The sequence below is a fragment of the Peromyscus eremicus genome, chromosome 1 (assembly GCF_949786415.1).
Source record: "Peromyscus eremicus chromosome 1, PerEre_H2_v1, whole genome shotgun sequence".
In the NCBI taxonomy this organism is placed as follows: domain Eukaryota; kingdom Metazoa; phylum Chordata; class Mammalia; order Rodentia; family Cricetidae; genus Peromyscus; species Peromyscus eremicus.
Genome location: NC_081416.1, coordinates 54,374,880 through 54,514,867, shown reverse-complemented (window position 1 = coordinate 54,514,867; position 139,988 = coordinate 54,374,880). Strand labels below are relative to the sequence as shown.

The following is a 139,988-nucleotide window of genomic DNA, read 5'->3' as shown; positions in this document are numbered from 1 at the left end:
TGGGAAGAGTTGTGAGTGCATCCTGTCCAAGGGCGGGTCCAGGATTCCGCTAGTTCTCTTCTCCTTGACAACCCGTTTGCAACCATCCTTTGAGATGAATGTACAAATATTAACCTGTTGGAAGTACCCACATTTCTCTTCAGTACCAGCAGTTAAGACATGGATACCACCCAGGGTTAATGCTTCTGCAGCCCTTGGCAATGCTGACAGGTTGGCCCACATTAGAGATCCTTTTGGTCTCTTAACATCATAAGACAAACCACTGGCATGTGTCGGAGTTGAAGTGCGCCACCACTGCCAGGCCCTGTTTATCTTTTTAAATAGAAAACCAGCCACCTTTCCTCTCTGCTCCATTGCTTTCCATCCACGCAGGATCAGCATCAGCAATACCGAACGTCAGCTCAACTGTTGCCTCTGGAGTTCTAAGAATGAGCCCACACCCACTGAGGTAATATGGCCATCAATAACTCAGGACCCCAGGGCAAAGACCAGTCCTTGCAGGACATTGTGGCTCTGGTCTCATCTCCAACACTTGGGAGGCTGAGGGAGGACTGCTGTGAGTCCCATACCAACCTGGGCTGTCTCAAAACAAATAACAAAACCCAAACCAACAGCCCTCTAAATCTGTACACAGGATTGCTCAGCCTCCGGTTATCCTGTCTCTATACCACTTTTAACATAGCTTGGGACAAACTCCTTGCCAGTCTGCCACAGAACATAGAAAACCTTTTAATAGTATAAAAACCAAGGGTTCTGGAAAGGAAATGGAGGTGCAGAAACCAGGTAAGAAGCCAGAAGAGGTTAGGATAGACCAGACTAGAAAGGGCCGGTAGATGGGGCGTGGTGGTGCACACCTCTAATCCCAGCACTTGGGAGGTAGCTGCTAGTGGATCTTTGAGTTCTAGGCCAGTCTAGGCTACATAGTAAGACCTTGTCTCAGAGTACGAAAACTAGTAAAAACAAAGTGTGGGTAGAGAGACCAAGTCCAGACACAAAGCTCCTGAGACACACCCATTCTGGCTTCTCAGTACAAAGGGAGAGGTCACTGAGGAGCTGGCACAGCAGAGCGCCACCGCCCCCACTGCTGGAGGAAGACGGAAGACCACCACTCCTCACCCTTTGCTTGGTCCCTACCCCACCCTGGTTCAAGACTCATCCTCCCCAAGACAACGGTTCACTGCAGTCACAGGCTGCCCTCTGCTTACAGCTAGCAGGTTGTAGTCTAAGCTCAAAATCTAAGCAACATTTTCCAGTTGTAATGAGACACCAAAGCCCAATTCATGTACAGGTTGGCTCCCATGATGAATCAGTTACATTCCTACCCTAGACTAAAAATATGTTTACAGGCATGATACAGTAACTTTAGTTATGTACCAAAAGATAAATGAAGCCCAACTCCTCAGGCAGATGAGAATTACAAGTTCACACCCAATTCTCAAGCCCGCACCAGCTTCCAAAAGAGTGAAGATATAAAAAACTCATACCTTGTTAAGGCTGTTTTCCCCAAACAAAAAAACATACCATTTGAAATACAAACTGGGAATGTTCTGGATTATTAAGTTCCTTACCTGGACATTCAACATCATTCTCCTATGTGATTCAGCATCACATCTGCAACCATTACCAGCTCCCAACAGTGAGCAGCCCCTCTGTCCCTGCTAGTTGACAGCTGCTCAGACCAGTTCTACCAGGGTGAAGGTTACCTATTCTAACTGCTTCGGTGACAGAGCTGGGGCAGTGAGTCTAGGCCTGACTGTGATATGAAGTGACAGGGGGCGAGAATGTAACAGCCATACAACAATTCTAAGGAGTTTCGATCTCAAACCTTTATTTGCTGTAAAGGAGAAAATGGTTAGTGGCTGTGCACACTTCAGAACACTTTAGTACAAACAAGTGGATGCTGTGACCCGCTGTTACAGCTCTCTCCACAATTCCCCATTCCAACATGACCAACACCCTGCTGTTCCAATGACAGTGATCATTCCTGGTCACAGCACATTTTAAACCACACACATCAACACAACATAAAACAGACAATCCCCAGGTAACAGTACTGGGGACCTGATTTTAAGGGAAAGACAACACGAAAAGCCATTGACTGCAACTTTAACACTCAGACACCCAGGGTTTCCAGAGTTAATTTTTACAGAGCATTATTTTAGTAAGATGTCCCCGGCAGCCCCGTTTGACTTTATTTCCCAAACTCATTTGACAATTACAGCTTCCCCTCTGCTCTGGGATGGTTTGAAAGCACCATTCAAGCTAAAAACACAATGTATTCATAGCAGCCTTAGCAAGGGTACAAACAAGGACCAGGTTTTCTACCAAACGTTACAGTAATGTCATAGCAAGTGCAAGGCCTTGTCCCCTGTCACAATGACTCATCTGTTAGTCAAGTAAGCAACCCCTGTTGTCTCCTGGTCAATCCCAGAAAGTCAGTATGTGTTTCATAAGGCATGACTTGCATATTAAATTCCTGTAGGTGTTGTATAAGGCATGACTCTCGTATTAAATTCCTGTAGGTGTTGTATAAGGCATGACTCGCATATTAAATTCCTGTAGGTGTTGTATAAGGCATGATTCGCATATTAAATTCCTGTAGGTGTTGTATAAGGCATGACTTGCAAATTCAATTCCTTTAGATATAACAGCATTAGAATTTTCAACCACACAGTATCTGATAGGATTTGAATTATAAACCCAGCAGTCTGTCAGCCTCAACAGCGGAGGCCAATGCTGTAAGAGCCCACATGTAGGCATTTACAAGCCCTTCCCCAGCACTCCTCTCTACCCCATTCCCATAGGCCGGCATGTGCTTGGGCATTGATTTGAGTTTGACACCATCTTTCAAGCAACTAAAAAAAAGTTCAGACACAACTTCAGTATTGCTCATTTAACAGCAAAGCAAACCAATTTTGCTTTTCCCCGTGTCTTAGGATTGACATGTTCCAAGCAACTGTTACGGCACCTCAACTATTCATTCACCGACATGAGGATTTACCATCAACTTTTACATTTTCTTTATGAGGTATTTAGTTCCCAAATTGTTATTCCCATCAATCCACATCCCTTGCCAGCACCCCCAATCCCTCATCAAACCTCTGGCCAAGACACCAATGCCAAGCTGAGCCCTGCTCTCTCTCCAGCAATCCCACCCGGTGTAAAAGTATTCTGAAGCCTGACCCAGCAAAACTCCAGGTTAAGCTGGACTCGAAGTTTTAGATGACACCTGTGATCCCAGCGGGGTGGAGAGCAGAGGCCAGCCTGGTATACACAGCCAGGCCCCAAGTCGGAATCCCTCAGTGGGGTAACACCTGCCTACCACCCAGTACCAAAACCAAAGCCACAGAACAAGATTCCCAGGGACCACTGCAGGCCCACCATTCCCTTCTAGGTACCAGATGCTATCCCAATGCCCAAATTAGATAGGCCATCTACAAATCCCCAAAATCCTTGCAGCCAGCTTGTACCCTCCCGTACTTTTAAAAAACGCAACACCCCACCCCTGTAGCAATTGGCTTCATCTAACTAATAATACTCTTCCACTTCAGTTATTTAACATTGAACAGCGTTCCCCAACACCCAAAAGTTTTATCACACATATGGATGCCTCTGACCAATGCAGAGGCAGGCAGGCTGCAGAAGCAGGGAAGGTGTCGAGGTCACTGGGCTCCTCTGCAAACACCATCTACAAGGCATCATGCTGTGTTGAGTGTTCTACACCTTAAGCAATCTTCTCGAGGCCAAGTTCACAGCACAGACCTAAGACTGGAGGCTTGATTTAGAAGATGCAGCAGCTGAATGCCTCTACCTCCAGGAAGGGCGTGCTGGCTGGCATTCATGCATCCGGAGAATGGTGCTCCCAGAACAAGACATTCATCCGGAACATTCACAGCCGACAGCCACTCCGTCAGGAAGCGTCTGCCCGTCCCCACCCCTACAAGCTGGTCTGAACCACTTAAAACGATGGCTTTCTGAACACAGGGCTTCCCGAGTAAGGCCTGGACACATGGCAGTGCAGAACTTCCTAAGCCTCTGGAATTCACTGTGTAGGCATCAACTTAGGTCGCTGTCTCCTCCAGGGTCTGCCCTCCTGCACTGCTAGGACTCACTGGCAGGGGGTCCATTTCTCCTGGTGCCATCTGCTTGCCATGATGAACACTACAGTAATAAACCACGTCCATGAGGCATTTGGGTGACTGGAACCCTGGCTGTGAGCCCACCCGGGGGTCCACATTCAAGCCCCACCCTCTGCAAATCAACACCAACCCTCCCCACCTAGTCAGGGTGTCCTCCACTTTTACCAGAATTACCAAGATACCGAGTCCAAGACTCCAACACCAACTCTCTACCTTACCCAGGCTTACCAGACGACCCAGAGGCAAGGTTTTAAGTGAACCCATAACCTCAGAGTTAGAGGGAAGAGAAGGGGAAGAGAGATCACAGAAGAGGGAACCACGGAACCTAGGGAAAGTCCAGAGGGGAGTACTGCCACCTGAAAAATAAAGCTGTGGTCAATGTGGCCCCAAGACGCGCGCCTTCAATGGTCCCCGCCAAGCAGACCTGTCAGGTGAAGACAACTCCTTGCCTCTACAACCACTCCTCGGCCACCCCTCACACCCAGGGCTGGGTGCTGTCAGGCCAAGCCCAAATTACATACCACCCGGGGCCAGAGGTGTCAGCCCCGTGAAACTTAGTCCTTTCCATAAGACCAGGCCTCATCCCCAGGCGGGTTCACAACCCCTATCTGGAAAAAAAGGGTCTGCTGGTATTGTCAAGTTCAAAGTTGATCCCCACTGCCCACCTAGCCCTGGGCCCACTGCCTGTCCTTCTTCATGACATCCAGGGCCTCAAGGGCCCGGCTCTACCTGATTCACCACCTGCTCTGCCACTCAAGCTGGAACACTGGGCCCATGTGGGCCCGTGAGACCTGTGCCCTCCTGGGGGTCAAGCGCCCCCACTCCTACAGACCGCAGGGCCAGCCTGGCCTTGAAGGCTGCTGCCCCTGGGTGGACTGTTGAAGGCGCTTTGGAAGCTGCCGTCCACACGACCACTGTCCCCAAACCTAGCCTCATGTTAGTTAACCGCCCTTCTCCCTCCCCCATGCTAGCGGCTGCCTCTGCCAGTTCTCTCCTCTGTGCCCTCAACTAGCCACTTCCTCCCCACCACTAAGACCAGACGGCAGCCCTCCTTGCCACTAACTCCTGCTGGAGGGGGAGGACACAACTTTTGCTTTTATAGCCCTGGGTCGCGTCACCCAGGCACTGCTCAACGGGACGATTCCTCCACGGGCACTTCAAAAAAAAAGTTCCTCCCCGACCTAGCCAAAGGAGCCCACGAGGGGCGTTGACGGCTTCCGTCGACGGCCACTCCCTCTGATTGCTCCATGGCCCTTCTCTGCCCCTCACTCAGCAGGGCGTCCCGGGATGGAGGGCACATCTGACTGCTTCCAGAGGGTCGGGTGGGGGGTGGCGGGGGCCATACTGACTGGCAGGGCAGAAGGAAAAGGACAGGTCACCTCGGGTCACCACGCCCCGCAGAGGCCCGAAAGAAGGGCCGGCAGAAAGAGCGCCTGGAAAATTCCACCCGGTGGCGGAGGGATCTCTGCGGAGGCGCCGGCGGCGGCGGCGGGGGCGGGGCGGGCGGGCCCGCGCGTGACTCCTCGGGCGTTGTCGCCTGCTGGGCGGTGACGTCAGCGCGGGCGCCCGCAGGGCGGGGGTGGGGAAGAGCTGGCCCCGCAGTTAGGGCAGGACGCTGCGTTTGCGTCGGTTCGTGTATGGGGGGGGGGGGGGGGGAAGGGGGTTTCGAGCTGCGGGAAAGCAAGGTTTTTGTACGAAACACACACAGAGTGAGTGTGCATGTATAAAAGTGAAGGATTGCAGGGCGGCTTGCACAGATAGAGTGATTTTTCCAAAGCATCTTCCTTGGGGTTGTGGGAGGGTGAGAAAATGATTTTTTTTTTTTAAGCTGCGTTTCTCTGCGACAGTTTATGGCCTGTGGTGGGGTCCAGGGAGTGGGGTTGAAGACCTCTAGGGTGCAGGAGGTTGTGCACTTGGGGTGGGGCCCAGCCCAGGTTCAGAAGCCGACCTTTCCCAAAGCTGAGCAGGGAGAGACGGGGTGGGGTGGGGGGGTTCGTGAGGTTTTGAAAAGGGGAATTGTCACCGCCCGTGCCAACGAGGGGCCCCGGACAGCCTGAGACATCTCGGCTCTGGTGCCGCCTGCCCCTTCCCCCCACAAAACCCCCCACAAAACTGGAAGGACAGTTGAAGGAAACCGAATTAGAAAGGCAGCTGGCAGGCTAACTGCCGGAAGTCTCCCAGGCTCGCCACCCACACTACAAACAAACCCACCCTGTGACAACAGGCTCCCTTGACAACCAGGAGGGGAGAACCAGCGGGGAGGACGTTCTGCCTCTGGCAGATGGAATCTGCAGGCGTGGCCGGGCCCAGACTGCACCCTGTTCCCGGAAAACTGGTGACTCTCATGTGACCAGCAGTACAGAGGGTGATTATGTGGCAAGCGCTGGCCTGTTCACTGGTCATGCTTAGCCTGGTTCTTACGCCACGTACATTCCTCCCCAGGACTGTCCTATCGGTCGTTTACTGGTTTATTTTCCTGTTTTTTGTTTCTTAATTCCAGACATTGTTGTTCATACTGCCCTGGAAATCACGGCAATCCTCCTGCCTCAACCTTTCCAGTGCTGGGACTACAGGCATTTACCATTCTGTCCGCCTTTGTCCCCTCTGCTTCATCCTGGCAACATTTCCAGGCGTGGGTGATGGGGGTGGTGACCGCCGTAGAGAACAGGGCGTTGCCTGTCAAAATGTTCTAGAAAGCAGGGAGGCGTCTATGAAACCGAGCCGGAGAGGCTTCCCTGCGGCTTTGCATGCCCAGGCTGTGGAGTCAGCCCTTTCTTTCTGTTTTTGAAACATTGTTCGACCACCTCCAGAGCCCATGGTGTTCTCTTTACTTCTGGTCTCAAAATGCACCTCCCACACCATTCCGCGTCCCAGGAACAGCCTTTAAGACTTCTTTTTGGAATGACTAGGCTAGGGCTAATATGTGCCACACAAAACTAGGGTTATATAAAGTCTGTTGCTTGGTCACAAATAAATAGGGTACTTGTGTGCCTCACACCTGCAGCTGCTCGGTGACTGTCCCCAGTCCCCAAGGGTGATATGGCAGGTTCAGAGGTTCCTGATCTTCAAGGACAGTTTTCCTTGAGAAGAGAATGTATTTAAGGGGAGAGGTTTGGAGGCCTTGTGGGCCAGGTCTGTGACCATCCTTTCTTGGTGGACAGACACACAGCCTGGGTTCTGCTTGCTTCCTCTTCAGAGATGACCTTCACCGTGCTGAAGGGCAGGGCAGCACCCGCCCAGCCAATTTCCTCAGATCAAAACAAGCTGTCCTGGAGACAGTTGTAAACAGGGCTTTGGGTGGGGCTGAGCGGTGCCTGCCCTGTTTCTACTGGGAGCCTTACCATGGGCCTTCCCGGCCAGCTATGGGGTTCTGGGTTGGGGGGGGGGAGAAAAAAGGGGTCCTTTTGTGACATCTGACACCAGGTGGGGGCCCACTCTCCAAGCCCTTTCTCAAGGACATGGCGGTCCCCATTGGCCTCGCCATCTTCTTTGGAAGTCAGCTCAACCCTGTTGATTCCAAACACAGGCACAACTCAGGGAAGGACCTCAGGATTTCCTACAAAAATTCTTGGACTAATGGGAAAGAAGTGGTGATGCTCCAGGCTTGCCCTAAAGGCAAGGCCACGCCAGCATTGCCGTTACCACTAGAGAATATTCTGGAAGTCTAGCTACCCGCCCCATGGATCCAATTCCTGGACTGTAGCCTCTTGGGTTCCCTTGGGCTTTTCCTGGTGCCAGAGACCACCTTAGCTGGGCTTGTTCACACTGAGCCCTGAAACGTGGATCAGGAAACTGCCCAGTCACTGTGTGCTGGCAGGAAGCCTGCCTCTCCCAATCTGCTGGCCTTGCGTCAGCCAGAGCAGAGAAAGAGCCTGGGCCTTGCCCAAGCCTGCTAGGCTCTTCCTGTGCGTGGGGGGGGGGGAGGGGCGGGAGGGGCGGGGGATAAGGGTGGGGGGAGGGGAGGGGGCTGCACAGCCCCACCTTGCTTTCCAAACCATCTCTTCCAGAAACATACTGTTTTTATGGAAACAGGTCTTACCCAGTGGCTCAGTCACTTTTACTGTAGGCCAGGGCCACAGTCACCTCTCAGTGAGACTCTCGGCCCTAGCTACAAATCTGTCCCCCGAATTTGATCAGTGGGGAGTGGGGTTTCTGGGCCCGCAGGAGGTAGGCCCCCATGTGGGTGACTTCACAGTTTAGGTTTTCTAAAGGTCACTCTGAATCCTGTGAGGCTCTTGGTAAATATTTGTGGACTGACTCAAACAAGGACTTCAGGTCAGTGGCACCCCATGATGTGGTGGCAGGCCCTGGTCCTGAGCACCCAAGGCTCAAGGACTGGGGTGGCCAGGGAGAAGGCACTTTGAGAACTCAATGTAAGCAGAAGGGACTTGAGGAGAGGTCACTGGAGGTGGAGGGCTTGGGTTCTGTTGTCCAGGTTTGCAAGGCCAAGGAGACCTGCCTGCTTCGCTCGTATTTTCCTGGCCCTCTCAGGTCTAAAGGCAGGAAGGAGGGAAGGGGTTCTCAGACAGACAGCAGGAGACTGCTCAGGTGTGGCACCCTGCCTTTCTTGGGCATGTGGGGTCTGGGGGCTCCTCATCTCAGAAGCCCTTTGCCAGCCTCTGAGGGTTGGCAACCCCTCAGCTAGGCCTCCTGCCGGGACTTGCAGAATGTAACTTGGATGTTGTCAGCCCCAGGCACTCAGAGCTCTTGGGACTGTGTTCCTGGCAGGCCCCACATACGTTCCCACATTCCGGAGCACTTAGCCTGACCTTGCCCTGGGTTCTTGAGCTCCAGGCCCCTTGGTACTCCCCTTCCTGAACCTTCTCCAAGCTCACCTTTCTGTCACCTCGTCCTCCAGATGGAATTGTGGGACCCAGCCCACAGGCTTTTTACCCTGGGTCCCCAGTAAACCCCCATGACCCCTCTGGTGCTTACCTACTGACAAGGCCTGGCTTCCCTAGGTTCCTCAGCTTGCCCTGTGTGCCCTTTCCCAGCCTCCTCCCTAGTCCACACACCGCTAATCCTGGCAGCGGGTTCCTCTGGGGCCCTCTGCTGACACCCTGTCATATCTCCCGCATCCTCTAAAAAGCCCTTCCTCCTTCTCCAGGACCAGCTGTGTGCACACAGGGCACCCTTAAAAGGACATGTCCTCAGCCCAGGACTGCTTGCCACGCTAGGGACCACACACCCTGGTACACTAGACTGTCCCTGAGCCTTCTATACCTGCTGTGGTCTGTGCCGTCCCTGAACAGTCAGAGCCGGGGCTTCTGCCAGTGCACAGTAGGCAGAGCCCTGTGACCCTCTGCTGACCCCGACGTCGTATAGGAGGCCTGTATTCAAGGCTGAGGCTGTCAGTGGTCCCTACTGACACCACCACCCAAATGCCAGCGGCAGGTGGCAGGAGACAGAGAAGTCCTAGAGAGGAGTTGGGACTTTAGTCTATTGTAAATCCTATTTATATGAAATAATTTAAATCTGGGATCAAGGGAGTTCCTCAGTAGTAGAGTGCTTACCAGGATTCACAAGGCCATAGGTTTGATCCCTGGCATTATTAGAAATGAAATAGCTGGAGGGTTCAGTAGGTGGGGCGTGGAGAGGCCTGACTTAAAGAGGGCTGACAGCTGGGAAAGCGGAAGGTGTGGGGTGGGTGGGCTGGAGACAGCCGCTCCCGTGGGAACCGGGTGAAACACAAGGGGGGCATTATGCCCACGGTCTGCCCACCTCTGGAGTTCCCCAAACAGTCCGGCTGGCTTTAAATATTTTGACAGAGTTGTTATTTACAGAAAAACAGCTTCCAAAGCAGAATCCATTTCAAGGTCCTGGATCCTGGGGTTCTTGGATACCTGGGTTCTAGAACCCAGAGGCAGGAGGGAGGTCCTGGCCATCAAGAGTCAGAGAGTGTGCCCCAGTAAGGGTTCTGTACCTGGAGGCACACCTCTGTTTCCCCGAGGCTTGCACAGGCCTAGGCCAGAAATGCTGGCTCATGCTGCCTGAGGCCCAGCAGAAAGAAAGGGAGGACTCAGCTGCCCCCTGCTGGTCACAGCTGAGCCGGCTGCTTCTCTCAGGGCACAAGAAAGGGTTCATCCATCCCTTGGCACTGGACTTGCTGCTGCAAACCGAACCTGTGAGACCCGGCTCAGCCCTGTGTCTCAGCTCTGGATGCAGCTGGGTAACCCATCCGTGTTCTCTGAAATGGGGGTGGGTTGGGACAGGGTGGAAGTATCAGGGACAAGGATGGGCAGTGAGAATCTGTCCTGAAATCTACTCTTCCTTGGGTCCAGGCTGCTCAGGTCTGCCAGGCTCCAGGTCAAAGCCAGGCCTCCTTCGTGAGCTCTCTGTTCCATTTACCTTGAAGCTGAGCTGGGGGTGGGGTGGGGAGGGCAGATGTCCTCCGGGAAGTCGTGTTGGTCACCGATCCTTTTCTGGTACCTCTTCCTATGTGTCCCATGTCGGATGCGGCTACCTCATTTGTCAACAATGTCTTGTGTTTTCCTGGTGATCTGTGTCCCACCTCTACCCACTTCCCCTAAAAGTTAACTGATACACGCTCCCACCCTCCCCCACCCCCCCCACCCCCGGACAACTTGGTTTAGACTGACTTTTCTTCAAGACGCTGGGGTCACCTCTGCTCTCCTCTTCCCAACATTTTTTTTTTTTCTTTTTGAGACAGGGTTTCACTGTGTAGCTCTGGCTGTCCTGGAATTCTGTAGACAAAGCTGGCTTTGAACTCCCAAGTGCTGGGCTTACAGGCATTTGTCACCATGCCCAGTGAACTGCACCCTCCTTGAAAAGTATTTAGAAGCCTGAAGTCAGGCATGGTAGCATATGCCTATCATCCCAGGAGGCTAACAGAACCAAGAGTTCAAGGCCAAGCCAAGTGGTGGTGCCTTTAATCCCATTAAAAAAAAAGTTCAAGGTCAGTCTGGGCAACTTATTGAGACCCTGTCTCAAAAATAAAAAAGGGCTGGGGCTGAAGAGATGGCTCAGCAGTAAAGAGCACTGGCTGCTCTTCCAGAGGCTTCTGGCTCTGATCTCAGAACCCACATGGCAGCTCACAACCATTTGTAACTAGAGTTGCAGGGATCCAGTGCCCAATTCTTGGACACTCGGTATGCACTGTAAATACGTGCAGGCAGAGCACCCATACAGGTATAATAAATCTAAAGGGTGAGTTTCCAGCTCAGTGGTAGGCACTTGCCTAGCTTAGTCACTTCCCTTTCACTGTGCCGCCATGCCTGACAGAGGCAACCAAGAGTTTATTCTGGTTGGGTTTGAGGGTGCAGTCCACTGTGGTAAACGTGGGGGCAGGAAGGAGACACTTGGTCATACTTGTGTCCAAAGTCATAAATTAGAGATGAACCAGGCTTAGCTTGCTTTCTCTCTCTCTTTTTTTTTTTTTTTTTTTTCCGAGACAGGGTTTCTCTGTGTAGCTTTGCGCCTTTCCTGGAACTCACTTGGTAGCCCAGACTGGCCTCGAACTCACAGAGATCTGCCTGGCTCTGCCTCCCAAGTGCTGGGATTAAAGGCGTGTGCCACCACCGCCCGGCTTCTTTCTGTTTTTTTTTTTTTTTTTTTTTTTTTGAGACAAGGTTTATTTGTGTAGCCTTGGCTTTCCTGGAACTCATTGTGTAGACCAGGCTGGCCTCGAACTCACAGAGATCTGCTTGCCTCTGCTTCCAGAGTGCTGGGATTAAAGATGTGTGCACCCCCCCCCCAACTGCTTTCTCCTTCTTATTGGACAACCTGTTAGGCAGCAGTGTGTGAAGCAGTGGCCAGGGTCTGAAAACTCCTGAGGGAACTGGCCACCACTGGAATAATTCCCCATGCAGGGTCCTCCCTAAGTCCTCTTGGGCTATCTCAAGGATGCCTGGAATTGGTCTGGGCTCCAGACCCTCAAGTTAAGCCACCTTTAGCATTCAGCCTCTCATTTGTGGTGTCCTAGATTCTCCATTGCTCTGTCAAGGCAGAGCTGGTATAGGACAGGGTGGGGTACAACGCTCTCAACCCTGTCGTCAAGTAGTTGCGTGAAGAGAGCTTCAAGTTCTTGTGTGGTGCCTGTGTGTATGGGAGACATATTTTGCATTTATACCATACAACAACAGGAGACCTGGATTAGGTCCTTGGGCAGACACTGAACTGGGCTGGAGTCACGCTCTGCCAAGGTTTTCAGACGACCATGGGCCAGAAACTCCACACGGCCAGATTCCTCTCACCTGGTCACTGGCCCCTTTGCAAGGCAGCCAGTCCAGCCAGCCCAGTGCAGGGAGTGTGACAGAGCCTGGGCAGAGACAGTTAGAGTGAACTGTTACTGGGTATGGTGGCATACACTTCTAACCCCAGCACAGGGAGGTAGATACTGGCTGATCAGTGTTTGAGGGTAGCTTGATCTGCATAGTGATTCCAGGCCAGCCAGGACTGCATAGTAAGACCCTGTGTAATGAAATAATCCTTTTGTACACTGTGAAGATGTGTCACTCTGCTTGGTTTAATAAAAAGCTGAATGGCCAATTGCGAGGCAGGATTTCCAGGTACACAGGATGCTGGGAAGAAGGTCAGAGTTGCAAGGAGACATGGAGGAAGCATGACATGTAGGAGATGAGGTAGCAAACCACGAGCCAAGTGGCAGCACATAAACTAATAGAAATGGGTTAAGTTATAAGAGCTAGTAAACTGGGTGAGCTGCGGTGGCACATGCCTTTAATCCCAGCACTCTGGATGCAGAGGCAGGCGGATCTCTGTGAGTTCGAGACCAGCCTGGTCTACAGAGGGAGATCCAGGACAGGCACCAAAACTACACAGAGAAACCCTGTCTTGAAAAACCAAAACCAAAACCAAACCAAACCAAACCAAACCAAAACCAAAAACCAAACCAAAACAAACAAAAACAACCACCAAAACAAACAACAAACAAACAAACAAACAAAAACCCACCAAAAACAAATAAACAAAAAAACCCAGCTACTAAGCCTGAGCTATCAGTGGAGATTTCATAATTAATATGAAGTCTCTGTGTGGTTGTTTGGGAGCTGTCTGGTAGGACAGAGACTTGCCACAACCCTGTCTCAAAACAAAGGGAAGGGGACTTTGTAGACTATCCAGGCAGTATAGAGGATGGATAAGAGACAGGGTGGGCACAGTGGTGCCCTCCAAGAAAAGAAGTCTCTGAATCCTGGAGCCTCTAGTTCTTCCAGGTTACCTGGCTCTAGTATTGTCAACCCGACAAACCTCTGAGCATGCTTGTGAACGAGGCAGTTTCTAGATTTGCCTAGGTGAGGTGGGTGGGCAGCATCATCCTATGGACTAGGGTCCCAGAGTGAATAAAAGGAGAAAGCAAGCTGAGCACTAGTGTTCATCTGCTTCCTGACTGGGTGTGATGGACCACTGCTCCAGCTTCTGCTGCTGAGTTCCCTCCATGGCCGGCTGGACCCTCAAACTGTGAGCCGAACAAGCCCTTCCTCCCCTAACTGCCTTGTCAGGTATTTTTGTCCCAGCAACAAGACAAGTAACCAATCAAATGGCCAAACGCAACTGAAGCTATCCAGGTGCTGACTACAGGGACAGCACCCTGTCCCAGCATCATCACAAGGCCCCAAATCACAGAAAGATTGGCGAATGGAAGGTCAGAGTATGTGATGTAAGGACCGTCTGTCAGCACTAAGTCTAAGAATGGAGGGGCCAACAGCAAAGGCATGCAGTGTCTCAGACACTGGAGTTAACTAACAGTGCCCTAGAGCCTCAGGAAGACGTGCTCCCTGCCCACACCTTCAGTCAGCTCATCAAGACTGTGCTTTCCAACCTGCATAATTATGAGGTAATGAAAGGCTGGACTGAGCCACTGTGGGAATGGTGATGTCACAGTGGCAACAGGAAATTGACTCTGGTGGCAGGGAACTGTTGTGGAATATTAGTTTAAGATGTTACATTCATTTACGCTGTGGAACATTTGTTTAATGCTGCAAAGACGTGTTGCATTCTTTTATGTTGCATTTGTTTAGCTGCATTCTGTGAAGCCGTGTTACTTTGCCTGCCTAAAACACCTGACTGGTCTAATAAAGAGCTGATCGGCCAATAGTGAGGCAGGAGAAAGGACAGGCGGGGCTGGCAGGCAGAGAGGATAAATAGGAGGAGGAATCTAGAGAAGAGGGAGGAGTGAGAAGAGGAGGACACCAGGGGTCAGCCACCCTGCCACCCAGCCAGCCTTGGAGTAAGAAGGAAAGAAAGATATATAAAAAACATAAAGGTGAAAAGCCAAGAGGCAAAATGTAGTTAAAGAGAAACAGGATAAGTTAGAAAAGCTGACTAGAAACAAGCCAAGCTAAGGCCAGGCATTCATAAGTAAGAAAAAAGAAGTCTCCATGTATTTATTTGGGAGCTGGGTGGTGGGCTCCCAAAGAGTGAAAATAAAAAATGAACCCAGGAAATAGTGTGTCTGGGTAGGAAGAAGGGGTACCAGGCACCCTGCCATGCTGGTCCAGGTCACTAGTGTGGCCCTGCCCCTCCTCCCCCCAGGTCCCCAGAGGTCTAAGGTGCTAAGAAAGTATTGCTAACAGCTCCCAGCACATGGAGCACACTGAAGCACCCAGAATCTTCGAGGTCATTGTTGTCAATCAACCTGCCCGAAGACCAAGAAACAGAGCCCTAAGTGTGTGTCATGGTAGTACCGTTAGTCACAGCAGCCTGGCAGAGGGTCACTCGGAGGACAGGGCATCGCTCTGTTAGGCATGACAGGCAACATGCCCCTGTTGTAAGATCACAGTGCCTCAGGGACACATGGCTAAGCTGAACCCAGTTTCTGGTGTTTGTCCCACAGAGCCAAAGCTCACATCCTGCTGCCTCCGCAGCTTGTTGTGGGAAACAGCCTGGTAACCAGAAGGACCTTGGAGGCCAAGGAAGGGCAAAGGATCCGCAGAGCTCCTCCTGGACTCACCTGAGCCCAGGTCTCCCCAAACCACCTCTTCCCAGACCGAGAAGGGTATCCGTCCAGGATCCACCAGATGAGACTTTCCTGGGGTGAAGTCCTGAGACTGTATTCTAGGCACACAGGCCACGTGTAGTTAGGACACCCTGGCTATCCCATATTACAAACCATGCCACAGTATGGTAGGCACTGATTTTATTAATAAGTCAAGTGACAGGAAAGACTGAGGACACTCAGGACATCTAGTCACAGTGCCCTGTCCTGGAGGGTTAAGGCACAAGTGATGCTTAATGGAAATACATATTCGTGTATGCACACACACACACACATCCGGGCCCCTCACATAACACACCTGGAGCCATCAACAGCAGTCAGGAAGACCACGGCTGTTGCCAAGAGAGTAGGCTGGCAGCTCTGGGAGGGCATATGACTCCAGGAGGACTGAGCACAGTGCAGGTGACATCACCCTACAGACAGACATTCCAAAAGGGAAGTCAGCCTTTTCTTTCTGCTGCCAAGACCTCTGGAGCCCACTGGGCGGGTAAGCTGCTCTCACTTAGGGAAATGCGAGGGTTTGCACTTCTGTGGTTTTCCACTGAGAAGACAAAGCTGAGCTCTGTGTCTCTGGGACCCTGTGGGGATTCCCAGGAAGTACTAAGAGCTGCACACTCACCACCGTGGGGCCCAAGGGCCTGGAGAGCATCCCTCCCTGGACCAGCTCCTCTCTAGAGCAGTCGCTGCTGCCGGGGAGCAGAGCCAGGCCCCCTTTACAATATCCTTAGTTGAGAAGGCTTGGGTTAGTGTGGCTGGCCTCAGGGAAGCCCACAGCATGGGGATCGCTTGAGTTACCAGGTCATCTCATCAAAGCAGATGAGACAAGACGAAATCGAACACCCCGAGACCCAGATGACAGGAAAAGAACGGGCCTGGCAGGTGTGGCAGAGCCATCCAAGCTCAGGGAGGTGGAAGGGCTTGCCAGGGCTTTCCTTGTGTGGAGTGTGGAGCCAGTCGCTAGGACAGAGACCAGGCACACAGGCCTCCACCTGCAGAGCGGACCTCCAGTCCCACACACCCCAGGAGAGAAGGCAGAGCCTGTCCTGGCAGTGTGGGTGGAATGTCAGAAGAAGGAATACAAGCTAAGGTCACTGCGGTCCTGGAGACCAAGGGCAAACACTGAACTTGCAGGCCCTGAGCTCTGACCAGTCCCCTGCCATTGGAACTGCCAGCAGTCCCTTCAGAGAGAAGACAGTCTATGTGGAGATGAGCAGGAGGGGCAGCTGCTGGGCCTGGAGTTCAGGAAGAGGCAGGTTGTAGAGAGGGCTGCAGGCCAGCTCCTCCCAGTCAGGTTCAGGGCAGGTTCGGACATCACTTTTCCAAAGCAGACCCTGCACAGCCCAGCCCAGGCCCACAGCCTGTGGGACTGAGGTGGCTTGGTCCTGCCTAGGGCAGTGCCTGTTCCAGTCCGGGGCATCCAGATGTCAGGCACGGCTTCCCTCAGCTCTGCTCCAGGCTGTCATCAGCGGGCTGTACCACAGTGTAGCTGCCCTGGCTGGTGGAGAGCTGTCGGCTGAAGAAGGATGTGGTGCGCTTTGGTTTCACTCGCTTGATCCCCCGGCCTGTGAGGGTGAGAGACAGGCTGAGGAGAGGGGCTGGAGGAGGCGGGGCTCGCTTCCACTGGGGCAGCTTCTTCTGGAGTCTGAACTGTGCTTTCCCCTCAGAGGTGTCCTTCTGAGCCCGTCTCCACCCCGGAGTCTCCACCCCAGACTCCATCATCAGTGGTAGGGCGGAACCACGGTCACCCTCGCCAATCCCAGACAGAGGGATGACTCCAGACTGGGAAGCCAAACAGGTGACGGAAGGCAGTGGCTGTGGTCAGGGCGCCATGACAGTGACGCCTTGGTCTGCCTGCTCACATCCCTAAACCCATCAACGCATGAGGGAAACATTCAGTTCCAACATCAGGCCTTTTACCAAATGCTCAGCGGGAACCCCTCATTCAGGCCAGACAAAGGCGTGACAAGTACGCGCGATGCAGGCCAGGGTGTCTGAGGACCATTTCACGTTCCAGGTCAGCATGAGCCACAGTGAAGACAGTGAGTAATATACTAAAACTAAACAGTAAATGTCGGGACTGGGGAGATGGCGCAGCTGCTAAGCGCTCTGGCTGCTCTTCCAGAGGACCTAAGTTCAATCCCCAGGCCTGACATGGCAGCTGACAACCATCTGTAACTCCAGTTCCAGGGCTCTGATACCCTTCTCTGGGCACCAGACACCCAAGCAGTACACAGACACACATGCAGACAAACACCTGTAGACATAAAATCATTAAAAATTAAGCCGGGCGGTGGTGTCACATGCCTTTAATCCCAGCACTCAGGAGGCAGAGCCAGGCGGATCTCTGTGAGTTCGAGGCCAGCCTGAGCTACAGTGTGAGATCCAGGACAGGCTCCAAAGCTAGGCAGAGAAACCCTGTCTCGAAAAACCAACCAACCAAACAAACAAACAAATAAATAAATAAAAAGCTGGGCGGTGGCAGTGAACACCTTTAATTCCAGTACTCAGGAGGCAGAGGCAAGCAGATCTCTACAAGTTCGAGGCCAGCCTGGTCTACAGATTAAGTTCCAGGACAGCCAAGGCTACATAGAGAAATCCTGTCTCAAAACAAACAAACAAACAAATAAAAAACAAAAAAATTTAACTAGGGGCTGGAGAGATGGCTCAGAGGTTAAGAGCACTGACTGCTCTTCCAGAGGACCTGAGTTCAATTCCCAGCACCCATGTAGTGGCTCACAACCATCTGTAATGAGATCTGGTGCCCTCTTCTGTGTACATAATAAATAAATAAATCTTTAAAAAAAAATTTAACTGAAAAAACTAAAAATTAAAAAACCTAAGAATCAGTTTTACTTTGAAGGCAGAAGTTCAGTTTAAAGTAATCTGAGTAGGGCATGGCGGCACACAACTTTAATCTCAGAGAGGCAGAGGCAAGCACTTCTCTATGAGTTCAAGGCCAGCCTGGTCTACATAGCAAGTTCCAGGGCAGCCCTGTCTCAAAAACATAAGTAAAATAAAGTCATCTTTGGTTATATATGGAGTTTGAGGCCAGCCTGGGATACATGAGACCCTGTTTCAAAAGGACAAAATACGAATGTGGTATCCTGCCTCAGATGCTGAAATAGGACAAATGTATACACTCAGAGAACCAGAAGAAAGTATGTGTGTGTGTGAGAGAGAGACAGAAAAACAAACAAAAAAACAAAAACCCAAAACAAAACCAAAAACAGGGTGTCACCGTGTAGTTCTTTGATGGACTAGACCCTGATTGTACAGACCAGCCTGCCTTTAAACTCCCAAGTGCTGAGATCAAAGGTGTGTGTCACCACACCTGGCTAATTTCTTTTTTTCTTTTTTCTTTTTGGTTTGTCAAGACAGGGTTTCTCTGTACAACCCTGGCTGTCCTGGATCTCGCTCTGTAGACCAGGCTGGCCTCCAACTCACAGAGATCCATCTGCCTCTGCCTCCTGAGTGCTGGGACTAAAGGTGTGGCTAATTTCTTTTTAATTACATGGTTTTTCTTTGTGTGTGTCAGGCTATAGGGTGAGCCTGACATGACATACATGTGGAGGTCAGGGTCCGTTCTGTTTCCCACCCTGTGGGTCCAAGGGATTGGACCCAGCTGTCAGGTCATGGCAGGCACCTAACCACTGAACCATCTCACACTGGCCCTAGTACTACACTAAAAAAAAAAAAAAAAAAAAAGACATGAAGAGGGGGCTGGAGAGATGGCTCAGAGGTTAGGGGCACTGACTGCTTTTCCAGGTCCTGAGTTCAATTCTCAGCAACTACATAGTGGCTCACAACCATCTGTAATGAGATCTGGCGCCCTCTTCTGGCCTGCAGGGACACATGCAGGTAGACAACTATATACATAATAAATAAATATTTTTTAAAAATTATTAAAAAAAAAAAAGAAAAAGCATGAAGAATTTCTTTCCTGTTTTCCATGTTCTAGAAGATGCTACAATGGACATGTCTGTCAGTGCAGCCGTAAGATAGGACAGACAGGAAATGTCCCTGAGGGCTGAGGCCCCAGCTCTTCCTTCTCCCACCCTCTGGAGTCCCCGTGGCATGTGTGCAAGTGTGTGCTGTGTTCACACTGTGTGTGCGACACCACGCATACCACCAGAGGCTTACCGTCTTCCACATAGTCAATGGTGGAGAGATGCTGAATCCGGCTACACACCACGCTACCCTGTCTCCGCAGCTTGGGGCGCTGAATGGGAGGTGGAGAGGGTCTGGGAGCTTCTTGGGGACCAGATGCACTCTCCTGGGGCAGAGTGGGCTCAGCGGCCTGGCTCAGCTCAATGCAATACTCAATGAGGCCACTCATCAGCTCAGCCTGGGGAGGGGAGAGGGGCTGGTGTGAGGCCACAGAGCAGCAACTGTTGAGGGACATCATGCAGACCCAACAGTCCTAAAGCCTTTGCTTCCTGGTGGGGGCAGGTGGCAGGGCGGGGTTGGGGTGGGGAATAGGTCGGCTTTCTAGGGACTAGAGGGCAGGGAAGATGTCTCTGATGTGACTTCAGAGGTAAGGTCTAGAAGGAGGGACGTGCTAGTCAGAAGGCATAGCTCGGGAGGCTGTGAGGACGTGCTAGTCAGAAGGCACAGCTCGGGAGGCTGTGTGGATGTGCTAGTCAGAAGGCATGCAGACTGGGAGGTGAGAAACCAAGCTGCGGCCAGACAACATAACCAGCTACACAGAAAACCCTCAAGAGCTGGCAGGAAGCTGCCAGAACTGCAGGCTGTGGGGTGTATGAGTAACAAATCCATTGCATTTCTTTCCTTCCTCCCTTTGGAGGTAGGAATCGCTAGGGAGCCCATACTGGCCTTGACCTCATCTTCATGCCTCAGCTACCAGTGCTGGATACAGACAGGCGTGTGCCACCTGGCTTCAAATGGCCTGTTAAGTATTTCAGAATTCCCACTAAGGAGTGCTCAACTGATAGAGCATATGTAAACACTGAAAAGACCAAGAAATTCTGACATCGGTCACATTCTTCTCTATTTAAAAAGGTTTATTTTTACTTCATGAGGCTTTTGCCTGTAGCACGTGTGTGCCTGGTAAACAAGGAGGCCAGAAGCATGTCGGGTCCCCTGGAACCGGAGTTAAAGGCAGCTATGAGGCACCATAAGGGTGGGTGCAAATAGACCCCAGTCCTCTCTAAGTCTTAACCCTGAGCCGATTCTCCAGCCACTGTCTCATTCTTTGTTTCGTTTTTTTTTTTTAAGATTTATTTATTTATTACATATAGTGTTCTGCCTGCATGTATGTCTGCAGGCCAGAAGAGAGCACCAGATCTCATTATAGGTGGTTGTGAGCCACCATGTGGCTGCTGGGAATTGAACTCAGGACCTCTGGAAGAGCAGTCAGTGCTCTTAACCTCTGAGCCATCTCTCCAGCCCCTTTGTTTCATTTTTTTTAAAAAGTGTAGTTGTGTGTGTGAGTGTGTGCTTGTGTGTGTGTGTGCGTGTGTGAGAGTGTGTGTACAATGTTTGGGAGTTACATCTTCTCTTCCACTTGAGGAAGAACCTCCCGTTTCTTTAGCTAAGTACCCCATGCTAGCTGGCCCATGGGTTTCTAGGAGATTCTCCTGTCTCTATGTCCCATCTCACCACAGGAGTGGTGGATTACAGATGCATGTCACAGTTGGCCTTTTATGGGGGATCCGGGGATGTAGACTCAGGTCAGTCTTGTGCCTCCTGCCTGGGTCCATAGTGCATACCACTGTGCCTGGTACCAAGCAGTACATAGTGAGAACTTGTCTTAAAAACAAAAACCAGGCCTGGAGATGAGGCTCAACTCATAGAGTGCTTTCCCACCATGCATGAAGCCCAGACTCCTTCCACAGCACCACAGAAACAGGGTCATGTCTGCAATCCTAGCACTCACAAGGCAGAGGCAGGAGGATCAGAAGTTCAAGGTCGGGCTCACCTATATAGCAAGTCTGAGGTTAGCTTGGGTTATAGGAGACTACCTATGAATGTGAGTGAGTGTGAATGTGTATGTAAGAAAGAAATTTCATTAGAATTAAAATATCTCACTGGGTGGTGGTGGCGGCAGCACTCAGGAGGCAGAGACAGGAGAATCTCTGTGAGTTCGAGGCCAGCCTGGTCTACAGAGTGAGTTCCAGGACAGCCAGGGCTACACGGAGAAACCCTGTCTCAAATCAAAACAACACAACAAAAAACAAAAAACAAAAAAAGAAAAGAAGAAAATGAAAAGCCAGCCAGGCTTAGTGCCACATTCCTTTAATCCAGCACTTGGAGGCAGAGGCAGAGCCAGGCAGACCCATTTCTTGAGTTTGAGGCCTGCCTGGTCTACAGAGGGAGTTCCAGGACAGGCAGGGCTACATAGAGCAACCTTGTCTCAATTAAAAAGAACACAAAGTGGGGTGCAGGGGTGTGGGGGTGTGGGGGTGGCTGAAGAGATGGCCCAGCAGTTAAGAGCAGGACTGGCTGCTTTTCCAAAGGACCCAGGTTCAATTCCCAGCACCCACATGGCAGTTCACAACTGTAACTCCAGTTCCAGGGCATCTGACATCCTCAATCAGATATACATGCAGGCAAACCCCTAATGTACGCTAAACAAACAAACAAACAAACCTTTTAAAAAGAAAGGGAAAATGAAAGGCGAGGTATGTACTGAAAGGAGACATCTGCTAACATCTGGCAAGGGAGCCAGTGTGTAAAGGCAGAGTGAACTCTCACCATCTGTGATGAACATCTGCTAACATCTGGCAAGGGAGCCAGTGTGAGAAGGCAGAGTGAACTCTCACCATCTGTGATGAACATCTGCTAACATCTGGCAAGGGAGCCAGTGTGAGAAGGCAGAGTGAACTCTCACCATCTGTGATGAACATCTGCTAACATCTGGCAAGGGAGCCATCCGTGATGAAGGCCACGTGACAACAAAAGAGGACAAAGCTGGGCACAGGGGCTCCTGCGTCAGTCCCAGTACACACACATACACACACACACGCACGCACGCGCGCACACACACGCACACACACACACACACACACACACACACACACACGCACGCACACACACACACATACCACAAGTGATCTGAGCTAACCTGACACTGCCCAGATCTGTGGGCAGCAATTAACCATCATGGAAAGATCACATCATTAGTCACTAACCGGGAAAGTACAAATTAAACCTGCAGTACCCCATCCCACTACTGAGCCGTTACAAGAGCAAACAAAGAAACTGACACTAGCCAGTGCTTGCCACAGTGGGGAGCAACCACAGAAATGTGAACGGGAAGCAGCAGAGCTCTGGAAAGCAGGCTGGCTGTTTAAAAAAAGAGGGTTGGGGGCTGGAGAGATAGCTCAGCAGTTGGGAGCACTGGCTGCTCTTCCAGAGGACCTGGGTTCAATTCCCAGCACCCACATGGCAGCTCACAACTGTCTGTAACTCCAGTTCCAGGGGATCCGACACCGCCACACAGACATACATACAGGCAAAACACCAATGCACATAAAAATTTAAAAAAGAAGGTCTGTATCCACAAAAACATTATGCACAAATATTCAGTGCTGCTTACTGGGCAGAGTCAAAGTGGGAACAGCTTAGATGTTCTTCAATGGGTAAGTGAGCTGTGTACCTGTGCAGCCGACCACTGAGCAATAACAAGGGGTGACCGGGACCCGGGGGTGGGGGTCACTCAATGACAGAGGACTCGCCTAATGTGTATGGCCTTGGGTTTGATCCCCAGCAGCGGAAAGCAAGAGAGGAAAAAGAAAGAAAAGAGACTGAACAGACACACCACACAACATGGATGAATCTAAAAGCATGTTGTTAGTGGAAGGCGCTACCCTCAGCGGCTGCCACATTACACAGTGAGGACTGAACACAACTTGTGCTTCTATTTGCTGCTCAGCAGCTATCTGGGCATTCAAGTTTTTGGAAGACCAGAGGGAGAAGACATGTGTTTTTAATGACAGGAGTCCTGGAATTTGTCTATGTGCTAAAAGAAGAAAGAGGGGGCAAGAACAGTCCCCAGAAAGGCTCACAGCAGGCCCAGCTCTGACGTGGCTGAGCAGGAAGAGAACACTGGATGGTGGGCGGAGAGAACGGATGTCCTTGACACAGGCCCTCAGGGCCTCTGCACCCGCCCCTCACCTGTCCTCTTAGGCCTCTGCAACAGGGATGGCACGGCTGTGCAGACAGCGTGGGCTGGCCCTCGAGGGACGGCCTGCAGCCCCCCTCCCCCCCATGTGATTCCAGAGCAGCTGCAGAGCTCACCAGGGCTGCTCAGGCCAGCTGAAGCCAGACACTCTCCCCAGGCCCCGGGCAGCACTCCCACCTCCTCCCCGGGCACCTGGGAGCTCCAGGGTTTGGGATTCACCGGAGGCCTGGTCCCAGCCTCTCTGTCCAAGTGTGGGACCACGTCACTACCTGCTTGGAGTAGATCCTCAGGAGCTTGTTGACAGGTGTGCCCTCACTGTCACCATCGAACTCCAGCCACAGGACAGGCTCCTCCTCCTCGGGGGATGTGTGGTCCCATGACAGCTCCTGAAAGCACAGACCCAGCAGCACATGCTGGGCAGCGGGGAAACAAAGGACAGGCTTAACCTTCTACTTCCCATCGGGTCCCCATCAGCCTCCCGAAGGGGACACTTCCCCAGTGCGCTTGCCTCTCCGTACTAATTTATTTTCCTGAGAGAGGGTCTCACTATGTAGCCCAGGCTAGCCTTGGGCTCAAGGGAATCTGCCTGCTGTACTGATTTATTTTCCTGAGAGAGGGTCTCACTATGTAGCCCAGGCTAGCCTCAGGCTCACGGGGATCTGCCTGCCTCTTCCTCCGTCTGCTGGGATTAAGGGATATTTATCGTGCCTGTTTGTTTGTGACACTGAGCACTGAACTCAGAGCCGTATGTAACCAAGGCAAGAATCCTACCACTGATTAGAGCCCCAAACCTCCACGCTAAGTCTGCAGCCCTTCCTGTACGAGGTCAGGAATCCATACTCTTCAGTGCGTCCCTCCAGCAGGTCAGGCCCCTGAGGTCTGGGAATCAGCCGGGTCAAGGGTTTTGCCCTGAGAAGAGCAGCTAGGATGGGCATGCCAGGGACAGGTGCAGGCATCTGCTGTACAAGGAGGGCCGAGACACCACTGTTTACACGGTGAGCCGGAGGTAAGGCAGATACCAAATCAGGGAGCTCTTGGTCAGCCCAGGGAGCTCCCAGCAGGAGTCTGTGGAAAATGGCCAGCCAGTCTCCACCACCGGCCAGGAGCAGCAGCAAGGTGCTGCCAGACACTACCCACTCAGAGTCAGGACCCCAGTTGCCACCCCTCTGCATGGCTCAGAACAGACTCAAAGAAGGTCCCAGAATGCATGAGCATGACTTCAGGGACATCAGAGGGAGGCAGAGTCCCCTACCCAGTCTACTCAATACTGTTCCGAGGATGCTTACAGTCCTAGGGGAACCAAGAAGACATGGACAAGACCCCCACTCCAAGGACAGTTTAGTCCCACCCCAAGGAGCTGGACAGAGGTGGTACCTTCTCCTTGCTGTCGATGACATGCACACCCTCCAGACTGATGGCCACGGTAACTGGTTTGCGCCCGCCCCGATGCAAAAAGCCCTGGGCCGGCTTGTCGATCTCACCATGGAAGAAGGCACACCTGGAGAGGACACCAGAGTCAGCTGCCCCTCCAGCACCCAGCACACCCGGGAGGACTATGCTGGGACTCAGACGCTTAAGCTGGTTGGGTGACTGAAGGGTAAACAGAAGTCTGTCTTGGTGGTGGGGGACAGAAACAGGAAGTAATAGGGAGGTATCAGAGGTGCTAACACCTGACTGGCTAAGTAGGACTGGACTGAGCAGGAAGGAGGACCTGGGTAACATGGCGCTGGGTGGGCACTGTGGGCGGAAGGAAGCACACACCCAGGAAAGCACACAGCCAGCTGCCTCAGGGACCCCTAGGAGCCTGGGTGCCTCAGGTGAGGGGCACGGCTGAGCCTGCTGCACCTGTCCATGGCAAAAGTCCTTTAGCAGCAGGGACCTGCTGGGGCGTTCAGGAAGGGAGGGCTGCCTAGGACAGTGGCATCTGGACCTAACGCTGAAGGGAAAAGCGAGGTGGTTTCAGGGTGCTAAGACACCTAGCTGCCGTCTCCTCCACAGCAGGCCACGATTTCACCCATTCCGAGGCTCACCCTTGCCTCTTGCACTCGCCTAAGCCACAGCCCAAGTCAAAGCAGGCGGGGATGAGAGGTGAGTGCCCCTCTTCTGGAGAATTCCACAACCCGCCTCAGCTCTTAGGCTCAGCTGAGGAGGAAACCGAAGCTGTCATAGAACCCCACTCCCATGAACTTTTCACACTCCTGGATTGCCCAGTAATGAGTATATGTGTGTGTGTGCGTGTGCGTGTACACACACGCACACACAGAGTAAAACACACACACACACACACACACACACACACACACACACACACACACACACAGAGTCACCTCATCCATTATAAAAACCAGTAAATCCTTTGTCCTTGCTATGCCCACATCTCCTGCTCCAATGTCCAGTAAAACTCCATAAAAGCTAGACACACTCGCTGTTTCTGGGTTTTTGTTTTGTTTTTTTCTTCCTTTTCAGTTTTTTGAGACAGGATTTTTCTGTGTAGCCCAGGCTGTCCTGGAACTCACTCTGTAGACCAGGCGGCCTTGAACTCACAGAGATGTGCCTGCCTTGCCTCCCGAGTGCTGGGGTTAAAGGCGTGCGCTGCCACCGCCCGGCTCGTGCTCGATGTTTCTAACCCTCTTCTCACACTGCCCTACTCTCCCACTTCCAGCATGCTGAGGCCAAGCCACAGCACAAAGATGAGCTCAGTGGGCACAATGAACAAGACCTTGAAGATGCAGGATGGGCGTGTGGCACCTGGCGTGAAGAGACAGGGACTCCTCCCGGGACGTCTCCTCCACACTGTTCTTCTCCTCAACCTGTCTCCCTGGCCATTTCTTTTTCTTTTTGTTTTTTTTTTTCAAGACAGGGTTTCTCTGTTTAGCTTTGGAGCCTGTCCTGGAACTCGCTCTGTAGACCAGGTTGGTCTCAAACTCACAGAGATCCACCTGCCTCTGCCTCCCGAGTATTGGGATTAAAGGTGGGCGCCACCACCAACTGGGTCCCTGGTCATTTCTCAGGGCTCCAGACTTGAAACAATTCACCAATATTTTTTTTTTAGCCCCAGATCAGGAACCCAAATGCCTGTATGGAATCACCACACAGGCATCTAATCGGCATCTTTCAACCGGCACACCCAAAACCAAGTTCCCACCTTAAGGAACCTGCTCCACTCAAGCCGGCATCCCAGCAAATGACAACCGGTCAACACGAGAGGCTAGTGTGGAAAACCACGTGTCTAGATTACTGTTCCCACCTCCTCGGCTCTCCCGGCTGCTATTTACAGTGGTTCTCTTCCTCTGTTGTCCCACAGAGCAGCTTCATCACTGTGTGGGGCACGCCCAGCAGGAGAGAACGATTTGTTACACACTGTGTGTGAACAAGAGCACTAGCTGCAAGGCCATCAGCCAGGCCAGTAAGGGGCTGTGGCGGGTAGGGGAGGACCGAGGAAGGAGTGAGGGCTGGGGATGGGAAGGAGAGAAGATAGTCCACTTGGGACCAGTGTCCAGCCAGCTCTTCAAGAGCAGGATGGTGCCACTGGAGCACAGGGGTGTGTGTGTGTGTGTGTGTGTGTCTCTCCTGCCACACCGTCCAGCCTCGGGGCGGTCTGCAGGGTACTGAAAGAGGGGGCAGGAGCTCCCGAGATGCACCACTTACCCGTAGAAGGGCAGCTCGTGGCACTTGAGGAGGTAGGCGCGATAGTAGGAGCCCAAGGTGGTCTCAGGCCCACTGTCACTGCCTGCTGCTTCCTTCACTTGGCGGTAGGCATTCAGCAGGCCTTGCTCGCCTGGCCCAGTCTTGGCCCCGCGGCCCCGGAAGGCAGCAAAGAGGCCATGGCCTCGTTTGCAGAGGTGGGCAGGAAGGAAGGAGTCCAACTTCTCCCTGCAGGGGAAGGAAAATGGGGAAGAAGTGGTCCTCCCAGGGGTGTTGAGGTCTTCAGGGTGTGAGTACCATGCTCACAGGGTGGGCAAGGGTTGGCAGGTGGCAGGGCTATGGACCTTTAAGGCATGACTACACCAAGGCCCTCTGCTGTGCAGCAGCATAGCGGAGTCTTTCTCTGTACCACCTCCTCCCAAATAACAACAGAGACTTCTTGTTTGTTTGTTTTTCTCGAGACAGGGTTTCTCTGTGTAGCTTTGGAGTTTGTCCTGGATCTCGCTCTGTAGACCAGGCTGGCCTCGAACTCACAGAGATCTGCCTGGCTCTGCCTCCCAAGTGCTGGGATTAAAGGCATGCACCACCACTGCCCGGACAGAGACTTCTTATAAATTATGAAAGCTCGGCCTTAGCTTAGGCTTGTCCCACTAGCTCTTATAACTTAAATTAACCTGCTTCTACTAATCTGTTTTACCATGTGGCTTTTTCCCGTTCTTTCACTTTGTAGGTCCGACTCCCTCTATGTCTCCTTGGAATCTGACTTACGCCTAGATTCACTTCCTCTCTCTCTGCCCAGAAGTCCCGGCTGTATCTCCTGCCTAGCTATTGGCCGTTCAAATATTAAACCAATCACAGTAATATTATCTTCACACAGTGAAGTATCCCACAACACATTAGGGGTGATAGGGGTCCTGAACTGCACAGAGATTCCCCACTGTCCCCACCCAGCAGTGGCCTGCTCAGCCTGGCTCCAGGCCAACCCTGCCTGCTATGCAAGGCCCACTGTTGAGTCAGGGTGGGGGTGGGGATGGATGCTCTTCCTCTCTGAGAGCAACGGGTTTCCAGAAGAAGGGAACTCTGTAACAACTTCTAAGCCATGGAGGGCATAAGAGACCCAGAGTATACATGGGAGAGCCCAGAGCAGCAGGCACAGGTGTGGTCAGATCGGACCTCCACAGGACAGGCTCTGAAGCACTGTGAGACCAGCAGGGGCACCTGCCTATCTGCGGGGTGGGGACAGCGCTGCCACCCTATTCCTGTAAAAACAGCTGCCTTTACACTAAAACACGAAAATTCTGCAAGCCTAGGCCCAGGACTTGGGAGGGGGTCCCCCAAGGACAAGCTAGGGTTACCATCTGCGGCCACGCTCTGATCCTGCTCTCTCCTGCTCAAGAGAACACCCTAGGCTGGCAGAGACAGACAGGGTGTCACCAGACCAGTCTTCAACCGAGAGGGAAGGAGGCAAACATTCTAACACCCACCGCATGCTGGGCACCGTGGAGAACCCCTTTCCCATCAAATGACGTTTGGTGACACTAAGGGCCAGAGGAGAGCAGGAAGGCTTGGGAGGTGCTCAGGTCAGGATGGGAAGCCAGAAAAGGGCAGAGGAGCAGTCTGGCTGGAGCAGGTATCTGAGCAACGTCTGTGTTCTGAAGCTAGACAACTGAGTTTTCTGAGTGAATGGGACTTTTTCCACCCCAAAATGACACAGAGGCTGTGATACTCTGTGCTGGCTAGTTTTATGTCAACTTGACACAAACTAGAATCACCTGAGAGGAGGGAGCCTGAGGGAGAAAACGCCTCTGTAAGATCCAGCTGTGGGCCAGCTGCAGGGCATTTTCTTGTAGGGCATCGACTGATAGGGAGAGCCAAGCCCCTTGCGCTGGTACTCCTGGGTTCTATAAGAAAGCAGACTGAAGCCAGGTGTGGCGCACGCCTTTAATCCCAGCACTCAGGAGGCAGAGGCAGGCGGATCTCTGTGAGCTTGAGACCAGCCTGGTGTACAGAATTCCATTCCAGGACAGCCAGGACTGTTACACAGAGAGACCCTGCCTTGAAAAACCAAGAGAAAGGAGACCGAGCAAGCCATGAGGAAGAAGCCGGTAAGCAGCTCCCCTCCATGGCCTCCGCACATGCTACCTTCAAGTTCCCACCTGGTCTGAGTTCCCGCCTTGGCTTTCCCCAGTGGGCAGTGATTTGGGATGTGTAAGCCAAGCAGACCCTTTCCTCCCTGGCTGCTTTTGGTCACGATGTTTTATCACAGCAGTAGGAACCCCAACCAAGACAGCCTCTCAAGTGTCCTGCTCAGCAAGAGAAGAATGGCTGAATACCAACCAGAGCATCATAGATTCACGGAAAATAGAGCATCCTCCTTACACAGCTAGAGCCCCAGGCTCACTCTGGTGGCCCACAGCTTGGTCCTAGGTCCACTCTACAGGCTTGCCTACAGCCCGATCTGGAGGCATTTTCTCTCTTGAGGTTCTCTCCTTGCAGATGATTATAGCTTGTGTCAAGTTGACATAAAACTAGCCAGCACTGAGTACCACACCATCCATGTCATTTTTTGGTGGAAAAAGTCCCATTGACTCAGAAAACAGGAACACAAGGCAGGGAGGCTCTCGACCATTTTCTACCTCAGGCCACCTGGGCTCCTGCTGGCAGAGAACTGACATTCTAACAGACCACATTCAGAGTTCTGGGTCTGGGGCCTCAAAGTCAGCATGTACATACAGGCCTGTCTACAACAGAACCGTAAATCCTACAGGCACAGAGAGCCCAACATGGACCCCAGCTTCAAGTTAACTTGGTAAACTTCCATGGTATCACCTTTTCCAGAGGGGAGTCCTGCTGGGGCTTTTGGAATCGAAATGCCCAGGCCATGGGGAGGGACAGCTGCTCCAAGGGAAGAGAAGGGAAAGGCCAGGAGGGAACTTGTTAGCCCGAGTCACTGGGTGCATGAGGGGACTCCAGCTGTGGCCATCACCATCTCTGTCCCACCCCTACCCAAGTCATTTTTTTAACGACAGCTCCCACATGTCACGGAAAAGCCGGTTCTCAGCTCTCAGGTGTGTGCAGGCTCACAGTGGGGCCCATGGAAGACACAGCTGCAGCCCGTCAGTGGTCTAACCACTGTACTTCCTTCCTCTGGGTAGGCCTAGCATAAGCTGTGTGCCATGAGAGTGAGCCAGGGGGCTCTAGCTGTGTAAGGAAAGTGGCACCTCTCTTCTACAATAGACAGTTGCTACAGCCACCAGGCCACAAGGGAATAACGTGTCTGAGCCAAGACAAGAGCTGAATGGCGAGGAGCAGAGGGTCTGGGACACAGCTGAGCTCAGCCCAGGACACCCTGACTATCCAGACTTGCATGAGTGAACAAAGGAACTGTGCAATGTGTTGAGCTGGGCTTCTTTATCTATTTATGTGGGGTTTTTTTGGTATAAGTACTCTGCATGTATGCCTGCATGCCAGAAGAGGGTATCAGACCGCATTATAAATGGTTGTGAGCTACCATATGGTTGCTAGGAATTGAACTCAGGACCTCTGAAAGAGCAGTCAATGCTCTTAACTACTGAGCCATCTCTCCAGCCCCAGAGCCGGGCTTCTTGTCAGGCACAAGAAAAACAGACTTGTCCATCTTGAGGTTCAGGATGCCGTGGCCACCAGCCTTAGACAGATCAGCTATAAGCCTTCAGGAGACTTTGAACCCAGGTTAGTCCTGCCAGGCTCCAAATAGTCATCAGCACAGGGTCCCTCTTTACTGACTTTTCCACTCATTGCAAGATTGGGGAAACAAGGAACCCTGATTAGAAATAGGTTGGAATAAAAGTATACTAGTCACCAGAATTTGTCATACTCTTTATTTGCAACAGGGTTTCATGTAACCCAGGCTGGCCTCAAACATACTATGTAGTTAAGAATGACCCTGAACTCCTGATCTCCCTGCTTCTACTCTCTGAATGTTTATGGTAATTACGAGCATGAGGAATCATGCCTGGATCACAGCTCTTTAGCTCAGGCTAGCTTAGAGCCCATGGTAATCCTATCTCAGCCTTCCAAATGCTAGGATTACAGGTGTGGACCAGACCTTGTCCCTGGAACTATTTCTAAACCTCTATGGAGGCAGAGACCAACATGCTCTGCTATTATGGCAGACTCAACTTCCATCTTTCTAGACAGGAACCAGAAGCAGGCAGCGGCCTGGAGAGTGTCTGGGAAGAGGATTCTATTCTTCGGGGTTGGAGTTTACACTGAACTGTTAGTGGTTACTGGGGTGTGTGTGTGTGTGTGTGTGTGTGTGTGTTACAGTCACTTCCTGGCTGTGACTCTAAAGAATAAAAGCACAATTCCTGTGCTGGAGAGATGGCTCAGAGGTTAAGAGCACTGGTTGCTCTTTCAGAGGACCTTGGTTCAATTCTCAGCACTCACATGGCAGCTCACAACTGTCTATATAACTCCAGTTCCAGGGGATCTGAAACCCTCACACAGACATACATGTAGGCAAAACACCAATGAACATAAAATAAAAATAAACCATTTAAAAAACAAAAGTATGCCAGGTGGCGGCAGCGCACGCCTTTAATCCCAGCACTCGGGAGGCAGAGCCAGGCGGATCTCTGTGAGTTTGAGGCCAGCCTGGTCTCCAAAGCGAGTTCCAGGAAAGGCACAAAGCTACACAGAGAAACCCTGTCTTGAAAAACAAACAAACAAACAAACAAACAAACAAAACAAAAGTACAACTCCCTCCAGACTAGAGCTGGAGGTGGGGCTCCATCTACATGTGCACATCCCTTGTGCTGAGGATGCCCCTTAGATGTCACTTCATGTGTGTATCCACTGCCCACAGATTGAGGAAAAGGGAGCTCAGAAAAGTGGAGAACTCACCAAGGCCACCCAGTGAGCCTGTGTGCGTCCAAGGCCTGACTTCAGGACTGCCCCACCTTGCAGGACCTAGAACCACTTGTAAGTAGAATCTTGCACAGCAACTTTCCCACTGCATGCCTATCTCAAGTCTCACGGTCCTTACCTCAGAGTGCAGGCAGCAGTCTGGCCAGGCTGGTAGGGCCCAAGCTGCACACGGCATATGAGGGCCCCCAGCACCTCACAGTCCTCCAGGTCACAAGGGTACCGAGCAGTCAGCACGTTGCCCTTGGCTTCCTCATAGAACAGCCGCAAGACCTCCTCGTCATGGATCTGCAGGCCAGTGTGGCATGAAGATAACGGCACAGAGGAACTGGGCAAGGCATGACTGTCTGAGTATCCAGGGGTTGGGGACTGGGCACCGGCGCATGCCTTACCTGGAGCTCTCGGCGCTTTGGGAAAAACACATTCCTTCGGAACTGAAGGGAAGGCTCATCTGGGGAGAGGGGCTAGAGTCAGTGCCTGGTCCCCTTGCATTACACAGCCCTGCCCTGCCCTGCCCTAAATGGCCGGCCCCAGCTCCAACCTCATTCTTCTGTCTGGAGAGCCCTCCTGAATGGGGGGTGCTGACCAGACAGTGAGCACACAGTGCATCTCTGTTCCCAGCCTCTCCCAGCCTAGCCTCCCCAAGGCTCCCTTCAGATGCCCTCTAAGTTCTTCTGTCGGGGTGGCTGACAAACTGCTGAGGAGACAGAGCCCCTGCCCCAGCAACACTGACCCATGGCCACGTCTTCATCCGAGGCATCGGTGAATCGCAGCAGCAGCTCCGGCCACTGGCGGCCCAGCTTGTAGGGCTGGTGCTTGGGTTTCAGCTGCACCTCTGCAGGGTTAAAGAGGAGATGGCCATGCAGCTGCCCGCTGACCAGGCCAATGGGGCCTAACCACCGTCATACTGTCCACCAGCAATGAGGACAGTCACAACCCACAGTAACTGAGCGGGCCCAGAGCCACGTCAAATGACTTAAGGGTATTCGCCCTGAACAACCGTGACCTCCATTCTAACTTGGAGAGCACCAGGCTCAGAGGGGTGAGTCACCTGCCTCAAGCCCCAGCAAGTGACAGATTCAGCTTGTACAGTAGGGCCCCGTGAACTAGGTGACAGCGGTCCCCTGAGACGTTGCTTGAGAGGTGAGGTGGTGTTGGGCTCACCCAGGGATGTGCTGAGATATACGGTGAGGATGCCAGCACATCCTTGCCAGACACGAATGTTCTCCCTCTGGCTGTCTCCTTCCCCACTAATGGCTGAGAGCACTTTGTCCTGCCAGCCAGATGCCAATGGTTCTTTGGACTACTCGGACCTTCCTTCTGGACCCTGATCTTGACCAGATAGCAGCCCCAGCCTCCAAGTGGCCTTCTTGCCTCTAGCCTCCTCCATCCAACCTCTGTATCCAGCTCCAGACCTTTCTTGTCCTGTTTCTGACCCAATTTTCCCACAGCCTTCATTTCTTCCACCTCCCCTGTCCTCCCACCATCCACAGGCTCACAAGATGGGGCTATGGGACGCCAAGATCACTCACTTCACCTGAAGCCCACAAGGGATGGCCACTTCCCAGGGCTACACACAGTTAATGGCCACACAGGACCAGAGCTTAACGTCCCGAGCCTCCCTTCGGTACACATCTGACTCAGGAGTCATGCTCTTTGAGTTCTCCGATGGAGGATGCCATGCATCAGATTCCCTGTCTGTCTCAGCACTGAGGAAATCCAGAGTGGGACGGTAGACCTGGGCACGGGGTGTGTTCCTCCTGCCTTCACTTCCAAGTCCCAGAGCTCCCACCATCAGAATAGGGCTATCCCAACACCACAGCCTCAGACTTCTGGGTGGGACCTTCCTCCCTGGCAGCCATCATCCAAGTAAGACTATCAGTTCCTGGAGCTAGTTCCACGCAGGCAATAATGAGGGGCATGGCAGGCTCTGCCTCACCGGCACTCACAGCTGCTTAGTGTGTGTGTGTGTGTGTGTGTGTCTGTGTGTCTGTGTGTGTGTGTGTGTGTGTGTGCGCGCGTGCGTGTGTGTCTGTGTGTCTGTGTGTGTGTACGTGCGCATGTGCGTGCGCGCGTGCGTGTGCGTGTGCGTGTGGAGGGGTTTGAAGGAACCGTTCAGCCTCCCACCCCAGCCTGGGAAGAACGTGGGTGTTGACTGTACTGCGGCCTCAGGCACTCTCATCCTGGACAGGCAAAGCATTCAGTTCTTGCCACTGGCAGGCAGGCTAGGGAATGTGAGGGAGCGGGCATGAATAACGTGGAGGAGGAGCAGGGTGCCCAGCAGCAGCACTGGGAGCCTCTCGTGACCGAAGAGGGGCCACCCACTAGGACTCGCTATCCCCAGCTTTCCACATAGCCAAGGGGCCCACAGCCCTGACCAGCAAGCAGCTCAGAGGGCAAAGGAGGAGCTGGGACAGCGGAAGAGGTGGGTGTGAGCCTGGGAACGGCAACTGGAGGAAGACAGGGGGCAGGGAGGAGCAAGGGTGGGGGCTGGAGTTCCTCCCACAGGATAGAGGCAGAAACCCAGGGGCCTCTGGAGAGGGAGGTACCAGTTCTGATCCCTAGGGCCTGACACAGCTGTCCTGCTCGAATTCTTGAGACCAAGTGGCCCTTCCTCCACAACAAGGGCACAGTCACTCTCTTTTGGTTTTGTCAACATTAGGGACTGATCCAGGGCCGTGCACAGGCTAGGCAAGCACTCTACTACTGAGCTGTGTTCCTAACCCACAAAGGGATTTTTTAAAAAACATACTTTGGGCTGGCAGTGGTGGTGCACGCCTTTAATCCCAGCACTCGGGAGGCAGAGGAAGGCGGATCTCTGTGAGTTCGAGGCCAGCCTGGACTACAGAGTGAGATCCAGGACAGGCACCAAAACTACACAGAGAAACCCTGTCTCAAAACAACAACAACAACAACAACAAAACCCCAAAAAGCCCATACTTTGGTATATGCTCAACTTAAAAATAATAATAATAATAATAATAATTATTATTATTATTATTAATTTATTGTGTGTGCACGTGCGGTCATGAATGGGAAGTCAGAGTAGGACTTGCAGGAACTTGTTCTCTCCTTTCACTACACAGGTTCCAAGGGTCACACTAGGGTGACAGGCTTAGCGGCAAGTGCCGTCACCCACTGAGCCATCTTGCTAGCCCTCAAAGGAAAATCTAAGCTCAGAGAACACCCCTGGCGCCAGCCCTGATTTATTTCCCAAAGTGATGACAATGACCCTCCTTTAGTCTCTTTCCTCCCATGTCAACGGGCTCAGGGACCATAATGAGGGACTTCATTCACTGGCCTGAGTCTATAAAACCCCGTCTTCCATTCCCATCCCACTTTGGGGCCCCAGCCTACAGGGCAGGAACTGTGTGGTCACAGGGCCAGAAACTAGGTAGGGCGGAGGCGCCATGCAGAAAGCCATGTTCCTCTTCTCCCTGCAGCCCCACACCTAAGCAAAGGTGTTCCTGTACAGCAGCAGCATTTCCTGAGCCACATCTACACTCCTCCCTCCTGCCAGCAATGCAGAGGCTGGCCGATGCAGAGGCTGGCCGCTGGGGTCTTTCTGGTCCTGACACTCACTAACCCACTGCTCCAGATCTCAGGACTTCACACTGCAGGGCAGACCTCAGCCCTCCTTCACACACAGGGAAACACTGAAGTTACACTCCCCGGCGTGGCTCAGATTGCACCCTCTGCATGCAGGGGGCCTTCTGCTCTTCTGGAGGTCAGGGATCCAGCCGTACTGCATCAGCACAAGAAAAAGGCAGCGACAGGGGATCCGGAAACCTCCTGGGGCTCCGGGACACACCAGGTCCCACCTTTCCGACCGGTAGTGGCCACAGGTTCTCATAGCTAAGCCCTCTCTCTGCTCCAGTTAGTGTCCCTTCTCACCCTCCCCTCTCATTGCCAGACCTTACCCAGAAGAGGGGAGACAAGCCAGAGTGCAAAGGCCTCCAAGGCCACATCTGGGAGCTGCAGGCCTTCCTGGACTGCACGGTGCAGCTCATGGGCACTGATGGAGGACAGGTTCTCCACAGCCAGGGGCACTACGGTATCATCAGCCAGGTACACCAGCACGTCTGCTGCTGGAAGATAAGTTGGACTCTTGTCATCTGAGGCCCACCACCAGGCCAACAAGGCCAATAGGGCCTTCTCCACCACCCTTTGCTCCCTATCATAACCCAGGCTACACTGACATACCCCCTCAAGACCCCCAGTGATGCTTATGGCCAGGTATGGGGGCACACACCTGTGGTCCCAGGACTCAGGAGGCTAAAGGTGGAGGATTTCAAGTTTTAGGCCAGCCTGGGCTACATAGCAAGACCAGTATTTTAAAAATAAATAAATAAAAGTGCTGCCTTTTTGAGACCTCAAATTACCCAGAAACCATGGCCCAGGTACCAGGCCCATTTCACCCCCTAAGTACATGAAAACCGTCTCCCCTCTTCCTCTGCAGTATCAAATACTGCTGAATTTCCAATAATACTTCTCAGGTGGGGAAGTAGGACAGGGGTCACTTATCCTGAGGTCACACTTCCATATCAGGCTGGGAGCAAGGCCAACTAGTGACCTTCTGACTGTCTGGGTCAGACTAAGAGGGCAATGATGTTTTCTAAGGCCACTCCAGGTTACAGCAGGCTCCAAGTCTCAGCTTCATTGGGACTCTTCAAAACTCTAAGGATCAGTATCGTGGCTTTGCGAATAGCTTTAAGTAGACTAGGAAAAAGCAAACAATTCATATAGCCAAGTGTTCCCTTGTAACAAGCTGGATTCCCATTTGGAATCCACAGCCAGCGGCAGATGCTTGGCAGGGTGGCCAGGTTCAAGTCCCCATCCCTGAACCACAGGCCAGTAAAGGAACACTGAGTTTGAGGGCTTCAATCCTCAACTTGCAATCCTTGCCGCTCTCTGCTTATTGGCTGACTCCAGCGGGACTCTGAGTCAGCTGTAACTCTGTAAAAACAGTTAATAACCATTCGTCAAAGGGATACCACCAATCCTACAAAGCCTGTAAATGTGCTGGACATGGCACAGAGCTAACACGCTGAAGGGACTTTTTAGATTCTGGTCTCTTCTGCTCCCACAGCTACTTTGAGAGATCAAACAGTCTCCTCCAGGAGACTGAGGTTCAGATCTATTTTATAGGCAGGAAAACAGGGCCCTGAAGGCTCAAGTTCATGATCACGTTGGCCCGCTCCGGTAGTTTGGGACCTAACAACCTCTCTGGGGCCGAATTGCCTTCCAATAAAACGAAGAAGAGAATCCCTGCGCTCAAAAGGCTGTTTGTTTGTAAGAAAGAAATGGAACCAAAGAAGTGGTGTCACTTTCCATTTACGTGTCCTCACGTGAAGACATGAAGATTCAAGAAGTGCATGGCTTGGTCACTACGACTGACACAGCCCAGCTAGGTCCTTTGACTTCTACGGGTTTGCCACACCTTAACACATCTTACTTCTTATAACATTAACTTACTGAAAACGAAGGCAAACCGGAGCCACGTCCCCAGGGTTGGGACCAAAAAGGGTACAGAAGAGATGAAAAAAAGCGTAGAGACCTACCTCGGGCTCCCACGGAGGAAACGCTGCTTCGGTGGGACCGCTCCGCAGGGCCGGGCTGCCCCGTGTTGCCTTCTGCGCCATCCATCTGCAACAGGAGCGACAGAGAGCATTTAATGGGGATCCTGGGCTGATGGTGTCCTCAAACTTTCAGCCAAGAAGCAAAGGGGTCCCGGGCTCGGTCTACAAGTCTTAATCTATGTACAGGGGTCAACTGTGCAGGCGGATAGTGGGGAATGACCCTCGACCGAGTGCAGGTAAGGGTGGTGCTGGGTCAGGGCGGTGACCGTCAGGTGCATGGGGTCGCAGGGCGCCCAGGCAAGTCAAGGCGCGCCCCCGTCCAAGGCGGGGACCCGGGCAGGGAGTGGCCGCGCTCTCACCTCGCAGGGTCGCAGAGCTCGCTGCCTCACGCCAGAATGCCACCCGATTCAGGCCTCCAGCTCTGGACCCACCGCCACGCCCGCCTGCGGGGTCTCAAACCCCCGCTGAGGGTGGGTACGCAGGCTAGGCGCAGCCGAAGCTACCGTGGGAGGAAGTTCGGATCCCAGACCTCGCCCCTTCGACCGTGGGAGCCAATCGGAGTCCGGAGCCTCTGCGCACGCGCGCTCACTCGTTCCGTCCTTCGGCTCCTCCCGCCCGCCCGCCCGCCCCCCAGCTCGGTGGGTCGCGCGCATCCGAAAGCCCCTGGCGCGAGCCCGGCCTAGCCACGCCCCTTGTTGTGTCCGTCACCGCCGCCTACTTGAATCCCCGGTGTTGCTCCGTGGACGAGACCCTTGATCTGTAATAGGATGTGGCCAAGATTCATGAAAACCAAGCATGAGCGCGCGAGCTGTGCCGCTACCTCTCCTTGCGACTTGACTGGACCCCTCTCTGAAATGGAGATGCTTCCTTGGGACCAACGCTGGGCTGGGCAGCAGTGGAAGCTCCTGGCTGGTCTTCAGTGCTGTTTTTGTTTTGTTGAGCTTTTCTTTTCTTTTCTTTTCTTTTCTTTTCTTTTCTTTTCTTTTCTTTTCTTTTCTTTTCTTTTCTTTTCTTTTCTTTTCTCTTTCCTTTTCTCTTTTCTTTTCTTTTCTCTTTTCTTTTCTTTTCTTTTTGTTTTGTTTTTGAGACAGGGTGTCTCTGTCCTGGCTGTCCTGGAACTCACTTGGTAGCCCAGGCTGGCCTGGAACTCACAGGGATCCGCCTGCCTCTGCCTCCAGAGTGCTGGGATTAAAGGTGTGCGCCACCATGCCTTGCTGAGTTTTTCAATTTAATTCATTTTGGTCCAAACTGGATGGCACACAACCCTGTAATTCCAGCAGAGGGAGACAGAGGAAGGCAGATCTCGGATTTCCAGGACAGAGCAATACAGTGAAAAAACAACCAAACAAAATTAGGTGGGACAACCATGACGGCAAATGCTGTAACCCCAGTACTTGGATGATGGAGTCAGGAGGATCAGCAGGAGTTGAGGCCATACTTGGCCACATAGGACAGAGTCAGCCTGGGCCATATGAGACTGTCTCAAAAAAAACAAACAACAACAACAACAACAACAAAAAACCAAAGTAACAACAATAAATATTACAGAAGGCCACAGTACTGCTATAGGAGATACAAAACACTACAGGCAGAGAGGGAAGGTCTTCAGTTCCTGCTTACCTACTGTGTGCTGGACATAGGCCAAGCCCTCTCCCATGTGTCTCATGAACATGTCTTATGGGCTCTGTGAATGGAACCTAGAGGATTAGCAGCCACCATGTATGTGCTGGATACTTTAAAAAGTGTGTGTGTGTGTGTGTGTGTGTGTGTGTGTGTGTGTGTGTGTTTGTATGTTAATGTGGGCTTAACCCAGGGCCTCCTGCGTGTGAATGAAGCAAGCACTCTAATCCTGAGCTACACTTGAGACAAAATGTAGACCCCTTCACCTTTCTTCCCTGCTCCATTACTGCCTCTTGTTCCCCCACGTTTTGGACTTTCCCTTCCCCACAGAGTGTCCCTTCTTCCTATTTTTATGTCCTGTGTGTGTGTGTGTGTGTATGTGCATGTGTGGTGTGTGTGCATGTGTGCACATGTGTGATGTGTATACACATTTATTCTAGATCCTGGAGCTGGGGAGATGGGACGGTGAGTGAAAGTGCTCACTGCACTCCAGACGACCCAGGTTGATAGGATGTCAGGCATCTAGTCAAATCACTTCTACGGCCAGATGGACTGCGGAGACAGGAGGATCACCTGGAAGCGGGCAGACCAGGCTGTGCAGCATCAGAAACAAGAGAGACCTGCTTTAACAAAGTGGAAGGTGGGAACTACTCCCCAAAGTTGTCCTTTTGGTTTCTATGAGTGCTGTGGTACAGGCGTGCACACTCCTCCTGCTCTTTGAAACACACAATTAATTCCTTTTTTCTTGTTTTGTTTTTTTTGAGACAGGGTTTCTCCTTGTCGTTTTTGGTGCCTGTCCTAGATCTCGCTCTGTAGACCAGGCTGGCAATTAATTCTTTTTTAAAAAAATGGGCCTGGAGGGCTGACATTGGTTAATAGCACTGAGGGACCCAGGTTCTGTTTCCAGCACAGGTGTGGTAGCTTACAACCTCCTGTAACTGCATTTCTAAAAGATCTGACACCCTCTTCTGACCTCTGAGGGCTCATGCACACTGATAGGACACATACGTACATTCAGGCACACAAACATACACACATAAAAATAAATAAATGAATATTGGGGCTGGAGAAATGGAACAATTAAAAACATTTACTGCTTTTTTTTTTTTTCCCCTTGAGACAGGGTTTCTCTGTGTAGCCCTGGCTGTCCTGGAACTCACTCTGTAGACCAGGCTGGCTCCAAACTCAGAGATCTGCCTGCCTCTGCCTCCTGAGTGCTGGAATTAAAGGCATTCACCACCACCACCTAGTTTGCCTGGTTTATTTTTAATTTTAGATTCTACACATGAAAGAAAACGTGATAATGACCTTTCTGATGTCAGCTTATTTTGTTTAGCATGATGATGATGTCACTTTGTTGTTCTTTACACCTTAAAACTCCATTGTGTTCAGGTACCACAGTCTTTGTCCACCTCTGTTGATGGACTTTCGCATTCTCTGGCTACCATTCATCCATTCATCATTCATCAGCATTCATTATGTTTGCCCTGTGCCACAGTCTCTAATCCCTTGAGCATGTAAGTGGATAAAGCAGCCACAGGTCCCTGACTGCAGACAACCAGTTAGTTGCATGTAGCAGGTGGGTGACAAGTGACAAGAGAAAGGAGAGGAAGACCTGGGAGAGGAAGAGGGGTGCAGACTTCGGGGGGGATTTCAATTGTCCATGAGATGATTTGGGGGGGCTCACTGAGAAGGTGATGTTTCAGCCCCAGCTTGAAGGAGTTCACAGAGAGTATGTTCAGGAAGGGGAAGCCAAGCCGGCTTTAGGGCCTTGAGGCTGAGAGCCAGTTTTCAGCGAAGCAGGAAGCAGGACATGAGGTCAGAGAAGGGCGGTACTGTGAGGGCTCAGACGGCATAGGAGAGATTTAGCCTTTGTTTTTAATTTTTAAAGAAAGGAAATTTGTTTGTTGCCGTGTAGAGACAAGGAAGTAAAAAAAAATCTAGGCTCTGGCATCTGGTGAGGGCCTCCGTGCCCCATCCTCTGGAGGCAGAGGCAGAGGCCCGGGAGAGCAGAATTTTGGTTTTGATGCAGGAGTAGCTCGGGTCTTTGTGCAGTCAACAGCCCATTGTTCCTTCCCCTGGGGAAGAAGAGGCTGTAGTTCTGACTCGTGGCTGTAAACAACTCTGGAGAAAGTGGACAAACAGGCTTCAGAGCCTGGTGAGTCACTTCTGGGGGTAGGGGCCTCACTTTCGGGTTGTTCCACCCTGCCCTAGGCTCCCGTGGCTGCTGCAGGGCACTGTGGCCCGGACCTGCCACCTGGTGGCCACATTCTGACTTCACCTAGCCTCACGGTTGTCAGGGTAAGGGAGGCTTGAGCTCCTTGTGAATGAATGGGAATTTGCTCTGGACTGGCTGGTCAGGTAGGACCTTGTTTCTTGCTCAATGAGGCAGCCTTGGAGAGGCTCACCAAGCTAGCACTCAGTTGTCATCCTCTGTCACACAGATGGTTGTCACTGTCCAGGGATAGGACTCAGGCTAGCTGTGTCTGTCAACCTGCCCCTAGAGATTCCATACTTCACAGGCCTCTTCCAGACTCAGGGTCACTGAAGTTGGCTCACTCTTGCTAATGGTTGCTTGAGGTCTGGGCACTGGGCCACTTCTCACCCTCCAGCCAGGGTTAAACATTAGTGGGAGGTTATCGGGTTTGGAAAGGGGGTGGGGATTGCACTTGCAACAGTCTTCTCTGCGGCCCTGTCTGGAGCACCAGTTCCCACCGGAGCCCATACAATGCCTGTGGAGGAGTTTGTGGCTGGCTGGATCTCTGGTGAGACATTTTTCTTCTTTCTGTCTATCACCCCAAAGCGTGGATTGCTTCTTGGGGAGGCTGGGTTGTCAAGAGGAGTTGTTCCCTCTGGAGCACCCAGCAGCTAGCTGTTCCCAGAGCCTTCTGGGAATGGCCAAGGAGGCAGAGGGGAAAGAAGGCAAGGAGAGACTACTTCTGCATCCCAAGGCCTTGCTGCCAGAGAACACTAAGGGCCTGTCAAGGAACCTCACCCAAGCCCCTTCTCCCAGACCAGAGTGAGTGCCCGAACCACATTCACCTTTGATCTCACCGGCTGTCCTGACTTCCCCTTTGGAAATCTGCCTTACATGGCAATGGGTGGCACTCCTGGGCCTTGAGAAAGGACACCATGGATGTACCCCTGGTGATGCACCCTGCCCCCCAGGCTCCAGAGGCGGCATTTTCTGTGGAGAATAAGACTAGATGGTGGCTTTCTCCCCTGGGCCCGGCAGGACTTGAAGAAGGGCTCCCAGCTCTGCACTGGTAATTGTGATAGGCAGAAGGCAGGAAGAAGGGGCCAGCAGGGCCTGCTCTCAGTCAAGGCCGAGAACTCTGAAAGGAAGGCAGCAGTACAGCTGATACGATAGGGTCGTAGCCACTCACTCCTTCTAGAGCCGCGCTTCTCAACCTCCCGGTGCTTTCCGCCCTTTAGTACAGTCCTCGTGCTGTGGTGACCCCTCCTTAAAATTACTTTCCTTGCTACTTCATAACAGTAATTTTGTTACTGTTATGAATTGTAATGTAAATATCTGATATGCTACCCCCCAAGGGGGTCACGACCCAGAGGTTGAGAACCACTGTTTTAGAGCCTCATCTTCCATAGTCAGGGTTGGGGACAGTATTATATCACAGGTGGCTCCTCCCTGTTGTGTGAGTGTGTCCTCAGGTGAGGCCATGCATCTGCCTCCTTTTTCCTAGCACCTTTGTGGCCCAGTACCAGGTGTGGTGGGGTAGGGCAGCTGGAATCCCTGTGGAGCCCCAAGAATGTGGGTTGTGGGTGTCTGAGTATACCCAGCCTTCCTGCTCCTACCTGAATCCCTCTTTGCTCTACCAGAGACTTGCTTCTTAGATTTCACACCGTCCTTACTCATAGAACCTTCTTGTCACCACAGGAGCCGTGGGTTTGGTCCTGGGGCACCCGTTTGACACTATAAAGGTGAGTAGAGCCGAGCTACCAGAAAAGCAGATGGTCTGGCTGGAACCTGGGTATGAGACCAGCTAATTGGGCTGGCTCACTCGTGTGCCTGCCAGCGTCTGCTGCGTGGGTGGCCTGGCCGCCATTGTGGGAGCAGCCCTGGCTTGCTCATTTGCCTTACATGCCCAGTACTTTCCATCCAGGTGCGGTTACAGACCCAGAACACGTACCAGGGCATTGTGGACTGCATACTTAAGACTTACCGCCATGAGTCGGTAGGTAGCCCACTTCTTTGGGGTAGGAGTCATCTGGAGTATGTGGTACCTGTTTCCTGTCTGGCAGTCACTTGGCACCCCAAAAGTGGAGTGAGGTCCTCACAGCTTCCTCCACCTGCTTTGTCTGCCTGGGACAGGGCTTGGGCAGAAGTGATGTACAGATAGCAGAAGCCTGGCCAGAGCTGGAAGTGGGATGGGGAGGCCCCCCCCATGCCTCTCACGGTCCCACCATGTTGTTCTGCAGGTCCTGGGCTTCTTCAAGGGAATGAGCTTCCCCATTGCCAGTGTGGCCCTGGTCAACTCCGTCCTGTTTGGCGTGTACAGCAACACCCTGCTGGCACTCACAGCCACCTCCCACCAGGAGCGACGGGCCCAGCCACCCAGCTACACAAACATCTTCATAGCAGGTTGTACTGGGGGCCTCCTGCAGGTGAGAGGGTCATGTGTGAACACATGTTCAGGTGTCACAGTGATGGATCTGAAACACACACACACACACACACACACACACACAGCTACACAAACATCTTCAAAGCAGGTTGTGCTGGGGGCCTCCTGCAGGTGAAGAGGGTCATGTGTGAACACATGTTCAGGTGTCACAGTGATAGATCTGAAACACACACACACACACACACACACACACACACACACACACACACACACCTGGGACTCCCAGCAGTACATGATAAGGCCTTCCTAAGGGGTACTCCTAACCATTGCTCTAATTGACCAAGCCATGTTGCATCTTGTCAGGATGTAGGCCTGGAGGTGGAAGGCCATGGAGACCAGGGGGACCAAAAGCAGAGAGTTGGGGGGCAGTATGAAGAAGATGCTAGGTAGAAGCAGCCACTGCCTCTTCAGAAGGGTCTTATAGCCCCAGAGTTGTGGGAAGACTATGCAGCATGATGACCTTTGACCCTGAGGAACTGTCAACCCCAGCAGAGCTGGGTTTTACCCTGAAGTAATCCTGAGGTGGTCCTAGTCCACTCTACCTGCTCAGCCAGGCCTTTGCCTGCAGTACATGGGTAACCAGAGTCTCTGAGCCCTGCCCCAGGCGACAGGCCACAGACCTCAGGGTCAGCCAGTCACTGAGTCACTCCCATCATTTGTTCTGGTCTTTGTTCCTAGCAAGGTAGTGGCCAGGCTCCGTGGGGTGTGGTTACTAGAAGAGCTTCCAGGCCTAGGGAGTGTCTGAGCAGACAGGGACAAAGGGACAGGTGCCAGTTCAACCCTGCACTCCAGATGGGCTCCCAGGTGACCCTCTAATGGGTACCTGCCCTGATGCCACTGATACTTCATGGGGCAGAGAGCAAGATCAGAGGACAGAGTCAGGGTGTACACTCCAGTGGTTAATGATTAAAGAGACCCCAGAGAGTCCTGGCTTTCTTCTCTTCTCCTCTTCCCCCCCGCCCCGCCCCCCCCCGCCCCTCCTTTTACTTATTTATTTGTTGATTTGTGGGTTTGTTTATTTGAGACAAGGTCTCACTGTGTAGTCCTGGCTGTCCTGGAACTCGCTTTGTAGACCAGGCTGGTCTCAAACTCAGAGATCCACCTGCCTCTGCCTCCCAAGTGCTGGGACTAAAGGTGTGCACCACTACCCCCTAGCTTCATCCTTTTATTTTTTAAATGATTTCTTATTTATTTTATTTTATGTGTATGAGCGCTTTGCCTACATATATGTATGAGCACCATGTGTGAACAGTGCCTGCAGAGGCCTGAAGAAGGTGCTAGATCTCCTGGAACAAAAGTTAACTACAGATGGTTTTGAACTACCATGTGGGTGCTGGGAACAGAACGCCAGTCCTTTGAAAGAGCAGTGAGTTTTCTTAACCACTGAACCTTCTCTCCAACGCCCTTCCCTTTAGTTTTTTTTTTTTTTTTTTTTTTGGTTTTTCGAGACAGGGTTTCTCTGTGTAGCTTTGCGCCTTTCCTGAAACTCACTCTGTAGTCCAGGCTGGCCTCAAACTCACAGAGATCTGCCTGGCTCTGCCTCCCAGTGCTGGGATTAAAGGCGTGTGCCACCACCGCCCGGCCACCCTTTAGTGTTTTTGAAACAGGGTCTTACTATGTAGCCCTAGTGGGCCTGCAATTCACTATATAGATCAGGCTAACCTTATTTATCACAATCCTCTTGACTTTCCCCAAGTTCTGAAATTATAGTCATATGCCACCAAACCAAGCTTTATGTTCCTTATCATATAGATATATGCCCACATATTTCTTAAACCTGGAGGCCTGTACCCCTCAAAAATAGTAAGAGACCTTAGACCCTTGGTAAAGTGGCCTGACTTAGGCCCTGCCAGGCTCCATTTCTGAATTACTTTCTCCTCGTCTCTCTGAAAGCAGAACCAGGGACTGTTAGGATCACAAGTGGTGACTTGGTCCAGGAACCTGCTAGAAGCCAGGGTCTCCTGGGACATCTGTCAACAGGGTTTTGAAGTCATTTATGTACCAATGAGGAAGTGGAAGAGGCAGGAGCTTCTGACAGCACAAACATTGCTTGTGGCCTGGCTGAAGTTGCCCTGGTTAGTAACCCTTTAGGTTCCATGGTTCCCATCCCACAAGATCCCCTGCTTCAGCTCTGGAGCTCCAGGTCAAGAGCCCACCCTACTGAAAATCTCAGCTCAGCCCAGTTGGCAGGCTCTGGGAGGAGCATCATCCTCGTCTTACAAAGGGGCTCCACCTTTCACCGAGGCAGAAGCATGCAGTGTGGCCTGTACCTGCTAAAGTCAACCACCAGCCCCTCCACTACCAACCAGGTCTAGAGCGGAACATCAGAGCTCATATGCTTCTAGCCAGACACACCAATGACAAGTCATCTTCAACCAGGACCCTGCCTCCACCTCCTAAGTACTCAGATGATAGTATGTGACACTGTGAACAGTTTTCTTTGATTTTTACAAAAAGATTTTAATTCCAAAATTAAATTTAAATTTTCCTGATCCCCTGGAGCTGAAGTTACAGGCAGCTGTGAGCTACCCCATATGGGTGCTGGGATCCAGACTCAGGTCCTTTGGGCAAGCAGTATTCACTCTTACACACTAAGTCACCTCTCCAGCCCTGGTCATTTGTTTTTTTATTTTATTTATTTATTTTGGAGCTGAGGATCGAACCCAGGGCCTTTGCGCTTGCTAGGCAAGCGCTCTACCACTGAGCTAAATCCCCAACCCCTTAATAAATGTTTTTAAATGTATTTATTTATTATGTTCTGTATATGGATGTTCTCACCTGCATGCATGTCTGTGCACCATGTGCATGCCTGGTGCCCACAGAGCAGTGTTACAGACGGTCACACAGAGCCACCATGTGGGTGCTGGGGATTGAATCTAGGTCCTCTGGAGGAGTAATCAGTGCTTTTAACTACTGAGCCATCTTTCTAGCCCCATGACTGGTTTATTGAGACAGAGTTTCACTCTGTTGTAGCCCCCACTGGCCTGGAGCTCACTATGTAGCTCTGGCTAGCCTTGAACTCTTTGTATTCCTCTCATCGAAGCCTCTGGGGTCACAGGCATGAGCCCAGCACACCCAGCTAGAACCTCACCTGAGCTTCAGTAGCTTTTCTCGATTTTTCTTTCTTTTTTTTTTTTTTTTTTTTTTGGTTTTTCGAGACAGGGTTTCTCTGTGTAGCTTTGCGCCTTTCCTGGGACTCACTTGGTAGTCCAGGCTGGCCTCGAACTCACAGAGATCCGCCTGGCTCTGCCTCCCGAGTGCTGGGATTAAAGGCGTGCGCCACCACCACCCGGCTTGATTTTTCTGAAGACAGAGTCTTACTATGTAGCTCTGGCTGGCCTGGAACTCACTCTGTAGACCAGGCTGGCCTTTAACTCACAGAGATCTGCCTGCCTCTGCCTCTGCCTCCTGAATGCCTCCTGAGATTAAAGGTGTGTGTCACCCTGGCCAGCTAGCTTGACATAGCTACATCCCTGACACTTCACCAGTGTGGTGACCTCCTCCTCTCCACATCCTCCCAGCCCTGTCCAATCTACCCTAGATCTGTGTCCAGCTGTCTAAGGGCTCTAGGGCCTACCAAATCCACCTTACTGACCACCTCACCCTTAATATCTTTCTCGGTCAGAGGCAGGGAGGGCTGCCCTGGGGCCTCAGGAAGATATGATGGGGAAGGGAGGGAGGGAGACCCTATGATGTTGGGTCCGTTTTAGAACAATGCCAATGAGGTGACCTTCACCTGCAGCATCAGCTCCCTACTGTTTCTACTTACAGACTGAACCCTTATTGAGCCCCAGCCACTCACACATGTCCTGCTCCCTGGAATGAGGGAGCCCAAGAGCCCACTCCCACTTGTCCTTGAGAGCCTGTGCCTGCTGTCTCACGAGGAGGGGCCAGCGCTGAGCCTATCAGGCCTGATAAAACGGGCGGCAGTTGTTCTCAACTGCACCCAGAGACTTGGCCAAACCAGCCACGTATGTGGGAGGCTAGGAGCTGGCGGCAGGAGCCTCTCTGCCCTATTGTGATTATAAGCAGATTTTCCCAAGCCTAAGCTCCACCCAGTCCCCTTCATGTCTTTCTCCACAGGCCTACTGCCTGGCTCCTTTTGACCTCATCAAAGTCCGTCTACAAAACCAGACAGAGCCGAGGGTGCACATAGGGGGCTCTGAACCCCGGTACCGGGGGCCTGTGCACTGTGCAGTCTCCATCTTGAGAGAAGAAGGACCCCAGGGACTGTTCAGAGGATCCTGGGCCCTGGTGCTGAGGGACACCCCTACGTTGGGAATGTACTTTGTCACCTATGAAGGGCTATGTCGCCAGTACACACCAGAAGGCCAGAATCCCAGTAAGTGGGGTGGGGTGGGGTGGGGTGGGGTGGGGTGGGGGTACAGCAGAGGCTGGGGAGATGCTCTGGTCTAGTCTGACTCCACCCTGGCTTCCTCTGCCCCAGGCTCAGCCACAGTACTGGTGGCAGGGGGCTTTGCAGGCATAGCCTCCTGGATCACAGCCACGCCTTTTGATGTGATCAAGTCCCGGATGCAGATGGACGGGCTGAAAGGGAGAAAGTACCGGGGGATGCTGGACTGTATGGCAAGCAGCTTCCGGCAGGAGGGAATAGGGGTCTTTTTCAAGGGCATGACCCTCAATAGTGCCCGTGCGTTTCCTGTCAATGCTGCCACCTTCCTTAGCTATGAGTACCTGCTGCGCTTGTGGAGATGAGCCTGACCCGGCCATGCCAGCAACTCCACAACAGGACCATGGCTGACAGCCACTTGGGAAACCAGCCAGAGAACCCAGCCTGCAGGAACAAAAGCAAGAGGTGCCATGCATCACCCAGAGAGTTAAGGAGCCAACTCGAAAGAAACCAATGAACCAGGCCCTGTACAGACACCAAGACACACCACCTCCAGCCCACCTCTTTCCAGGAAGCAGCCAGGCCACCATGTCACAGCTGCCCCTCTGAAGGAGCTCTCAGGGACCAGTCATTGCCCTGGCACCACCCAGCCATGGGGTTCAAATCATTCCCCTGGACAGGAGAGTGACTTTTGTCCAGAATCCCTCAGGGGTTTCCAGTACCTTCAGGGACACCCAGGACCCTAGCTCCTGCTGTCCTGCCTCACTAAGTGCTCCCCTCTCTCCCAAGAGTGCCCAGTGGGGTATAGTTATTGTCCCTCTAGTGGCCTACTCTCCTCCAAGACCCAGGCAGAGCTCTGTCTCTAGGGTCCCCAAAAACCCCAGCCCTCCTGCCTACCTCAGCCATAGCCCTCGTATACAGTGCTTTATGGTTGGATGTTCCGCTCCTCTGAGTCATTAATCTGAGAGTCTTGTGGTAAGGCTGTACTTCTGTCTCTTGAACAGATAGATACATGTAATAAAGTTTCATTTGATGAAGTACTGATGATCCCCTCCTGTCTCTGCTCGTGCCACACACACGTCTGCTGAACCTGCCAACCCCATGTTCATGCACTGGCTCCTCTCTAGGTTCTCTCTGCCTTGCCCACATCCTTCCTTATATTTATCTTATTATCCATCTCAGTTGCTAAATTAGATTTTAAAACTGCCTGAGGTGCTGGAGAGATGGCTCAGTGATTAAGATCACTGGCTGCTCTTCGAGAGGACCCAGGTTCAAATCCTGGTCCCACAGGGCAGCTCACAACTGTCTGTTAACACCAGGTATGCAGGATGTGGTGCCCTCTTCTGGCTTCTGTGGGCATTGCATGTACATGGTACATGCCTATACTTGGGAGCAAAACACCCACACACATAAAATAATAATGAAAATATTAAAAAACAAAACAAAACTGGATGAGACCTGGGCAATGGTGGCACATGCCTTTAATCCTCAGCCCTCAGGAGGCAGAGGCAGGCAGATCTCTGTGAGTTCAAGGTCAGCCTGGTCTACAAAATGAGTTGAAGAACAGCTAGGGCTACAGAGTAACCCTGTCTCACAAACCATAAACAAATAAATAAAATAGTCACTTTGCTATTTCATGACTTCTCATTTCTCAGAGTTCCTTCCCTAGCAGGGAAGGCCTTTAGACATTTGCTCTTGATGAGTGTGGTAACCTACTTTTGTAAACACACCTGGCTCTCTCCCACCACAAGACATTTGCATATGCTCTTCTCACTGAGGGTGTACCTCCCTTTCATCCTTCAGCTCTAGGCCTTTTGAGACATCTTTCAGTTTCCTTGGGCTGTGCCCATGGTTCAGAAGCGCCTGGAGGGTTTGCTCAAGTACAGCTTGCCGGGTCCAACTTCAGTAGGTTTTTGGAGGGTAAGAGGATGTGTATTTCACTACGTTCACAGATGCAGCTGCAGGTGTGGGCCACACACTGAGAACCATTGGACATCTATTTTCCTCAGTCTGTAATTACATGCTCACCTCTGAGTGTCTTTTCTGTGTGATTCTGTCTGTTTCTGTAAACTATGAGCTCCATGGAGCAGAGACTCCACTCCTAACTGCTTGTCATCAAAGCTAGAGCTGCCTAGGGGGTTGTCCAAGAAATGGTTTTGAGAGTCTGGGGGTGCGGCTCAGTTGGTAGCGTGCTTTTGTGCATGTAAAAGCCCTGGATTGATTGCCACTGTCACAGACATGGGGCATGGTGACTTCATACCTGGGATCCCAGCACTAGGCAGGTGGAGGCAAGAAGATCAGAAGTTCAAGGTTGTCCTTGGCTAGATAAGGCTACACCTTGAGTTCTCAGGTTGTGGGGAAGCTGCGTCCAAGACTCAGAAACTGAGCCAAGATCCTCAAGGGGCTCCACCAGTAAAAGGGCCAACTGGAAAAGCAGCCAGCAGCAAAAGGAAAAGAAAATTGCTTCTCTCCCACAGACAGTTAGGTCTGGCTCCCTCAGAGAACTGGGAACCATACTCCTGTTCCCTGGAGCCTGCCTCTGAGAAGCTAACATTGAGTCCTCTTTGTGCCCCCTTGTGTCCAAAAGAAGCAATTACACATTTTTCTAGAGGTAAGCCGCCACACATGATACAGTGTTCCACAGGTTTAATCAGAAAGGTGATGATTTCCTCAATACAAACATAATAAACACGATGAAAATATGCAGAGTACCTAAATAAATAACTGTCTCTCTCCTTTCTTCCTTTGAGACAGAGTGTCACACCCACCTCTGAGTAGACATTTTCCCCAAAAAAGACAGCCAGCAAGAGCTGGACAAGGAGCTGGGCCAGGTGTTGCACGCCTTTAATCCCAGCACTCCGGAGGCGGAGGCAGGAGGATCTGTGTGAGTTTGAGGCCAGCCTGGTCTACAGAGTGAGTTCCAGGCCAACCAGGGCTACATGGTGAGACCCTGTCTCAAACAACAAAAACTGAAAGGGGACAACCTACCAAACAAAAGAGCTGGGCAGAGTGGGGTACACCTGTAAGCCACCATTCTGGACACTAGCAGGACTGAAAGCTCTAGGCTAACCTGGTTCAAACACAAGGATGCAGGGATTTTAAAAGGTCTTCAATATTATTAATTAGAAGAGAAATGAAATGAACACTATAATGAGATGTAGTAGGAATCCAGTAGACATTGGATCCAGGTAAACATTAGAATGTAATAGTTGGGCCGGGCGGTGGTGGTGGTGGTGGTGGTGGTGGTGGTGGTGGTGGTGGTGGTGGTGGTGGTGGTGGTGGTGGTGGTGGTGGTGGTGGCGGCGGCGGCGGCGGCGGCGGCGGCGGCGGTGGCGCACGCCTTTAATCCCAGCACTCGGGAGCCAGAGCCAGGCGGATCTCTATGAGTTCGAGGCCAGCCTGGTCTACAGAGTGAGTTCCAGGAAAGGCGCAAAGCTACACAGAGAAACCCTGTCTTGAAAAAGCAAAAAAAAAAAAAAAAAAAAAAAAAAAGAATGTAATAGTTGTTTCTCGCTGTATCTAGGGGAACAGTAGAATGTATTAGTGTTTGTTGACCATACTTAGACCTTGAAGAAATCATAAGTATAGGACAGTGTTTGTTTTTTATGATTTATATTTATTTTTCTGAGGAAGTTTTCCACCCATTGCATGATGACTATCCAGGCACACTTGGAGGTCTTGAATTATTGGGTACTGTTTGCAATACCCAATATAAAAATAAATAAATCTAAAAATTTAACAAAACCTCCAAATTTTTTTGTTTTTGTTTCTTTTTTTAAAGATTTACTTATTTATTTACTATGTATACAGTATTCTGCCTGCAAGCCAGAAGAGGGCGCCAGATCTCATTACAGATGGTCGTGAGCCACCACATGGTTGCTGGGAATTGAACTCAGGACCTCTGGAAGAGCAGCCAGTGCTCTTAACCTCTAAGCCATCTCCCCAGCTCTGTTTTTGTTTTTCAGGGCAGGGTTTCTTTGTGTAACAGTTCTGGGTGTCCTGCAACTCACTTTGTAGACCAGGCTGGCTCACAACAATCTACCGGCCTCTGCCTCCTGAGTGCTGGGATTAAAGGCCCTGTGTCAGGCAACCTCCCAAATGTTAAAAAGACAAAGCCGGGCGGTGGTGGCGCACGCCTTTAATCCCAGCACTCGGGAGGCAGAGCCAGGCGGATCTCTGTGAGTTCGAGGCCAGCCTGGGCTACCAAGTGAGTCCCAGGAAAGGCGCAAAGCTGCACAGAGAAACCCTGTCTCGAAAAACCAAAAAAAAAAAAAAAGACAAAAGCAAAAGGACTTAGTGAATGATTCCTAATACTGAATGAATGAATGAACTGATCTACACTGTTCTCTTACATGTCACGCTAGGGTATTGTCCTTTCCAGGCTGCCCTCTCTACTCACACGGGGAGCACGGTCCAGCTCCTAGTGCCGTAGTAGTGACTGATAAACTAGATAAGAGCCACAGGGTGTCTGCCAATATAAACAAGTTTCCAGTGTAAAGAATGACCTGGTCAGAGTGTTAGACCTCAAATGGCCCTCAGTAAGTGACCTGTTAGAGGGGCCACTGTAAACACCCGCCGCCGCCGCCAGTCACTGTTAAGACGGGGCTACTGGCTGTTCAGTTTGCTGGGGCTCTCAGAACGTCTCACCTCCATACATTCCATACTCAGGGGTCCCCTCTCACCCCCAGTCGGCCGACACTTGTCCTTCCGGCCTACCATCCTTCCGACTTTTCTCTGTCCAGCGGTGTACATATCAAAAATCACCGCTGGGTGGGTGAGATGACGTAGTAGGTAAAAGCACTGGCCACGAAAGCCCGAGTCTCATTCCCAGAACCCACAGAAGGGGAAAGGAGAGAACCAGCTCCACAAAGTTGTCCTCTGGCCTCCATACACGCGTGGCAGCGTGTGTGTGTGTGTGTGTGTGTGTGTGTGTGTGTGTGCACCCATACATAATAAATAAAATTTTAAAACAACAAGGTTGGGCATGGTGGTACATGTCTTTAGTCCTAACACTCCAAAGGCAGAGGCAGGTAGATCTCCGGGATTTTAAGGCCAGCCTGGTCTACAGAGTGAGATCCTGTCTCAAAAACAAAAACAACATCCACACACAAATAAGAAAAACAGCTCACCTCTACTGGGTTTCACTCAGCTGTGGGGCCGAAGTACTCTGCACAAACCTGTCATTGCCTCTCTGGTCCTGCTCACCAAAGATGTCACCTTTGCGATCCTGTCACCTAGGAGGCCTTGATGAAAGGAACTGTGGTGAAATGAAGAAATGGATGAAAAATTGTAGTGAATGAATGAATGACTATTCCAGATCTTATTTCCCTGGCCTGCCTCCAGCACTGAATGGTAAGAGCTGACAAATGTCTGGGTCAACTTTCCTTCTCGTAAGCATGGCCCACAAGGAGGGTCCATGCGTGAGGGACTCCTCCTGATAGTAAGACTTCATGCTTTCCTCACGTAAACCATGAGAAACTGGGGGTGACTCAGTTGGTACAGTACTGGCTCAGCATGCACAAAGCCCCAGGTTGGGCTCAATCCCCAGTACCATCACATCAGTCAGGCTGTGGTGGCAAATCCCTATCATCCTGGCACCTGGGAGTTCTAGGCAAGCAGATCAAGACCTTCAAAATCACCTTCATTACACAGCAAGCTCAAGGCCAGCCCAGACTACAGGAAACCCCATTTCAAAAAGAAAGAAAGAAAAAAGAAAACCCACACCCTGACCTTCTTTCTGGTTAAAAACTTTATTTCCAGAAGCAGATTTGGTTTTGACACAAAATTTAAGGGATGGAGCCACCTGTCAGAAGTCCACTTTTCTAGGTTCCAGCCTCTCTACACTAACTCCCCCCAGAGCGCTCCGAGAAGCTACACAGCCCAGATTCCCCTCGAGAGGCCCCATCTGGAGACTCCAGGGTCTGGGCTTGAACAACTTTTACTCTTGACTTTAGACTTCGAGTCCCAACTCCCTTCCCTTCTACACCCTCCACACGGTATTTCCACGGGAAAGAGCCAGTCTGCCTCTGGAGAGGCGTTTCCATGGGAAACAGGAGAGGGCGATTCTGCAGGCTGCCATGTTTCCTCACAGACAGCAGAGCTGCTCCACCTCCACCTCACAATCGTAGAATTTTTCAAAGAGCTCTGGAGAGGCGCTGTTACATTCAAGCCACCTCCTCAAGGTGCACAGTGCCCTCAGGGCATCAGCTTTGGTGGGCAGGGACTCAAAGCCATCCTCTTCCCTCCCGTTATCTTCAGTACCAGCTTCCTCTTTGCATACTCTAGGCCCCGGGTCCTCATCCTCCAGGTCCACAAAGCGGGAAAACTCCTCCTGACCCAGCCCACTGGGGACTGGAGACGTTTCTGTGTCTTTGTCCAGAGACAGCGGTGTTTCGCCTGGAGCGAGCCCTTCCTGAACGAAGCTGCTCGAAATGAGCTGAGGAGGCACCTTGGCCCAAGCTGCTGCCACCATATGCAGAGCATCTAACACCGTGATGCTGGCCCTGGCTTCAGCCACTGAGGTGCCCTCTCCCCCACTCTGCATGGCAGACAGTTTGCTCAGCAGACGGTGACGGTAATGGGCCTTGAAGGCCAAAACCACAGAGCCAGGCAGGGAAGGTGTGGTGCTGGAGGCCGAGAGAGGCAGGAGTCGCACGTGGTGAAGTCCAGGAAGGCTGGCCCATTCCTCCGCCACTCCGGCAGCCAGCAGCAAGGCTACCTGTCGGCCCTGCTGTCCCATGTCCTGGTCAAACTGTGCCAACCACTCTGACCAGGGGATGGCTAGATCAGGGTGATAAGAGGCAGGTAGTGCCTCACTGTTGACCCCAAAGAAGCATCTCGGGGCAGCCTCGAGCCCACCCACAAATACCCTTCGCTTTTCTGTGCCTCTGCTGTTGGCACACAGCAGTACCTGCAACCGATCGCATGCAAACACTCTGCCAGGCACTGCCCGATACAACAAGGGCACTTCGGCACAGCCAAAAACGTCTTCTGGTGAGAAGTCTTTAAGGGAAAGAGGTGGCTGGGCCTGGGATGGAAGCCCAGGGGGAGGTGGTTCAGGAGGGAACAGAGGGACAAGGACCTGGCGAGCCCCAAAGCCCACATTGTTTCGGCGTTTCCAGCGGACCAGCCAGCCAATGCTGGGCACAAAATCCTGGCCCATAATGTCGGCCAGCTCCTTGGCCTTGTGGAGCAGCATGGGCCCTGTTACATCCCAGGCCTTGGCTCGGGCAATGTGGTACCAGCAGAGCAGAGCCTCGTCGATGCCACTGTATTTGGATTCGCGCTTGCGCTTGCGCTCGTGGTTGGCTGTGCCACTACACCAGTCTGCCAGCAGCTTCTCCTTATTCTTGCAGATACGTGAGATCTGGGGCTGGGAGACCTGGAAGCGCCGGGCCACCTCTGACTGGGACATTTTGGACTCATCCAGGAGTTCCAGCACCTGGATTTTCTCAGCCAGGGACAGGGCGTGAAGCTTCTTTTTTGTGCTCAGCTCCATGACTCTGCCAGGGCACCTGCTGAGGAAGAAAAGGTGGAGAGGGTGCCATAGGCTGAGGGTAGGCGGGGTAGAAGAGCACAGGGCATAAGAGAACAGGGTAATCCGCTGGAAAGCAGAAGGCTAGGGGAGACCAGACCAGCTGGATGAGAAAGGAGATGGCCAGGCTGAGGGAGAAGGCTAGGCCCCATCCTAAAGACTGCCAGAACAGAGCTGGAAGGGTGTCTCTGGTCAGAGGCAGAGGGAATTCTGGGCTAGGGTTTGGCACTGATGGGGTAGAAGGCTGACTGGAAGTCAGGGGACAGCTGTAGAGGCAACAAAGGAGCCATGACAGAGAGGTCTGGGGCTAAGGCTGAGTGAGGCAGGAGTAGAGGACATTCGGGGTGGCCAGGGAGGAAACCCCTGAGAGGAGACGGGGAGGAGGGCCTGGGTTGAATTTGATGAGGATGTTGAATGGAGGCGGGTGGTTGACTGAATGGACAGAGTTGAGGTGAACAGGTGAGATGGTACAGACGACAAAGCCAGACGGATGGGGTCTGAAGGCGCTAGTCTAAATTGGTGCTGGCGAGGTAAGGCTAGTCCATAGTCCAGCCTGAAGGGAAGTGGAGGGCAGGGTCGAGAGCGAAGGGGCCAAGGCGACAAAGGGCGACAGGGTGAGGAGGCTCCCGGCAGCAAAAGGGGAGGAGTGTCCCCCGCCGGATGGTAGGTAGTCTGGAGGGATATCAGAGAGCAGGGAGCAGCGGTGGGGAGCAGACAGCCCCAGAGCCGGCCTCTGCGCCCGGGCTCGCCCCGCCTTGACCCGGGGTCAGTCGGATAGACCGACCCAGCCCGCCCGCCCGCCAGCCCGGCCTCCCGCTCCGCACCCACCTCCAGGCGCTGTCCCTCGGCTCCCGTCCCTGCCCCAACCCGGCTCCCGGGCCCCGGTGTGCTAGGCTACAGCAGAACCAGAGAGTACCTGGGCGCCGCGAGCCCGAGGGCAGCGCTCCCAGGAGCTGCACGGGCGGCGGGCGCGCGCACAACAGGGACCTGCGCCCGGCTCCCTCAAGGCTGGGAAAACCGCGGCCCGGCCCCTCAGCAGCCCCGCCTTGGCAATCCTGATTGGCCACCAGCTTCACTTGTCCCGCCCCCGGATGCATTTCATTGGACGCCAAGGAAGTGGCGGTTCGCCGGCCTTCTCGGGGAGGAGCTTCCCGCGTCGAGGGGCGGGAGCCTGAGCAAGGGTCTGGCTGGAGGACTCGGCCTTAGTGCCTGATTATCTGTCGGCGGCGACCGGCGTCCCAAGACCCAGGTGGCTTCGACCCCATCCCCACGGGGTACCAAGCAGGAATACCGGCCCTCCCGGAGTTGTTTTGGAAAGAAGACGAAATGAGAAAACGAACTGATGTAAGCTTTAAGCCACAAAAACTATTTACCATGGACAGCGCTGGCCTTCGGTCTCACCTACCGGCTACAAAACACAGGCCACCAGGCCTGAGGGAGCGAGAAAGGACGCATTTTTACCAGTTTTGGTGCCTTATGGCAAGATCGAAGTTCCTATGCTAGTCATTTCCCTCCTTCGTAACATTTGGTCTTGAATTAGGTGTAGAAGATATCTTAGCCTCCCTGCCCCTTAAACAGCCGGGACCCCACTTTTCTGTATTTTCAGTCTCTCCAAGTGTCTCTTGTGAAGCTAACATTTCCTCTTAAGTCTATTTCAGTGGTCTCATTTGCACATTTCTTTTTTGGCCCTCAAGACTACTCAGTTGCCAAGGATAGCTGCCTGACTCCCTCTACTCCTGTCCTACTTAGCAGGACAGGCAGGGCCACAGCACCCTGCCGATTTACTGAATGCAGTAGCAGCCCAGGACTCAGCTTTTCAATAGGCAACAATGACCTTAGGATGTATCAGAAATATCTGAGGACATTTCTGGTGACACATAAGTATTTAACTGAATCTTAAAAAAAAAAAAAAAAAAAAAAAAGTCAGGCATGAGGTTCATGCTTGTAATCCCAGCACTCAAGGAGGGTGAGGCAGGACCACACGTTTGAGGACATCCTAGGTTACATGGCAAAAATCCAAAAACCAAAAAACAGTATCAAATATGTGTATGTGGAAATAAGGGGACAACTTTTGGGAGAGGTTTCTTCCTTGTTGAGATAGGGTTTTGCAGTGTGGCATACTCCAACCCAGTTGGATGTTAAGCTTCCAGCAGATTCTGTCTCCACCTCCCATACCCCTCTAGGAGTACTGGACTAACACAACACAGCATCTAGCTTCTTATCCGGGATGCCAGGACAGAATTCAGGTTGTCAGGATCACACAGCAAGTGCTTTTACTGGCTGAGCTATCTCCCAGTTATATAGGCTCTCAAAATCAGGTTGGTAACATACCTCAGCAGTTTAAGAGTGTGTACTACTCTTATAGGAGACCTGAATTCAGGAGCTGAAGGGCTGGCTCTTCTGAATGACTTGGATTTGATTCTGAGCACCCATATGGTGGCTCAAAACCATATTTAACTCCAGTGCCAGGCTATCTTGTGTACCTGGTACACAGACATACATGTAGGCATAACAAAAACCCCACAAAGGCCAGAGTTCAGGTCCCAGCATCCACTTCAGTGGCTCAAAACTGCTTTAATTCCAGCTCCAGGGGATCTGATCATCATGACCTCTGCACTGACATGCACATACCCACACATTTTTCTTAAAACAGAGTCACCCTATGTAGCCTGGCTGTCCTAAAACTCTCTCCGTAGCCCAGTGTGGCCTTGAGCTCAGCGATCCACCTGCCTCTGCCTCTGGAGTGCTGAGACTAAAAGCCTGAGCCACCACTGCCTGCTCACATATAATTTTTAAAGTCAATGTATACTCACGAGCTAGACAAGATCCATCATGTATTATCAAGGTACCAGTTTGACTGGAGGAACCTGACAAGATTCGAGGTTACTCTCCCTGGCTGCCCTCATCATGTGTCCAAAAGCTTTCCTTCCCTCATGATGACATCACTGGTTTGTACATGGAGCTGGGTGGGTGGGCATTATGTACACTGAATACAGGTGACCAACCCAGCCGGAGGAATCAGATCCCCTTGGAACTGGAGTTATGGGTGGTTGTAAGCCATCTATCTGATTTGAGTGCTGGGAATTGAACTTGGTCCTCTGCAAAAGCAGTAAGCACTCCTCTTCCCTGATGAGCTACCTCTCCAGGCCCTGCTTTAATTCCTTTGAATTTATACCACAAACAAGCTTCTGGGCCCATTTTAAACACATGACATAACAATGCTACACCACCATCTACATCTCTGTCTTTCCAACCAAAGCATATAAATAAATGGGTGCTAAACTTGACTTTAATTCAGTTTTTGTATTAATCAAAAGAGCTTCATTTTTCTTTATAACATTACATTGTTATAAACTTGAATGTATTCCAAAACTAACAAAAAATTTTATATGGTGGAGCTCAGCAAGAATTTTGATTTTGTTTCAATTTTTCAAAAAAAAACAAAACCACTGTCCCAAGAAAGTAAGTTTAAAATGAAATGGCTTTTCAACAAGCAGTCAGGAGACAAACCATCCACCAGAGGGCTCTGTGTAAAAATGTTTATTTTTACTAATTTTGAATACAGGAACTAGAGATGGGAGGAGGGGGCCTCAACTTTGCATAAAACAATAGTTAGGGCCTGCCCACAGCCAAGGAAGGCCATTCCAGAGGGTCCTGGCATGGACTGTCCCCTCCTACTTAATGTCAGTGCCACTAAGCAGGAAACAGAAAAATCAGGGTGTGAACACCTTACCAGCTGCTAGCTAGCGTGCAAGGAAAGGGGACCTCCCTGTTCCAGGATACACAGGCAGGAGGCAGAGGCTCCTGACTCAGTTAAGGGCAGGTGGCTGAATGCCCAGGTCCAGGAAGAACGAAAAGGGGATTTTGGAGGTAGGCTTTATCGAGTTAAAAAACAGGCACATTATCCAACTTCTCCTTGTGGCCCCCAAGCTGCTGGCACAGCCCCCGACATTGTCCCTCTCCCCACAAAACCAAAAGGAATAAGGAAGGAGGCAGAAGACGTAAGTTCTGAGGATAGGAAATGCCTGGATTGCCAGAGACCACCTGTGAGTGAACCAGCCAAGCATAGAAGGACAGGTGAAGCTGCTTGTCTCTGTGGGACTGGGCAGGGCAGGGCAAGACAGGACACGGCCAGGTGCCGCCTGAGACCATCCCAGTTCAAGCACAGGACCCCATGTAGCATGACAGAGGACATAGGACTGCTTTGGCAGAGGCAAAGTGAAGCAGAACAGGGGTATGAAAAGGTCCTAGTAAGTACCATCTCAGCCTGATCACTCCAGCTGCTCCCAGCAAAGGCTGGGCCTGGCTTACCCCTGGGGCTTTTGGAAACCGGAAGGGGGACTAGGCCAGCTTGAAATAAGTGAGCTGCCCTCATATTCCTTCTCAGAGGACCCCATTTGAACCCTGTGATTACCAGGGACTTGGGCCCAAGGCAAGCAGAGTGAATGCACTTCTTGGAGAGCAGAGAGAAGTTGGGCCCACAGGTCAGCCCTGGGGCAGCGTGCTGCTCCTTACTCCCTGAGGGCTCGGGGCCAGAGGCAGCCAGAGTTGCCACCTCCCTGTGCTGTTGCCAAAGGCAGGTCGGCAGGACTACCAGAGTGAAAGAAGAAGAGGGGTATGAAAACCAAGGTAGAGGAGAGCAACAGCCTTAGATGTGTGGGGAGCTGGGCGGCACATCAGGAGTTGTTCTGGTTCTGGTAGATGGATGCTTTCTCCTTCAGCAGATCCAGACACAGGTGGCAGCTCCAACTTCCTACAGAGAAGTAGAGTGGTCAGGGTGGATCCCATAAGATCCCCATCTGCTGTCTTCCCACTCTCCCCATCTCTCCCCAGGCAGGACAGGGCAAGTTCTGTAGCAGCAGCTTCATGGTTATACTGAGCTGAAGGAACTGCTTAGTCTTCAAAGCTATGAAAGCTGGAACTGGAGAGATGGCTCAGCAGTTAAGAGGATCTGGGTTCAGTTCCCGGCACACACATGGAGGCTCACAACCATCCCTAACTCCAGTTATCAGGGACCTCCAAGGGCACCAATCATTCATCTAGTGCAGTGACATACATACAGACAAAATACTCACACATACACTAAAAATAAATACATCTAAACAATAAACAAACAAAAATCATTCTCAGCCCAGCGGTGGTGGCACACGCCTTTAATCCCAGCACTTGGGAGGCAGAGGCAGGCGGATCTCAGTGAGTTCGAGAACAGCCTGGGCTACAGAGCGAGTTCCAGGACAGCCAGGGCTGTTATACAGAGAAACCCTGTCTCAAAAAAATCAAAAATACAAAAACAAATAAAAATCATTCTTCATGGAGATAAAGGCAACCCTGAGTGAGAGGACAGTGCCCAAACAGATGTTTAGACTATCTTCTCACATCAGTGACCCTGGGACTCACAGGACAGTCTGGGCAGACACATGTTCTTTTTTTTTGTAACTCACTAAGTTTATTTATTTATGGGGAGGGCATGTGCCATACATAGCATGCATTATGAAAGTCAGTTCTGTCCTTCTTCCAAAAGCTTTGGGTTGAACTTAGATTGTCCAGGCTTGGTGGCAAGTGCCTTTACCTGCTGAGCCATCTTGCCAGCCTAGACACAAGTTTTATTTTGTTTTTTTCCAAGACAGGGTTTCTCTGTGTACAGCCCTGGCTGTCCTGGAACTCACTTTGTAGACTAGGCTGGCCTTAAACTCACAGAGATCTACCTGCTTCTGCCTCCTGAGTGCTGGGATTAAAGGTGTGCACCACCACCGCCCAGGGCAAAACTAGCTTTTCATTTGTTTTGTTTTTTTTGGGGGGGTTTTTGAGACAGGGTATCTCTGTGTTTTGGTGCCTGTCCTGGATCTTGCTCTGTAGACCAGGCTGGCCTTGAACTCACAGAGATCCGCCTGCCTCTGCCTCCCAGTGCTGGGGTTAAAGGCGTGTGCCACCACTACCTGGCAAAATTAGTTCTAAATGATTAAAATTTATAAGCATAATTTTATGTATGTGGTTCGGACAGTACTCCATGGGAAATATCTCTTATTAGCTCCCCAAAGACACATGGTTCCACCAAGACTAACCCAGCTGCTCTAGAGGCTAAAGCAGGAGGGCTCTAAGTTCAAGGTACCTGTACCTGGGCTACAGAGCTAGCTCAAGGCTAGCTTAGGCAACTTAGTGAGACCCTAACAAGTGTGGGGACAGTGAGATGGCTCAGAGCCTGAGGATTTGAGTTTGAGTCCAAGAACCCATGGTGAAAGCAGACCTGACTTCTTTGTTTTCCAAGACAGAGTTTCTCTGTGTAATAGCCCTGGCTGTCCTGGAACTCACTTTGTAGACCAGGCTGGTCTCGAACTCACAGAGATCCACCTGCCTCTGCCTCCCAAGTGCTGGGATTAAAGCTGTGTGCCACCACTGCCCGGCTACAGACCCGACTTCTAAATGTTGTCCTCTACACAAGTGCTGTGGCTCAACTGCAACAGCACTCTTAATAATTTTCTTTTTAAAAGTTGGAGATAGAAGGATATAGCTCAGTGGGAGGGGATTTGGCCAGCATGTACAAGGCCCTGAGTTCTATCTCTACTACTACTGAAAAAAAAAAAAAAAAAAAAAAGAAAGCCGGGCGGTGGTGGCGCACGCCTTTAATCCCAGCACTCGGGAGGCAGAGGCAGGCGGATCTCTGTGAGTTCGAGGCCAGCATGGTCTCCAAAGTGAGTTCCGAGGGGGGGAAAAAAAAAAAAAAAAAAAAGCCTGGTGGTGGTGGCGGATCTCTGTGAGTTCAAGGCCAGCCTGGGCTACCAAGTAAGTTCCAGGAAAGGTGCAAAGCTACACAGAGAAACCCTGTCTCACAAAAAAAAAAAAAAAAAAAAGGCAAATGAAAGAAAACAAGCAAAACAAAACAATAACCCCAAAGTGTAAGAGAGCCTTTCTAACCCTAAGGCCAATATGCTAGGATTGGTAAGGGTTCCAACAAAGAGCCAAACGGAATGTTATATATTTAAGCTTTATGAGCCACATAGTCTTCTATCTTCATGTTCCTTTAAAAACTCCCTTTAAAATGTAAAAAGTCACTGTTGGCTTGCAAGCTATGTAAACTGACACAGCTAGATGTGGCCCACAGCGCACATCCTGCCAACCGTGACCCACAGAAGGCCTCTGGTGCTCCGGGGAGGAAAGTGCTTGGCCTGCAGCTCTCCACTCCCCCAGGGTCTCACAGAATGTCAACGGGAAAGCCCTTGCGCCGTCAGTGCAAGTTTTGTCTATAAGGTGTATTTGATGGTTAAACAAAAGGTGAGACACTCCTTCTTTCAAAGCTGATTTGGAAATGTGGCAGTCGGTAGCAGTGTGCACCCCTGCAGCTGTTAAAGTACTCACCAGCTTTGCTAGTGGCCCCGTTCCCTGCAGTCTGACCTACACTACAAGTCAGCTGCTGCAAACAGTAAACTACTTCTCCACTTGAAGGCGGGCTCTTATCTGTGCCCAGCAGAGCTACTGCGTACGTGGGCCCTCCTAGACAAGCTGAGTTCCCTTGCAGTGGTTCACACCCTTCCTAATGTTGAGAGCCTTTAATACAGTTCCTCACGTTGTAGTGACCCCCACAACCCTAAAATTATTCCATCGCTACTTTATAACTGTAATTTTGCTACTGTTATCAGCTGTAACATAAATATCTGACACTCAGGATATCCAATATACGACAAATGTGGAGTTGAGACCCACAGGTTGAGAACCACTGCCGTAGAGGCAGGAGCTAGGCAAAGCAACACAGTTTGAGGGACTTGTGGGAAAGAACCACTCCTTGATGCCACCGCTGGTGTTGGTGTAGCGCTTCTATGCTGTGGAACCAACTTTGTACACTGTAAATATGTACTGCTCTCATTGTTAATAAAAAGCTGATTGGTCAACAGCTGGGCAGGAGAAGACATTGGTTGAGACAGAGAGAATGCTGGAAGAAGGGCGGAATCTGGAGTCTCAACAGACTCAGAGGAAGCAGGAGATAAACATGTCATGCTAATAAAGGTACCGCCATGTGGCAGAGTGAAAATAAGGAATATGGGTTAATAATTTAAAATGTAGAAATTACCTAGTAATAAGCCTGAGCTATGAACTGAATGTAAGTAATCTTAAGTCTTTGTGTTGGTTATTTGGGAGCAGGTGGTTGGGACTCCACCTATACTTCCATGAACTTGGAGCATTACTAAAGTAAACCACTAACAATGAGAAAGATAACCCAGGCTCCAGGGTCAACTCCCTTCCAAATGAGGAAGAGAGGAAAGAAACACTCCATCAGAGTGGGAGAGCAACAACGGAAGTGTCATGTCAGATGAGCTGTCAACTGCATTTCTGGACTATCTGAAGGAAGACAGCTTCTCCTGGTGACTGTTCTCTGCTCAGCATAGTTCATGTTCATGTTGGTAATTTTCTGTATCTTTAAGTATCACTAATGACAAAGTGCAAACATTAAGTTCTTTAAACTAAAATGCTAGGCCGGACAGTGGTGATTGCACACCTTTAATCCCAGCGCTTGGGAGGTGGAGGCACGCATATCTCTGTGAGTTCAAGGCCAGCCTGGGCTACAGAGTTCCAGAACAGCCAGGGCTACACAGAGAAACCCTGTCTCAAAAAAACAAAAACAAACAAACAAATTAAAACAAACAAACAAAATAAACAAAAACAACAACAAACAAATAAAACACTAGGGAAGTGTACTGAACTGAGCCAAAGCAAAGACCTTGCTTTCAGTGTTGTCCGAGACCCTCAGTATTTACAGTTCAGGAGATTGTCTGAGTTACTAATTTTTTTTTTAATTCCACAACACATCACTTTATTATGAAATCTATGCTGTTGGGTATAAGAATGCTGAAACCCACACAATTACAGATCTATAACAAGTCACAAATTTCACTGTCAATGTTTTATGTGGGTGTTATGGATCCTTCTGAGATAAAATATTTTGAAGTAGATCTGGGCCACTTACCTTCAGGAGGCTCAGACATGGATGGGGTGAGACAGTACATGTGGTAGCCACGGTCACAGTCATCACAGAAAAGCAGCTGGTCCTGCAGAAGGCAAGGAGAAAGAACAGGGGTCCAACAGCTTATGTACCTAAGTTATGATACTGCTGCTACTTCCAGGAGGGACTGGTAGCTACTAAGAACAGATATAAGATCTGTCCATCTCAACCTATCCAGATTCTAACTGATCACAAAGCCTACTATTTCCCTACAATCTCTTCTCTACAAAGCTGCTTGAAAATATAAGACAGCCGGGCAGTAGTGGCGCACGCCTTTAATCCCAGCACTCGGGAGGCAGAGCCAGGCGGATCTCTGTGAGTTCGAGGCCGGCCTGGGCTACCAAGTGAGTTCCAGGAAAGGCGCAAAGCTACACGGAGAAACCCTGTCTCGAAAAACCAAAAAAAAAAAAAAAAAAAAAAAAAAAAAAAAAAAAAAAATATATATATATATATATATATATAAGACAGAACATATCAACCCCCAATAAAGGCGTGATAACATCTCCAAGGTCTAAGCACAGGGGTGGAGCTCAGTAGCAAGCTCATGCTTATTGTGCACCAGGCTCTGGGGTCAATCTCCAGGATTCCTCACTGCCCACAAAAGGACCCAAGACCCCACAGATCAAATGATGCCCACTTCTCTGATCCACCTCCCCGACACAGGAAGGATCTAGTGGGTAGCAATGGCCTCGTTACAGCCAACTTGCCTACCTTAAGGTCTCTGCACTGGCTATACCTTCTTGGAAATACACTCACTCCACACCTTCTTGGACTGGCTCTTTGTATTATCAAAACTCCAACACCAACTCATTTCCTCCAAAAGCAAATCTAACTAGAAACCTCCCTCAGTCTCCAGTTAACTTTTGGCTCATTCATCACTAGTTTCATTTTCTTCAAGACATATCATACAAAACTCTGTTACCCCAAGTACACAGTTCTATGACAGCATGGTCCTCTCTGTCTTATTTAGGGACTCGAGAGCCAAAGACACTGACGGTTGGTGCTCAAGAAAGAGATTTTTTTTAAACAAGTGTAAAGTTCCCAGGGAGAGGTTAGGGAGGCGTATGTGGGGAGGCCCTTGCTCGCTGAGAGGAAGCCTGCTGTGGAGGGCTGAGAGGGCGCGCGCGGCACGCACGTCATTCTCCGAGGTGCCGCAGAGGTTGCAGCACTTGCACTCGATGCACTGCCAGCGGTAGGTCTTCACAGCCGCCATCATCACAGGGGTGAACTGCAGGCAGGACGGGTGCCCTGTGGAGGAGGGGAGTCACACAGGTGGCTGGACGCCGCGGTGGGGAGTGGGTAAGGGAGGCTGCCTGACTGACAGCACTGAAGTAAGCAGGCCAAGAGTTTCCTGGGCACTGAACGCAGCCTGCTTTGAGACTGGAGGTACCTGAGCGGCCACAGTCAGAACAGGACACCAGCTCCTCAGGCTGCCCTGTCTTCTTGTTGATTTTTGAGTCCCCCAGGCAGAAGTCACAGTAGTTGTTGGGCAGGGCTAATCCATCAGGTCCTTTCTTGGCTACAGCGGAAAAAGAAAGGAATTACCCACAATCCCTATAAGGACGGTTTTTATAACCAAGTTGGCTCCTCTCCCGTTCGCCCACCCTGACACCCCAGCTTACATTTCTGTTCCTCAGACCTCTGGGAAACAGGAGTGGGTGGTTGAGAGTCTTCTTTGTCCTCTCCTTCCTCCTCAGCCAGGTGGGAATGGGCATAGTGGTAACTGAGGCCAGGTCGGTTCTTGTAGCGTTTTCCACAAACTGGGTGGAAGAAGATTGCAGGGAAATGTTAGGACACGAAGGTGCTACTTCCCCGACTCTGACAAGCCACAAAGCACGATCTAAGGCCCATGGAAAACACCTCTGTCCCTAGTATCTCTAATCGGGGACAAGCCTTAGTGATGGCCCCTTCCCCTTAGCCAAGAGCATCAGGCCCTAGACTTTTCCAGTTTCTAGGATTCTCCTCCCTCCCTAAAACACAACCTCACGGCTACTAATATTTTTCTACGTTGGCTTTTGGAAGGACTCAGCCCATGCTGTAACAACTTGCCCTGGGAATAGCAACTGTCTGGGAGCTCCAGGTCAGGAAAGTTTTACGGTCTTGCCTTATGGCAAAAGGGGGAAAGGTAACAAGGAGACATCAGACTCTTTTTTTATGTAAATGTGGCACGCTCATGCCACCCCATGTATACCATGTAGCCAATCCAAAATGAACAGACAAAGGGCTGAGGGTGGGTCTCTTGGGGAACACCTACCGACTGAGCAGCCAGGATTAACTGTCCCCCAAAAATCTGAAATACATTCCCATACTAGTGTCCTGCCCAGCCCCTGCCAAGCAGCAAGGAAAGAAAGATTCATGGCATCTTATCTTGAGTGATGACACCAAGAGGGGCAAGGGGGCCAGCAGGAAGGAATGAGGAGGATGGGAGGAGGTGGTGGTATGATGGTGGCAACATTAGCTGACCACCTGGTGTCTGTTCAGGGGAGCATCAGATGAATCTACTCATAATGGGTTCTGTTAAGACTCTGGAGCTACCCCACACACTAGGCCAAGTGGCTATAGGAGTAAGTCTATGGGAGACAAGCAATGGTAAAGACAGCCGCTAGGACTCTGAGAGTGGAGCGCAATTGGGGTTCCACAGCACTAACGTCATACCGTTGCAGAGATTCCAAAGCTAGCATCACAGGAGTGAGAAAGGCAGGAGGAACAAGGGGAGAGGGAAAGGGACAGGAAAACCACAAGTCTGAAAAGTTGAGAGAGCTACCTCTCTGGGGCGCTTTCGAGGTATGCTTTTGTTTGAAACTATCTGAAAGACAGAAAGAAAAGTCATGAGAAGAAGGCCTTGGTACAATTTAGACAGGGCAGCAGCAGCAAGAAAACAGAGCGAGTGAGAGAGAACCCCAGCAGTGGCGCTACAGGCTGGAGGCACGGAAGTCGGGTGAGCCAAAGCAAAGGGAAAGAGGACAGACACTGACCCTCAGGGCTGGCCCCCTGTGCCCTGCCTTGATGGGTCAGCAGATCTGGATGCTGCCCACTGTGAGGCCAACCCTGCCTGCTGTTGAGTTCCCTCAGCCTCCCACCCCAGGAGCCACAGAAATCTCTCCCACAGCATGCAGGTCCCACCCACTGTGAAGCAAAAGCCAGGGCTTCTCAGAGGTTGGCAGGCAGGACAAGAACCCAGGCTATTTTTACCATTCAGTGCAAGAACATGACCCCCTTACTCTCACATCCAGAGCAGTAGCTGGGTCCAAGGCAAGAACTACCCACCCCTCAGGAGGCACTCACTGTCACAGGCATAGGGCTTATCCCGGTCCTCCAGGATGGAAGCATCCAGTTTCTTCCGGGCACTGCTCACACCCTTACTCTGCCAAGAACAGCAAAAAGATGATGCCATTACTAAGGTGTCTAGGCCAGAAGAGAAAGGCAACCACAAGAAATAAAGCCTGACCTCCCTGGACCGGCCTGCTACATCCTTCAGGCAGCACACTAGCTCCTCACCTTGGATTTCCCCTTTCCCCGACGCTTTGGAGTATCTTCTTCATAGTCCTCATCATCAAGGTCATCTAGGAAGTCATCAGGTTCAAGGATCCGCTGAGTGGACCAGAAGATAGGAATGAGCAGAAGTCAAATGCACCCAAAAGCTCCCTCATGATGTAGAATTAGCCAGCTGGAATTACCCAGAAGCTTCTCCAGGGTTCAACCCCACCCATGATCTCTCTTCACCTTACAATCCCACTCCTGACCCTGCAGTGCCTTCTTTCCTGAGCCTCTTCAGTCGCTTTCCGAATCTCTGTCTCCATAAAGCTCCCCTAGTACCCCAGGCAGCCATGCTCTGTCTTGCCTGCTCTGCTTCCAATACGCATGTCCTAGTTTAAATGAGTTTTGCTGCTTACTTGTGTGACCTTGAGGGAAGTTTTAACTGCTTTGCTTCTGCCTCCCTGTCCGTGAAATGGGAACCACAGGACCTACCTCATAAGGCTGTACAGGAGGAAGCATATGGAAAAACTTAGCACAGTACCTGCCTTATCTGTAACTCTTCTCATCTTTAAACTTAGCATTAACCTTCCAGTTGACAGGTGTGAACCAGGTGTGCTTCCCCTATGTAACCTTCCAGTTGACAGGTGTGAACCAGGTGTGCTTCCCCTATGTAACCTTCCAGTTGACAGGTGTGAACCAGGTGTGCTTCCCCTATGTAACCTTCCAGTTGACAGGTGTGAACCAGGTGTGCTTCCCCTATGTAACCTTCCAGTTGACAGGTGTGAACCAGGTGTGTTTCCCCTATGTAACACCAGGCACTACATTCTCTAACAAAACCCTTGTTTGAAAGAGAATGAGTGAGTGAGCCTGTCCTGAGAAGAGGGAAGGAGTGTGAAAGACCAGACAGCAGCAGGGCCGGTGGCTGGGAGAGCCACAGGACTGCAGGGCAGTCCCAGCTTCCAGTTCAGCTGTTTTTATTTTTTGTGCTGGTGCTTACACACCAAGTGTTCTACTATGGATCTTCGTCAGTTCTGCTAACTGGGTGCACCCTCTCACCCATAAAGAGGAGGCTGGTACTTATCAAAATCCTCTGGCCATTGGGATAATATACCTTCCGTGCTCGACTGTTGGTAACAGGAAACTCGCCCAGGCTGTCATCATCAACACGGGGATCTGGAGCACCTCGTTTCTCCAGGGGGTCAGTACGCAACAGAGCCTCTAAACTGCTACCATCCTGAGAGATAAGCCCCTCTTTCTTCAGGGTCTGGTCTGTGTCTGCAACAAACCAGGATGAAGCAAACTCAGAAGGGCTGAAGCTGAGCCTACACCATGTGGGGCCAAGTCTACGTCAGTCACTAACATCTGTTCTATAGGAACCAAGGGGTCTTGGCTCTGGCAGCACTGGAGTTCAGCTATTTACCTCTCTTCCTAACACAGTGAGTTCTTTGAAGATGACATCATACCTCATTTACTTTAGGATGTGCGAGAGCTGACACAGCCTAGGAATAGCAGGTGATCAGCAAGCCTCTTGTGAAACAGACCATGGCCCTGCTTAGGAAGTGGGTCCCTTACTTGGTTTATTTATTTACTCTTGATTATTTTCTTTGGTTTTGTGCATATGTGTGGTATATGTCTATATGGTGTATGAACACGTATGGGTACACGTTTGAGGTTACTGGGTGTCCTGCTCTATCACACTCCGCCTTATTCTCTTGGAGTTTCTCACTGAACCTTGAATTAGGCTGGTAGCTAGCAAGCCCCAGTTCTGTACTCTATAATTCTGGGATTACAGGAACTTGTTGGCCACACCAGCTTTTTATATGAATGCTAGATTAAAATTTAGGGCCTTGTATTCACACAGGAAGCACTGGGACATCTCTCAAGCCTCTATTATTTTGAGATAATTTCATGTTTGTTTTTTCGAGACAGGGTTTCTCTGTGTAGCCCTGGCTGTCCTGAACTCTCTGTGGAACAGGCTGGCCTTGAACTTACAGAGATCTGACTTCCTCTGCCTCCCGAGTGTTAATTTCATATTTATTTTGAGGCTGTCATGTAGCCGAGGCTGGCCTCAAACTCCATCTATATGTGGCAGAGAATGACCTTGAATTTCTGATCCTCTTGCCTCAACCTTTTCAATGCTGTGACTATGTAGGGACACACAACCACGTTCAGTTTATGCAAAGCTGGAGATCAAACCCAGGGCCCTGTGCATGGTGGGTGAGCGCTCTAGCAACCGAGCTACAACATCTTCAGCCCCTACCTGGTTTAATAGATGGAAAGGAAAGCCTAGGATCCTCAGGTGGGTGGGCTCGACGCTTTTTCCGCCACCGCCGGGCAGGGTAGGAGTACAACTGTCCAGAGGCCAATCCTGTAGAAGGAAAAAAAAAAAGCAATCAAACCCTAATCCAGCCCTAGAAAATGACAGCTAATATTCTGTGGATGAGAACTCTGTTGAGCTCCAGAGCAAGGGAATGATACAGTGCAGAGCCTGGGTTGGGAGTGATACTCCACGAAAAAGAAAGACAGATGTGAACTTTAGTGTATAGCTAATACTTAGTTTTCTGGAAGACACACCTGTTTCAGTGCTGTGGAATATTCCTTTACACTGTGTGAAGATGTGTCACTGTGACTGGTTTAATAAAGAGCTAAACAGCCAATAGGGAGGAGGTATAGGCAGGACTTATGGACAGAGAGAGAATTTGGAGAAGAAGAAAGCAGTCACTAGCCACATGGACAGGAAGCAGGATAAGCAGTACAGAGTAAAGGTAACCATGACACGTAAAAGAACATAGATTAAAAGATGGGGTTAAGCCAGGCGGTGGTGGCGAATGCCTTTAATCCCAGCACTCAGGAGGCAGAGCCAGGCGGATCTCTGTGAGTTCGAAGCCAGCCTGGTCTACAGAGCGAGTTCCAGGGCAGGCTCCAAAGCTACACAGAGAAACCCTGTCTCGAAAAACCAAAAAGAAAAAAAAAAAAAAAGATGGGGTTAATTTAAGTTATAAGAACTAGTTAGGAACAAGCCTAAGCTAAGGTCAAGCTTTCATAATTGTCTGTGTTGTTTTTGAAAAATCCACCTACATATGGCGCCTAACGTCTGTCTGGCCATTCAAGGCTTGAAAAAACTTAAATTAAAAAAAAAAGTTTAAAACACGGAATCAAATGCAGCTTCCTGGCAAGGCTTCATGGTGACCAAGGTCTCTTGGGTAGGCTTGGTGTACACAGACCGCCTGAGCAGCCAGTGCCATGAGCCAGCTCCATGCACTAAGCTGAGCCATGCCAATGGCTGACACAGCAGCAGTTTAAGATTTGTCTCAGGCAACCAGAGAATGCTGCAGACGCTGTGTTTAAAAATGTGCACAGGCTTAAAAAAGAAAATGGGTGTAGTCAGACACAGAAAAAATAGCTATAAATAAAGTCTTTAAAGAGAGAATAAAATAATGTAAAAAAGATAAGCCATGTAAAGATAGAAAATACACAGAGTCTGGATCCTATAAGATGTCTGGTTGACTTTAAATTTTTTGATTGCTGATGAGTGAACAGCTGCTGAGAGACATTAGATTATGGAAACTGCTAAATTAAACCAACCTACATATTTTAAAGATGTTTTAACTGGCCAGGCAGTGGTGGCACACGCCTTTAACCCCAGCACTCGGGAGGCAGAGGCAGGCAGATCTCTTGTGAGTTCAAGACCAGCCTGGGCTACAAAGGGAGTTCCAGGAAAGGCACCAAAACTACACAGAGAAACCCTGTCTCAAAAAAACAAAACAAACAAAAAAGTTTTAACTTCAAAATGGAAGTCAAAAAATGTTTGGTTGAGGACGAGGTTATGCTTTTGTTTCCACAGAAAATGGAAGGGTATGGATTCATTAAAGGTTAAAGAGGATCAGGTTTGATCAGGGGAGAACACCCCCACCCCTGGCTACATACATAAAGAAATAAACCTAGAAAAATTATAAGTGATGTATTTTTTTTTTAAAAGATTTATTTATTATGTATACAGTGTTCTGCCTGCATGTATGTCTGCAGGTCAGAAGGGGGCACCAGATCTCATTACAGATGGTTGTGAGCCACCATGCAGTTGCTGGGAATTGAACTCAGGACCTCTGGAAGAGCAGTCAGTGCTCTTAACCTCTGAGCCATCTCTCCAGCCCGAGTGATGTATATTTTACCTGCTTAAACATAAAACAAAAAATCATCTTTAGCTGGCTTGTGTGTAACACACAGTCCATACTTGTATTAATAGATATATGAAAACGGGTGACCCAGGTGACCCAGCCTCTCAGAGCGCCTCTGTTGCAGTTTCCTCAGAGTTCTGCATCCAGAACAGCTTCAAGACTGCTGGCTGAGATGATCCAGCCTCACAACTACTCCAGCCAGAACTTCAGATGATAAACCCTGCATTTTCCCATCACACCGAGACTAGACAACAGCTAGCTCTCCCAGGACTTAACCATTATCTCAATTTTCTCAGGTTCCCTAAACATGTCATCACTCCCAAACAACAGGAAGCAGTCTAGAAAACATGACGTCCACATTCCCAAGAGGTGGGGTGGGTGGTTTTTGGTCATTCAGTGGGTTAGAGATGTTTGTCATCATTTGGGGGTCAGTTACAAGTTGTTACTGTTCATGGTCAAAAAGAAAGATAAACAAAGGAGATTAGATTCAAAGATCTCTCTCTCTCTTTTTTTTTTTTTGGTTTTTCGAGACAGAGTTTCTCTGTGTAGCTTTGGAGCCTGCCCTGGATCTCGCTCTGTAGTCCAGGCTGGCCTCGAACTCACAGAGATCCACCTGCCTCTGCCTCCCAAGTGCTGGGATTAAAGGCGTGTGCCACCATCGCCGGCTTCTTCTTCTTCTTCTTCTTTTTAAAGATTTATTTATTACGTATACAGTGTTCTGTCTCCATGTATGCCTGCAGGCCAGAAGAGGGCACCAGATCTTATTACAGATGGTTGTGAGCCACCATGTGGTTGCTGGGAATTAAACTCAGGACCTCTGGAAGAGCAGCCAGTGCCCTTAACCTCTGAGCCATCTCTCCAGCCCCATCAAGGATCTTTTTCTAAAAGAAAAAAGGGGAGATATAGTACAGAAATGATGGGATAAAAGGGTGGACTGTTGAGTCTACTTTTAAAAAACCACTAGTCAAATATTTTACATTAGTATGGATTTTCATATATTGATCCAAATTTAAGGTTATTTTTGTTATACTGTATATATGTTTCTACTCTGTTTAAGGTATTTTACCTATGCAGCTCATTTTAAAAGGTTATGCAAAGTTTTAGCCTTTGAAAGCTATTTAGGATATTAAAGAAATACAGGTTAGTAGTTAGTCATCTATAACAGTCAATTATAGTCATGACAAATATAGTCATGTTAGGTATATTTTCAAGGTCAAACAGAAATATATTTTAGATAGGTGATCTTTAAACACTTCAAAGACCTACAGAATACGGCAATTAAACTGTTTTTATAACATAAGGCTTTTCATGAAGTGAGACACATATTGGCAGTAATTTATTTCAATAAAGGATGATGGGCATCGAAGAACCTCCACACGAAGTTTGCTTTCTTTGTGGCAAAAGCTAGGCATTTGGGCAAGAAACTGCCCTTGCCTCAAATTGCTGACAGAATGTTGTCCAAACTGGAGAAGCAGGACATAAAAGAAGCCAACTAACAAACTTTGCCAAGACAAGGTATGACAGTCCTTCAAAATTTCTGTTTCACAAAAAAAAAGTCTGTCAGACATTCTAGTCCCACAGGCCAAAGATGGATGCCCTAATGTTAGAGAACATTGGAAAGACAGTCCAGGCAGCCAGATGTCTCTGTCACATCTTAGTTTTGGAAGTTGCTTGCTCTGTACTTCCTGTTTACTCAAGTAATATTTTATCCTTCTTGGGTCTCTGATGGGGATTGAAGACTAGATAAAGTTTTACAGTTTTCCTTGTTACCAAATTCAGAAAAGAAACATAAAAGATGTAAAATTTTTAAGGTTGAAAAACATAAAACCTTAAGGTTTTTTTTTTTTTTTTTTTAATCTAAAAAGATGTTCTAAGGTCTGAAAGGATATTGTTAGGATGGTAATACAAGTTATGACAAAAAACAGTTTAGGTATAAAACTCTGGACTAAGATAGGATAGATAATGGAGTATTTTCTCTAAATTTGCCAAATGCAAATGGACTGGACATTGTAAATATAATTCTTACCTGATAATTATTCTTATTGTATACAGTTTTACATGGTTAGAGTTAAAACTTTTCCTTTTTATTTAGACAAAAAAGGGGAAATGTGGAATATTCCTTTACACCGTGTGAAGAAGTGTCACTGTGATTGGCTCAATAGAATGCTAAACAGGCAATAGCTAGGCATGATGTATAGGTGGGACTTCTGAACAGAGACAGGACTCAGAGAAGAAAGCAGAGTCAGCATCCAGATGGAGAGGAGGCAGGATGGGCAGTACAAAGCAAAGTAACCGAGCCACGTAAAAGAATGTAGATTAAGCCGGGCGGTGGTGGCGTCTCTGTGAGTTCGAGGCCAGCCTGGGCTACCAAGTGAGTCCCAGGAAAGGCGCAAAGCTACACAGAGAAACCCTGTCTCGAAAAAACCAAAAAAAAAAAAAAGAATGTAGATTAAACTGGGCGGTAGTGGCGCATGCCTTTAATCCCAGCACTCAGGAGGCAGAGCCAGGTGGATCTCTGTGAGTTCCAGGACAGCCAGGGCTGTTACACAGAGAAACCCTGTCTTGTAAGTAAACAAACAAACAAACAAACAAATAAACAAGTACTAGTTAGGAACAAGCCTAAGCTAAGGCTGAGTTTTCATAATTAATAAGTCTCTGTGTTGTTTTTTGTGAGATGGTGGCCCCGAAGAAAAATCTACCTACACCTGAGAGGCCCGAAGACAAAGGTGCTGCTGCTTCATCCTCCCCACTTCTCACAAGACCCTTCCATCTCCCAGAGTGAGCAGCAGAGGACCTCACACTCCTCCACCTCCTAAGTGAAAAGGAGACTTCCTCGTGCTCCTGCGCCACTTTCCTGAAGCTGCAACCTTACCTGGTCCCCGGTGTCGCTTTTCCATCCAGATATAACAATTGCTCTGGGCTACTCCAGTCTGTGAGTCCAAGAAAGGCAGGCGCACACTGCGCTCAGCACAGAGGCGGGCGTTGTAATTGTGGCACTGTTCCATGGCATCTTTGTAGTACTGCTCCCCAAGGCTGCGGGAAGACAAGACATACAAGTGTGGGGTGTCAAGTCATCCCTCTTTCCTGTCAACTGCTTCTCCAGAAGGCTCAAGAGTCTTGGAGACTCTCTCTTCCATTATTCATCTCCTTTTCTGCCTCAAGAGGCATAAAGAACCTTCACTATGCTATTACATGAGGAAAGACAAGTTACCATGAGCTGGGCCACAGCCCTGCATAATAAATAATAAACAATCACTGTAACACATGATTTTATGATGTATATAATCAGACATAAGCCTTTTTAAATATGTTTGTTCTGTTTTGAGACAAGGTCTCTCATTCTGCAGCCCAGGTACTAAACTCATGGAAATCCCTCTACCTCAGACTCCCAAGTCAAACTTAAATTTCAATCCACACAGAGTGAAAAAGGATCAAGGAAATAGCTCTGTGGTAAAGTGCTTGCTCGCCCACACAAGGCTCTGGATTCAATCCCCAGTATCAGGGGAGGGAGGAATAGGGAAGAAATGAATTGTTCTTTCTGTGGTTTCCACGTGTCCAACTCATTAATATGTTGCTTCTCCTAACCTCAGTATCCTGAGCTGCAGACATTACTGTAGATATTAACCACCTTTAACAAATATGGAAAACAAGATCTAGAAGACTCACAAGACTTCTAGCAAACTAGATCCATCCCACAAAATGCTATTCAGTTCTAAAAAATGAAGCTTTTACTAGATATGGTGGTACATACCTCTAATAGAAAGACTTATGCAAACATATTACCCTGACTTCAAGGCCAGTTGAGCTGATTAGTGAAACTCTGCCTTAAAACCCAAACTAGCCACCTATGGTGGCACACACCTGTAATTCCAGCATATGGGAGGTGTAAGCAAAAGTCATCCTCAGCTAGATAGCAGCAAGTTCAAGGACAGCCTGAACTAAAACTAAAAAAACTAAAACAAAACAAAACAACAACAACAACAACAAAACAATAAAACTATTATTGAGCTGGGCTTAGTAGTACACACCTTAAATCCCAGTGCTCAGTAGGTAGAGGCAGGAGGATCTCTGTGAATTTGAGGCCAGCCTGGTCTACAGAGCAAAAAGTTCTAGGCCAGCCAGAGTTACATGGTGCAACAATTTCTATTTAAAAAAAAAAAAAAAAAAAAAGATGGCTCAGCAGTTAAAAACACTGTTCTTATAGAGGGTCTGGGTTTGGTTCCCAGCATCCATATAGTGGTTCACAACTATCCATTAACTCCAGTTACAGGGAATCTAATTCCATCTTCTGATCCCTGAGGTACCAGGCACACATGCAATACACATGCATAAAGGCTAAACATTCATACAAATAGAATAAATTTAAAAAGTTAAATGTTCTTCATGTACAAACAATCCAAAGGTAACTAGGGGTAAAAGAAGAGCGCTGTACTGAAAGATGTCACAGGATATGATCATCATGTATCCACAGGTGAGCAAGGTTTTGCAGTGTTCCAGGGAAAGAAATTCTCCAAGTCCCTCAAAGCTTCTACAAAGCACCAGTACTAACAGAAAGAAAGCCTGTTTATACTAAAAGGCCCATCTCAGGCCCTTCCTAACTGCTACACAGCTGACACTCCAAATCTTCTGGCCCTGGAAGATCCAATCTGAAATCTGAAGGGGATTCCCTAAGTACTTTAAGAAAATAGGAAACTGTAAGCATGTCTAATGACCCAACATTATTTTGGTAAAGGAGAGTAAATTAACAGTAAGGACTTGTGTTTATAATCAATCAATCAACCTTTTTGTTGTGATTCTGGGACTCAAACTCAGGACCTCCCAAATGCTAGGTGTATTCTACCACTGAGTTATACCCCAGCCAAATATTCAATTTTCTTTTAAAAGCAAAGGCTTGTGTAGCTCATACTGGACTCAAACCCAGTATGCAGTCAATGATGACCTTGTATTTCTGATCTTCCTGCCTCTTTCTGCCCAGTGCTGAGGTTACAGGCATGCACCACTACATCTGGTTTTATGTGGTGCTAGAGAATCAAATCAGGATCACTTGTATGCTAAGCAAGTAATCTACCAATTGAGTTATATCCCCAGCCTTCAATCAACCTTAAAAAACGGACATACTGAGGGCAGAGGAGACTTCTTTCCCACAGCATCCCCATTACCCATGAAGACTAGAAGTCTAGATCACATCAGGATGGATTTGAGAATAAAAAGACTGGCGTAGCTACAGTTACCACATAGACACAGACACGCAATTAACCTATGTGGACCTCCACTCCTCTCCTACAGATTGGGGCAGTTAGACTAGATGAGCTCTGACCAACCAGGATTCTGATGGAGATGGTAAGGGTAAGGAGACATGAAAAGCAGGAGGGAGTAAGTCTCTGTGGCTAATACCTACAACCAAAGCTATGTCAACAAGCCCTGATGTAGCATCTGATGGGGACTCTCACTGAGCAGTCACAATAGACCACTGCACAGCTTAGCTTGTTCCCAGCAAACTAAAAGGACACACACCACACACAGCAACACTACAAGTACAGCTTGACTCGATTCAATGAGCCGTAATGACTGTAATTAAGGTACGAATGTTGGAGAGCACAGCGCAGAGAGCGAGCAGGCTCACATTTGCTCGCCTTTAGGAGGCAGCCACGTCCCGACCACACAGGAAAATTGGATAAACAAGGCTGAGTGCAGCAGCTCCTTTGTTTCTGCTGATGGGAATTGATACTGACACTGGAAGTCAAACGGAAGGAAGGACCAGCCCAGTGGGGCTAAGGCTGTAAAGCCAGACAGAGCAAGGAGGCTGGAGGAGGCTTGGAAGAACGACTGAGATGTCCAGTAGGGCTCTTGCAGGTTAGGTGCGACTCTAGAAGGTGGAACAAGTGGTCTAGCAGGTAAGATGCCAGAAATAAAACCTGTGTGTGTGTGTGTTAAGAGAGCAAAAGAGGAGAGTACACTTATACATTCAACGCTCCTGTGGCAAAAAATTTCAAGCTTCTGTTATTTATGGATCTTATTTTATTTACCTGACTCATAAAGTTTTAAAAGTAGTTAGCAGCCATGGTTATTTGAGATTAGTATTTATCCTAATAAGACCACTATAAAGACTATTTCAAACATGACATCATATTTGAGAAAAAGATCATTAAAATGGAAAAGTCTCCTCACAGGACAAAATGAAAGAAAAGATGAGCTAGTGGTCTTGTCCTCAATGTGTGATGTCAGCTGCCAGAAGACTTAAGCACACTATAAAAAAAAACAAAAAAACAAAAACAAAAAAAAAAAAAAAAAAAAAAAACCACCAGAAAAACATCTTTCCTGGGTGAGAATGGTGGGGGAATAAAAGCCCCATCTGTAAAGGGAAAGTTCTGAGGAGGCATGTAATAGTGGTGGTCCACAGTCTTCTGCACTTAACTGGGGAGAAGCAAGCTAGTACCTCAATGACACTCAGGAACCAGCGGCTGGTTAAAGAGGAATGGGCAGCCAGCACTTAAAATACTACACCAATGGGTTGGCAACTCCATTTTCTGGAAGACCAACTTTCAACATGAAGAGCTCCTTTAACATGTAATTCTGAAAACCTAGGCAAGCACATTCCTCTAGAACAGTAAGATTTCCAGGGTAAAAGCTGTGATTCCTTTTTTCACAGGAAACTTGTGTAAACCCCCTCCCACCTTCCACTGGAGTAGGGGAAGTCAACAAAGAAAAAGGCAGGGTAACAAAGAACTAACATCTGAGTCCAGAAGGAGAACTATAAAAATGTTAAATCAACAGCTTCATTTCTAAATTGAGGGAAATGTCATCCTGAAGAGAGCTGGGGAAACGAGTGGGCAGATTAGAAAGAAAGATAATAAATAGTGGTGGGAGGAGGGGTGGTTGAAAGAGGCAGCAGGATAAAGCCAAAAGCAAGTAAAAAAAAAAAAAAAAAAGCCACAAGAGAAGGCACTTAGCTTAATGGAAGTGGGAAAGCATTTTCGAAGAAAAGAGCTCCAAGCAGCGGGGGAGAAGCAACTTAACCTTAAAGCGGGGGAGGGCTCTTGGGATGACTGGGACTCAGCCCACGACAAAGACAGAAAAAAAGCTATTAAAGTCCTCCCGAATATTTCCCAAACCTTTACTTCGTCGTCCAGAATCCAAAAGCTTTGACTGGACAGCTGAACACTTCAATTTTTCTACCCTTTTATCACGCCCAACATGGCCATTAAAGGAAGAGAAGGTCATTCTTAAGTCTAACGGGCATCAACCATCCCATTCCAAAACTCGCTGGGATTCTTCTTCAAGGAGGAAGGAAGATGAGCCGCATCAAAACCCCAAACATCTCTAACTCACGGGAAGCGACTAACAGGCCAGTCCCCATCCCCAGCGTTTCCCAACAACCATTAACTTCAGCTCTGCTCGAAATCTACCCGCACAATGGCATCTAGGGTACAGAGAACGCCCACCTGGGGGCTCCTGCGGACTAGGAGGCCACCGGGTTCCGGTCCAGTTCCCCACTCCCCGAAGTTCCTTCCTTCTGCATCTACTCTTGGACCAGTTCTTTCCAAGAACACTTTCAGTCTCCGGTAACCCGGATTTGCCGGTTCATGTCACCGGACTGCTTAAGTCTCAGGATCCCAGCAGGAACCGCGGAGCCGGCAGCCCCGGGGCGGGCGGTGGGCGGGGAAGGGACCGCGACCTCCAGGGGCCGTCCGGCCTCCGTTGGCTCCGCGACACTGACGCGCCTTCGGAGACGGGCCGGGAACCGTGAGCCTCTCGCTCGCAGCCCGCAGCTCCGCTCGGGGCTCGGTCCGCGAGGAGGACGCCCGTCGGGGGCTCCCGTGTGCCCCCCTCCCGGCCTCCACAAGTTTCCAAAAGAAGCCCAGCGTCTTCTCCGGAGTCTTCTGTTGCCCTCCCTACCAGGAGTCGGTACGCAAGGACTCCCCGGGCATTTCCTCCTCTCTGTCTTGTCTCTCCCCGCACCTCCCTCTCTACTCCTAGGCCCCTTTACAAGACCTCTGGTCCGGGAGAGAGAGAGGAAAAAAAAAAAGACCACTCACAGCTTCACTACATTCTCCACCACAGCCGCCATCTTCCCTGCTCCTCTCCCTCAGGCTGGGAGGCCCGAAGCCTGCAACGCGCAGGCGCTAAGCCTACTCAGGGCACTCAACACTCTGCGCAGGCGCAACCCCAGGGTGCGCGCGCGCGCACGCACGGGCCCACGAGAGCGAGAGCCGGGGAACAAGCATGAAGGAGCCCAGTGCGCAGGCGCGACTGGGGAGGTACGCCCCCTCGGCTTCTCGGTGCAGAGGACCCGCCCCCTCCGTTTAGCGGAGCCTCGGAAAGGAGGTCTGGCGTGGCTGGAAAGTGAGAAAGGTCGGTGGAAAGGCTGCGGAGATGGGCTAGAAGGAGACCAGTGCCCTGCCTCCCTGTGAGCCACGTGGTTGACTCACAGGGAGGGACAGTTGGGTAGTGAAAGGTCAGAGGGGTACCCAGTCCACCGGGTGCCCGTGTTCCTAAACACCGGCCGTTTTAAGAGTGAACGCCCAGAGTAAGGATGTTCTTTGGCCCGACTCTCGCGTTCTGACAATTACCATACCTTCCTGTCAGGAAACCTGGTCCCTGGATTTCACTGGTACCTACCTCTTCTTTGGTGTGTATGCCTCTGTGTGTGTGTGTGTGCGCGTGCATGTGCCGTGGCACGTGTGTGGGAGCCACAGAGCAATTTGCAGGAGTCGGTTCTTTCCTTCCGCTTTGTGGGTTTGGGGGATGGCCGTCAGGTTGTCCGGCTCGGCGGCAAGTCTGACAGCTCACCAGTCCTTTGCTGGTTATTCCTAAACACGTTCACCACATTGAAAATTTCCATTGGTGTGACTGCCCCTCTCGGTTCTATACCGTGTATTTCTCCTTCAGTATCGAGTTACCTAAATCCATAAACAAGCAAGTTCCCGCCCTCCCCCCCCCAACTTCCTTAAGCCCATCTGCATTCCATTTCCACCCCGTTTCTTTTCACTCTTTCAAAGCAGATGTTTCATTCGTATTCTGTACTGTCTTGTTTCTAAGGCTCTCTTCTTACTGTTTTTGTTCCTACCAGACCTTTTGAAACAGTGCCTACCAAAGTCACTGTGACGTTTGTTTCAATAGTTTTAGAGATCTACTCTCTGTCCACATTGGGTCTGCCAACCCATATGGACCATCGACTGTCGCCTCCCTGTCCCACTGCACCTTCAATTCTTTCTTCCCTTGTCTTAGTCAGGGTTTCTGTTGCTGTGACAAAGCACAGGACCAAAAAGCAAGTTGGGGAGAAAAGGTTTGGGTTTTTTTTATTATTTGGCTTACACTTCAGTATTGCTGTTCATTATCAAAGGAAGTCAGGACAGGAACTCATACAGGGCAGGATCCTGGAGGCAGGAGCTGAGGCAGAAGCCATAGAGGGGTGCTGCTTACTGGCTTGCTTTGCATGACTTGCTCAGCCTGCCCTCTTATAGAACCCAGGACTACCAGCCCAGAGAAGGTACCACCGCACTATGGGCTGGTCCCTCCACCATTGATCACCAATTGAAAAAATGCCTCACAGCTAGATTTTTTTTTTTTTTTTTTTGCGTTGTAACTTGGCTTTTTTTTTTTTTTTTTTATGCCGAATGCTGTTTATTGAAGGAGGGAGGAGGTCTTAAATACAGGTTTACAGCACAATGGGAGAACCCTGGAGGGCAGAAGCTCGCTACCGATGTTTTACACAGCTGGATCTTATAGAGGCATTTCCTCAACTGAGACTCCTTCCTCTCTGATGACTCTAGCTTGTGTCAAGTTGACACATAAAACTAGCCAGTACATCCCCCTCCCATTCAACCTCTGCCCCAGTCCTCAGAGCTTTGTCCTTGTCGGTTTCTGTGGTGATATATTGTGTACCTTAATAAAATTTGCCTGAGGATCAGAGAATAGAACAAGCCACTAGATTAAACATAGATGCCCGGCAGTGGTGGCACACACCTTTAATCCATCTGGATCTCTGTGAGTTCAAAGCCACCGTGGACTACATGAGATCAAGTCCGTCCAGGAGAGAAACAGCCAGGCAGTGGTGGCACACACCTTTAATCCCAGCATGTGGGAAGTCACACGCCTTCAATCTCAGCACTAGGAAGTAAGTAATATGGTGGGTGGAGAAAGGTGTATAAAGCGTGAGGAGACAGGAACAAAACCTTTTAAGGCTGAGGAAGCCCTTTCGGCTGAAGCTCTTTCAGGCTGAGGAGTTGGTGAGGTGAGAGGGGGTGGCTGTGGCAGCTCTGCTTCTTTGATCTTTCAGCTTTTATCCCAGCTCCGGGTTTTTTACTAAAAGACATGTAGAGTGTCATGCTACAGGTTTCTCTGCCGTTCATTGTTCTCCAGTTCCCAGCTCAGTTCTTTTGATACTTTAGAATCAGTACACGTTTTGTCATCACTGTGCTCACCTTAAAGTCATCTTGGGCAGGTGAGAGTCATAAAGCGGTTCCTCTCGTTTATCCTGCACCAGCATCAAACTTCCAGGTTAGGTGCCAGCAGCCTGGAAGGAAAACTCAGGAAATACCACACACACACACGCACACGCACACGCACATGCACACGCAAAGATGCAGAGTCATAGAGAAAGACCTCTGTAAGAGTGTTGACCTCTGGCTTGCACATGCACACCACACACACATACACACACATACAAACACTCAAAAGCAGCTGGGCAGTAGTGGCGCACACCTTTAATCCCAGCACTTGGGAGGCAGAGGCAGGTGGATCTCTGTAAGTTCAAGACCAGCCTGGTCAATAGAGCAAGTTCCAGGACAGCCAGGGCTACCAAAGAAACCCTGTCTTGAAAAACAAAACAACAACAACAAAAATACTCAAAATCTGGACATAGCAGCACATAACTATAATCCCAGCATTTAGGAGGCAGGAGGATGCCACTAGTTCAAGACCTACCTGATCTACATAAGTTCCAGGCCACCAGGGCTACACAGAAAACCTAAAAGACAATAGTAACAACAAAAGTCTCCAGAGCCTACATAAAGGCTCAGAACTGTCTGTAACTCCAGCTCTAGGATCCGATGCTCTCTTTTGACCTACCATGGGCACCCTGGCTCAATGGGACCCCAAGGCTTCCATCTGGCTACTAGCTCCATGGAATGTCAGCTGCAGGCACTGGCAGAGCCTGTGAAGGTGCAGAGTGCAGGAAGCTAAGCTGTTACACTTTCTCACCTGCAGCCTCAGTGCTGAGGTAGTCTCTCCTTTGTTTGGGGGTGGGGTAGGGTGAAGGGAGCAAGAAAGCACCTTCCTTATATCCTTACTCATCCAGCCTCACTCTAGACCTAAGCTGAGTCTAGAGGAGCCCTTGGAAGAGGACATTCTTGTCTTGGGTTCCCAGAACCCTGTGTAGGGCTGCCATGGCAAAGTGGTGACCTGAGGCTTTAGACTCATCGGGCTAAGGCACCTCCTTACATTGAGGTAGCTGGGGATAGAAGTAAGAACCTTCCCTCTTTAGCTTGTCTAGGTACTATGCCCCTCAAATACCATAATCAAAAGCAAGTCCCAGAGTACAAAGAGGCATTATTGTACAGCCAACAATGTCAAGTGTTCCTATGGGACACTGTCTTTTTTTTTCTTTTTTTTGGGGGGAGGGACACTATCTTTTTAAATTTTTCTTCGTATTTTGTTTTGGTTTTGGTTTTTGAGACAGAGTCTCAAGTCGGGCGGTGGTGGCCCGTGCCTTTAATCCCAGCACTCAGGTGGCAGAAATAGCCAGATCTCTGTGAGTTCAAGGCCAGCCTGGTCTACAGAACAAATTCCAAGACAGGCTCCAAAACTATACAGAGAAACCCTGTCTTGAAAAAAACAAACAAGATTTGTGTGTGTGTGTGTGTGTGTGTGTGTGTGTGTGTGTGTGTAAATGTATTCCATATGTGTCCTCTGGAAGAGCAGCAAATACTCTTAACCACTGAGATCTCTCCAGCCTTCAGGTGCAATTTTTTTTTTAATTTTTAAACTTTATGTTTTGTTTGCAGACATGTCTGCACCACATGTGTGCTTGGTGCCAGGGGAGGCCTGAAGAGGGCATCAGATCTCCGGGAACTGAAGTTATAAATGATTGTGAGCTGCCCTGGGGGTTCTGGGAATTGAACCCTGGCCCTCTGGAAAAGCAGCCAGTTCCCTTAGCCATCTTTCTTTCTTTCTTTCTTTTTTTTTTTTTAGCCATCTTTTTTGTTCCCTGCAATTTTCTGAAAGTATATTATATCCATGGTTGGCTGAACTCACCAATGTGGAACCCATGGGTACGCAGGGCCAATTGTATATTGCATCTTTCTTTTCATTAGAAAATGCAAAGTCTTATTTTCACATCCACTCCCAAGTGCAGAAGTTCTGTCCATTTTTATGTCCATTCTCTTACTAGTTCATCTCAATCTTTTGCAGTGTAAAAACTATGTTATAGCATTAATTGAAGGACAAAGATGTAGCTCAATTGGTAGAGTGCCAACCTAGCATACAAGAAGTCCTGGGTTCGATGCACGGCACATGAACTGAACCCAGGTTCTCTGTAAGAACAGCCAACATTCTTATCTACTGAGCCATCTCTCCAGCCCCTTCTAGCCCCTCCCCGCCAAACACCTAAATCAATGTCCACTATCCACCATTGATACTTGGTTTGTGTGGTAGTTAATCTTGGTGGCCAACTTAATAAGCTCAGAATCATCATGGAAATACTCTGGAGGTGTCTGTGAAGGAGTTTTTAGATCTAGTTAATGGCAGTGAAAAACCCACCCCAAGTGTTAGTGGCACCATCCAATGGGCTGGGGTTCGGGATTGAATAAAAGAGAAAGTGAGTACCCACACCCATTGCTTTTTGCTTCCTGACTGTGGACACAGGTGAGCAGCTGCCTCAAGCTCCTGCTCTCATGACTTCCTCTCCATGATGGACTGGACTGTACCTGGGAACCGAGAACCGAGATAACCCTTCTGAAGCTGTTTGTATCAGGTATCTTGTCAAAGTAACCACTGAGATTATTCTTGTTTCATTTCCACTGTGGCTGCAGACTTAAGCACAGCCTCCCAAAGGAAAGACCAGTCTCTATGGAATCTTCTAGGGTCGGGCTTTTCTCATGTGAGCCCACTGTTTATAGAGACTGGCCCACCTTTGGAAGGAAACCTGGAACAAGGGTACAGGATGCTCAGCCACCAGCAGCAGCATGTTTTATTGCAACCAGAATCCCCTGGTCATGTGAAGAAGGGATGGGACAGGACACAAGGCATAACATGTCTGGTCATGGATGACATGCTCCCAGACCAGGACACAAAGACAGATGGGAAGGGTATCCAATGATTCTGAGGTGGAGGGTAGTTGGAAAGGGGGTGGAGTCCATTTCAGCAGAGTCGTCCCTGGAAGGGACCTAAGGGAGAGGGGACAATTGGAAGTGAGGGTCCAGATGACCTAAGAGGCTCAGGAGTGTCTGGGGCAACTTTTGCATGGGTCCCTGTGGATGTTGTGAGAAGACAGCAAAGATGCACTCTGTCATTGGGAGGAGGGAAGGAAAGAAAAAGGCTCAAAATGACAGTCACAGGCCAGCACCCACAGGTGGGACCTGGCATCCTGACTCCTAGATCAGGGCTATGTCCACAGATGTCTCCAGGCATCACCACAGCCTGGGTGACCTGTCTGGTCAGCCAAGGGTCCTATGTGGGGATCTGCACACGGCCCAGGTCCTGATCCATGATCTGGAGGACATCATCCAGGATAGAAGGCCCTAGGTCCACGTGCAGAGACAGCAGGGAGCTTGCATGGGACAGGAAAGGCTCCTCAGCCTCTGGCTCTGGGCTCATCCCATTGTGGGGCGAGCCAGCCTCTGGAATCCTCCAGATGTCCTGTGGGGAGGACTTTGGAGAAGGCTGTGGTGACTCCAGGTGCAAACGAGGGGGCTTAGGCGGAGCCTGGGCTGTGGGCAGGGTGAGGGCCTGGGGACCACCAATGACAGGAAGGGAGATGGCGTTTTTGAGCAGAGGTGACAGCCCACCGGGGAGCTCTCGCCCACACACAGTGGCAGTACGAGTGAACTGGAAGGGAAGGTCGAAGCTGCCATCCTCCTCAGCCTCCTCCACTGCTGTTCCTGGAAGGAGGTGGAACTTGCCCTGCAGGAAGGAGATGTCCCCAAACATGTCATCACCACCACCGCTGCCAATGTGAATAGTGTGACGGAAGTCCCCAAGTGGTGGGCTAATCATGTCTGAGGACAGCAGGTCCCGAAGTTTCTCTTTCTTGCCTTTGCGGCTGCCACGTTTCAGATAAATGGGGACCTTGGTGGACATGGTGACTTTAGCACACAGCCCCGGCTGCTCAGTCCTCAGTATCCTCCCAACACCCTCAGCCCAAAACTCTGGCTCCAGAGGGCACTGTTCAGATGTCCACACTTGCCAAAAACTAAAGATTAGAGGGTAGATGTGATTAAAGTTGGCCCAATGAAGACAGGATGTGTGAATACACCCCACTTTCTTCTCAGATGGATGAAAGTCCTTTTGGAGAACTGGAGGCAGAAAGGTGAGATCTCAGCAGTGATGGGTTTTGTTCTTGTTCCAAGATTCTTTCCTTAGTCCAAGGTTGAGAAGCTGAAATGAAAGAACACATAAATAAGGGGCAGGAAGACAATAGACAAAGCAACTGTTGAGGTGAGGTGCATGCCAATAATTCCAACATTCAGGAGACACAGAATCAGGAGTTCAAGTCCAGCCTAGGCTACATGAGGCCCTGCCTCAAAACAATACACAACAGAGAGTTGAGGGTGTAGCTCAGTTACAGTGATTGCCCAGCATGCAGGAATCCCTGGTTCAGTCCCAGCACTCCCTAAATGCATGCATGGTGGTGCAGCCAGTATCCTCAGCACTTGAAAGGTAGAGAGAGACAAGAGGATCAGGAGTACAAAGGTTAGCCTTGGCTACCCACCAATTTCTGACTATGAAGTCAGCCTCAGATACATAAAGCCCCGTCTCAAAAAATGGAGAAAAATAGCCTGGGGGTAGTGGCACTCACTTTTAATCCCAGCACTCGGGAGGCAGAGGCAGGTGGATCTCTGCGGTTGAAGCCAGCCTGGTCTACAGAGTGAGTTCCAAGACAGCCAGGGCTACACAAAGAGAAACGCTGTCTTGAAACACACACACACACACACACACACACACACACACACACACACACACACTGGAGAAGAATAAATGAAGGGGCAGGGGCAGGGGAGATGATGGCTTGATGGGTAAAAGCACTTGCTGACAAGGCTGTAGCCCTGAATTTGATCTGCAGAACCACAGGAGGAGAAAACTGAATCCTGAAAGTTGTTCTCTGATCTCTTCATGCAGGCTGTGGCATGTGCCCAAAATCATAAACACACAAAAATAATAAAAATAAAAATAACTAAAAAGTCAACTCATGTGGGGCTTGGGGAAATCACAACTTTAATCTTAGCACAAGGAAGGCAGAGGCAAGTAGATCTCTGTGATTTTGAGGCCAGCCTGGTCTACATGGTGGGTGGGGGGAGATCTGAGTTGTTTTGTTTTTCAAGACAGGGTCCCCTGTGTAGCCCTGACTGTCCTGGAACCCTCTCTGTAGACCAAACTGGCCTCCAATTCAGAGATCCAACTGTTTCTGCCTCCTGAGAGCTGAGATTAAAGACTTGGGCCACCACTACCCCCTCTTTTTTTGTTTTTTCTTTTCAAACAGTTTCACTATGTAGCCTTGATTGACCTAGAGCTTACCGTGTAGACTAGGCTGATCTGGAACTCAGAGATCCACCTACCTTTGCCTTCCAAGTACTGGGATTAAAAGTGTAAACTGTAACACCTCTCCCCACGTCTCTTGAGGGGAAACAGAGGTCCAGAATCTTTTTTTTTTTTTTTTTTTTTGGTTTTTCGAGACAAGGTTTCTCTGTGTTGCTTTGTGCCTTTCCTGGAACTCACTTTGGAGACCAGGCTGGCCTCGAACTCACAGAGATCCACCTGCCTCTGCCTCCCGAGTGCTGGGATTAAAGGCGTGCGCCACCAACGCCCGGCGAGGTCCAGAATCTTAATGGTAGGTCCTTAGACACCTACAAACTCCAGCCCCTGATCCCTGTCTCTTCTTACTGCTCTGCCTGGGTATTCACTCTCATCCCTGACCTCCATTAACTCTGTTCTGCCACAAAGAAAGTGTCCCATTGTATGTGAGTCTCACCATTGGTCTCAGCTCCCTGCTCAACTGAGGCCTGGTACAGTGCGGGAAACACAGGTGTCCAGCCAACAATGCTGAATGGCCAGTGCCTCACACTGGACCTAACACTTGCCACTTGGAGGTTTCCCTTTCCTCCTCCCTCAGGTCAGGAGCAGAGGCTGACTCTGACCTTCCTCCCAGTCCCTCCTCCCTCCTCCCTGCCCCCTGCCCCTCCTCCCAGCTCCAGCACTGAGAGAGATGGAGCAGCATTCTGAGAGCTTTGCAAACATGTTATCACAACCCTCCTATGATCCCCATTAGAACATTAAAACTCTCTGGGCTGCCATATAGCTCCTGGCAGAGCGCATGCCTAGCAGGAGAAACAAAGTGAAACAAACGGGAAATATAAAAACAGTTTGGATTTCCACAAGACACTACAGAGAGAGGCAAGCAAAATGTGGAAGCATGGTCAAAGGGATGCCATTTTTCTTTTAGATTTATGATTATGAGTGTTTTAACTACAAATATGTAAGTGCACCATGTGCATGGCTGCTGGTGTCTACGGAGGTCAGAGGAGAACAGCAACTGCCCTGGAGCTGGAGTTACCTTTGGTTGTAAGCCACCACGTGGGTGCTGAGAACCCAACCTCTGCAAAAGTGACAAGTGTTTTAATCACTGGGTCATCTGTCCAGCCCTGAGAGGGTGCCATTTATTAAAAGCATTGCCTACCAATGCTCCTGCCATCCACACTCCGTATATGCCAGCCTGCATAGGATCCTATCTTAACATGAGAAATGAGAAAGAGTCAGGAAGGTTGTCCTAACAGCCGAAAGAAAGGTGGTGTATGGTCACTGCTTTAGAAGGAAAGATGTCCCGTAGGTGATCTCTAACACTTTGCCCCGTTGGTACACATGTATAATATACAGGTGTGTGAAGGGGTATTGGCCTAAACGCTGGTGATGGTATAATTTCAGGCTGACTTTTCCTCTCCTATTTAGACCTGAGTCTCACTTTGACTGGCCTGGAACTCAGAGATTTATCTGTATCTGTCTTCTGGGTGTTGGAACTAAAGATGAGTGCCACCATGCCCAAATTCTTTAAAAAAAAAAAAAAAAAAAAAAAGGCTATGGGGGAGGGCACTGAAGAGATGTCTTAGTGGTAAAGAGCATTTACTGTTCTTCCAGGGAACTTGAGTTCAGTTCCCAGCATTCACATGGCAGCTCATAACCATATGTAACGCCAGTTCCATGGGATCTGATACTCTCTCCTGGCTTCCGCAGGAATCATGCATAAAGGAACACACAAACATATATAGGCAATGTACTTATACATATAAAATAAGAAATCTTAAAAAAAAAAAAAAGATCAGGGCAGTAGTGCCACATGACTTTAATCCCAGCACTTGGGAGGCAGAGGCTGGTGGATCTCTTTTGAGTTCAAGGCCAGCCTGGTCCACAGAGAGAATTTCAGAACAGTCAGGGCTACACAGAGAAACCCGGTCTCAAAGAACAAGAATATATATATATATATATATATATATATATATATATATATATATATATATATCACGAATCCTCCTAATTGGTCTTAATAAAACCCAGAGCCAGATATCAGGGTAAATGTTTAAAGATCAGAGAAGCAGAGCAGCTAGCCACTAGAGTTCTTACCTCTGCCAAATCCTCAGCCTGAAAGAGCTCTGAGCTCCTGTTTCCTCCCACCTTACATTTCTTTCTCTGCCCAGCCATATCACTTCCTGTCTCCACCTGCCTAGTGCTGGAATCAAAGGTGTGTGCCACTACTGCCTGGCTTTGTTTCTCTTTTAGACTGGATCAATCTTGTATAGTCCAGGGTGGCTTTGAACTCAGATCTGTCTGTCTCTGCCTCCTAAGTGCTGGGATTAAAGGTGTGTGCCACCAACTCCCCGGCCTCTATGGCTAACTAGTGGCTAGCTTTGCCCTCTGATCTTCAGGCAAGCTTTATTTGTTAAGTCATACACAAAATATCATCATATATATGTGGGGTGCTCCACAAATTGAGTGCCATCCTGGTACAGGGGCCGCACTAACCATCTCTGTATCGTTCTGATTTAGTATGTGTGCTGTTACAGTGAGCACTTGTTCAGTTTTATATAAATGCAGTTTTCTTTTTTGAGGCATTGTCTAAAAACACAAAACAAATAAATAAAAATCTAAACAACTGAGTTACACTCCAGCCATCAGTTTAATAAGCATGTGGTGTTTATGTAGTCGGGGGAAAAAATATTTTTAAGGTGAAAAAAAATGCACCGTGAACAGGCGTCATGCTGGTTTAACAAAAAAGGGAAGCAGAATCGGAGCAGGTATACCCTCCAGTCCCTCGGTGGGGGTTAGTCCCCTGCAAGCGCCTTTGACTCCACATGCAGAATCCAGTACAAATGGCAGAGAAACATGTCCATGCTCACATCGCAGCCTGGGGCAGGGCCAGGACTGAGGCCCCAGGAGCCCATCTTCCTCCACTAAGCCTCCTCCAGGCCAGCCCGTACCTGAGCAAGAGGCACCCACCGTTTCCTCTGCCTCAGTCTCTATCCTGGGTAGGCAAAGGGTGATGAGGAAGGGCAGGAAGGAGGCAGCAGGATGCAGGCAGGGCAGAGTCCTAACTGCCCCCATCCCAGCACAGGTCCTTGCTCAGGAAACCCCACCCCAAGGCCGGACACCCTAGGCCAGTCATGCTGAACCATGGAGACTGACATCTCTAGTCTCCAGAGCACCCGCAGCCAACAGGAAACAGGAATGACTCTTGTGGTAGATTCCAGCTAATTCTAGAGCTGTCGGAAGAAGACACACTCTAAGTCTTAGAATCCTGTCACTGATTTATCCTGTGACCACCACACCTAACACAAGGTCTGCTGACAACATCTAATCTGTTCAGTTTGCTGCTGTGAAGCACTGGAGTAACTCTTGCTTCCTTTCCACTGAGGGAGAGTTGGGCTGATTGGTGAGATCTGCCTAGAGCCTGGGCCAGGTCCTTCCCCCACCTTCACTCCATCACACTAGAGCTCTAAGACAGCTTGGGTGTTTCCACAGCAAATTGGGCGTCCCTGACAGCTGTCTCACTCTGAGCCAGATGTACCCACCCAAATCCAGATGTGAGGGGAACAGAGGCTAAAGGGAAGGGTGGGGCCAGCATCAACCACCCAAGAGAAAGCTGGGAATAACAACCAGAAATCCTAAATAGATCTAGCAACCACAGGACCGGAGGCTCCAGCCTGCCATGGGGTTCCTTACACACTAACTCTCTAAGCCACGCTGTGGTGGGTGCCATCACTGTCCTTGATAGTCAGAGTGGATAGTCAGAGATATTAAGGAACTTTATCAAGGTCATCCAGCTAGCAAGGACAGGCACTGGTACCAAGGCTGGCCATGTGGCTTCAAGGCAGTGGACCACACCAGTGGTGATATGGATGGGGAGCAGGAGAGAAGTCAGCAAGTCTCCGGGCTTCCTTTGTGTAGTCATATTCCCTTGGCTGCCACTTCCCCGACTTGGAAGTGTTCAGAGCTCTAAGGAGCTCCGATGAGAGGAAGGCTGCCAGGAGCTTCCTCCAACAATGGGAGGAGCAGATGGGAGCCATCCCAGCTCTGTGGGTTGCCCTGGACAGCAACCCTGGGCCTCCCTCAGAGAAAATGACTTCCTGGAGGCAGATCCCTTCTGCTCATGGAGAATATTTAGCCCTGCTCACTCTGGATGTTCATGGACCTTCCCCTCCCTCCATACACACTTCAAAACTAATGTTTTCTTCTTCTTCCTCTTTTTCCTCTCCTCCTCCTCCTCCTCCTCCTCCTCCTCCTCCTTCCTTTTGGTCACAGGGTCTCACTATGTAGACCAGGCTGGCGTCAAACTCATAGAGATCTGCCTGCTTCCACCTCCCAAATGTTTGGATTAAAAGTGTGCCACCTGGCCGGGCATGATGATGAATGTCTTTAATCCTAGCACTTGGGAGGCAGAGGCAGAGGCAGAGGCCAGCTTGGTTTGCATAGTGAGTTCTAGGACAGCCAGGGCTACACAGTAAGACCCTGTCAAACATTCAAGTCTCAAAAAACCAACAGGGCGAAAAAAGTGTGCTACCTTGCCCAGCTCTGGGTGTGATTTTTGCTCCATCTCTTAAATGCTTACTAAAAAGGCTTTTTGTTTGTTTTCTGTTTCCTGGTTTTTTGGACAGGATTTCTCCGTGTAACTGGTTGTCCTGACTGTCCTGGTACTCACTCTGTAGACCAGGCCAGTCGAACTTAGAAATCTCCCTGCCTCTAAGAACTAAAAAACTGCCTCTAAAAACCAAACAATAAAATGTAAAAGTTTTCTTTATTGTTATTGTGTGAGTATATGCATGATTTGTGTGTGTCGGCACATGTACATGCAAGCTCGCACACAAGCTCGTATGTACTATGGCATGTGTGTGGAGGTCAGGGGACAGCTTTGTGGAGTCGGTTCTTTCCTTCCATCTTTAAATGTTTCGGGGATGGAACTCATCTCCAAGCTTGCTCAGCAAGCGACTTCTGCTGAGACATCTTGGCAGCCCAAAAGGAATAGTTTGAAATCAGTTCCACCTGGGACTCTGTGACCTTGGGCAATGCATCTTTCCTCTCTGAGACTGGACTCACCTTCCCCATCTTTAAAATGGGCTGACCCATTGCTATACTGAAAACTAGAGGCTCTGCATAAATAGATGAGTCCACAGTCACTATCAAAGGATATTCAGCGAATATCTGCAGGGCCTTTCTCAAACCCTTCGGCTCTCCCTGGTTGCAACAAGAACAAAAACCGGACCCTGCTCAGCCCCCAGGCGTGGGTCTCCTCTTGCCAGCCCTGACAGCCACCTCAGAATCTCCTTCTCCTGCAGCCGTCTCCCTGGGTCCCAGTGCAGAGAAGCGCTAAGACCCATGGTCGCTAGGTGGCGCGCGCGCCCCCCGCTATCACCCAGCTTTCTAGGGTCCCACCAAGCACACCGGCTATAGGCTGACGCCCACCGAGGAGCTGCGCGCTCCAGTACCCGAGGTGCATCACTCATAGGGTCCTTTTCTCTGGGTCGCACAATCAGACCACGGTGAGGGTAGAATTGCGACGATTAGGGACCTTGTCCCGGTCCCTGAGCTCTGGGAGGGGCCTTGCCTGAGCTTCCCCGCCTGGGCGAGGTCCCAGTGTCGGCTTGGCACACCGCCAGGTTTCGGACGTGCAGGCCCCCGCCTTCCTGCGAGTCCGGCTGCTCAGCCCTGGTTATCGTTCCCGCGCTGACCCCTCCAGTTCCCCAGCCAAGCGCTGCCCAGCGCGGCGCAGATCCGTTTCAGTAACATTGCAGCTAAAGATAGGAGGACACCTCACCATCCGCTAAAAATACGGCCTCCATCCCAAGCGGGGACACGGGCCGAGGAGAGGATGCTCCCTGGTCCCAGGGCTCCAGCACTGAACACTGCCTACAGCCAGGAGCTGCGAGACTGACAGCGCAGAGCCCTGCGAGCTGTGGGAGGTCATGGGTAGGGGGGCGGGGACCCAGGCGCCTGGTAAGGAGCCTGATCTGGGCCAGAACCGAGCACCACCCTGGATGGGACTCTCCAAGGAGCCACCAGAGGCCTGAAAAACCCCAGCCCAAACTCACCTTGAGGAGCGCGGGCAAAGCCGCAGAGCTGCGTGGCTGGGATAGAGCACCAGGGAGGGCCTGGGAACTTACAGTGCAGACCTCAGGCCCTAAGCCCCGCCCCCGACGCTCGGAGCCAATCCCAGGCCGCTCCTCTCCAGCCCCCTCCCACACATCCCCGCCCACCGCGGCACCGCCCAGGTTCTCCCTTCTGCAGAGACTCCGCTGCGAGATTCCAGAGCCTCAGCCTCCAGCAGCTCTGTAGCAGTGGTGGATTCGAGGACGCCAGCTGTGCATGTTGGAGTCAAAACGTTAGGCTAGAAGCACTGGGCCAGCAAAGACCGGAAGAGCGAATTCTTGAGAAATCTCTGAGCGTCCTTGGATGGGTTTCCTTGCCAGAAGGACTGGGACCTGGGAGGCGTCCGCACTAGTGTATTCTGTGACTGTACCGGAAAGAATTGGGTTTTGCAGGCGCCTTACAAACTTAGGAGTACTTTGAAGAATTTGACCTAACCTAGGAGAGAGAGTGACGGAAAGGGGAGAGAGAAAGAGCCCTGGGGGGGGGGGGGCGGTGCAGAGAAAAACAGAAACACAGAAACAAACCGAGAAAGACAGAGACTGGGCATGCCTGTGTGCTGTCCTGCTAGGTGGTTTCCCAGGTGGGTTTGGACTCCTACAGAGATTCGTTCATTCATACAGTCACACAGTATCAGAAACAATTATTGAAGGCCAAGTCCTCAGGTTGCTGAGATAGACCGAGGGAAACCTGTCATCTCTCCGATTTGTACGTGGAGTAACTTCATTGAGTGTTTGCTTGTGGTTGGCGAAGCTGAGGGATTGAGATTCAAGAAATTCAAGGTCCCAGGCACAGGATGATACCCTTCCAGGTGGATAAGAGCTAAGAGGAGTGAGGCAAAAGAAGAGGTGGACAATTCTGGGAGGAGAGGAGCCAGAATGCTTGGCTTCCAGGTAGCAAATGTAGAAAGGGTGTGTGTGTATAGGAGGGAAGGATGCTGGGGTGAGGGTATGTGTCAGCCAAGTCCCGGAGGGAGGGGAGAATGGGAAGGAATATGAGTCATGTGTCCCTACAGATGTGCATGTTCTGGGCAAGGAAATACAGCTCTGAGGAGCTCAGTGAGTTTTCCTGTATGTTAGTCCCTTTGTTTAATACCCAGTCACACATGCATGTATGTATGTGTGTGTGCGCACACACACACACACACACACACACACACACACACACACTCACATGCCCTCACACTCACACACATGCAGAGGACATTCTTTATTTCTTAAAAAAAAAAAAAAATCACATTGGCCAGGCAGTGGTGGCACATGCCTTTAATCCCAGCACTTGGGAGGCAGAGGCAGGTGGATTTCTGTGAGTTTGAGGCCAGCCTGGACTACAGAGTGAGTTCCAGGTCTGCCAAAGCTACACAGAGAAATCCTGTCTTGAAAAAAACAAAAAACAAAAAACAAACAAAAAAATTACATTGAAGGCAGAGGTAGGTCAATTTCTGTGAGTTCAAGGCCAACCTGGTCAACATAGTGAGTTCCAGGACAGCCAAGGCTATGTAGACAGACCCTGTCTCAAAACAAATGAACAAAAAAATTGAAACAAAACAAACAGAAACCCAGCAACAACAATAAAATTACATTGAGCCAGGTATGGTGGCATTTTAACCTCTGGAACCTTGATTGCTTGTTATGTGGGAAGGGAGGATTTCAGTTACCCAGGGAATTATGATAAGCAGAACTCCTGGGCTCAAGCAGTCCTCCTTCCTCAACTTCCCAAAGAGCTGGGACTATAAATGTAAACCACCATGCCCTGCTCAGTTGACTTTAAGACTTTAAAACAGAGGGGTTTTTTTGTTTGTTTGTTTGTTTTTGGTTTTTCAAGACAGGGTTTCTCTGTGTAGCTTTGCGCCTTTCCTGGAACTCACTCTGTAGACCAGGCTGGCCTCGAACTCACAGAGACCGCCTGTCTCTGCCTCCCAAGTGCTGGGATTAAAGGTGTGTGCCACCACTGCCCGGCTTAAAACAGAGATTATCCTGGGCTAGGCATATACTTCAGTTCACAGGGTGCTTAAATAGCATGTGTGAGGCCCTGGGTTCTGTCCTCAGCACTGTATAAACAGGGTGTGATGGTGTAAACCTGTAATCCCAGCACTCAGAAAGTGGAGGCAGGAGGACTTCAAGGTTATTCTCCTCCAACAAATAGTTAATTCAAGTCCAAAATTAAAAGAAGGTCATTATGAGTGAGGACTTAGTAGCTAAGGGTGCTTGTTGTCATGCCTCACAACCTGAGTTTGATTTCTGGGGCTTTCATGGTGGAAGAAGGAGAGAACTAACTTTTAAATGTTGTTCTCTGACCTCCACGTACAACCATGGCACACATGTATGTCCCTTACCTCCACAAAAATCAGTGTAATTATTTTTTAAGACAGAATGTCCTAGCCGGGCAGTGGTGGTGCACACTGTTAATCCCAGCACTCGGGAGGCAGAGGCAGGCGGATCTCTGTGAGTTCAAGGCCAGCCTGGTCTACAGAGTGAGTTCCAGGAAAGGCGCAAAACTACACAGAGAAACCCTGTCTCGAAAAACCAAAAAAAAAAAAAAGACAGAATGTCCTCAATCACCTGAATGGGCCAAGTTTGACTACAAGGGTCCTTAAAACCAGAAAGGACAAAAGAATGAGAGAAGCCCACAAGCTAGCCTGGCAGCACATGCCTGTCATCCCAGTGCTAGAGAGCTGGGAAAGCAGAGGCAGAGGAATTGCATCAAGTCTGAGGCCAGCCTGGTCTACAGAGAATTACAGGCCAGCCTGGGCTACATAGTGAGACCCTGTGTCAAAAACAACAAAAAGGGGTGGAGTAATAATGAAATGGTCCAGCTTCTGATCCTCCTGCCTCCACCTTCTGAATGCTGGGATCACAGACTTGCACCATCCACCCTGTTTATTCAGCGCTGAGGACAGAACCCAGGGTGTCACACATGCACTCTGTGAAATAAAGTACATTATCCCCAAGCCTGATGACCGAGGTGTGAGCTCCAGAACTCTTGTGGTAGAAGGAGAGAACCCATTCCCACAGGTTTTCTTCTGACCTCTCCACACATAAATACATAAATATTTTTTTAAATGAAGGGAAGGGAAGGGCAAGCCAGAAAGATACTATGGGGTTATTCTCAGAGGTGAAAGAAGGGCCCACAAGGCAAGGAACTCTGAATGCTCCAATCGCTGGAGAAGATAAGGACGAGCAGACTCTCCCCTGGAGCCTCCGGAACATCTGTGCTAACTAACACCTTGACTGTAACTTCATGAGACTTCTAACCTATATGACATGGTGATGAATTGTGTGGTGTCATCGTTTTAAATTATGTGTGTGTGTCTGCCTCTGTGGGGATGTGGGCAGATGGCCTTCGAGGCACCCAGAAGGCCTTGTTACAGGTGCTTGTGAACAGCTTGACATGGGCTCCGGGAACCATGCTGGATGACACCAGCAGCGTGCACGTTAACCCCGGAGCTGTCCCTTCAGCCCGGTTTGTATGCTTCTCAGCCACCAAGATTGTGCTAACTTGTTTCAGTTGTCATTTGGAAATGAACGAAAAGGAAGTTTTAGATTTTTTTTTTTTTTTTTGCTGTTTTTTTGTTTTTATGTTTTGAGACAGTGTCTTACTACATAGCCCTGACTGGCTCGGAACGCTCTACATAGACCAGGCTAGCCTCAAACTCACAGAGATCCACCTGCCTCTGCCTCTCGAGTGCCGGCATTGAAGGTGCGTGCCATCATACTTGGCAGGATTTAATCTTCAGGTGACTGTACTCCTTGCTTAGTGACCCAAGACAGGTCAGGATTGGCCTGGATGGCTTAGAGGAAAACTGAGGACAGTCCTGGGAAGGAACCTGGACCACACTGTCATATGTTTGAGGGCTATACTTTGAATATATCCCCTGAAAGGCGTATGTTGGAAATTTACTTCCCACAGCAAGTGTTGGGAGGTGGGGCCTGCTGGGGGCTGTTCAGGTCAGAGGGCTCTAAGCCCACAAAAAGGTTTAGTGTCAACTATGGAAGGCTTGGAGGATGCAAGCCCACTTTCTTTCTCCCTCTCTCCCCACCCACCCACCCACTCTCTCTTCTGCCTCTTGCCAGGGTATGAAACAGTATGAGGATCCTCACCAGATGCCAGCTGGCATCCAGATGTTCTCAGATGTTCCAGCCTCCAGGACCAGAGCTGGCAACAAAGCAGAAAGTAACAGAGGGTTGGGGGAATCATAAGCTCTCCTCCACAGCACGCCACTGGCCCACAGCTCAGCTCCGCCCTCAGCACTGCCCACAGCGCGGCACAGCCAGCAAGCAGCCCGGGCTCTTTGGTGCAGTCTCCGTAGAGGGGCAGATGGTGGGGGCGGGGCTGGAGGGGGTATGTAGATTACAGCAGAGCAGACTGAAGCTGCCTCCTGTGCCATGGGAATGGTTTTCAGCAACCCTGGAAGGGAAGATCGTTGAGCGCAGGCTGTCCATGCTGCTGGGATGGCTCCTTGGCTCTTGCTGTTATCTTGAGCGAGACAATGACCTGGTCTGCACCCAGGATGCCCTGGCCCTGGGTTCTGCCTGCGCAGGGCAGCTTAGCTGTTCCTGCATTTATTTATTTATTTTTTTAATCTATTGCCAAGATATTACTAGCTAAGACCATGAGCATTCTATTTTTTTTTTTTTTTTTTTTTTTGGTTTTTCGAGACAGGGTTTCTCTGCATAGCTTCCTGCATTTATGAACAGACTAGAGACACAGGGTCCCTGAGGAAACTCCCAGTGGGTGAGATTGAGCGTACACACCTGGTGTTGCCATTTGGAGTCTCACAGTTAACCATTTATAGAATGGAATTTCTACTTGGGCATTGTGGTATGTGCCTGTAGTTCCAGCACTCAAAAGGTTGAGACAGGAGGATTGCCCTAATTTCTAGACTAACCTGGGCCACATATTGAGTTCCAGACCAACCAGGTCTACATAGTGATAACCTTGTCTCAAAACAAAAGTAAATAATAAATAAATAAAAAGATTTCAGTTACTAAACTGGCTTTTTACACCACTCCTTAGGCTACATGTAAAGACCTAGGTGTGTGTATCGCTGGAGGCTAGAGTAGCCTAAGTCTTTGGGGACAGTCTAGGTGGCTTGCACTTCTGTTAGAGACACTCAGGTAAGGTGTCTACAGCTCCCAGTCCGGATCCTGTGTTCATGCTGAACACACCAATTGGGATATGGAATGTGTCCATTGGAATGGTTCTTGGGCACTGTGGTGGCTGAGAGGCAGGACCCAGATGTACCCATCAGGCCATGATGGGTACAGTAGAAGAGGGGGTTCAGCTTTCATCTCAGCCCACACTTCCCTGACCTAGGATGGGCCCACTAGGTCCAGCCCTACAGCTTCCTCCCCCACGGAGATGACCACATAGAGACTGACTCAATCCTTCCTTCCCTCCTTGCCACTTCTTCCTGGAAATTGCCCTCATCTTGGGCCTTGACCTGATGGGCCCTGGAGAATACTGCCAGAAGTCCCCCATCCCCCAAGGCTGGCCAGAAGGAAGAGACCAACATCGAGTCCCTCTCCTCTCCACTGGGCTGCAGCCAGCTCTGCACCCCTTGGGAATACAGGGCCCTGAGAGGTAGGTGGGATGACGGAGATGACAGGGATGATCATCTTGGGGGCATCGAGAGAAGGCACTGGGAAGGGATGATGGAGGTCTCATGAGGTATGTGAGCTCCCTTCCTGGGTCACAGGGCATCTGGGAGTGGTGAAGGAGCTGTGTTCAGCCCTGGGAAGCCTTGAGTCCCAGCTCAGCACAGCCTGCGGTTCCTGTGACCTGAGCCCACCCCAAGCCTTGGCTGGATTCTTTTCCTTGATTGTTTTGTGTTTCCTTCCTCCCCAGGACTCTTGCCAAGCCCTGCCCGCCCCTCCTCCCTTTTCACCCCCTTTTGGAGAACTTGACCATCAAGGCTGGGGTTCCAGATGAGCAGTCATCCACGGAGTCACCCCCAGATGGTGGCCTCTACTCTGGAGCCCTCCTTGGGAATTGGGTGGTAGGGGACTTTCCTTTAGGTTTGAGTTTTGGCCTCTAGCCCAGTGGCATGGGGTTTTCCAGAGTGGTGACAGTCCTGTCCTAGTAGGAACAAGCTCAGGCACTTCCTCCCAGAAGCCTTTGGGAGTATCCCGGCCCCAAATTACAGGATGAGCAGAGCCTGCCTTCAGGACTTCCTATGCCTAGGACTTCCTAGGTCCCTTGTCATTATCATGAAAAGCTTTCCCCATCTCAGGCTGCTCTCAAACTGAAACCTCCCTCCTCTGTCTCTGAGTGGTGGTATCGCAGGTGTGTACCAACATACCATCCTAAAAAGACATTTTGTTTGTTTGTTTGTATTTTGAGACAGGGTCTCTCTACATAGCCCTGGCTGTCCTGCAACTCTATGTAGACCAGGCTCTGGTCTCAAACTCACAGAGATTTGCTTGCCTCTGCCTCCAGAGTGCTGATAAAGGTATGGGCCACCATGCCCGGCCCATAAAGCTATTTTTTCATGTGATCTTTACCTGGGGACCTACTGGACTCGGGAAGACACAGTGGACAAGTTGGGCGAACCTCTGCAACAAATCACCCAAGGTGAAAGAACAGCAATTCTAAAGCAGCATGGATGTGATGTCTCAAAGTCCTCAAGACAGCATCAAGCTACTGAGGAAAAAACAGATATGGATTTGCTGCCAGGGGTAGAGACACAAAGAAGAGGGTTAGCAAAGCTTTAAGGAAAGGGGGACAGGTGAGCAGATATTAATGGATGAGTTGGAGTTTGCTAGACAGAGAAAAGGAGGGACATTCCATGAGGACCAGGAGGAAGCCTGGGGAGACTAAGACCAAGAGGACTTGGCACATACAGAGTATGACCGTGAGATGAGATACACAACACAGCAAGGCACAGAAGGGGACAGGAAGAGGGTGTACTGGCTACTTTTTTTTTTTTTTTTTTTTGGTCAACTTGATGTAAGAGGAAATATCAACTCAGGAATTGCTCAGATCAGACTGGCCTGTAGCCATGTCTGTCAGAGACTGTTGTGACTCTGTTGGGTGGCACTGTCCCTCGGCAGGCAGGACTGGGCTGTATGGAAAAGCTAGCTGGTTGGATTCCTCTGTGGCTTCTTGAGTTCCTTCCCTGACTTCCCTCAGCGATAGACGGTGACCTGGAAGTGTAAGCTGAAATGAACCCTTTCCTCCCTGAGTTGTTTTAACACAGTAACAGAGAGCAAAGTAGGGAAGTGATGGGCTCTTTTCTAGTGCACAGGACCCGTCACTTGTTCTGGAGGCTGCTTCCCAACTTTGCAGTCTCCAGTGGGATTGACTCCACCCCTCAAACTCTCAAAGTGGGCTTGAGGCTTGTACTTGGCCAGTCTGAGCCATAGCAATGGTTCAGGGGAGGATGGAAATGGTGTTAACAGTAAACACGAGCTTGGGAACTTCCTGGGCCTGTGAGGGTTCCAAACAAGAGTAGAGATGCTGGTGGCCAACTCTGCTACCCTAAGAGAAGAGCCCGAGAGTAAGAGCAACATGGGGAAAGCAGGGCACTTCCTGTGTTGGGTACACTTATAATTCCAATACTCAGGAAGTGGAAGTAGGAGGATCTGGAGTTCAAGATCAGCCTGGACTACTTAGAACCTGTCCCACCCTCCCCTTGAGGCAAGAAAATGAATCTATGACATTGCATGTGCTCCTGGTCCCAGCCATACCCAAAGCATTTTCCATTACATTAGCTAACAAATTCCAGTTTTTGCTTGGGGTTTTGGTGTGATTTCTGTCACTTGCCACTGAGAAGGAAAGGCTCGTTGCTGAGTAACTGCAGGCCATGGATAGTCATAACAGTTGCTGAGTAAATCGTGAAGGACAACAAAGGTCTTACAGAGGTATGCCACTGTGGTAGTTTGAATAAAAATGGTCCCCATAGGCCCATAGGGAGTGGCACTATGAGGAGGTGTGGCTTTGTTGGAGTGGGTGTGACCTTATTGGAGGAAGTGTGTCTCAGTCTCTTTCTGTTGCCTACAGATCCAGATGTAGAACTCTCAGCTCCTTCTCCAGCCCCACGTCTGCCTGCATGCTGATATACTTTCCACCATGATGATAATGGACTAAACCTCTAAAACTGTAGGCCAGCCCCAATTAAATATTTTCCTTTGTAAGAGTTGCTGTGGAGCCAGGCGGTGGTGGCACACGCCTTTAATCCCAGCACTCAGGGGCAGAGGCAGGCGGATCTCTGTGAGTTCGAGGCCAGGCTCCAAAGCTACACAGAGAAACCCTGTCTCGAAAAACAACAACAACAAAAGAGTTGCTGTGGCCATGGTGTTTCTTTACAGCAATAAAATCCTAAGACAGACACAATCAGAATAATCATTTTGTTTTTTAGAGACAGGATCTCACTATGTAGTTCTGGCTGGTTTCAAACTCACTGTGCTGGCTAGATTTATATCAACTTGGCACATGCTAGCATTATCTAAAAGGAGGGGGGACCTCAATTGGAAAAATACCTCCTCCATAAGATACAGCTGTAGGGCATTTTCTTAATTAGTGATTCATGGAGGAGGGCCCAGCCCATTGTAAGTGGAACTGGGCTGGGTTGGTGGTCCTAGGTTCTATAAGAAAGTAGGCTAGCCAGGCAGTGGTGGTGCACATCTTTAATCCCAGCATTCCAGAGGCAGAGACAGGCTGATCTCTGTGAGTTTGAGGCCAGCCTGATCTACAGAGTGAGTTCCAGGACAGCCAGGGCTGTTACACAAAGAAACTCTGTTTCAAAAAGCCAACAACAACAACAACAAAAGAAAGAGAGAGAGAGAGAGAAAGAAAGAAAGAAAGAAAGAAAGAAAGAAAGAAAGAAAGAAAGAAAGAAAGAAAGAGAGAAATAAAAGAAGGGAAAAGGAAGGAAGAAAGAAAGGAAGATAGGAAGAAAGGCTGAGCAAGCCAGTAACCAGCACCCCTCCATGGCCTCTGCATCAGTTCCTGCCTCCAGGTTCCTGGCCTATTTGAGTTCCTGTCCTGGCTTCCTTCAGTGATAAACAGCAACATTGAAGTGTAAGCCAAACAAACCCTTTCCTCCCTAGCTTGCTTTTCCTTCAACATGTTTCATTGCCAGTGCACTAGAAATCGTACCTAAGAAACTCAGTATGTAGACTGGCTTTGAACTTGTATTAATTCTCCTGCCTCTGCCTCCCAAATTCTGGGATTACAGGTTGCATTCCCATGCCCAATCCAGACTCACACTTCTTTTTTTTTAATTGAAATTACTTTTCCAACAAGGTATCTTTTCATGTGGCTCAAAACTCAGACGTTTCAAGAATCAGTTTCTCCGTCACCCTGACCTCCAGGCACCCACTTCTCCCAGAGATGACGGCATTATCAGCTTTCACAAACACTCCCAGAGCTGTTGAGCAAGCAAGGCTCCTCCCATCTGTTTTACACAAATGCTAAATATTTAGACAAGTTGAGCCCCCAAATCCTGCAGGCACTGATGGGAGTCACAGGGAGGGCAGGACCTACTGTTGGGGGTGATGGGGAAAGCCCTCTTCTGTGGGGCCTCTGTGGCTTTCTGTTGGCATCATATTTTGCAGACTGCTTGCTGTGGTTTGGATATGCACTGACCCCTGAGTACACCCACGTTGAAGTTTAATTCCAGGAAAGCTTGGTGGTGCAAGTCTGTGATCCCAGCACTGAAGAGGTGTTATATGCCATGCACTCTAGCAGAACTGAGACAATTGTGAACAAGACCCTCCTAGTCCTTGGGGATCAAGAGTGAATAGTGTAAGTGACAGGCTATGGAGCACTTCAGGAATTAGGTGGCAGGAAAGTTGTGATTACTTTTGTTGTTAAAGCAGGGATGGGATGGGGCTGGAGAGATGGCTCAGTGGCTGAGAGGATCTGTTGTCTTTCAGAGTACAATTCCCAGCATCCATATTCAGATGGTTCATAACTGCCTGTAACTCTAGCTCCAGGGCAATCTGACACCTCTGGCCTTCTGGCCTTCTAAGGTACCTGCATTCACATGCATGTAGCCCCCATACATAAATCAAGAATAATAATTTTTTTGTTGTTTTTGAGATAGGGTTTCTGTGTAATCACCCTAGCTCTCCTGGAATTCGCTTCGTAGACCAAGCTAGCCTTGAACTCACAAAGATCTGCCTGACACTGCCTCCCAAGTACAGGGATTAAAGGCATATGCCACCATGCTCTGCCCAAGATAAATCTTTTACTTTTTATTTTATTTTTTTTTTGGTTTTTCGAGACAGGGTTTCTCTGTGTAGTTTTGGTGCCTGTCCTGGACTAGCTCTATAGACCAGGCTGGACTCGAACTCACAGAGATCCGCCTGCCTCTGCCTCCCAAGTGCTGGGATTAAAGGCGTGCACCACCACCACCTGGCTTTTATTTATTCTTTGTGTCTTTCACATCATGCATCTCAATCCCATTCATTTCCTCATCCCTTCATATCTGCCCTCTGCCCTTGCAACCCCTTCCCCATCATAAACCTAAAAAAAAAAAAAAAAAAAAAAGAAGCAGCCGGGTGGTGGTAGCACAGGCTTCTAATCCCAGCATTAGGGAGGCAGAGTTGGCGGATCTCTGTGAGTTCAAGGCCAGCCTGGTCTACAGAGTGAGTTCCAGGACAGCCAGAGCTACACAGAGGAACCCTGTCTCAAAAAACAAAAACAAACAAACAGAAAAATTAAGGCTGGTGACGTAGCTCATTTGGCAGTGTTTACCTAGCATGAGCAAGGCTCTGGGTTCGATCTCCAGCACTAAATAAACACCCATGTAATCCCAGCACTCAGGAGGTAGGAGGACCAGGAGTTAAGGCCAGCTTCAGCTATATATTGAGTTTGAACAGGATATGGGAGTGACCCCAAGCCCTGTGACACATATCCCTAGAGGCAACTTCTGTTACTAGAAATGTTCTAGGGGGCCTCAGGCACTCATGGGAACAGCAGGCTTCAGGGGAAACCCTGCTGGGAGTCAGGAATGATCTTGCTCTCCATCTCTGCTTGTTCTACCAGAGGTCACCTCTGGCCCCTCTCTGGTAAGTGAGATATCATAACAGGCTCAGTGCAAGAAGTGGGCCAGAGGGGAGCCCTCCCCAATACTGTTCCTGCTGGGTGGAAAAGCCTCCTCTGAATAGCACCAGGTCTGGGGACTGCTCTTGCTGTCCTGTCTGTGCTCCTGTTGTGTGCTGGGACACGCCCTGGAGCTCCTGGGCATAATCAGGAGAGTGGAGTGGGCAGTGGAGACAGGGCTGGCCGGGCTGTCAGGGAAGAGTGTCCAGGAACCAGGGTCAGTGGGGTCACGAGCAGCAGCTGTTCTTGAGACCTCTGATCCAGGGCAGCTGCAGGCCCTCAGCTGTCAGGCAGACTCTGGGCTGAGAGGAGCCTGGGGCTAGAGGAGGGTGGGGATGGGAATGTAGAGCTGGCTTTGGCCCAGCCTCATCTGAAGGCAGCCTGCTCTAGGGCCCCAGGCATTTCCAGGGCATTCCCACATCGAGCAGAACAACTGAGGATATGTGAGAGGTGGCCAGTGGCCTGAACACAGTGGACTAAGCCCACCTTGGATATCTGTCCTCTTTGGTGTCTGTCTGTTCTCTTGGACATCTTTGGAGGTTTCCCAGTCAGAACCTTGTATCTGCCCATCCCTGCCACGCTCATCTAACACTGATCTTTGCCCTGTGACTTTTAGGTTCAAACGTTGCCCACAGCTTCCAGCTAGATCTATAGCATGACCCCCTTGCCTGCCAGGCTTCCAGGGCTGAATTTAGAATAGTGATCATTATGTCACCCTTTCCAGGCCCAGGTCCCACCAGATCAGCTCCTGGTATGACAACGTTCCTCTCCTCTCCTCCCAGGCACAGGGCTGGGCTGGTTCCCAGGACTCTTAAGCCACTCTACTCGGGTGGCTTAGTGCATCAGTGTATGACACAGATATGAGACAGTCCAGGACTCAGACTCCAGCCCCCTGGAGCCTTATACATTAAAGCAGAACTCATAGGCCCTTAGAAGGTCCTTTCTGCTTTGTGCAGCTGAGGCTGGCCCCAGACTCTTGATCCTTCTTCCGCCAGCTAGGATGATTACGGCTGTATGCTATCCTGCCACCATGCCTGGCTAGTCCAGCGGTTTAGCTGTAAAACTAAAAAAAAAAAAAAAAAAAAAAAAAAAAAAAAAAAAAAAAAAAAAAAAAAAGTTATCTAATTGGGATATATAACAAATTTCAATTTTTTAAAAAGAATATTTATTTTATGTGTATGTGCTCGTATATATGGGCATCATGTGCAGTCCCAGCTTGAGATACAAAGCAAGACTTTGTCTTAAGAAAATCCAAAACCAACCAACCAAAAAAGAAATAAAAAGGCTCTGCCTCCCCAGTGCTGGGATTAAAGGCCGCCGCCGCCCGGCTTGGCTCAGGGTTTAAGAACACTGCTGCTCTTGCAGAGGACCCGAGCTGGTTCCCAGCCTCCACATGGCGGCTCCCAGCACCCACATGGCGGCTCCCAGCCATCTGTAACTCCAGATCTGTTCCTTCTTCTGACTTCCACGGTTCCTCATGCCTGCACATGCACACACATACTTGGGTACATACACATAAAATAAATGTTCTTTAAAAACTCCAGGGGGCTGGAGAGACGGCTCAGTGTTTCAGAGCACTGGCTGCTCTTCCAGAGGACCTGGGTTCAATTCCCAGCACCTCACATGGCAGCTCATGGCATGTCTGCTACTCCTGTTCCAGGGGATCCGACACCCTCACACAGACATATATGCAAGCACATCAAATAAAAATAAACCATTAAAAAATAGATAAAAGTTAAAAACTCCACAAGCTGAAGTTTATTACATAAATTTTTTCAAAGTGTTAAAACACTATTCTTTGTCTGGTAGACTTCGTTCTGGGCTGGAGGGAGGAGCTGTGTAAGTGCCGGGCCATCACGTGGTTCTGCCAGGCCCAGGGCCAAAGTGAGGAGTTAGCTCAGGGAAGTGGCAGAGCCAAGGAACCTGAGGTCAAAGGGAGGAAACCTACACTCTGGGTGACTCCAGAAAGCAGGATGGAATGGAAGGACCTGAGGGCCAGCGTCCTGGCGTTGGTCCAGCCCTCCTGCCCCTGGGTGTCCCCTAGCTTTGCTCCTGGCACTCGACTGAGTTCCCACGAATGGGAGCTATGAGGGGCTTTTGTTCCCCTCAGCAACTCTGTCCTACGCCTGAAAGGAGAGAGGGTGGCAGTTTCCCTCAGGGAGTGAAGAAGATGCTCTGGAGAGGAGGAGGCAGGACAGTTTCCTCAGAGCCATCTATCTGCCCCACCCCCCCAGCTCTGTGTCAAGGGTCCACTGGAGACCAGACCTGGGGGAGATGCCACCAAAAGAAGTTGGAAGGCAGATGGGGCCCTGCCAGTCTGTACCCTCCATCACTGGTACTTCAGTTCCGAGATCCCGTGCCCATGCGCAGGCGCACAGGCGAGCTCTATGGGCGACAGATGCTGCAGGAGACTGGCACTGCAGTTGAAGTCAAGGACCAGGAAAATGAGTTGGCAGTCACTTGGCACCAACTTCCTGACAAGAGTCAAAAAGAACCTTCTGGTGGCAGAGGCACGTCTGCCAGACCTGTCTGCTCTCTGAGGCCATAACTTCCTTTTCGTTTGGGTCTTAAAGGTCCTCCCCATCATCTCCAGCCCCATTTGACTGGTATCCAGGCAACAGCCCTAGGCTTCCACTCACACCTATGACAGGGAGCCCTGGATTTCTCTTCCCACTGCCTTTGGGCCTCTCCGCTTGAACTCACAATCTCCCATTGCCAAGTGTCCGCCTCTGCCTAAGGCTCCAAATCTTCCTGAGTCTGGAAAGACAGGGGCTCTGTCCATTGTGGGGCTACAGCTCCCCAGAGGAGTCTCATGGGTGGGCAGCAGGATGTAGCTAGAGCTTGTTTATTGTGGCCTGGGGGTTTAATCTTCCCAGGCCGTTTCTAAGGCAAGGGCGGGCCGGGCTGAGAGCTGATGTTTGGTTTGGTTAAAACACAACAGCTCTTGTGCCGCGCATGCCACTTCCGAGGCTGACAAATCACATGGGCAATGTGGACCATTAAATGTTTCCTATGGTCAGGTGTGGTGGCGCACATCTTTAATCTCAGCACTGGGAGGCAAAGGCAGCTGGATCTCTGAGTTTGAAGCCAGCCTGGTCTACAGAGTGAGTTCCAGGATAGCCAGGGCTACACAGAGAAACCCTGTCTCAAAACAACAAAAAACAAACACAAAAAAGTCTCCTGCCAGAGGACAAGGGTCACCGGCTCCCCAAGTTGGGGATTGTTTCTAAATCTTTCCTCACAGGCACTTTTTTTGGAACTTACTATGTAGAACAGGCTGGCCTAAAACTCAGAGAGATCCACCTGCCTCTACCTCCCGAGTGCTGGGATTAAAACCAGCCTCCCAAGCACTTTGACAAAAGGAGAAAGGAAGCAGTTCTCATGGTAGGCAACCTGTTCCCCAATGCCTCCTCCTCCAGAGGTGAGGAGCACAGGCTGGCTCTGTGAGGTCCCCTATTTCCGTCAGTCAAAGCTGCTACTCCTCACACTTCCTAGGGCCTGGCAGCATGGGGTTTCCTTGTTTTTGGCACACAAGGCAGGACAGCCTGCTTATATGGGGCAGAAACTGGTGCCAGATTTAACTCTCTGCAGTCTTTCCTCAGATGCCAGAACATACCGGCATGGGGATGTCCTGGGCCCCCCACCTTATCTGAGAGCCCTGGGCTACAGGCAAGCGCGAGCTCCTGCTGGACCTGCAGTGACAACTGGCCGGAGACTACAGCATGGAAGGGCTCGTCAAGGCTGCCTCCTCCAGATGGAGAGGTGGGGCTGAGACACAGCATGCGTGTGAGACACGGTACATGAGACGAAGCACAGGGAGAGCCAGGCAGGCTGCCAGCTGCTTGCTCTGCAGCTCAGTTTCTTCCTCAGCAACTCTAGTCTGGGGACTTTGGGAGGATGCAGGGTAGGGCTGGGAGAGTTCCAAGGGGCTGGACAGGGCCCAATGTGACCAAAGCTCTGCCTTCTCTGGACATAGGTCAAATAGACAACATTCCTAGAACACTACTCAGGAAAAAAAAGAAAAAAGAAAGACAGGGGAAGATTGATTAAAATCAGTTTTACTAAAAATTTATATTTATTTCTCTAAACGCTGTGTTCGACTCATACAGAAAACCATGAAGTTTTCCTGCCTTTCTGGGCAGGCTGTCTCCAGAGATGGTTCACTTCTCGACACCCTATGTCCCTTGTGAGGTAAAAAGAGAGAGGCGAGAGGCATGACTCAGATCAAGGCCCAACTGCACAGGGCCCCAGGCCCGCAGTCCTGTTCCGCTCCTTGTCAGACAGGGACAGATCCCTGTCAGGTGCTTCAACAGTCTGGTCATCAGAGGGTCATACCTGGGCTCCTGGTGTCGGTGAGGCCACATGACTGAGGCTCAAGACTCAGATTCTGACCACCTGCACGGCCACACTCAGGCCCGGCCTGCCCTTACTGTCCATGGCCCTGGGCTGTCTCCTGAGGTAGAGGCGGCCGAAGGTGCCACCCACCTGTCCTTTGGTGAGCCGCCCAGGATTTATACAGACACAGCCAAGGATGTCCTGGAAAGAAAGGGCACTGGGTGTGAATCTCATATTGAGTTTTAGAAGGGCAGAAGCAAAGGCAACCACCCAGGCAGATATGTTCACGTGTAACTAGAGAATCTCCAGGGCAGATGAAGAATGCAGTAGCCTGCCGGGACAAGGAGCTCCTATCCTTCGGGACAAAACAGATCCTAATGGTTTCTGGTTTTTCTGCATGAGAAAATACTTAGGGGTTGAGTGGGTGTCACACACTGCACTCAGCACTCAGGAGGCTGAGGCAGGACGAGTGGGAGCTCAGGACATCCTGGGCTGTAGAAACCCGGCCTCAAATGCTCCCTCCCTTGAAAAGCAGAAAAACCACTGCTTAAGACTGGACTGGACCCAGCTTAAAAAAAAAACAAACAAACTGGTGTGGTGGACTCCCTGGGAGGGACTCAAGCCTGAGGTGGCTGAGCGTGCAGATCAGATCAAGAGCTTCTTCGAGGTACTGCTGGTTGAGCCCACAGGGAGGTCAGATCAGAATTCAGGGGAAGGCAGGCAGACAGGCACCATGTTCCCAGACCACCTTGACATGACCTGTAGTCCTCACTCTTCTACACATAGGCTCTACTCAGGTGGGCACACGCTGCTTCTCATGCTTCATTCCACCCATGGACATCCCCCGCCCAACAACTCTTGTGCTGGCCCCAGGCAGACACTGTCCCACTCAGTAGACCCAGGGAGAGAGAGCCAGGTAATCTGGAAGGAAAACTCAGGTTCTGATGTCTCTGGCAAAAAGCCAGTTCAAACCTACCTTCACGAAGTACCGCAGCTCTGACGGCACGATGAAGACATCAGGGGTGAAGAGCAGCTGGGCATAGGTATGGAAGTTCTCGTAGTCTATGGCCATGTCCTCGTGGGGCGGGTAGAGTGGGTAGTAGCTGCAGAGACGAAAGAAGCTCTAGTAGCAGCCAATTCAGGAACCTGGGGAGGCTCCCACTGCCCAGATTTATGGGCTGGCCTTCCTTCTCTCTTCTGTTTGAGGGGACAGAACCCAGTTTTGTCGCCACAGGGTAAAATTTCCTGGTGGCTGTGAAGTGGGTCTGATCCGGTGACTCAGGGGGTTGGCCAGCACGCTCACCTTCTCTGCGTCAGGATATGCTTGAGGATTCGGCTGAATCGGTCTGACGTCCCAGAAGAGCTAGAAAGGAAGCAGAACCGGGTTCCTCCGTCAGTCCTCTTTAAGGAGGACCCGAGGACTCGAGCTGGCTAGAGAGAGGCTAAACCGCAGGGAGACAATGTCCTTTCCCAGGACGGGCAGCAGGGCACGAGGCCTAGAGGGAAGAAGAGTCCTAGGAGTCAGGATTTGGGAGGCCTCAGTGCTGAAGCCGGCACCATCTTGCACAAGAGGACACGTCCTCTGCACCATGAAGCACACACAGCCGGGCAACCCTACATATCACACCCCAGCCAAAGCATACACCCAACTGAACTCCCCGGTGGTCCCTCTCCCGGTAAGGAAGGTCTGACGGAAGAACCAACTGCCTAGCCTAGATGCCGGTCCGCAGCATCCGGCTCTCTGAGGGCCCCACGTTTACCGTCTGGTAAATCCCTGGTGAATCTGCAGAGAAGAGCACTCGAGCACTCGGATCACAAAATGGGAAGGTAAAGCAAAAGGGACTAGGGCCAAAAATATGAATTTGGCTGCCGGGCGTTTCATGCAGACACAACAGACCGAGCTCTTTGGGGTCTCAGACACGGCAGACTAGTGACAGCAACTAATACGTCGGTCTGACTGCTGCTGTTAGCAGACAAGGGAAGGCCCAAGTTTCTGCATAGTGTGGCTCTCACGACCCCGTCTCAAGACTTGTCAGGTAGCATGATGCGGTGGGGGCAGTGTCTTGGCGATGGCAGGGCCGGGATGCAAGGAGTCAGCTGTCTGCTGTTGACGTGAAATGTGTCTTACCTACAGATCTCCTCAGCCCCGATGTGGAACAGCAGGTCCGTGGATGTCAAGCCAAACATCACTCCATTTATGGAGAGGCTGCAGGGCTCGGACACAAACTGCACCCGCTGAAATGAGAAGGCGCTGACTTGAACATTTGCATGCAACAGCTAGAGAGTTCCTCCCCACGAAGCCGGAGTCGGGAAGGGACAGAGACCACTGAGAAAGAGTAACCCACATGCAGCAGTCTATGACCTGCTGGGAATCAGAAGTCAGGCTCCCGAGGGACTCTCTGCCCTCACCCACGGGGCTGTCTTACCCCACCCGCTGCTCACTGGCCAGAGGGGGCAATGGTACCTTTTTGTCCTCCCGAGGCAGCTCAGAGAAGGTAAAGGGTGGCTGTGGGTATACCGGTTCATGATGCACGTCCCTCAGAGATGGGACAAAGACAAGGTGGGAGCCGGAGCTGCATGTCAAAACACAAGCACAGGAGGGACAAGAGGTGAGTGAGCAGAACGGCCACAGGCTGGGGGTGCGAGCACGCCCTCCATCAGCAGTCCTCCAGGGAGACTTGGATGGCATTCCACTCCACCAGACAGTCTCCCAGGACCCTACGAGGAAAAGGCTGTCACTTCCACATGTCCAGCTGGATCTGATGCAAACAGGTCAGGACACAGTCCCTTGCTTTGTGTGGCATCCCACTACAGAGGGGAACTCTTGTCTGGTGGGAAAAGGGAGGAAACTGAGATCTAGAGCTGGGCATGAAAGGCATGCACAGGCAACCTAGGCCTCGGGAGGCCAGAGGGGGGTGTTACGCGTTTGAGGCTAGCCTGAACTACACAGTGAGGCTTATTTAAGGGGAGTCTCAGGACTTAAACTTAGGTTTTACTCCACTCTACAGGGCATAGGTAGCTTGCGGACAATAAAGTTCTCTGGACACATGGCTTGGGTGAAACAAGTGAAGCCAGGGAGGAGTGAGGCCAACTGGTCAGACCCCCGAGGTCGCCCCTCACACTTTGAAGATCAAACCAAACCTTTCAGGCAGCAAAGGCTAGGCCAGGTCTACTGGACACTGAAGACAGAGACTGTTGGAGGGATATCCACCTCCCCACTCACATCAGGAAATACTCCAGAGGAGCAGCAGAGGCAGCTGTTCCTTTGATGGGGACAGGAGAGTCTCTAGGGTTACAACATGGAGTGGAGAAGAAAGCTGTGGCTCCCGGGGCCAACTGTTTTGGAAACCACACAAAAGAGAAAAGGGAAAAGCTCCTCTTTGGTTCCCTTGTCTATCCCTGGCAGAGGGGCCCACTGTAAACCAAAGAGGCCAAACTGTTGCTGTGAGGGCATGCCTGGAACCAGCCGAAGCTCTCTCTCACCTGCAGCCCTTTCCTTCCGTGCTGACACTGTGGAACAGGTATAGATTCCCAGAGCAGGAGTTAGAGGTGGTTGTAAGCAGCTTGGTGTGGGTGCTGGGAGCCAAACACCAGCCCTCTGTAAGAGCAGCTATACTTCTTTTTCTCTTCTTTTCTTTCTTTTTTTGGTTTTTAGAGACAGGGTTTCTTTGTGTAACAGCCCTGGCTGTCCTGGAACTCACTAAGTACACCTGGCTGGCCTCGAACTCAGAGATCTGCCTGCCTCCGCCTCCTGAGTGCTGGGATTAAAGGCCTGAGCCACCACTACCCAGCTAAAGCAGTAACTCTTAACTGCTGAGCCATCTCTCCATTCCTACATAGGGACTTTGGACATGTCATCAGATACTGAGGACTGGTCCGCTGTAATAGATCACCATAATCTTGGGAAAGGTACTTCGTGTATTATTCACAATCAAGTTCACTGCCGTCCAAGTGAGTGCTAGAGTCTGGTGAAGAAGCCAGGGAGTGAACTGAAAGGAACAACCTATGCTCCAGGTCTCCAGGAATGAGAGTCTTGAAGGTACAAAGGACTGAGGTGAAGCTGTTAGTCCTCATGGGACTAGGCTGCTATTCAGGACCGGCTTCAGGAGAGCAATGGTTAAGGAGACAGCCTCCGCTCATGGCTTGGAGCTGGCTATAGGGGGAGGGGCGGGGAGAAATTCCAACTATGCGCAGTGTTGCACAACTTCAGACATCATAGGGTGGGAGGCTCTCACTGCTGTCTCTGAGCAGAGAGGAGCATCAGGGCATTCTGCTGCTACAAGGGAGCTCGCTGACATCGCTAAGTGTGATGCTCTGCATTTCTGACCTAGCACCAGTTATATGCAGATCTGGCAGGGTGGGGCTGCGCCCCTGCTTTGCAGCTCACACTAGCCACAGATGAAAGTGCCTGGTGGTGCTGGGTACTGGCTCCCTGGGTAACAATGCTTGGTCTATTCTTTGTTTGTGTCACTGCTATCAACAACACATAGGACGAGGAACCAAAATCAGAACCCAACCTCACGTCGGAAGCACCAGCCAGTGCTGGGTGCCGCCCCAGTGCCTGCCCCTGCTTTGGGAGGCTAGGGGTTTATCTCCGGGGACCTCAGCTGGGGCCCTAACAGACCTGGGGAGAGGGAAGGTATCTGTAACCCCCCACTTGAGAAGGGAGGGAAAGGAAGCAGTGGAGGGCTCAAGTCTCCTGGCTCCGGGCCTGATGCCAGCACAAGGTTGTATTACAACTAATCAACCTGGGATCTGTTCTCAGGACGGAAGGCGGAAGGAAGACCTTTAAAAACCACCGTTGTTACAGGTTTGTTTTAAATCTCAGCCTCAGGAAGGTTTGTTTATTGTGGGTTCAGCAACACGCAGCAGATCCCAGGAGACTGCCCACCACAGCCTTCTCTTTCTGCCCTGCCCAACAAAAGACAGGAGCACGGGGTCGGCTTCCTGATGTCTCTGTGTCTAGCTCTGAACTCTTCCTGGAACCAAGAGGCCCTCCCTCACACACTGTCCCAGCTATGCTGAGGATTCAGGACCCACCCTCACTGGAGTCTCTTCCACCCATCGCTCTAGCCCCTGGCAGCCATCCACCACGATGGGGAAGCACTGACTCTGGGAAGGAAGTTGGGCTTACCCCAAAACATTCCCTTCACGCAATAAGAGGCTTGGGGCCTCTCAGAATTTCATTGCCAATCAAATGCTTCCCCAAACCACCCTGGGAATATTCCCATGGAGTAACAGTTTATACAAGGGGAAGTGAGAAAAGGAAGTAAAGAGAAAGAACGGAGGACGACTAGAGTGTGTGAAGTTTGTTTATCTGACTTACAGAGATGCCTGTGTACCCACTGAGGCTGAAGGTCAAGGGTTCTATCTCATCTCTAAGTCCAAAAGGACAGAAAGGACGGGAACACAAGTGGCCTAAGCAGCTTTGGTTTCCTACCGGCATGTCCTGGAAGAACCTAGAAAGCTCCAGGTCTGCCCAGCATCTGGAACACTGACCTTCTTGTTCCCTCGATAACTGTTCTCAGGCACTGCTTGAAAACGTCTTCAAATGGGCTTGTCAGCTGACAGTTCTACAAGGGAGGAAAGGAGCTGACTCAGAAGAGTGAGGGACGACCCGAGGGGCTTGCGGTGGACAGGGACGGAGTGGACGGGGACGGAGTGGACAGGGACGGAGTGGACAGGGACGGAGTGGACAGGGACGTGACGATGAGGACGATGAGAGCCAGGCACGGGGGCTTTGTAATCCCAGCACTCAGGAGGGTGAAGCAGCCCTGCTGTGAGCTGCAGGCCAGATAGGATACAGACTGAATTCTAAGCCAGCCCAGTTCCAGTGTAAGACCCCGTCACAAACAAAAAAGGGGGGTGGGGTGGGCTGTCCATGTGCAAGGAGCTGAGTCTAGATCAGGGTAGAATTAGTCCTCTGGCAGGCTAGGCAGTGGTGGCGCATGCCTTTAATCCCAGCACTCAGGAGGCAGAGGTAGGCGGATCTCTGAGTTTGAGGCCAGGCTGGGCTACAGAGTGAGTTCTAGGACAGACAGGACTACACAGAGAAACCCTGTCTTGAAAAACAAACAGGCCGGGCGGTGGTGGCGCACGCCTTTAATCCCACCACTCGGGAGGCAGAGCCAGGCGGATCTCTGTGAGTTCGAGGCCAGCCTGGGCTACCAAGTGAGTTCCAGGAAAGGTGCAAAGCTACACAGAGAAACCCTGTCTCGAAAAAAAAAAAAAAAAAAAAAAAAAACCAACAACAAAGTGCCCTCGCCACATAACAATCCTCTTGCACGCACACTGAAAGTCTAGGATGAAGACAGCCTTGAAATCCTGTTTATGGAGATGAAACACCTGCCAACAAGGGACAAGAGACCCAGGCCCTCGACTGAGATCCTCGGAAGAACCGTGATTCATGTATTAGAGGGACTCATGACATGATGCCAGTTTGGGGCAGTGGCCACATAAAGGATTTCATAGTATCTGCCTCTTTAGTGAAGTAACTACTCTGTCAGTCTCAAGACAGCTTTGAGACCAGACAGCCAGACCCACGCCGAAGCCCATCTGCTTGTGTTACTGTTTTTGTGCCTGAGCAGTGAGTTGGGGTAGACAAAGGAACCACCTATTTCCAGTTCCCTCCCTGGCTTCCAGATGGTCTTGTGTACTAGTGGAACGGAGCCTTCAGATTCAAGGTGTTTATTGGACACGGCCAGGGACAATGTTTTCCTCGTTAGCCACAGGGTTGATGTAAGCCTGCTGCAGATACAGATAAACTCCAAAGGAGGAGACTAAGAGAGAGTGTCTAGGTGAGTGCAGGCACCCAGTTCCTCCCCTCCCCTCCCCTCCCTTCCCCAGGTACTCACCTCTACCTGCTCGTGTTTAGCATCCAGGAAGGGTCCCAACTGCAAGTGAGCAGAGGCAGGGAAACAGAAGCCCCCAAAGAACAAATCAGAATCTTCCGTGTCTGGAAAGGCTTTTAGATACATTGTCTAAAAGCAGTTCCCTGCCCGGGTCCACCTGTCCCTCCCAGGTTGCCTGGAGAGCCTGGGGAGGTAGCAGATGGGCTGTGGAGCATCTGAGTCCTGTTCCCTCAGGGGACTTCCCAGGGCCCTATAACCCTCATGGTTGCCCCAAACGACACTGTGCTCTTTTCTGTTTTTTACACCTAGTAAGAACAACAAACCACCATGTTACCAGTAGTATCTTGGCCATAAAAAGAGATTAGTTTAGGATTGGGGTACCAAGACAGAGCAAGAATGCTGTAACATCAGGAAAGAAAGACAATACTGCTGGCCTCAGGGCTTAGTGATGGCTGTGGAGTATGTGTACACCTCCAGAGGTGCAGATTGAGAATTAAAAATCCCGACACTTGGGAGGCAGAGGCAGGCAGAGCTCTGTGAGTTTGAGGCCAGCCTGGTCTACATAGTGAGTTCTAGGCCAGCCTCGTCTACACAGTGAGACCTTATCTCACAAAATCAAAAACAAGGAAAGAATTAAAAACAAAACAAAATCTTCGTAAAAGGAGACAGATTGATGTTTCCTAAAAACTCAGAATAGTATTAAAACCCCTTGCTAAGGCTGATTTCGTTCCCACCCCACAACCTCCCAGCACACTACTATCCCGGGGACCTACCAGGATGCAGACATCTGGCCGGTCATGGTTGATGATGGTGATCAGATCAAGCAAGGGGTCGTATGTGATGCTGTCAGAGGTGGTATAAGGCCCACAGGCAACTAAAACCGTAGTTTGCTCACAATCTGAGACAGAAGGCATTGCAAGGTCATGAGGAGGAAGAGGAGAGCCGATATTGGGTAGAGGGAGAATGAAGGGCCATTGAAGGAAAATGCCACAGGATTTGTCACACCAAGTCCCATGAGTGCAAGTCTGGAGATTCCAGGCGAGGACCTCATCCCTCCCCCAAGAACATCGAACCTGGGCAACGTGAGCAGAAAGACAGGAAAGAATTCATCCAAGTGACATGTGCTCACACTGCAGAAGTTAGGGGCCATCTAGGGGTCGGTGTGGTGGGAGAATGTGGGGAAATCGAGGCCCGGAAGGGCAGGCTCTGTTGGAAGCCCAGACAATAGACAACCCTGTGGGTTCTCATGCTACCTGGACATTGAAGTTGCTAGGTTTGTGCCCCACCCTAACCTTGGGTTTCTAGCCCCTGTCCAGAGAGAACTATCTGAATTTGGGTTTTAAAGTCAGTCTGAGCTAGTTTGTGAAGCTTACACAACAAGCCTCCAAAATTCCCCAAATTTTCTAGTATGTAGCATTATTTTCCTATCGGTTCTGTAAGAAATTATTTCAGGGATTGGAGAGATGGCTCAGCAGTTAAGAGTGCTTACTGCTGCCGGACGGTGGTGGCGCACGCCTTTAATCCCAGCACTCGGGAGGCAGAGGCAGGCGGATCTCTGTGAGTTCGAGGCCAGCCTGGGCTACCAAGTGAGTTCCAGGAAAGGCGCAAAGCTACACAGAGAAACCCTGTCTTGAAAAATCCAAAAAAAAAAAAAAAAAAAAAAAAAAGAGTGCTTACTGCTGTTCCTGGGAACCCAAGTTTGGTTCACAGCACCCACATCAGGCAGCTCACAACTGTCTGTAACTGTTGCCCCGGGGACCCAACATCCTCTTCTGGCCTCCATAGCTACCTGTACCCACAAGTGAACATAGCTATACACAACACACATAAAATCAAACAAACAGAAACAAAGTTTAAAACAATAAATAAAATAAAAAATTATTTTGTAGTACCAAACTTGGTAGCTAATGCAATTTACTATCTTACATCTTTGGACACTGTAAGTCCAGAAGTCAAGTTGTCAGCATGGCTGTGAACCATCGGAGGCTGTCTGTGCGCTATCTTTAAAGTCAGAGGCCTAAAGTTTCTATTCCGTGACCATGTTCATAAGTACCCATGTGATTGCACTCAGCCCACATGTATAATCCCATTCAAGACTCATTATGCAGACCAGGCTTGACTTGAACTTATAAAGATCTGCCTGCCTCTGCCTCCTAAGTACTAAGGCTAACAGTACACACTACCACACCACCCAGACCATATAAAGTAACATATTCACAGCCCTGTGGGATCATGGAAGCGATATTCAGTCTACTACAGGACTGAGACCAGGAAGAATCTACCTTTGTCCCCCACACAGATAGTTTCTGAGACTGTGTACAATGTCATGAGCTGATTCCAGGTCATGTCCAAGAATGACTTCGCATGCCATCACTGTGTGGGGTACTGGCAGTATGCCAGCATTGGCATTGACTGAAAGTCTTTCCTGGTGTTTGTTCACTTCACTTACAAAAATACTTAGAAATATCCCCCCCTTTTTCTTTAAAAAAGACTTATTTGCTCTATTTATATATATGCCTGCATGACAGAAGAGGGCATCAGACAGAACAGGGAATCAGATGGTTGTGAGCCACCACATGGGTGCTGGGAATTGAACTCAGGACCCCTGGAAGAGCAGCCAGTGCTCTTAACCACTAAGGCATTTCTCCAGCACCTGTCCTCTTTTTCATTCGTGACAGCAGGGGATCAAACTCAGAGCCTCACACATGCTATATAAGTTTTATCTACCCAGCAAGACCTCCAGCCCAGCTTATGGGTATTTTGAAACAAAGTTTGCTAACTTAAAAAAAAAAAAACAAAAACAAAATACACATATAATTTTTATTATCTTGCTTTTCCCCCATACAGGGCACTTGTTCAATTCTCCCCCCCACCCCCCAAGACAAGGTTTCTCTGTGTAGCCCTGGCTGTCCTGAAACTCACTCTGTAGACCAGGCTGTCCTCAAACTCAAAGATCTGCCTGCCTCTGCCTCCTGAATGCTGGGACTAAAGGCGTGCATCACCACTGCCCAGCTCTTCTTCTTTTTCAAAAAGACAGTGTCTTACTAGGTAGCCTTGGCTGGCCTGGAACTCCCTATGTAGACCAGGCTAGACCTCAATGCAGAGATCCACCTGTTTCTGCCTCTCAGGTGCTGGGATTAAAGGCGTGCACCAGCACACCTAGCCAGAAACTATTTTTTACAATTACACCCTTATTGTGGAATGACTATAGAAATGCACAAACTTGCCAAGAGAGCACAGAATTCTGTCTTTCCCCAGAGCCCTCTAACATTAACATTTCCTACAACACAGCACATTTGCTGGAATTAACAGTATGTTAACTGCTGACCAAACTAGGTTTTTCCAACAGCGTCCCTTTCTCCTCCATGATTCCGTTTGGGACACCTAGTGGAGTTATAATGTGTATATCATTTCCCTTTTCCAGTACCCTTCACATGCCTGTTAAGCAGTAGCCCGGAATACAGGTGTTCACTTTGTTATCACCAGAGCCCAGATAACGCCACTATCAGTGCTCAAGCGGTTCAGACCCACTAGTGACTCGTAAAGAAGAAGTAAGCCCACTGATCAGCTGTGTCCGCACTGCTCGGCATGTCGCTCCACACAGCTTTGCTGTTTCCTTGAGCCTGGGCAACTACAGTCTGGGACTTGGTCTATCACTCCCATTGTTGGCAAGAAAAATTTTGAACCAAAACTTACCACCATCCTCTTCGGTGGGCTGATAGAACGGAAGTGGTACCCCCTGAAACAGAAAGAAAGCTCAGCTGAGGTCTGTTCTGGCTGCTGCTTTGGGGATGGATGGCTCTGAGTGTTTGCAGGTCTGCAGTGGGAGGACTGTGCGAAGCGATGAGAGGGGACTTGTCTCCGCCTTGCTCTTGGAGTTACAGGTAGAGCCCAGATTCTGCCATTTGTCTAAATAGCTCACCGTGACTTAGCAGACCAGGCAATGGGAAAACCCAAAAAACTTGGCTCTCTCAAGCAAAGTGGGTGCCTAAACCATTGGCATGCTGGGCGAGGATGGAAGGACAGGGAGCCCACCTACTTCTCCTGGCATTCTGTGGAAATTCATCTCTAGAGGACCACAGTGGACAGCAGAGATAAGTAAGCCACAGCTTGAGGCCAAATTTGACTACAGACCTTTTTTTCCCCTGTTTTTTTGAGACAAGGTTTCTCTGTGTAGTTTTGGTGCCTGTCCTGGATCTCGCTCTGTAGACCAGGCTGGCCTTAAACTCACAGAGATCCGCCTGGCTCTGCCTCCCGAGTGTTGGGATTAAAGGTGTGTGCCACCGCTGCCCGGCTGCTGCAGCCATTTTTTAAAATGACGTTTTCATTTGTTTATGAGTGGCCTATGGCTGCACTGGCGCTATAATGATACAGACACATGTTTAAATATTTGCTGCTTGGCTCTCCGGAGAAAACAGTTTGCTAACTTACAGCTTGGAGGTGGGCTCCAACCGGAGAAATAAAAACTACTAACAAGCATGCGGAGTCTGAAAAAAAACCAGTCTCTTGTACCAGAACTGCACACACTGAGCTGGAGCAAACATGAAGTGGTGGAGAGGCCCATCTGTACCTCGTAGAGTCTGGTGGCAGCAAGTCTCCTACCAGTGGTGTTGAATCCTTCCATAATTACAACCTGAAAGACAGGAAACACAAGACTGCTGACCAGGAGAGATAAACGAGAGGTCCGAGATAAACTACTTTTGGTAATTATAAACTTAGGGCATTTCTCGGAAAACAAATGAAGGGGGGCTGTATCAGTTACAATTACGCTCTTCAGAGATGACCTAATTCTCACAACAGTCACATGAGGTAAGAATTTTTATTTCGCTTTGTGGATGAAGACATGCTGGCTTTGAAGGCCAAGTACCTCACCCACAGCCACACACCTCATGCTGTGGAGCTGGGATCTGAACCTGGGCAGTTGGACCCAGAGCTAAGGAGAGGAAAAAGTTCCTAAAACAGTGGACCTATTCAACCCAATCTCATGGCAACAGAGACGGAAAACAAGAAATAGCTGCCCACTGCATGCTCTCAGGTCTGCATCTCAGAAGGCTCCACAGTCTCACCTGTCCAGGAAAGAGAGAATATTCCTTGAGGTCGGATAAATCCACCGGAATCTGAGTGCCCGAGGAGTGTTCCCGGTCTCCCTCGAGAATCACTGACTTGCTGTTCAGCTTGCCATTGCTGTCACAGCCAATCTGGCCCAGCAGGATGACAGGCTCCTACCAAAGAATGTGCAACATAATGGTGGGACAGTGAAACCCAAAGAGCATATGTCCCGGGAGGTGATCGCAGCATCACCACTGAAGTGGAACGACCCTTCAAGGGTGTCTAGTCCACCTCCTGCCTCCCAGGTATGCTCTGAGAGGCTGCCTGAGTGTGAGCATTCCCAACCAGGGGGAAGCCCCCCAAGGCCCGCAGCCCACAAGCACTTCTGGAAAACCAGAGCTAATAATAGATCACATTCACTGACTACCACACACCGTTCTCAGATGACATGTAATAACTCATCCAGCCCTCACGGTCACCGTGAGATAGCTATGGCTACACCCAGCAACAAGAGGCAGAGCCACATGATAATTTCATTAAGGGCAAACAACAGGGAAGCCTGGATCCAAAGGTCGGAAGTTGGCTCCAGGGCCAAATCCTCAGCCATGCTGTAGTTCCTCTTGGTACCTGCACGCTCCTGCCTCCCCACAGGGTTTTGCTACATAACACAGTCTATCCTTGAACTCTCAATCCTCCTGCCTCGGGCTCCCAAGTGCCCAGATACCATCTGGGACATCACATTACCACTTCCACCGGAAGTCCTTCCTAGACGGAACTGACATCTCTCCTAGTGGCTTCCTGTGTAAGCTTCCACTCTTGGGAGCAAACTGAGAATATCTAATCTTTCCCTCATGTGCAGCCCTGCCCCCACACTTCCTCTCAATTTCTCCAAAGCTTCCTACAGGACAAAGTTTTTTTTTTTTCTTTTCTTTTCTTTTTTTCCCCCCCCTGAGACAGGGTTTGTCTGTGTAACAGTCCTGGCTGCCCTGGCACTAGCTCTGTAGACCAGGCTGCCCTTGAACTCACAGAGATCTGCTTCCGAGTGCTGGGATTAAAGGCGTGCACTGCCACTGCCTGGCTAAGGACAAAGTTTTACGCATGGTCACTTCCCCTGGAAGCAAACAGGACAAAGGTACATTCCGTCAAGGGTTATACAGGACACATCTTCTCTTAGATTGGATGCTCCAGAGAGTACCCACACCAGAATTAAAGCACGATGGAACTCTAGATGCCAGAGGCAGCCACTGATCTACGTCAGTGCTCAAGCCAGAGGAATAGCTCAGGCAATGAGAGAATTCCCAGCCCACAGTTCTCACCTTGCAAACCCAGACACTTCTACCTGCAGAGGGTCCCCAGAGGCAATCTCCTCCACCACGGAGAAAACAAGGTTTCGACCTGTTTGTGTATGGGACCCAGTCCACGAGGGAGGAAAAGTCTGGCCACACTGTCAGGGAACACTTCTTTTTTTAAGAGGGACCCATTTTGTGAGCGCTAACCAAGACTGAGAGTGAACCAGCAGACCTGGTGAGCGGAAGAAGGCTTCTTCACTGACTCCAGACAGTAGTAATAATTTAAGCTGGGCAGTGGTGGCACACACCTTTAATCCCAGCACTCGGGAGGCAGAAACTGTCAGCTTTCTCAGTTCAAAGCCAGCATGGTCTACATCAGGAATTGAGAGCAGTAGTAATTAGTGAGAACTCAAGTGGCTCTTACTTGTGCTGGTTCCAGAAGAGGGGTAAAAGCCTCAATCTTGTAATGCTCCTTCAGTTCGCTGCCAAGCTCTTCTATCTTATAGGTCAGAACTGCAATCAGAGGTGACAGGATGCTGTCAGTAAGATAGAACACACCGTCCGGCATCACAGTCCTTCCACAGGATCTAGGAACATGGACATCTGTGCAGTCTGACCTCAGGCCTCAGTCCATCTTCTGACATGATTACTAAGCTGGTTTTCCACTGGGCTCATGGCACAGTCCCAGAGCACCATCAAGAAACCCACCCTAGCCGGGCGGTGGTGGTGCACACCTTTAATCCCAGCACTTGGGAGGCAGAGGCAGGCGGATCTCTGTGAGTTCGAGGCCAACATGGGCTACAGAGTGAGTTCCAGGAAAGGCTCAAAGCTACTGTCTTGAAAAACCAAGAAAAAAAAAAAAGAAAGAAAAAAGAAAGAAGCCCACCCTTACTAGACTGCAGGGAACTTTCCAGGTAACCTGGGAGTTTCCAAGGAAGCAGCTGAGGGCTCCTAACTCAAGAGCTGAACTCCTTCACAGCTCACGCTCCACTACTAGGGTGGCTGTGCACTTTTCTTCAGTGAACCACACAACTTGGGAAATCACAGCATCACCCAGCGTCTTTCCCTTCACTTAAAGAGCACCCATAAGGACAATCGACCAACTTCTGGATTCAAAGGCCTCCAGCTGAGCCAGGCTTTGTTCCTTCATGTCTCTCAGTCCTTCTGTGAGGCTTTAAACCTACCAGACTTCCCAAGAGGAAACCAGTTACCTTCACGAATATCCGAGAGCTGCTGAAACATGGCTTTGTAGCTGCCTGTGAGTGGCCCTGGGTATGCTATGACCTTCAGGCTGACACCTCCAGAACCTCCTCTCCCAGACCAGGACATGCCTTGTGCTGAGCCGAATGTGGTGACCACTTCTCCTCGGTTGGTTCTGGAGCTGTATTTCTGGGAGGGGGCAGCACTGATGGGAAGCAGAACAGATTAGTATTACCGTGCCTGTGGCTACCTGAGACAGGAACACGAGGCAAGGCTTGGGAGGCCTGCAGAAAAAACAAACTGTCTTACAGATCTCATCAACATGGAGGGGCTGGAGCACTCTGACCTTTCAGGAATTTTGGGAATGAGGTACTAAGGAACACCAGAATACAAAAGTTTAGAAGTTTAAAGACAAAAACATATAAAAAGCTTGTTATTTTTTTCTCCATCAGAACTAAATGAAGCAAAACAAAACATGCTCTGAACTGACTGAAAGGCAAGTTTCAACTCTTTTCCTTCCTTCTTGTGAGTCACCCATGGTTACCAACCTGTCATTTGAGCCTGAAACAGTGACTGGGTCAGGTATTGCTGAGCAAATACAAAAACCTACAACGCAGTTGAAACCAGGCATGGTGGCACACGTCTGCAATCCTAGCACTCAGAAAGTGAAGGCAAGATTGGGACCTCAGGGCCATCCTCAGCCAAGTTTGAGGACACCTTAGGGAACAGAAGAGCCTATCTCTAAAAACAGAACGAATAAAAAAACTCCGAGTACAGTTAGTTCAAAGATGATCAAGTAACACTAAAATAAAAGTCCAACACAATAAGCGAACCTTTCCCTTGCCTTTGTGGAGGTGGAGAGGCAATGAATGAACAGTTAAAAGGGAGCAAGCACCTCTTACCCCACTCCAAGGCTGCACCGACCAACTCTGTGTCCACTCTGACTGGCTAACCAGAGTGCTAAATCCAAGAATGTTGCTGATCTGCTTGGAAGCTTCTAATCCTCCTGCTGTGAACACTGCCTACGGAGAAGTCTAGAAACACGCAACACCCAGCACACTAAAACTCTGTGGGAACTCACTTCACAAGGGTCATGGTCGTAATTGTTGCCAACATCCCTTCTTTCCAGACAAGTTACAGAAAATGAGCTCAACTAATTATCTTTATCTCCAGGGCTGCACCTACCTAAATAATTTACAGACTACTCTTATAAATTACAAAACGAGCTTCTGATGTCAGCTTTCTTAGTGTACATTAAAACAACGATCTGGCAGGGGAGTTACCAGCCTCTCTGGGCTCCACCTGTGAAGGGCATGTGTCACAACAACCCTCTAGTGCCATCAGATGCTCACAGGGGACAGCCATGGCCAGAGAAACAGATTTAAAGAGCTTCCTGCTTAGAGAGGCTAACTCCAACAATGGCTCTGCAACAACTATTTGAACCCTCATAGGTTTCAGAAATGCCCCCCCCCCTTTTTTTTTTCCGAGACAGGGTTTCTCTGTGTGGCTTTGCGCCTTTCCTGGAACTTGCTTTGTAGACCAGGCTGGCCTCGAACTCACAGAGATCCATCTGCCTCTGCCTCCCAAGTGCTGGGATTAAAGGCGTGCGCCACCTCGCCCGGCTTGATACCTTTCTTAACCGAGGCCTTAGAAGCTAGAAATGCCCTTTTATGTCTAGAAAGTTGACTCTGGAAAGCAGTTTTGAGATTTCTCTGAACCAGGTGGACCACAGTGAAACCAAACTGTCCTTCAGGATCCAATAACCACCCCCGGGACAAGGGCCGCAGAGCCAGTTGCTGCCCCTCTGTATTCTACATGTGTTGAGTATTTTGCCTGTGTGGATGTATGTGCGCCATCCATGTGCCTGGTATCTGAGGAGGCAGAGAGCTTGTGGACCCCCTGAACTGGAGTTACAAATGGTTGTGGAGATATAACATGGAGGCTGAGAACCAAACTTGTGTCCTCTGCAAGAGCAGCCAGTGCTTTCAACTGCTGAACCATCTCTCCGCCCGTCACTGACTCTCTAAAGTGACAGAACAGAGAAGCCTACACTCCGGTTGGTTTAGAAGGACCCAGAGGTCGGTAGTTCCCTAAACGGTTGAAATGCTGTTCCTGAGCCTCATCCTGATGTGACAGCCTTATAAACATGTCTTCTCAGCCAAGCACTCATCTGTGGGTTTCTCTAATGGAGACCTATCATTTATGGATTTTCAGTCACACATGATCTCTGCACATTTATGTATAGTGGTGGTAGCCATGAGGAAATCTCAATTAAGCCTCTGAAGGAGAAGATTCAGTGATGAGAAAATGCTCAGAAGCCAGCTGTCACCTGAGCACGGGACGAACCGGTTACGCAATACTGTGAACAAAGGTGCATACTTTTCCTTTAAAAAAATACTTCAGGTTACAGAAAGAAACCCAAGTAAACACAGACGAGTAGGAGCAGGTGGGAGCCTATTGGCCCTGACTGACCAGACGCGCCAGACACCCGGGCTCCTGAATAGCTAGGCTGTTTTCAATAGGAGGTATCAGTTCCCGATCTAGGAAATGAGCCCTAGAGAAGTGGGTGGAAAGCAAGTTTCCTTAATTACTGTACAAAACAGTAATTTTCCACAAGGCAGAGAACTACAGGCTTCCCAGCCAGCTCCCAGCAGACGCCCCGCTCCTCTGGCGGTTAATAAGTTACTCGCAGTTCGCCCTGTCAGCAGAGAAAGAGGCGCAGCTTTCTTGGCACTTGGATCGATCATGATACATACCTCGGGGAGAAACTCGATGGCGAGAGAAGCTGATGTGGGCTACGAGTAGAGACACTCCTTTTTGTTAGCGGGGTTTCTGGGGTGCTGCTAGCTCGCTTATGAGGACCCTAGAAACAAGATGAAAAATGAAATCCCAGTCACTCTTGCTTCAAGTCGCTATAGACCCACTGCAGTGCCTTAGTAAGGACAAAGTGGCACAGTAAAGGACACAGGCAGGGCCGGGGCTCTTCAGGAACCATCTCCAGCAGAGATCACATAAACCTTCAACAGAAACCCAACACCCACCAGGACGCTATCTGCACTCTGAAGGCTGTCATGAAAAGAATGCAAACATCTCCCAAAGAGGATGGCCAGCCCAGCTGACCTGTCAACCTGCACGCACAGCTCCATCCCCACCGCTTTCTGCTTTTAGAAAAGACCCGAGTTTGGCAATACATAGCTTTGACCTGAGTGCACACATTCTCTGGAGAAGGGATGGGACCACGTTACACTTCTTTTGGCCAAGTCTACCACACATTTTCCAAATTAAAGCCTGGAATAACTCCAGGAAGATAAGGTAGTTGAGCTCATACTTGGAGAGAGTAGTCAGCAAACACCTCACTAATGGTCACATCTGGGTTCTTTTTTTTTTCTTCCCCTTTTTAGTTTTTCATTTCTTCTCTCTTTTTTTTTCTGTGCTCATCAATAAGAAGTCAAAATATGGGGTTGGGGATTTAGCTCAGTGGTAGAGTACTTGACTAGCAAGTGCAAGGCCCTGGGTTCGGTCCTCAGCTCCAGAAAAAAAAAAGTCAAAAATAAGTACAAAATAAAAGATGAAACCCAATCACAGGCCCTAATATTCCCTAAAGCCTCGGATAATGGGGTGTGTTAACAGGAAAGACAAATGTCTTGTTCAGCCCAAGGGCTCCAGCTCATATGCAGAAACTTTTCTGACTCAAGGGCTCCTCTTGCTGGTCATTTAAGGAAATGCCATCAAGCTATGGATTGGTAGAGTCTGTAGGATCCAGGGTGAGAACAGACTCAGAACTATCACTAAGACAGGCATGATGGCTCATACCTGAAATCCTAGCTTTTGGGAAGCTGCAGTGCAAAGGTCATCCAACTTCCAGATCAGCCTGGGCTACAGAGTAAGACTCTGACTCAAAAAAAGAAAAACTAAGAAGCTATATCGGAAATTAGGCTTTCAAATATTTGTGGTTTATTTATTTAAAGATTTTATTTTATTTATATGTATGTGAGCATATGCATGCAAGTAAAGGTGCCTAGGGAGGTTGGAAGAGGCATCAGAACCCCTGGAGCTGGAGTTACACACACCTGTGAACTGCTTGATGTGGGTGCTGAGAATTGAACTTGGGTCCTCTGCAAGAGCAGCAAGATCTTGTAACTAGTGAGACAGTTCTGCAGCCTCTGTATTGTTTTTTGTTTGAGACAGTATCAGGTATTAAAGCCCACATTGGTCTTGAACCCAGTGTAGCTGAGGCTATCCTTCAACTCCTGAACTGCCTGCCTCCTTCTCACAAGTACTAAGATTACAGATGTGAGCCACCACACCTGGCTTACAAACTAGATTTTAAAAGTTAATTTTTTTAGCCGGGCAGTGATGGCGCACACCTTTAATCCCAGTGCTCAGGAGGCTGAGCCAGGCAGATCTCTGTGAGTTTGAGGCCAGCCTGGGCTACGGAGTGAGTTCCAGGAAAGGCACCAAAGCTACACAGAGAAACCCTGTCTTGAAAAAAAAAAATCCAGAGAATCATCAGGTCATACTTCAAAAACCTGTACTCCTCAAAATTAGAAAATCTGAAAGAAATGGACAATTTTCTGGATAGATACCACATACCAAAGTTAAAACAAGACCAGATAAAATATTTAAATAGACCAATAACTCCTAAGGAAATAGAAAATCATTAAAAGTCTCCCAACCAAAAAAAGTCCAGGACCAGACGGTTTCAGCTCAGAATTCTACCAGATTTTCAAAGAAGAGCTAATTCCAATACTCTTCAAATTGTTCCACACAATAGAAACAGAAGGAACACTACCAAACTCCTTTTATGAGGCTACCGTTACTCTGATTCCCAAGCCACACAAAGCAACTAAGAAAAAGAATTACAGACTAATCTCCCTCATGAACATTGATGCAAAAATACTCAACAAAATATTGGCAAACTGAATCTAAGAACACATCAAAAAAATTATCCACCATGATCCAGGGATGCAAGGTTGGTTCAACATACAAAAATCTGTCAATGTAATACAACATATAAACTGGAAAAAAAAAAAAAAAACAACAAAAAACCCCCCACATGGTCATCTCATTAGATGCTGAAAAAGCTTTTGACAAAATCCAACACCCCTTCATGATAAAGGTCTTAGAGAAATCAGGAATACAAGGAACATACATAAATATAATAAAGGCAATTTACAACAAGCCAACAGCCACCATCAAATTAAATGGAGAGAAACTCAATGCGATTTTACTAAAATCAGGAATAAGACAAGGCTGTCCACTCTCCTCATATTTATTCAATATAGTACTTGAAGTTCTAGCTAGAGCAATAAGACAACAAAAGGAGATCAAGGGGATACAATTTGGAAAGGAAGAAGTCAAACTTTCACTATTTGCAGACGATATGATAGTATACATAACTGACCCAAAAATTCTACCAGGGAACTCCTACAGCTGATAAACTCCTTCAGTAAAGTGGCAGGATACAAGATCAACTCAAAAAAGTCAGTAGCTCTCCTATACACAAATGATAAAAGGGATGAGAAAAAAATCAGAGAAACATCACCCTTTACAACAGCCACAAATAATATAAAATTCCTTGGGGTAACACTAACTAAACAAGTGAAGGACCTGTATGATAAGAACTTTAAGTCTCTAAAGAAAGAAACTGAAGAAGATAACAGAAAATGGAAAGATCTCCCATGTTCATGGATAGGTAGGATCAACATAGTAAAAACAGCAATCTTACCAAAAGCAATCTACAGATTCAATGCAATCCCCATCAAAATCCCAACACAATTCTTCACAGACTTGGAAAGAACTCAACTTCATATGGAAAAACAAAAAACCCAGGATAGCTAAAAGAATTCTGTATAATAAAGCAACCTCTGGAGGCATCACTATCCCTGACCTTAAGCTGTACTATAGAGCTATAGTAATAAAAACAGCTTGGTACTGGCATAAAAACCAACATACGGACCAACAGAATCAAATTGAAGACCCTGACATTAACCCACACACATAGAACACCTGATCTTTGACAAACAAGCCAAAACTATACAATGGAAAAAACAAAGTATCTTCAACAAATGGTGCTGGTATAACTGGATGTCAACATGTAAAAAATTGCAAATAGATCCATATCTGTCACCATGCATAAAACTCAAGTCCAAGTGGATCAAAGACCTCAACATAAATCAAGTTACATTGAACTTGATCGAAGAGAAAGTAGGAAGTACTCTTGAACGCATCGGCACAGGAGATCACTTCCTAAATATAACACCAGTAGCACAGACACTGAGAGCAACAATTAATAAATGGGACCTCTTGGGCTGGAGAGATGGCTCAGAGGTTAAGAACACTGACTGCTCTTCCAGAGGTCCTGAGTTCAATTCCCAGCAACCACATGGTGGCTCACAACCATCTGTAATGAGATCTGGTGCCCTCTTCTGGTCATACATGCTGTATACATAATAAATAAATAAATCTTAAATAAATAAATGGGGCCCCTTGAAACTGAGAAGCTTTTGAAGGGCAAAAGACATGGTCAATAAGACAAAAAAAACAGCCTACAGAATGGGAAAAGATCTTCATCAACCCAACATCTGACAGAAGACTGATCTCTAAAGTATATAAAGAACTCAAGAAACTGACATCAAAATAGAGTAACTATTTTAATTTATATAATTAGTTGAAAGATATTAAGAAACAATTAAGAAATATTCAAGAAGGGTTATTTAGTCAGGTAGGGCTACAGTAAAATCCTGTCTTGAAAAACAAACAAACAAGAAGTTATCCTAATTTAAAAATAAAGCTTACAGCATTTTACATACTGATTTTTAAATTCTATATGCATTCTCCTACACTGGAACAATCTTTACCCTTAGTCCTGTTATCTGATTGAACTCATGAATAATTTCTATGCCTCCTCCTCTACTGCTAGATGATAGGTTATTTTTAGTTTCTTGTGATTATGAATAATGTTATGATGTACCTCGTCTTGCATATAGCTTTTTCCATGATTTGGATCATTTCCTCAGATAGTCTTAGGGGGTTGCTGGGAATGGACTCCAGGGCTCTGTACACACTAAACATGTACCCTGGGGCTACCCTCCTAGTTCTCAGGAGATGCTGCCGCACTGGGAAGAATGAGTAAGGCAAAGGGTAAACATGACTCTGGGGTTTGGATACATTTTCTCTAGCTACTTTCCACACAGACTCCTCTAACACACTAATGCTGCAGCTATCACGGGCCAGGCCCGAGGGAAGGAACAGTGGATGGAGCAGTGTCCACGACCTGAGAGCGTCTGTAGTGCAGTGAAATGGAGCAACACTAAAGTTCACCGTGAAAGACAGAGCAAGAGAATAGCTACAGAAGAGGAAGAGGGAGGAAGCCGCTACTTTAGACAGCTTAGTTCCCCCCGACAAGAGGCCACGAGGTGAGTGTATGTTTGGTATGCCTGAAGATGAGCAAGAAAACCAGGATGGGAGACAGGACCGAGGTGGAGTCAATTCAGACAGAGCCTCAGACATATTATTCAGACTGTGAACCTTAGTAGGGAAATGGAAAATCATAGAGAGTTGTGAACTTACTTTCTTTGGTGAGACCAGGCTGTCCTAGAACTCAGAGATCTACCTGCCTCTGTCTCCCAAGTGCTGGGTTTAAAGGTGTGTACTACCAAGCCCAGTTTTGTGATATAATTTTTAAGAATGTTACTTGTATGAGTCCCAGGAAAGGCGCAAAGCTACACAGAGAAACCCTGTCTCAAAAAACCAAAAAAAACCCCAAAAAACAAAAAACAAAAAAAAAGAATGTTACTTGTAGAATACAATTTCCAGGTACCGCATGTTCACCTTAGAGGGTGTGGTATAAGAGTTCAAAAGGGTCTCCTCTTCTTCCTCCGCTTCAATCCTGAAAACACTGGTCAAGGAGAGTAATTACATGTGATTAACTGAAAAACTGAATGCTAGGTATTTTTTAAAATTTGTTTTTAAGTTATATATACAACAGTAGAGAAATTACAAAATACATATATATGGCTTAGTGCAAAGACCTTCTGCATAAAAGGATACAGCTCTTGTATAGAAACAATGTCTCTGGCTCCTGCATGCCCACTGTCCTTGGAGGCACTGTGCCAGGCTTTGGATACTTTCTTATTTAGAACCTGAGGAATGGAATAGAAGCAGAGGGTGAATACATTAATCCAGAGTCTGATAATAGGGAGGGCACTTCCCATTTGAAGTAATAACAGAAGAGTTAGGGATAGAGCTCAGGTGGCAGAGCACTTGCCAGGCACGCAAGAGGCCCTGGATTCAATTCCAGTATCGCCCCACCCCCAGAGTCAAAGATAAGAAACTGCTCCAAAAACTGTTAACTACCATGTTAGTACACACCTTTAATTCCAACACTGGGAGGCAGAAGCAGGTGGACCTGTGAGTTCAAGGCCAGCCTGGTCTACATAGTGAGACACTGTCTCTAAAACAAACCAAAACATGGCAGGCTGGGCATGGTGGATCATGCCTATCATCCTAGCATTAGGGAGACAGTAGGATTGGGATCAGTACACACACGCACACGCGCACACACATGACATACCACTCTTCCAGAAGATCTAAATTCGATTCCCAGCACCCACATCAAGCAGCTTAACACATCACAACCGCCTGTAACTCCAGGTCCAGGGGATCTGACACCTCTTGCCTCTGTAGACACCTGCATCCATGCACACATACCTACACACATCCACATATTAGAATAACAACAAAAATAAATATTAAAAGGCTTTTCCAGTAACTATCTGCTGACAACACACGATTCTAATATAATTCTCTTTAACACCTGCCACTTTTAGGTGTGAAAGGCAATTTTAGGTGCTTCACATACAACCTCATTTAATTTTTACCAATCATTAAAAACATAGGTTATCAGAACTTGATAGAAGAAAAAACAAAAACAAAAACAAAAACAAGGCTCAAAAACAGTAAGCAGGGACCCAGTGACAGGACTCAATGGGCAAAGGCACTTTCTGCTAAACCTAATGGCCTGGATTTGAACCCCAGAACTCACTGAGTAGAAGGAGAGAATCAACTTTCCTTTTTCTTTTCAAGACACAGTCTCACTATGTAGCTCTGGCTGTCCTGGAACTCCCTATGTAGACCAGGCTGGCCTCAAACAGTATTGGATGCCACCACCATCTGGCAACAACCAATATTTCATAGCTGTCCCTAAGCTCTGTAGCACAGGTGTGCATACCCATGTGTACACACCATAAATAAACGTACAGAAACGGAAAGACACTATGATAGAAAGAAGCAAAGAGGGAAGAAAGCAGGAGTCCAGGTCAGACTCCAGAGCCCGCGTCCTTTCATACACTGCACACCCCCACACAGCAGGACGACATTAGTGAATTCGCATTTGCTCTCACCTCGTGTTCAAAGGAGTTCAGGATCTCTGCAGTAAGGCACATTTTCCCTGTGCTGGTGCAGAAGGCGATAAGCTCACTCACCATTCCCTCCTCCGTCTGTCTGTACAGAACACACAGCTCTGCCACTGTAGGGAGAGAAATCAGGCAAGGAAGAACCTAGTTCATTTCTTTTCTTTTTTTAAGATTTACTTACTTATGATGTATACAGTGTTCTGCCTGGATGCCGAAAGAGGGCACCAATCTCATTATAGATGATTGTGCGTCACCATGTGGTTGCTGGGAATTGAACTCAGGACCTCTGTAAGAGCACTCTTAACTGCTGAGCCATCTCTCCAGCCCCCCCTAGTTCACTTCTTTTGCTTTCATACTGAGGTGAAGCAATCCCTGTTATCCAGTCACTGCTTATTCACAGGCCCTGGAAACGAAACGGCGAACAAAACCAACAACTTTTTGTTCTTGATCACAGGAAGCTTGCTACTGGGGTGAAGCCAGAACAAGAAAGTACATAGAGCCGGGTGGTGGTGGCGCACGCCTTTAATCCCAGCACTCGGGAGGCAGAGCCAGGCGGATCTCTGTGAGTTCGAGGCCAGCCTGGACTACAGAGTGAGATCCAGGAAAGGTGCAAAGCTACACAGAGAAACCCTGTCTCAAAAACAAAAACAAAAACCCAAACAAAAACAAAAACCCAAACAAACAAAAAAAGAAAGTACATAGTACCTTAGATGCTCAAAGGTGCGATGTAGAAAAATGAAGTTGGGGGAAGGGATCATGGAGCTGAGGAGTCCGACAATTTAAATACAACCAGGGGCCAGGGAGAGGCCTCAGCAGGTAAAGAGCTTGTCACATAAGCATGAAGACAGGAATGCAGTGGGCATGGTGGCATGTCTGTAAACTCCAGTGTATGGAAGGCAGAGACAGGGAATGCCTAGAGCAAGCTAACTAGATTGAGGGTGGTGAAGGAGGACTGAAGTGAGTCACCACAGGAGTGAATGTACCTAGCAGGAAGTGGTTCTGGGCTAAGTCCTGTCCATTCACATCAAGATGAAAAGGAACCTTGAAAGGCTGAGAAGGGGAGGTGAGGAAATCCAAAGGAAACCCCAGGGCAGGGGTCAGTGAAGCTAAAGAACGTGCTCCCGATGGCATGTGAACGAGCCGGCAGTGACTCTAGTTCCGGAGGCTGACTCCCTCTTCTGGCTTCTGAAGGCTCTGCATGCATGTGGTGCAGTTGTATACACACAGACGAACACTCATTCACATAGAAATAAATAATCCCAGCACTCAGGAGGCAGAGGCAGGTGGATCTCTGCTAGTTTGAGGCTAGCCTGGGCTACAAAAAGAGGCCCTGTCTCAACACATTTTTAAAAAGAAAAAGATTCATTTTAAGTCTTCACAAGGACTTGGAGTATTTCAGTCTTCATGAAAGAAATGCATTATGAATTAGTGTGTTTACATTCTGCTTCTATTTTTTTTTAACCTTTAAAAGTAAAGCAGAGGGGCTGGAGAGATGGCTCAGGGGTTAAGAGCACTGGTTGTTCTTCCAGAGGACCTGGGTTCAATTCCCAGCACCCACATGGCAGTTCACAACTGTCTGTAACACTAGTTCCAGGGGATCTGACACTTTCACACCAATGTATGTAAAATAAAGTTAAATAAATTAAAAAAAAAAAAAGATGGCTACCTACTAATAAGACCTTTCTTCAACGATTCGGTCATTTAAAAAAAAAAAAAAGCAAAGCAGACAGGATCTCACTGTTTAGCCCTAGCGGGCCTTGAATTCTCTGTGATCCTCCTGGCCTCAGTCTCCCAAGTGCTGGGATAACAGGCAGGCCCACTCACACTATGGCTTTATATCCTAAACTTAGAAGTTCAAAGTGCTGATGAGTGGTGGAGGCAAGTGTACACACAGCGCTACTCTGAAACTGATTCTCACAAGAGAGATGTGTGATTTAAATCTTCACCATTGGACTCTATGGACCAATATGATGAGGCACTGGACTCCAGAGCAAGACACAGGGGTTGTTGACACACAGCTTAGACAATTAATTCTCCTTCCTTGTGTTCCTCTGTCTATAAAGGGAGAGAGCCAAAAAGCTCCCTGAAGTTTCTTCCAAAGCTAAAGTAAAGTATTAGGAATCCACCTCAAAGAATTCCTATTTGCACAGACCACTAAAACTATAATGAGCCAGGCACGGTGGTGCACACCTTTAATTCCCCCAGCACTCGGGAAGCAGAGGCAGGCGATCCCTGTGAGTTCGAGGCCAGCCCCGGGGTCTACATAGTGAGTTCTAGGAGAGCCAGGGCTACAAAGCAAGACCTTGCCTTTAAAACACAACTCTGATGAGAAAAGTCATAGAGCAACAGACGATTAGGTGTGAGCTGCACAGGGTCCCAATGTCTCCTTTTGACAGTGTCTCCGCTTGTATACTCAGGACCCAAGCGGTACCCCACGAGCACATGGAACTTGGAAGGGACCCCCTCGGTTCGGGACTCACGTTTCCCCATGAGGGCGTCCTCGCAGTCCAGGCCGAAGATCTGTAGCTCCTCCGCCAGCTGCTGGGTGGACACAGCCATAGTGACCCGGGAGGGGCCAGGCTCCGACCTCCGCTCAAGTCTGCTCAGCAGAGGCTTCTCCTTTCGCTTTGGGGGGAAGATGGGAGGGACGCTCCACGAGAGACAACTGGCCCAAGCCCTCAGAAGAGCTCAACCACCCGGTCACAGAGAAATATGTCAACAAAAAAAAACTTCCGGAGAGAAAACTCGCTTCCGAATCACTGCTTAGCTTCTGGGTGAGAAGCACAGCCGGGAAAAACCCGCCAAATGCTTTGCCCGGCGCGCGCTTGCGCGAGGACCTGGTCAGCCCCGCCCTCCCCGCGCACGCGCGAGAACGTCCCACTGCGGCTGCGCAGAACGCGCCCGATGCGCTTCAATCAGCGTGGAAATAAGAGTTCCGAGCTCGCACTGCGGCTGTGTTTCAGGGGGTCTCTCCTGCTCTGCGAAGCTCCGCGATGCTTGTTTGTCCCTTTTTTCCTGGACAGGAGGCGCTGTTCGTCCGTATCTTGGAGTGGTTGAAACTTGCTGTCTCTGGCACGCCGGGCAAGGGCGCACTCCACTTCAGTAGACTATGCTGGCCTTGAACTCACAGAATCTGCCTGCGTCTGCCTCCTGGGTGCTGGTGATATGGGACAAAAGAAAAAGCAAAATGAAGGGATTATTCTATTGCCACTAATCTCATGTGATGCACATACATACACTCAGATACTCACAAACACACATAAAGAACACACCTTTAACCCCAGCACTTGGGAGGCAGACCAGGTGGATCTCTGAGTTTGAGGCTAGCCTGGTCTACAGAGCGAGTTTCAGGACAGCCTGTTACACAGTGAAACCCTGTCTCAAAAGTAAATAAACTTTTTTTTTTTAAGTTTTATTGAACTAGGCATGGTGGCTCATATTTGCAATCCCAACATTTGAGATGTTGAGGCAGGAGGATTGTCATGAGTTTGTAGTCAACCTGGGTCACATTCTAAGACTATTGAACAGAAAAACAAAACAAAGTCTTACTGATTTTTCACACTAGTAGCCAAAGCCCTGGCAGCAGGGTAGCCCAACACCTCATACCTGAGGCTTAAGACTTTCTTGATAATGAGAAGTCATGAACCTTGAACCAATTAACAGTGGTTTATAGAGATTGGGGGTGTAGCTCAGTTGGTAGAGGGTTTGCTTGGCAAGCCTTGGGTTTGACCCCCCCCTCTCCCACCCCAGCATCTGATGAATGGGGCTTTTGGTACATTTGTAATCCCAGTACTTGGGAATGAAGGCAGGAGGAACAGAAGGTATCCTTAACTACATAAGGAGTTCAAAGCCAGCCTGGGCTTCAGGAGACCTGTCTCAAAAATGAATGGATAAGTAAAGCAAAGTCATGTTTATTTTGACTCTTTTATTATTTTATGGATACGAGTGTTTTGCTTTCATGTATGTCTGTGTACTACATTCATGCCTGATGCTGAGGAGGCCAGAAGAGGTCATCCGTTCTGCTGGAAGTGGAGTTACAGTTGTGAGCCACCATGTGGATGTTGGGAATTGAATCTGGGTCTTTGCAAGAGCAGCAAGTCTCTCAAAATGTTGAGCCATCTCTGTAGCCCCCAAAGTAGTGTTTCATTTTGTTTTGAGACAGGGTTTCTCTGTGTAGCCCTGGCTGTCCTGAACTCACTCTGTAGACCAGGCTGGTCTTGAACTCAGAGATCTGCCTGCCCCTACCTCCTGAGTGCTGGGACTAAAGTTGTGCACCACCATACCTGGTGAAAGTAGTGTGTTGTTTTTGTTTGGTTTGGTTTTTTGAGACAGGGTTCTTTTGTATAGCTTAGGCTGTCCTGGAACTAAGTCTGTAGACTATGCTGGCCTTGAACTCACAGAATCTGCCTGCGTCTGCCTCCTGGGTGCTGGTGATATGGGACAAAAGAAAAAGCAAAATGAAGGGATTATTCTATTGCCACTTTTCTCATAATCCTTTGGTTGTATTTTGACTCTTTAAAACTTTTCCTTTTTTTTTTTTTTTTTTTTTTTTTTTTTTTTTGAGACGATTTCTCTGTGTTGTTTTGACGCCTGTCTTGGATCTTGCTCTGTAGACCAGGCTGGCCTCAAACTCACAGAGATCTGCCTGGCTCTGCCTCCCGAGTGCTGAGATTAAAGGTGTGTGCCACCACTGCCTTGCTAAAACTTTCCTTTTCTTTCTTTCTTTCTTTCTTTCTTTCTTTCTTTCTTTCTTTTCTTTTCTTTCTTTTCTTTCTTTCTTTCTTTCTTTCTTTCTTTCTTTCTTTCTTTTCTTTCTCTCTTTCTTTTTTGAAAGATTTATTTATTATATATACACATTGTTCTGCCTGCATGTATGTCTGCAGGTCAGAAGAGGGCACCAGATCTCATATAGATGGTTGTGAGCCACCATGTGGTTGCTGGGAATTGAACTCAGGACCTCTGGAAGAGCAGTCAGTGCTCTTAACCTCTGAACCATCTCTCCAGCCCAAACTTTTCTTAAGGTATAAATATTATCTCAAAATTTATAAAATTTTTTTGTTTGTTTTTCGAGACAGGGTTTCTCTGTGTAGCTTTGTGTCTTTCCTGGATCTCACTCTGTAGACCAGGCTGGCCTCGAACTCACAAAGATCTGCCTGCCTCTGCCTCCCGAGTGCTCGGATTAAAGGCATGCGCCACCACCACCCGGCTATAAAATTAATATATATCTATTTAAACTTTTTGTCATGATATTAATGGTCATGTAGAGTACTAACTAATTCTAGAAAAAGGCTTCATCTAGCTTTCTGTACATGAGTTTGGGTTTGAGTCTCTGTCAGGTAACCAGGAATTAAGTTTTTGTATTCTGAATATGCATAACAAATTATGGTCCTTTAACCTCTTTGAGATCTGCTGCATATGACATTTAAAATGTTTCAGTTTTCTGCAGTGAACCATGGTCATGTCTAACAGTGACCTTTGAAGTCTCCAGAAGGAGGATGGGGCCCCACAAGGACAATTCCTCCTGCACTGTAGTAGTGTCACTAAGCTGACAAACACCACTCAAAGATCAGCTTTGGGCTACAAACTGCTCAGGACAATTTCAGGGTGGCTGGCTGAGAGAGTCCAGCCTCACAGACTACTCCAGCCAGGACTTGAGACAAGCCCTGCACTTTCCCATTACAGAGACTGGACAACAAATGATACAGCTAGCTCTCCCAGGATTTGAATATTATCCAAAAACGTTTTCAGGGTCCCCTAAAGATGCCCTTGCCTCCAGATGGCAGGAAGTAATTTTAAGAACACAACACCCGCATTCCCAAGAGGTGGGTGGTTTTTGGTTGTTCAGTGGGTTATGGATGTTTGTCATCATTTAGAGGGGTTGATAAATTGTCATTGGTAATGGTCAGGACAAAAGCTGAACAAAGGAGGTTAGATTCAGGGATCTTGTTCTGAAAAGAAAAAGGGGGATGTAGAAATGATAGGATAAAAGGGTAGATTATTGAATCTACTTTTAAACCAAAAAAAGCAACTACTAGTCTTAAATATTTTACATTGATATGGATTTTTGTATATTGATACAAATTTGAGGTTATTTTTGTAATACTGTATATGTTTCTACTTTTGTTTAAGATATTTTTGTATGTTGATTCAAATTTAAGTTTATTTGTTAGAACTTACTATATTTATGTTATAATGTTTGGAGTCAGAGGGTGGAGCTAGCCACTAGTTAGCCATAGAGGTCTGGAGGTCTGTACAGAGAGGAGAAGAGTGGAGTTATCAGCTGGACACAGAGCGAACAGGAGATGAACATGCCATGCTAATAAAAGTACCATCATGTTACCCACATAGAGGGTGAATAAGGAATATGGGATAACTTAAAATGTAAGAGCTGCTGGGTGGTGGTGGCACATGCCTTTAATCCCAGCACTCGGGAGGCAGAGGCAGGTGAATCTCTGTGAGTTCAAGGCCAGCCTGGGCTACAGAGTGAGTTCCAGGAAAGGCTCCAAAGCTACACAGAGAAACCCTGTCTCAAAAAACAAAACAACAAAAAAAAAAGTAATTAGTAATAAGCTAATTAGTAATAAGCCTGAGCTATTGTCCAAGCATTTACAATTAATATAAGCCTCTGTGTGATTATTTGGGACTGGGAATGTCAGTTTACATGCTGGAATTAAAGGCCTATGCCACCACTGCCAGGCAAAAGTAGTGTTTCTTAAGGCAACCCCCAATGGCAGAAACCAAAACAAAACAAGGAAGGAAGGGAAGGAGGAAAGAAGAAAGG

At 49.5% G+C, this 139,988-nt stretch overlaps 6 protein-coding genes, 1 long non-coding RNA gene and 1 other non-coding gene across 12 annotated transcripts; 2 read left to right on the top strand and 6 right to left on the bottom strand.

Moving 5' to 3' along the window:
* The first annotated feature begins 10,000 nt into the window (after window positions 1-10,000).
* LOC131897816 (uncharacterized) lies at window positions 10,001-14,118 on the top strand. Its single transcript, XR_009375806.1, has 2 exons — window positions 10,001-10,308; window positions 13,616-14,118. It is a non-coding gene; the product is annotated as an uncharacterized LOC131897816 (long non-coding RNA).
* A 1,899-nt stretch (window positions 14,119-16,017) lies between these two features.
* On the bottom strand, window positions 16,018-37,920 carry Frmd8 (FERM domain containing 8). Its single transcript, XM_059262572.1, has 11 exons — window positions 37,743-37,920; window positions 37,366-37,450; window positions 35,725-35,892; window positions 32,538-32,639; window positions 32,197-32,255; window positions 31,926-32,092; window positions 26,903-27,127; window positions 24,629-24,752; window positions 23,524-23,667; window positions 19,252-19,456; window positions 16,018-16,673 (listed from the first exon to the last, which is right to left on the bottom strand). Exons 2-11 carry the CDS (start codon window positions 37,448-37,450, stop codon window positions 16,552-16,554), a joined length of 1,401 nt encoding a protein of 466 aa, XP_059118555.1. The 5' UTR covers window positions 37,743-37,920; the 3' UTR covers window positions 16,018-16,551.
* A 2,921-nt stretch (window positions 37,921-40,841) lies between these two features.
* Slc25a45 (solute carrier family 25 member 45) lies at window positions 40,842-49,037 on the top strand. Its single transcript, XM_059262562.1, has 6 exons — window positions 40,842-41,768; window positions 42,899-42,942; window positions 43,125-43,196; window positions 43,441-43,626; window positions 47,730-47,988; window positions 48,094-49,037. Exons 1-6 carry the CDS (start codon window positions 41,732-41,734, stop codon window positions 48,360-48,362), a joined length of 867 nt encoding a protein of 288 aa, XP_059118545.1. The 5' UTR covers window positions 40,842-41,731; the 3' UTR covers window positions 48,363-49,037.
* Window positions 49,038-53,796: 4,759 nt separating this feature from the next.
* Window positions 53,797-56,155, bottom strand: Tigd3 (tigger transposable element derived 3). The gene has a single exon (XM_059248763.1). It carries the CDS (start codon window positions 55,493-55,495, stop codon window positions 54,083-54,085), a length of 1,413 nt encoding a protein of 470 aa, XP_059104746.1. The 5' UTR covers window positions 55,496-56,155; the 3' UTR covers window positions 53,797-54,082.
* A 2,901-nt stretch (window positions 56,156-59,056) lies between these two features.
* Dpf2 (double PHD fingers 2) lies at window positions 59,057-80,340 on the bottom strand. 5 transcript variants are annotated; one of them, XM_059262524.1, is made up of 12 exons: window positions 80,212-80,340; window positions 75,048-75,208; window positions 70,261-70,368; window positions 69,112-69,275; window positions 68,022-68,114; window positions 67,809-67,887; window positions 67,288-67,329; window positions 66,146-66,283; window positions 65,914-66,042; window positions 65,659-65,771; window positions 64,488-64,569; window positions 59,057-60,284 (listed from the first exon to the last, which is right to left on the bottom strand). In XM_059262524.1, exons 1-12 carry the CDS (start codon window positions 80,241-80,243, stop codon window positions 60,208-60,210), a joined length of 1,218 nt encoding a protein of 405 aa, XP_059118507.1. In that variant the 5' UTR covers window positions 80,244-80,340; the 3' UTR covers window positions 59,057-60,207. The 5 variants fall into 5 exon arrangements, with proteins under 5 accessions (XP_059118507.1, XP_059118523.1, XP_059118535.1 ...); XM_059262540.1 differs by lacking the exon at window positions 80,212-80,340 and adding an exon at window positions 79,618-79,913; XM_059262552.1 differs by lacking the exon at window positions 80,212-80,340 and adding an exon at window positions 79,505-79,615.
* Window positions 80,341-85,346: 5,006 nt separating this feature from the next.
* Window positions 85,347-94,052, bottom strand: Cdc42ep2 (CDC42 effector protein 2). Its single transcript, XM_059248752.1, has 2 exons — window positions 93,964-94,052; window positions 85,347-86,770 (listed from the first exon to the last, which is right to left on the bottom strand). The coding sequence occupies exon 2, from the start codon at window positions 86,471-86,473 to the stop codon at window positions 85,844-85,846; it is 630 nt and encodes a 209-aa protein (XP_059104735.1). The 5' UTR covers window positions 86,474-86,770; window positions 93,964-94,052; the 3' UTR covers window positions 85,347-85,843.
* LOC131902887 (U6 spliceosomal RNA) lies at window positions 90,347-90,451 on the bottom strand. Its single transcript, XR_009377162.1, has one exon. It is a non-coding gene; the product is annotated as a U6 spliceosomal RNA (small nuclear RNA).
* Window positions 94,053-109,157: 15,105 nt separating the features above from the next.
* Pola2 (DNA polymerase alpha 2, accessory subunit) lies at window positions 109,158-135,930 on the bottom strand. The gene is made up of 18 exons (XM_059262515.1): window positions 135,688-135,930; window positions 133,196-133,320; window positions 131,844-131,935; window positions 131,625-131,682; window positions 126,548-126,654; window positions 123,803-123,996; window positions 123,016-123,104; window positions 121,320-121,475; window positions 120,824-120,886; window positions 119,950-119,992; window positions 117,027-117,151; window positions 116,257-116,295; window positions 114,902-114,975; window positions 111,867-111,975; window positions 111,531-111,637; window positions 110,706-110,765; window positions 110,379-110,505; window positions 109,158-109,603 (listed from the first exon to the last, which is right to left on the bottom strand). The coding sequence occupies exons 1-18, from the start codon at window positions 135,764-135,766 to the stop codon at window positions 109,448-109,450; spliced, it is 1,803 nt and encodes a 600-aa protein (XP_059118498.1). The 5' UTR covers window positions 135,767-135,930; the 3' UTR covers window positions 109,158-109,447.
* Window positions 135,931-139,988: the final 4,058 nt, after the last annotated feature.

What these genes read in the sequence shown, in the direction of transcription:
- Dpf2 (XM_059262524.1), bottom strand. Translation starts at nt 80,243, where the DNA reads ATGGCGGCTGTGGTGGAGAATGTAGTGAAGCT. An exon ending in CTCGAAAGCGCCCCAGAGAG is followed by an intron (nt 66,284 to 67,287) that starts GTAGCTCTCTCA and finishes TCTTCCACCCAG; the next exon opens with TTTGTGGAAAACGCTACAAG. An exon ending in GCGGCACCTCGGAGAATGAC is followed by an intron (nt 64,570 to 65,658) that starts GTGCGTGCCGCG and finishes TGCCTTCTGCAG; the next exon opens with GACCAGCTGCTTTTCTGTGA.
- Tigd3 (XM_059248763.1), bottom strand. Translation starts at nt 55,495, where the DNA reads ATGGAGCTGAGCACAAAAAAGAAGCTTCACGCCCTGTCCCTGGCTGAG.
- Frmd8 (XM_059262572.1), bottom strand. Translation starts at nt 37,450, where the DNA reads ATGGATGGCGCAGAAGGCAACACGGGGCAGCCCGGCCCTGCGGAGCGG. An exon ending in ACTGCTGCCTGCACTCTGAG is followed by an intron (nt 27,128 to 31,925) that starts GTAAGGACCGTG and finishes CTTCCCCTGCAG; the next exon opens with GGAGAAGTTGGACTCCTTCC. An exon ending in CATTGACTATGTGGAAGACG is followed by an intron (nt 16,674 to 19,251) that starts GTAAGCCTCTGG and finishes TCACCCTCACAG; the next exon opens with GCCGGGGGATCAAGCGAGTG.
- Slc25a45 (XM_059262562.1), top strand. Translation starts at nt 41,732, where the DNA reads ATGCCTGTGGAGGAGTTTGTGGCTGGCTGGATCTCTG. An exon ending in ACCCGTTTGACACTATAAAG is followed by an intron (nt 42,943 to 43,124) that starts GTGAGTAGAGCC and finishes CTTTCCATCCAG; the next exon opens with GTGCGGTTACAGACCCAGAA. An exon ending in ACCAGAAGGCCAGAATCCCA is followed by an intron (nt 47,989 to 48,093) that starts GTAAGTGGGGTG and finishes CCTCTGCCCCAG; the next exon opens with GCTCAGCCACAGTACTGGTG.
- Cdc42ep2 (XM_059248752.1), bottom strand. Translation starts at nt 86,473, where the DNA reads ATGTCCACCAAGGTCCCCATTTATCTGAAACGTGGCAGCCGCAAAGGC.
- Pola2 (XM_059262515.1), bottom strand. Translation starts at nt 135,766, where the DNA reads ATGGCTGTGTCCACCCAGCAGCTGGCGGAGGAGCTACAGATCTTCGGC. An exon ending in ATTGTTTCTATACAAGAGCT is followed by an intron (nt 131,683 to 131,843) that starts GTATCCTTTTAT and finishes CAGTGTTTTCAG; the next exon opens with GATTGAAGCGGAGGAAGAAG. An exon ending in CATATCCTGACGCAGAGAAG is followed by an intron (nt 110,506 to 110,705) that starts GTGAGCGTGCTG and finishes TCGTCTCTGCAG; the next exon opens with CTACTACCCACTCTACCCGC.